Source organism: Phyllobates terribilis, unplaced genomic scaffold, assembly GCF_046119375.1.
Source record: "Phyllobates terribilis strain yellow unplaced genomic scaffold, ASM4611937v1 Scaffold_2__4_contigs__length_985480577, whole genome shotgun sequence".
In the NCBI taxonomy this organism is placed as follows: domain Eukaryota; kingdom Metazoa; phylum Chordata; class Amphibia; order Anura; family Dendrobatidae; genus Phyllobates; species Phyllobates terribilis.
Window position 1 is genome coordinate 399979101 of NW_027362762.1, and position 144179 is coordinate 400123279.

The 144179-nt window shown below is 47.9% G+C and overlaps 1 protein-coding gene across 1 annotated transcript; it reads right to left on the bottom strand.

The window, feature by feature from the left end:
* Positions 1 to 20112: 20112 nt before the first annotated feature.
* On the bottom strand, positions 20113 to 109046 carry LOC141245967 (general transcription factor II-I-like). The gene is made up of 6 exons (XM_073669103.1): positions 108848 to 109046; positions 26437 to 26512; positions 26124 to 26223; positions 23325 to 23463; positions 23077 to 23196; positions 20113 to 20300 (listed from the first exon to the last, which is right to left on the bottom strand). The coding sequence occupies exons 1-6, from the start codon at positions 109044 to 109046 to the stop codon at positions 20113 to 20115; spliced, it is 822 nt and encodes a 273-aa protein (XP_073525204.1).
* Between the last annotated feature and the right edge of the window lie 35133 nt (positions 109047 to 144179).

Here is a 144179-nt window from a genome sequence, read left to right on the forward strand (position 1 = left end):
AGAGGAAGAGACGACTCCACAAGTTGGACGACCAGTGGGAGAAGGACCCGTACACCGTACTGCCCTCAAGCCACGAGAACCCGAAGGTCTGTACCATCAGTAAAGACGGAGGGGAAACCACAGCCATTGTATCCCGGGACCACCTGAAGAAGTGTCCCGAACAACTGAGGAACCCTGAAGAGGAACAAGAAGACCATCGACCCGTGGAAGAAAGGGAAGATATGGTTAGTACCGTGCTCGGGGACTTTCCTCAGTCTTGGACTCAAGTCAATGGTGCAGTTGTGGTACCCGTACTCACCTTCCTCCAACCATCATCCCAAGAACCTACGGAGCAACGGGTAGAGCTGGAAGAACAGCCGGTCCAGGAGGCAGAAGACTCCACACAAGCAGAACAGGAGAATCAACCCTCTGCTTATAGTGAGCCTGCCGTACCCCTAGTGAGACAAAGAGCCGGTAGACAGCTGCCCAGTTTACCCTTGACAGCTCCTACACCCTGTAGTTCAGGGCCAGACAGTCAGCTCCGTAGGTCCACTCGGGCCACTAGAGGCCAGTTACCCGCACGCTGGAGAATTTAAAGTGTATAAATTGTTTTATCTATGTTTTTCTGTGTCTTGTTGCTTGTGTATAATTTTGTGTTTCTAGTTATTTTTAGGAAACCTTGGTGGATTTACCGGGAATCCTTGTATATAGTTGGAGCGTAACCCAGGATGGACTAGAGACTGTTAAGGACTCGGGGTAGGACAGACCCCTACCTGGTTACGTCTCCCTGTGTTGGTGAAATGGACACCTTTGCTTTTCTTCAAAGACTGCATCCGGTTGCGGACACGCCGTAACCATCTTATGTGTTTTTCTTATAGTATTGTTATTGTTATACTTTGTTATGTTTTTCTAAATGTGTTTAGTCCCGGAGTACTAAATTTCACTAGGGGGGAATGTGACACCCCAGGGGTCTGGTTGCCACAGTGATAGAGATATTATGTCTGAGAGCAGGTGGGAGGTCCTTTGGTCAGGGATCCTGTGCATGCCACACCTCCTGCCCAGTCTTGGGAGGGGAAGAACTTCCCCTGTATAAACCCGGGGCTGAGGCAGGGTGAGTCAGACAAGGAGAGTGGAGAAGAGAAGCAGCATAGGAAACAGCAGAGTTACAAGGAGTCAGGGGCTGGCAGCTACAGAGCTCGCCCTGACTAAGAAGATTCTTTACCGGACCCGGAGTCCGAGGCTGTGGGGACTAAATCCTCCCCAGCAGCAGAATCCGTCGGGCAGGGGATTTCAGGTCCTCTGGCCCAGAAGCCTGAAGGCACGGTCACACGCGTGGGACCAGCACCGCCATCGTGGAGCGGAAGCCATTAGAAGGCCCCGAGTCACCGGCCATACGGGTGAGCACCACACGGTACACTCAGGGACGTGGGCTACTTACATCAGCTTCTAGCAAGGTAGCCAGAAGAGTACAGTCAGTTTGGGAGGCCTACAACTACGCCTGGCCAGGGGAGATCCCATCTGCTCAAAGACTGACCAGGCCCCGTTTGCTAGCAAGTACTCCGGGAGGGTCTGTCGTTGTTACCAGTAAAGACCCTGAACTACACCGTACCGTCTCTGAGTGGTTCCTGCTACCCCCATCATCCACGTCGGCTGCCCTGAGGCCATACCCCTCCCGTTGGGGGTTATACTATCACGCTGCACAATCCTACCACCGGCCTCAGCGGTCTGCCCTGCAGCAGCAGCTTCCTGGCTGCACTCAACGGGTGGCGTAGTCATCAACTATTTACTACTAATAGACTGCCGTCTAGTTTGACTCCCTGGGCACGGACCGGGTCACCGCCACGAGATTACAACCCTCCACGGATCCGGCTCCGGGTAAGCTCCCGCGTGCGCACCGCAGCGCGACACAGGCCCAGGGGCGCGTCAAACACATACAGCTATCTCACAGACAGCACCCACCTCACATACACACTGCTTTATACTGCAGGAGCAGCACAGCACACAGGTGGACACAGGAGCACTGATGTGGCAGCTCAGGTTGGTAGATGCCGTCTCTGGCTCCCCCTCCCCCTCAGAGGTCAGTGCAGGAGGACAGGAGCACGCTCCTCTTTCATTCCAGGCCCTCATCAAAGGTCCTGAAGCTCCCCAGACTGCAAAACCTGAGGTCACATCATGGTCACATGATCGTGATGTCACTACAGGTCCTCAACCAGTCTACATCAGAAGCTTCACTGACAATGCTATTATCAGTGAAGCTCCTGCTGTAGACAGTGGGGGCATGATGGGGGGGAGGGCCCAATGCGGGGGAGGGGGGCCCAATGACATCGGGCCCTCCCGGCTCACAGGCCCCATAGCAGTTGTGTCATGGTCTGCAGCCATTGGTGGTACTCCACTGAGTATAGGTTATATATTACTTCAATACACAGGAAGCGGGGGTAGTGAGTGTTAAATGTACATAAGAATATAAATCGTATCATAAAATATTCTGTGTGATCAGGTGATAATAAATACTAAACATATATATTATACGGATATTAGTCGCATTATACAAAGTTTAATGAATTAAACAAAAAATAACCATGATAGTAGATGGAGAAAAGGGGGAATAAATTCTAAGTGATTATTAATACATTTATTGAAATTGTGAAAATTAATAGTGAATGTTTATATAAATATATAAAAATGCAGTGATATGTGAACAATAAATAAAGGTTCAGTGACATGAAAAAATATATAAAATATAATAATTTATATATATATTTTTATATAAAATATAAGAAAATTATAGTGACGTGAACAATGAATAAAGGAAGGGAAGGAAGAAAAGGAGGGGAGGGGCGGTGAGAGGAGGGGGGGAAAAGGTGAACGTGAGGAATAACTAAAAAGATAATATTAATAGATATATACATGATATCATAACATTGTAATTCTTTTATTAATATCCATACGTGTACTCTCTTAGTGTTTACACTATAGTATAAAGAATAATACAGACATCAGCTGTTATACATTATACACACTGTCATATATCTGTATATACATACAATGTGTATAACAGTATATCAAATGTCAGTCATATATTATCCAGTATGTGTGAGGGCGTGTGCACACGTTGCAGATTGTCACAGATTTGTCATAAAACCTGAAGGGTTTACATCACGTCATTTACATCTATATTAAGCTGCCTCTTTATTTAGTCCATCACTCAAGGACTTTTAATATATTTATCTCTTAATTACTGCTACCCTAAATGCTGTAACTATATTAATGCTTTAATGATTGCACATGCACTTTATAATCCATTTGGATTGTGAGATATATATAGAATATATATATATATATATATATATATATATATATATATATATACATATACATATACACACAAAAAAATGGAGGCAGCACTCAATCGTGGAGTCAAAAATAGTTATTTTAATAGCCCATGTGGCTGTGGCAACGTTTCAGTCTCAAGCTGGAGACCTTTCTCAAGCAAATAACAGGTGCTCTGTGCAAAATATTTAAAGCAGCTCAAATACATTCAGTATTTTATCAGCAGGAGATTAATACTACATCTCGTGTGCCGGTCAGGGTAATCTGTGTAACACAGGAAGCTGCCAGTGAGGGGTGTGGGCCGGTTATACACCGAGCAGAAGACTTAGCTCTGTTACATCTACATCAGAATTTTTAATACGATATATAAAATATAAAATGTGCCACTCACAGTAACATGGAACGAGTCACTGGGCCAACCTGATAACTACCAGAAATATTGCTCAGAGACCGTCCCTGTGTATATGAAAATTTTAGTTTATTGATCAACCCTGCAGTATGGAGATCAAAAACCTTTTAGGATAGATTCTATAACAGAAGGACAGTAGATGGACAGGGATCAATGTAACAACCCTGTATCAAACAGACACCCTCTGAAATATAGATTTTTTATAGGTATAAATAACCAAGATAATCACTGAACATGTACTCAAATGTGGCGCCTCTGAGGGTTCGACCGGCACAGGGATGCTGCACTTCTCTAATGGAGTGTGGTGTTCCTCCTCTGAGGTAAGAACAGTGCGATGGTCAGGACCCTTCCTTCACATTCAACACCACACTACTCCCACAAGAGGGGGGCTAGAAGGCACTAGGTGCTGCCCCTGCTGGAAATTGGGAGACTGGGGAACCAAGAGATAGGGGAACCAATTAGTGGGTGAGGGTGGAGGATTCACATTTTAGTGACACTTTAAATTTCATATTTAATACACAGCCATTTTGGCTCTTGGTTCTTTGACTGTTCCTCATCGTGACCTCCCTCCCTGAGCGTGGATCCTGTGTGGACCTGCAGAGGACGGGGACACGGCCCTCGTACCCCGGCCTTGGGTCAAGGGCAGGCTGTAGATAATGTATGTCTCAGCCCGGTCAAGGACCATGACCAAGAAGGCCCGGAGCTTAGGAGTGTAGCTCCACCGCAAATGGATCCCAGGGAGGATGCAGACGGAGCGGTATACGCCACCTGTCCTCGCCAACCTGATATATTCAGAGGGATTCCGGCTGCAAGAGGGGTACCGGCCCCCGACACCCGACCTTGCTACTCCACGTCCTGGTCGGTAAAGTCCGGTAGGCCCTGAGGATCCCACCGGGTAACAGAAGGAGCGGAGCTGCCACCCGTACCCTTTTTCTGAGAGAAGTTCAGAGGGAGACCCGGCCTATCTACACACACACAGACAGGAAAGGACCCGGTCTGAAGTCTAGGAACACTCTGGTGCGGGGTCCTGATTGAACGCTGGACTTACTTGGAGGTTGTCGGACCCCCCCGTCGCTGGTGACCGCAGGTCTCCGCGAGGAGCAGGGAGACGCCTTCCTACTGCCATCTCCATTGTGAGTAAAAACCCTGGAAGTTAACCCCTATAGCCTCCGGACTCTTTATTCTGCATTACACTGCGCTACGCAGCACCAGACCTCCTAGACTACTACCCCCTCCATCCTGTCCTTCTGCCCCGAGGCCCTGCTCCGCCTGTGGGGAGTAGTAACAACGTCGGCTGCTATAACACCATGCCTCGGCGGACTGCAGCAGCGCTGGTGGCCTTCATCAGGTGCCACAGATGGCGTAGTCGAGATCATCCACTCAACCCGGATAAGCCCGTACCATCTCTTTGTTTTAGTGTGACGACCCTGGGCACGGAGCGGGTCTGGGCATGGCTGCACCCCATCTCTACATCGCAGGACCCGACTCCGAGTCCCCCATCTCCCAGGGTAGGGCTTACAGAGGGCGCGCGTGAGTCACACAATTTGGCGTAGTCGGCAGGATCGTGTGCCCGCAGCAATGGAAGGAATTACCCATTGCTACCGGGTACTGTGTGCCTTACACCTTGGACTGTCATTTTCTACTTAAAATGGCGCCCGCCCAAGAAGAACAGGCGCCATAGTGCATCAGAAAGACGGTCTTCTAACACCTCCTATCGTGGGCCAGGCTCCCACTTGGCGCCAAAAGTGCGGACCGCCCCTTCCATCAGAAACTGTCCGCGGGGTAATGCCCGTCAAAATGGATGGGCTGAACGAAGGCGTGCCTGTCAGCATACCGCCCTGGAGCTGCCCCGAAAGAGGAGGAAAAAGAAAAACAACAAGGTGCGGCCATTGCAGTTGGAGTTTGGCGACTTTCAGGAGCGGACATGGACGCTGCTGGAGCGCAACAAACAGAGCCTTCCGAACGCGGTCCAGGTCCTTCCCCCGGCAGGGAGCGAAGCGGCACCAGACTTACAGCGGGAGTTATTGAATTTCTCCACCAGGAAGCCCCGAGTCTTGCACGGAGACTGGATGAGGCCCAGAAGGCGGCGTCTGCTGCGTGGTGGGAAGACATGCTGCTGCGCACCCGGACCCGCCGCCAAGGAGCTGAAGCTCAGGGAGAAGCGGTGACAGAGGTCGCGAGCGGCCCAGAGGCGGGTGAGTGTGCTGCCCCGGCTGCTGAACCTACCATACCCATACTGGACCTCATGGCCGAATATCTCCTGCCCGGCGCGGTCACCTGGGAGCAGGTCTCTGCCCCGGAGCTGCAAGCTTCAGCTATAGGCGGAGACCTGCACTGCTGCCCAACTCCCGAATCGGAAGCGCCTGAGGCTGCTGGGGTGTCCACCGACCACAACCCGGACTGGTCCGCACTTGCAGAGGACCCGCGGCAACCCCCGCTGACACCGCTACCCGCACCGACAGTCACCTGGCCGGAGGCCGAGGAGTGGGCCTGGGACAACCAGGGGGGGGGGGGACCTGATGGGCTTCTCCCGGGAGACCCGGGCTGAAGCGCAGAGGAAGAGCGAGCGGTGTCGTGAGCAGATTCTCCAACTCAGCCGGGAGCAACGCCAGAGGGAGATTTGCTGCGAGCGCCTCGAGGTGCGCGCCAAGGCTTCAAAGTCCCGGGCCCGACAAGAGGAAGCTACCCATCCAAGCCCCCGAGTGGAAGGGCAAGTTGTCCGCTTCCACCATGAGGCGGGGTGGGGGTTCATAAGGAGTCCCCATTATCAGGACGATGTCTTCGTCAGCCGGCGGGACGTCGAGCCGCGTTTGAAAAAAGGACACCATGGCCGAAACCTCTTCCCGGGTGACGTAGTTACATACACCCGCCTCCATGGGGTGCGGGGGTGGTACGCCCTGGATGTCCACAAGGTGTCCGGGAGCGACGCCCCCTCGCGCTCAGCCTCAGGAGACCGGTCAGCCTCCGTCGGGAGGAATGAGCCTTTTCCCAGGAGGGAACCCGAGATTTAAGCAGCCCCGGCTGCTGTAACTTGTTTAGAAGCTGTAAGTTCATGTTTATGTTTAATTTACATTCCCCGTTTTTCTAGAGACATTGGTCCCTGCGGACTTGCAGCAGACAGACTCCTACCCTGTAAATAGTTTGCATCTCTTTAGGTGCTCCTTATTGGTTTTATGTGAAACCGCGGATATTGCTACCTCAGGCCTCGGAAGAAAAACCTGTCTGGGTGGCTCTCCTGGAGGTCCAACTCGGAATCTTCATGCCTTGCAGCCACCCCAGGGCCCACGTTGGGGGTTTGGGACAGGTCCCTCGTGCTTCTGAACTGCCTTTAAGTTCCTGCACTTTAACCTGTCTGTCTTTGCATAAATGTCTCTGGATAATTCTAGCACTTTTATATTTTTATACCTTTGTCCTTTTATATTATCTATGTTGTTTGAAATGTTTAAGAAGAAGTGCCTCCCATAAAGGGAAGATTGTTTATTGTTTATATAAAAAGAAAACTGTACCAGGTATTGCTCTTTTGCAGCCCGCGGACGTGCTGTGTTTCACCAGGGGGGAATGTGGCGCCCCTGAGGGTTCGACCGCCACAGGGATGCTACACTTCTCTAATGGAGTGTGGTGTTCCTCCTCTGAGTTAAGAACAGTGCGATGGTCAGGACCCTTCCTTCACATTCAACACCACACTACTCCCACAAGAGGGGGGCTAGAAGGCACTAGGTGCTGCCCCTGCTGGAAATTGGGAGACTGGGGAACCAAGAGATAGGGGAACCAATTAGTGGGTGAGGGTGGAGGATTCACATTTTAGTGACACTTTAAATTTCATATTTAATACACAGCCATTTTGGCTCTTGGTTCTTTGACTGTTCCTCATCGTGACCTCCCTCCCTGATCATGGATCCTGTGTGGACCTGCAGAGGACGGGGACACGGCCCTCGTACCCCGGCCTTGGGTCGAGGGGCAGGCTGTAGATAATGTATGTCTCAGCCCGGTCAAGGACCATGACCAAGAAGGCCCGGAGCTTAGGAGTGTAGCTCCACCACAAATGGATCCCACGGAGGATGCAGACGGAGCGGTATACGCCACCTGTCCTCGCCAACCTGATATATTCAGAGGTATTCCGGCTGCAAGAGGGGTACCGGCCCCCGACACCCGACCTTGCTACTCCACGTCCTGGTCGGGAAAGTCCGGTAGGCCCTGAGGATCCCACCGGGTAACGGAAGGAGCGGAGCTGCCACCCGTACCCTTTTTCTGAGAGAAGTTCAGAGGGAGACCCGGCCTATCTACACACACACAGACAGGAAAGGACCCGGTCTGAAGTCTAGGAACACTCTGGTGCGGGGTCCTGATTGAACGCTGGACTTACTCGGAGGTTGTCGGACCCCCCCGTCGCTGGTGACCGCAGGACTCCGCGAGGAGCAGGGAGACGCCTTCCTACTGCCATCTCCATTGTGAGTAAAAACCCTGGAAGTTAACCCCTATGGCCTCCGGACTCTTTATTCTGCATTACACCGCGCTACGCAGCACCAGACCTCCTAGACTACTACCCCCTCCATCCTGTCCTTCTGCCCCGAGGCCCTGCTCCGTCTGTGGGGAGTAGTAACAACGTCGGCTGCTATAACACCATGCCTCGGCGGACTGCAGCAGCGCTGGTGGCCTTCACCAGGTGCCACAGGTGGCGTAGTCGAGATCAGCCACTCAACCCGGATAAGCCCGTACCATCTCTTTGTTTTAGTGTGACGACCCTGGGCACGGAGCGGGTCCGGGCCACGGCTGCATCCCATCTCTACATCGCAGGACCCGACTTCGAGTCCCCCATCACCCAGGGTAGGGCTTACAGAGGGCGCGCGTGAGTCACACACAAAGACCACACATTTACCTCGTATCCAAGAGTTCATGAAGATAAAAGTGACATAAGAAGGTGATTGTACATAGTGTAGTCTGAGTGCAGACCAAACCCAATTATCACAATTCAATTATATAAAAGAAGAAAATGGAATTTTCTCACCCATTCTTTCTTTGTTTTCAAGGGAGATTAATGTCCAGAGATACCTTTTGAACACAAGGTGGGGACATGGGCTGACCCTATTTAATCCCTGTCAGCTCACAATATTACTGACCCCACAACTCCTGCCCTTACAAGGACAGTCCACAGCTAGCCCTGTATGGAGACCCTGTGTAGCACCCCGAGGACTCGGCTGCTACAGGGGTATTGCACCTCGAACCAGAGGTGTGGTATTCCACTCCCGGGTAAGGATGGAGTGTGGAACTGGGCTCAGATAGCTGCATGCACCACACTCACCCCATTTCCGGGGGACAGATCAACGGTACTCCCACCAGATAGATGTGCAGGTACGACAGCTTCTGTCCCTGGCTGGAGTGGGGAGGGGGGGAGGAACATCCTAGTGGTGTAGGAGCAGATAGGGGAGGGACTCTGGGCATAGGTAGGAGCCCATTGGGTGCTTGTCACCTGGGCTCGGGTGTCAGAGGGAGTATATAAGGTGGGCACCATCTTAGGACAGGGTCTTTTTGGTCTGCTCTGTGCAGAGAGGAGCTCAGCCAGAGAGGGCTGACAGGGAGCTGTGGCTCAGTCTGGGCCCAGCTCCAGAGCCAGGCCTGGAGAGGAGGCCTGAAGCAGAGAGAGAGAGAAAGGAGAAGAAGGAGGAACAGAAACACCAGGAGGGGCCCAGAGACGCAAGAGAAGAGGGAACCCTGAGATCCCACGAGTTAACGGGTGAAGGGTTGGCAGAACAGGGTACCGGATCCCAAACTGGTGGAGGCCAATGATCCTCAGCCAGGAACCGGAGGTCATGGACAAGTTTTGGCGCGACCCCTCGCCATATCCACCAGGAAGGCATACCACGTATAGGGTCAGGGAAGCCGGGAGAGGTTTCACCACCAGAAGGCCCGAGGGAGCTGGACAAAGGTGGATCCCTGGTGGGGACGGCCAGTAGGAAGGAAGAGAGGGGAGCTCAGGACCACGCTCTGGAACTGCCTGGGAGTTGGCCGAGTCCCGTACCTGGTGGACGCAGCACGGCTCGGGTGGTCACTCTTGGCCGAAGTGATCTGAACACCAACTGTGAGTAAAGCTGTGAAAACTGCAATGCACGTCTCTGAGCTTCCTTGTCACACCACTACCACTATCATCTTTTCCTGCTTCATCAGCTGCCCTGAGGCTATACCCCTCCCGTTGGGGGTTATACCATCCACGCTGCACATCCGTACCACCGGCCTCAGCGGACTGCCCTGCAGCGGCGGCTTCATAGCTGCATTAAACGGGTGGCGTAGTCGGACACTAATACCATCATATCAATAACGCCACTTAGTTTGACACCCTGGGCACGGACCGGGTCACCGCCACAAGGACTACTACCCCTATCGGATCCGGCTCCGGGTATTCCCCGCGTGCGCAACGCTACACAACATGGCCCAGGGGGCGCGTCAACTTTGGCGTAGTCGGCAGGATTACGTGCCCGCAACCACCGGGTACTGCGTGCCTGAAAAAATGTTCACATTTACCGCAAAAAGGAGTCTCCCGCCAATTCCAGAGGGTTCCCACCATCGGACGCCATCTGGGGTCATTTCCCGCCGTTTGCCCGCCATCTGCAGTCTTTGCCCGCCATCTGCGAAGTTTCCTGCCATCGGGAGACGATTCCCGCCATCTGAGACGATTTCCCGCCCTGGCAGAGCGGACGCCATTATGGGCGTGCCAGAGAGTGGCAAGAGACCACCTCCCATCGTGGGCGCGGTCCCAGAAGGGCGCCAAAAGCGGAGACCGCCCCCACCAGCCGAGACTACCACCATGGAAATGTCCATCAAAGTGGGGGGTCTGCCCCTGAGACTGACTGTCACTAAGTTGCCCCGGGACCACTCCCAAGGGGGGCGGATAGAGAACAAAACGGAGAAGATGGGTGCAGCCTGGAGAAGTCTGGACAGATCGCACCCGGGGATGGAGGAAGAGACAAGCGGTACCGACCCCGTGGTCCGGGGCCTGCTGCAGGCCGCCACCCCAGAAGGCCTGGTGGAAATCCTGGCACAGCTCCCCAGAGATCGGGAGCGTGCACAGACCGCGCTGGAGGCCTTGGCCCGGAAGATGGCCAAAGTACAGCAGGAAGCACTGGCCGAATGGGGAAGGGAGATGGCCCAGCAGGCTGGAACCCGCCAGCAGAGGACGCCACCCGCAACGTGGAGCATGTCTGCCCCTGAGGATGGTGCAGGAGGGACGAAGGCCGGAGACGCCGCCGCGGAGGGAGCCGCAGGGATGGAAGCAGGTAATGGGGATGTCACCACCCCGAGCCCAGTAGCCGAAAGCCTGCCCCAGCTCCCCGTCGCAGAGCCCGAAGTCCCACTCACCGCGCCCGTTGCCGCACCGCCACTGCTCCCAACTAGGCCTCAAGCGGCCGGAGCCGCAGTCACGCCCCCTTCCGCGCCACGCCCCCTGACCCTGAGCGCGGCAAAAGAGGAAGTGCCCCCGGCCTGGTCGCAAGGCCGAGTACCCCCGGGCGCCGCGGTCTCAACAGCGCCCTCCTCCCGGAAGGCGCCATACTTGAATCCAGACAGGATGCCTATGGCCTGGACACAAGGCCGAGCACCCCCGGGCGCCGCTGCCCCTACAGCGCCCTCTACCTCCACCGTGCCACCCCTGGGTGAAGATCTGTTGACACAGCATACTAGCCCGGATGGGCTGCCCTTCATTTGGCCACCGGAGTACATCAATCCCCGACTCCGGAGGGAACGGCCCCTGTGTGAGCCTCTAATCCCGGCTCCGGCGCCCGCCAAAATTGTCCCGCTCCCGTTGGAGGAAGCCCAGTTTGCATGGGACCCCACCGGTGAGAACCTAATGGGGTTTACCCAGGAGACCCGGGCGGACGCAGCCCGGCGTGAGGAGTGCTGCCGTCAGCAGCTAGAGGTCTTCGGGAGAGAACGACGAGAGAGGCGGATCCGCGAAGAACAGCTGCAGATCCGGAGCGCGGAGCAGAAACGCCGAGCCCGACGAAACCCCCGTGCGGCCCACGGTCCCCGCGCCACCGGGACCGTAATAAAGTTCCAGCTGGAGCATGGCTGGGGCTTTATCCGGGATCACCGAACCCCCGGCGACGTCTTTGTCACCCGCAGGGATGTCGAGAGCCACCTGCCGGAGGGACATCGCGGACGTGACCTCTACCCGGGTGATGAGGTCACCTTCACCCGGCATCAGTGTGCTAAAGGACCGTACGCCCTTCACGTACACCGGCTGACTGAGGAGGAGATACAGTATGAGGAAACCCAAGAGGACCCGGACGGGTCTGAAGACTACCCTCAGGAGGAGACAAGGAGAGGATACAGCTACTGAAGGAAGTAGCATAAACAAAGTACTGTATATAGTTACCCGTCAGGGAATGAGAACTGTTGCTGAAGTTGTTGCTGAGTGAAGTGTGGTCCCCGTTGGGACTAGTGTGGGACTGTTAAAGAACTGTTTCCTGTGTGCCCCTATCCATTACCAGGCTGAGGACTGTGAGCAGCCATTCCCCTATTCCCCACTGGCCGAGGACTGAGAGCGGCCATACCCTGTAAATAGGTGCGCTTCCTAAGGCGCCCCCTATTGGTTTTATAGAAGAACTGTTTTCCTACTACAGAATTAGTGACTGTTGCACTTTACCTGGTCACAAGTTGCACGGTGACCAGAGATCAAGAACGTGTTGATCAAGAATGTTTTAAATGAAAAAGTTTTTATGATGCTAAAAGAGTTAAATGGCATTTTCTGATAATGTTTTCGTAATGTTTAATACCTGTAAAGTTAAAAGAGAAAAGTACCTCCCATAAAGGGATGAGTTCATAAGTTAATAACTTATATATGAGTGCACTTTAAAAATTTTGTATGTTGTAATTTGCCTTTGCTCTTTTACAGCCCGAGGACGTGCTGTGGTTTACCAGGGGGGAATGTAGCACCCCGAGGACTCGGCTGCTACAGGGGTATTGCACCTCGAACCAGAGGTGTGGTATTCCACTCCCGGGTAAGGATGGAGTGTGGAACTGGGCTCAGATAGCTGCATGCACCACACTCACCCCATTTCCGGGGGACAGATCAACGGTACTCCCACCAGATAGATGTGCAGGTACGACAGCTTCTGTCCCTGGCTGGAGTGGGGAGGGGGGGGGAACATCCTAGTGGTGTAGGAGCAGATAGGGGAGGGACTCTGGGCATAGGTAGGAGCCCATTGGGTGCTTGTCACCTGGGCTCGGGTGTCAGAGGGAGTATATAAGGTGGGCACCATCTTAGGACAGGGTCTTTTTGGTCTGCTCTGTGCAGAGAGGAGCTCAGCCAGAGAGGGCTGACAGGGAGCTGTGGCTCAGTCTGGGCCCAGCTCCAGAGCCAGGCCTGGAGAGGAGGCCTGAAGCAGAGAGAGAGAGAAAGGAGAAGAAGGAGGAACAGAAACACCAGGAGGGGCCCAGAGACGCAAGAGAAGAGGGAACCCTGAGATCCCACGAGTTAACGGGTGAAGGGTTGGCAGAACAGGGTACCGGATCCCAAACTGGTGGAGGCCAATGATTCTCAGCCAGGAACCGGAGGTCGTGGACAAGTTTTGGCGCGACCCCTCGCCATATCCACCAGGAAGGCATACCACGTATAGGGTCAGGGAAGCCGGGAGAGGTTTCACCACCAGAAGGCCCGAGGGAGCTGGACAAAGGTGGATCCCTGGTGGGGACGGCCAGTAGGAAGGAAGAGAGGGGAGCTCAGGACCACGCTCTGGAACTGCCTGGGAGTTGGCCGAGTCCCGCACCTGGTGGACGCAGCACGGCTCGGGTGGTCACTCTTGGCCGAAGTGATCTGAACACCAACTGTGAGTAAAGCTGTGAAAACTGCAATGCACGTCTCTGAGCTTCCTTGTCACACCACTACCACTATCATCTTTTCCTGCTTCATCAGCTGCCCTGAGGCTATACCCCTCCCGTTGGGGGTTATACCATCCACGCTGCACATCCGTACCACCGGCCTCAGCGGACTGCCCTGCAGCGGCGGCTTCATAGCTGCATTCAACGGGTGGCGTAGTCGGACACTAATACCATCATATCAATAACGCCACTTAGTTTGACACCCTGGGCACGGACCGGGTCACCGCCACAAGGACTACTACCCCTATCGGATCCAGCTCCGGGTATTCCCCGCATGCGCAACGCTACACAACATGGCCCAGGGGGCGCGTCACCTGCACTTTCCCTTTTTCATGTCCCTATGCGTTTCATCCAAGTAGAATCCTCAGGGGACTATCTTGTATCCAGGGTATTAAAGTGCTAGGTGCATAGAATCAACATGGGTCCCTCCACTCTCTGTCCTAATCTGCAGAGAGTGGGATGCAGAGCAGGGTCTGTATAAATACCTCTCAGTGTGTGAGATTAATTGGTAGTGTCATATGGCTTACCTATAGACATCCCCCTTGTAGTTGTCACCTCCCTGATCCCTTCTAAGATACCATGCTTCCACATGTAGGTGCTTCAGCGCAGCATCCGGTGTGTGAACCGCATGCGCCACTACTTCCTGAACCTGTGGAGCGCATGAAACTCCTCCCACTTCCGGTTTCGCGAACAGCTGTTCCGCGTCACACAGCCGCCTGAATGCAGACGCTGCGCTCCTCTCACATCAGCTCCGAGGTCAGAGGCGCACATAGCGGTCCCTTGCTGACCTGCGTCCCCACGTCACCTCCGGAGTATGAGCCGCACATTCTGCGCTCCACCACTACGCAAATATAGAAGCACATCCTCAATGTCCATTGCTTCAATTCCAGAGCGTGGAACGCATACTCTGCGCTCAAAAATCATAATCATGCACCCAGTCATACAAACAATTCCAAAATGACAATTCACCATGTCATGGGAATGTTGTGATTAACTAATTTATTTGATGCAGTAAATTATGATTGCATATAATCAGTGACATTTATTTATTTATTACATAGGTTATTGGGTAAACCGGACAATAGGGTGGAGATAGAAGGGAGGGGTGCGAAATATTTACTTTTATTACAAAACGAGGTGCCTTTTTGGTGAGCCATAAAGAAAGACACATTTATCATGACCTTATTTGATATACTATCCATAGATCGAGTGGCAAGCATGCCTGCGCTCCTCAGTGTCTCTGAAGGATGGCACGCTGGATGGCAGCGTGCTGCTACCATCCAGCCTGCCATCTCAATGCCGTCCCAGCGTGGGAGAATTCTCCTGCTCAAGCGGTGATGTCATTTGCCGGCACCGCATGCGCAGGAGAATTCTCCCACGCTGTCAGTGATGTGCAGGATGTGAGCTGAGTTCATTGGACATGAACTCGGCTCATCTGGATGCCGTCACAGCCAGACACTGAGGAGCTTCACTGAGGAGCTTCTCAGTGTCTGCGGCATGGCAAGCTGGATGGCAGCTTTCTGCTGCGATCCAGCCTGTCATGTCAATGTAGCAGAGCTGAATCCGTCCTGGGAACCATGGAAAGGTAAGGATGAGGTGGGTTTATTATTTTACTTTTATTGCAGAAGACATTGGCTTCAGCTGGAATGGGCGTGACGGTAAGTAGAGTTTAATTTAGAACATTAAAGAATTGTGCCTTTATTTAAATTAAAGGACTTTATTCTGGGTGTTTGTGTTTTATTTAAACTTTCACTATGGAGTTAGTAATGGGGGTGTCTTAAGTTAAGTATAACTTAGCTTTTTTATTTTTATATCAAATAAAGGAGTCTGTTTTTTTATTTTAATTAAAGGACTTTATTCTTGCTGTGTTTTTATTACAATTTGATTATGGGGTTAGTAATTCTTATAGACGTCTCTCCATTACTAACCTGGGCTTGATGTCAGCTGGCATTATAAGCTGACATCAACCCCAACCCTATTACCCCACTGCCACCACTACAGGGCAGTGGGAAGAGCGAGGCTAAGTGCCAGAATTGGCGCATCCTATGGAACGGTTGCCCACCTTCTGTCTGCGGCCACCACACTGCTTCTTCCTGCCTGTTGGGGTACTCTGCCTCCCTCCCCCTGTGTGCTGCTGGCCTCGCTCTGCGTGTCCTCCTGCCACATTGGGTCAGTTACTAGATCATCCACCACCTCCTCCTCTTCCACTTGAGCACCACGGTCCTCCTCCTCACTTCATGACAATTGTGTCTCGTCATCGTCCACCTCTTGCGACAAATTGCCAGCGTCGCATTCCTGTGGCTGTAGCTGTTCAAATATTTGGCCATCGCTACATGGGATCTCCTCTTTCACCACTTCAAGCGGAGCAGGCGAGGGGCCCAAATATGGAAATGGACCAGTGAACAGCTCTTCAGAGTGTCCAACTGTGGGATCAGTTGCTGTCTGACGACACTCTGCATGGTGGGAGGAAGGAGCATCAGGGTGAGGAGGAGTATGCGGTCGAGACTCACGGCTACTAAGACTTGACCGTGTGGAAGACAGACCGGAGGTGGTGGTGCCCAGGTGACTGAAAGTATTATCTGCTATCCAATTAATAACCTGTTGACACTGATCAGTTCGCAATAGTGGTGTTGTTGTGCGCTTCCCTAGTAATTCGGTCAAGAACTGGGAGCGAGTAGATGTGGCTGTTGGCTGTGGCACATTTTCACCTTGGCCACGGCCCCGAACCTCTGCACGCACCATCACCAGAACGTCCAGTTCCACGTCCCTTGCCACGCGCCTTGCCCATTGTAAATGAAGTAAAATAGCTTCCACTCACACTATCAATGGCAAAAGGGTAATAAAAAGGAGATTAGAACCGTGGAAGAGGAAAACCACAGTTCTAGTTCTCTGGCCTACACCAGAATCTTTTAAACAGATATATTTGTGTCTGAACAGTCAGCGAGACACTGAAACTGTTTTTTTTATGTAAAAAAGGCAAAGAGGTGGATTACACCCAGATTTGAACCGTGTAAGAGGAAAACCACAGTTCTAGTTCTCTGGCCTACACCAGACTTTTTTACATAGATATATTTGTGTCTGAACAGTCAGTGAGACACTCAAACTGATTTTCTTTATAGAAAAAAGGCAAAAAAGTGACTAATGCAGTGTTTGTTGGTATAACCACTGCGCCTCCTATACAGCCTGCCTGATATCTGGGATGGATATTAGTCCTCAGAAGGACTGTTTGTTTGATTTTGCAGGCTTTAGAGACCGTACACTACCTATTTCGCAGTATAAATCTCTCCCTAGCTCAGCAGCACTCTCCCTACACTGGCTCACATGAGGACCGCCCCAGAAAAGGAAGACCAAGAGTCACCTTGGCTTCTGAGGATAAGTTTATCCGAGTTACCAGCCTCAGAAATCGCAGGTTATCAGCAGCTCAGATTAGAGACCAGGTCAATGCCACACAGAGTTCTAGCAGCAGACACATCTCTTCAACAACTGTTCAGAGGAGACTTTGTGCAGCAGGCCTTCATGGTAAAATAGCTGCTAGGAAACCACTGCTAAGGACAGGAAATAAGCAGAAAAGACTTGTTTGGGCTAAAGAACACAAGGAATGGACATTAGACCAGTGGGAATCTGTGCTTTGGCCTGATGAGTCCAAATTTGAGATCTTTGGTTCCAACCACCGTGTCTTTGTGCGACGCAGAAAAGGTGAACGGATGGACTCTACATGCCTGGTTCCCACCGTGAAGCATGGAGGAGGAGGTGTGATGGTGTGGGGGTGCTTTGCTGGTGACACTGTTGGGGATTTATTCAAAATTGAAGGCTACTGAACCAGCATGGCTACCACAGCATCTTGCAGTGGCATGCTATTCCATCCGTTTGCGTTTAGTTGGATCATCATTTATTTTTCAACAGGACAATGACCCCAAACACACCTCCAGGCTGTGTAAGGGCTATTTGACCAAGAAGGAGAGTGATGAGGTGCTACGCCAGATGACCTGGCCTCCACAGTCACCAGACCTGAACCCAATCGAGATGGTTTGGGGTGAGCTGGACCGCAGAGTGAAGGCAAAAGGGCCAACAAGTGCTAAGCATCTCTGGGAACTCCTTCAAGATTGTTGGAAGACCATTTCTGGTGACTACCTCTTGAAGCTCATCAAGAGAATGCCAAGAGTGTGCAAAGCAGTCATCAAAGCAAAAGGTGGCTACTTTGAAGAACCTAGAATATAAGACATATTTTCAGTTGTTTCACACTTTTTTGTTAAGTATATAATTCCACATGTGTTAATTCATAGTTTTGATGCCTTCAGTGTGAATGTACAACTTTCATAGTCAAGAAAATACCGAAAAATCTTTAAATGAGGTGTGTCCAAACTTTTGGTCTGTACTGTATATATATGTATTCTGGTGCTGAAATTGCCAGCAGGTGCTAGAATGAATGGGCTGAGCACTGGTCCTCCTTCTCCACCTTGTACTTCCAGTCCACAGTATACAGAGGTGTTTCTGCTGTACTGAACAGTTCGGCAGGCGGCACTAGTGCGTACTACAGCATCCAGTATAAAAAACAGATGTGGCACAGTATACATTTTTTACAATGGAGTACCATTGGCAATGGATGCCACTGTACGACATCCATGACAGCCTTTCATTAGATGAATACGTTGGAAGCTTTTCCTCATATGCGTTTAATGGAAGGAAAATGCATTGTGAAAAAAGTCTTAACGAAACGTTAATTAAAAACTGTGGGTGTTTTTAACACCAATAGTGGATCTAAATGGGGAAGAAGCATAGAAGATAAATGTAGCAAAAATCATCAAAATCTCTACTAAAGCCATTCCATGCGCATTAGGATGTCCGCCACAGGTGCCCGATATTGACGGGTTCAGTTGACACTCTAATGTGTATGGGTGCGCCAGCTGATGGTCGGGGTACATGTCGATTGGGCATGTCCGATTTAGGATCGCTTTGTTCTCCCTGAGATAAGCTGTTGGCAGTGGTGTCTGGCGGCAGTTGTTTCATAGAAAACACAGGAGCGCCTCTGTGTATGAGAGAGCTGGCCGAGATGGCTGTCGGTCAAACCATCATTCAGCTGAGAGCCATCTAATTTGTATAGGGGCCTTAACACTGCATTGTGGATGTGGCCTAGTATGCAGCTACACTTCTATTAATTGATTTGTTCTAAAGCATACACGTCAAACTCCAAATCTGGCCCTCAGGGTGGTTTTATTTGTCCCGTGACTCCAGAACCACCACTCCTATGTGGGGCCCATTATACTGTATGGAGGACTATGTGGAGCCATTATACAGTATGGAGGACTATGTGGGGCCCATTATTCTGTATGGAGGACTATGTAGGGTCCATTATTCTGTATGGAGGACTATGTGGGGCCCATTAATCTGTATGGAGGACTATGTGGAGCCCATTAATCTGTATGGAGGACTATGCAGGGCCCATTATTCTGTTTGGAGGACTATGTGGGACCATTATACTGTATGGAGGACTATGTGGGGCCATTATACTGTATCGAGGACTATATGAGGCCATTATTCTGTATGGAGGACTATGTGGGGCCCATTATTCTGTAAGGAGGACTATGTGAGGCCCATTATTCTGTATGGAGGACTATGTGGGGCCCATTATTCTGTATGGAGGACTATGTGGAGCCCATTATTCTGTATGGAGGACTATGTGGGGCCTGTCATTCTGTATGGAGGACTATGTGGGGCCTGTTATTCTGTATGAAGGACTATGTGGGGCCCGTTATTCTGTAGGGAGGACTATGTGGGGCCCGTTATTCTGTAGGGAGGACTATGAGGGGCCCATTATTCTGTATGGATGAATATGTGGGGCCCCATTATACTGTATGGAGGACTATGTGGGGCCATTATTCTGTATGGAGGACTATGTGGGGCCATTATTCTGTTTGGTGGAATATGTGGGGCCCATTATTCTGTTTGGTGGAATATGTGGGGCCCCATTATACTGTATGGAGGACTATGTGGGGCCATTATTCTGTGTGGAGGAATATGTGGGGCCATTATTCTGTATGGAAGACTTTGTGGGGCCCATTATATTGTATATTGGTTGTCCCACCACTTTGTCCAAGTTTTTCATTTTGGCCCTCTGTGTGTTTGAGTTTGACATCCCTGTTCTAAAGTATATTTTGGACTGCTTTAAAGATACCCTTTCAAGTCCCCCAAACAGACCCATTTTCATTTAGTGCTCCAATCCTGCACCCATGTCAAATCCTTGAAGACACAGACAATAGTTAATATATTGCTCTCCTGGACGATGCTAATTAACTTGGACTAGTGCTAGTCCTGGGGGGTTTGATTTACCCAGAAGAGTCTTACCTCAGCCTTCCAGTGGGCATGATTGACGTCCTCCTTACTGGTCCTGTCATCTCTGCAGTGCAGTGAGGAGGACGTTAATCGTGCCCAGGGGTCTTCATTACAGCATCTGAGGCCGGACTGCTCTGGTGAGGTGACACCCCCTGGACATTGGTGCTCTATCATAGCAGCAAGTAATCAAATACTCACCTTTTTATAGTAAAATATATGCTCGACTTGTTTTCCAAGATCATCTTGATAGTGTGAAGGTCATATGTTGATGGATTTTTAATGACTATATCATTTGGGAGGCCACATACCACAACAGCAGTGGGGTCTCCAGCCATCTTTTCATATGGGATGGGTACTGGCGTTGTTCTTCCTAATGCCTTACCTTATTTGGAATAAAAAAAGGAAAAATAATACAGAATAACTAGTATGACTGAAATGCATTCAAAACCACTTGGAGAAGTTTTGCGCATTTTTTGCTTTTGAGCCAAATTTTAAAATATATCAGTTGCAGCTTTTACATAGTTTCTAATTTGGAAACATGGAGTCTCTTTTAACAACACACACACTGTAAAAGACCAGAAATTGCCTGGAAATAGAAAATATGACTGGTTTAGACTTAATAGTAATTTGCCATCAGACAAATTCAATTGTATAAAATCAAGCTTTTATGTTACACATATTTTTTTTAAAAAATGACTATGTATATATATTTTCATATAACTATCTACATAAAAAAAATCTGAAATGTAGCAATTTTCACATTGGCCACTAGGTCTAATATCACACTGTTGCTTCCAGGTTGTTACAGAAACTTTCAGCAGTCTTATTATCATCACAGACCGGATTACAATGAAGTATTAGGCTAAGTTCCCACAATGAGTATTTGGTTCATTTTTGATGTTGCAGATGTTTTGCAGCATTTCTACTCCATTTAGTTAAATTAGGCTACTTACATTTTTGAGGGGTTGTTTTTACATAGGTCATATTTTTTCTCTTTTTGGTACGTCATGTTATAAATAAAGCCGCTTTGTTTTTGATACTTCTTGTTACTTGGATTTCATAGAACTTTATTGATAAAGTCATGTGCGAATTATATGCATTTTTTGTGAATTTCCATTGCGTTAACGCACTAAAAACACATATGGTTTTTTACATTTGGATTTTCCTCAACTCATTCAAATCTATAGGGAAAATCTGCAAATATAAAACATTATTACAACAAGAAAAATTGATACGTTGTGGATTTCAAAAACGCAACGCAAGCCAATTTACGCTGCGCATAAAAAAGCAGAAAGGGAAGTTAGGTTATGTTACACAAGAAGTCTATAAGACGTGTGGGAACCCCATGAGGTTTTCAGAAGACCCTTCAGGACACGCCGAAGACTTTTGTCCTGAAGCATCTTTTTTTTTAGCTTTTTAGGCCACTTTCTTAGTGTTTATTGTGAGGCCTTTGGCCACCAATGTTTTTTTTGTTTACTTGTCCTGTATAAACTATTGAGCGGTTTCCAAGTGAAGAAGAATGGTTAGGTCACATCATAGCTTTGGAAACATAAAACAATTAAAAAAAGCTCAAAAGTATGAACCTAAGAACAGCAAGTCATTTATACACTGCAGTGCATAAGTTCATTCCTTATAGCCGTTATTTAGCGCTTTTTCAGGCAGGTTACAGTTTTTTGTGTACGCAGCCAGAGGTTTTTGTATATGAGTGGCAGTCATCTCTTTAGTGTACGGAATAACAAGAATTATTCTATTAAATAAAATGAATGGTTTAGGCTGTGTTCACATTTGTGTTGTGGCTCCTGTTTAAAAGAGAAGCCATGTCACAGTGCCAGATCTGTCATACAGAACATAGCTGCCGCATCTGACAGCCCCAATGACTTACAATGCTTCTTGCGGTCAGGGTGTTGTTGTGGTGCCAGCTATTTTAGTCTCTTGACAGCAATGTGAACAGAACCTTAGTAAATCATAAGAAGAAATGTTTTATGAGTACAAATGATTACTTGCACAATCCCATATAGCACCAATAATATTTCCAGGCTAGGAACATACCAACACTAAGTTCCCCCAATCAATGCACATAATTGGATAAGGGATGGAGTACGCCTAAAATTATGTATACCAAAGAACGACTATGGAGTAACCACAAACCACTAAAACAAAATAAATTAGTTTTCATTGAAAAATATATTTAAAACACCATAATATACCATTAGAAATAGTCTCAAAAGGAGGAAGAAAGTACAAGAGGAAATCCAACCACCCATAGTACATTAGGAAAAAAACTATTCTCATCAATTTCATAATAGTGGTATGAATATGAATATGGCTGCGCCCTTTTATCTTCTGTAAAATGGCTGGCAATGTGCGCATGCGCGTTGTAACCCTCACCATGTTTGCTTCCGCCTGGAACATCCGTAGAGCGACGCGCACATGGAAATGACGTCACCGAGTTAGTTTTAACCCACATGCGCGCGCCGTAAAGATGACTGATGGCAGAAGCATTATATCTGGTCTGCGGTGCTGATGTGCCAATTAATTGGCAATAATGAAGGAGCCTATATTAACTAGAGCAAGGCATCCTACAGTGCACTATCCCTTGGGAAAGTAACAAGCAAAACGCGCTACGGTGCAGCAAGGAGGCATCTCTGGCATCATCAGTAAGTTATATATTAGACATTGATTTGCGCATGTTCACTAGGATACGTATGTGCACTTATTTACTCTTCATAGACTTATCTGAGGTTGTGTTCATATAACCACTATTATGAAATTGATGTGAATTGCTTTTTTCCCGTTGTACCATGGGTGTTTGTACTTTCTTTCTTCTTTTGAGATCATTTCTAATTGTATATTATGGTGTTTTTAATATATTTTTTCAATAAAAATGAATTTATTTTATTTTGGAGGCTTTTGGTTACAATTCCTCAACTAGAATCTGTGGGTCATTTATGATCTGCTTAGACAAATAGGGCAATAACATGAATATGATGTTTATGGCCATTACAGTCTGGAGAAGATACCAACAGGGGCTCTCAGATATCATATTTTACAAGCAACAGAGGAAACTGGGTGAAAATTAATGGTGACCCCTGCTAAGATTAACTATACATAAACTATATATAATATACATTACAAAGAAGCACAATAATGCATCGTACCATAACAAAGACAGAACAAATCCTCAACACATTTCTGGAGTGACTCAATCTCCGCGTGATTCGATCTCAATCTAAGCGTCTTCGTTACAGTTTCTGACACACAAACTTCATCCAAATTGCCTGCAAGATATCCAAGGATAAGAAGTATAGAATTTCTACCATATGTGCTACTTTTTTTTTTACTGTGCACAAAAGTTTTTGAGAAGAATTATGGAGCATCATTGCATTTAATGTTCCAAAATACTCACAATACTGTATGAAATCGTTCTGCAGATCCTTCCTGGAATCAAAGAAGGCTTTTCCTTTCCTGCTGCCAACAACCAATGCTTCTGAATCACATACAGCAATGCATGCCACTTCTGCCTTCACCCTGGCAAGCTGCTTGCACTGCAGAGAAAAGTGGAAAAATTCAGATTAACTGTAAAAGAATACAGCAATATGTTATATATGTGAAAACATTTATAACAGTTATCATTTGTTATATATCCATTGTGCGGGGAGGGGGGCTCTGCAAGTATCTGCCTGCAGCTAGCTATGCTTTCCTGCACTTTTCTCAGATCTTAATATGAGCCAACAGTGTAAAAAGTTCCTGACTACTCTCTGTACTCCTTTACGGGTGATTTCCACTACTGTATAACCCCTTTTAATGGGCCCAGGAAGGTGATAAAAATATACTCACATCACAGACCAATAACACTGCGCCGTCAGCCATTCTGTTGGGATCAACTTCTGGGGGGGTCATCCATTGATCGCCTGCAGCGTTCAAATTTGGTCAGAGCACAAAGAACACTGTTTCTTCCAATAGGAGGAAATGTGAACTCTGCAGACAGTCAGTAATGCTGATTGGCTGCAGTATTCGTGTCCTTGCCGGATACTGATCCCAGCAGTCTGGCGGAGATGCAGTGCTGATGAAGCAGGAAACATGATCCATTATGTTCTAGAGCTATTCTTTTCTATTCAAATAATCCTGTAATACAGTGAAGCAGCTAGAGAGGGCCTAAAAGGTCCCTAAGACCCAAATAAAAACAACTATTAAATGGGTGGTCCGATACCAATAATGCCCTTCATAAATATCTATTAGTGATGAGTGAGCATGCTTGTTACTTGAGATTTACGAGCATGCGCAGGTGTTTTCTGAGTATCTTCGGTGTGCTCGAATGTTATGTTTGAGTCACTCCCGTGTGCACGATTTGCGACTGTTTGACAGATTTAATACATGTGGGGAATGCCTGTTTGTTAGGAATTCCTCACATGTATTAAAGCTGTCAAACATTTACAAATCATGCACACGGAGTGACTCAAACATGACATTCGAGCACGCCGCAAATACTCAGCAAGCACCGATGCATGCTCGCCGAAAGGGTTAACAGAACACGCTCGCTCATCACTAATATCTATCTTTAACAACTAACCACTTTTGCATTTAGCTTTATTATAAAATTCCCTACCATTCTCCCTATCCTGCTATTCTCTAATGTTTTTACTTCCGTTGAAGTTTTGTTTGAGGGAAGTTTAAATGGGACATCACAGGAGGATGGCCCCACAACGACTTTCCCACAGCTTCTATCCCCCCCTCCCGAAACAGTACGTCATATAAAAGTGGTTAGGGCTTAAAGATACATATTTATAAAGGGCAATAAATGTATCAGACAACCCCTTTAAATATCAGTGATAGTTGGCCCATTTCATTCAATTCTAGAATGGGAATTCTGTGTGGGTGATACTAGAAGGATGTTAGAAACCACCTCAGGGCTTATTAAATGCACACAGCCTGGCGATACAGGTATGGAAAGAGAATAAGCATGTCCTAAAGTTTACTGACCAAATGGGTGAGACTCAGTTGTGGGATAACCTCGAATTTCTGCAGTTTAAAAAACTACAGGACCCTATATTCTGGAAACGATGTCACATAGCAACGCTAGACCATGTTATTGAAAATGAAGTTTTATTGTCATTTAACATGCAAATTACTTCTTCAGAGAGGAAGAGGACTAGATCTCTAGTGCCACGTATTGGAAGTAGTCACTATCGACCCTTTAACAATCCTTGTTATGTGACTTAGGATAAAAGCCAAACCAGAATCTCAATTTGCAGACACGGTGTTTCGGGGTACTGCCCCTCGTCAGTGCAAAGTATGAGATCTGATTTGGCTAGGTGATAGCCTTAAGACTGGGATCTAAGGGGTAACGTTTCTCCTTGTGGAGAATGACAAGCCAGGCCTGGCATGTCAGAGTGAGGAGACTTATACGCCATGGATGGTCCACTGACGAGGGGCAATACACCGAAACACCATGTCTGCAAATTGAGATTATGGTTTGGCTTTTATCCTAAATCATATGGCAAGGTCCGTTAAAAGGTCAATAGTGACTACTTCCAATAGGTGGCACTAGAGTTCTAGTCCTCTTCTTCTTGGAAGAGGCAAGTTGCATATTTAATTTCTCAGAACAGCATGAAAGGCATATAAGTCTCCTCACTCTGACATGCCATGCCATACCATATGAAAATATTGTATATAGAAATAGGGGTGTCCCCAAAAGTTCCATAAAGTCTGTGGAAATGGTGTAACTCACCTCTAACAAACTTTATCTCCTAACACACTGACTTCCTCACTTTCGCGTTATATACCCTAGTGTGCTCCAGGTTCATTCATATATGTGATGAGCTCCCTGATTTTTCATGGATTAAACAGTGTACCCTTGTGTTTGGTTAATGTGTACTTGGATCTCCATTACATCTATAGAAGTTCGATGCATCAGATGAGTGCAATGATTTCTACATTAATTTATTCTACTGTATAGTAGTTATCATTGGTTAATATATGATATAAGACATTGTATGGTAATTAATATCCTTAGATATCTGTAACAAGATCAGAATTTGTACCATGCACTGCATAACTGTAATTTTTATTATGAAGAATTTTTTTCAAAAAAACGAATTAAAAAAAAAGATCAGTGATAGTTGGAGGCCCTTATGGAAAATCTGCATTAGGACTCGTAGACAGGCAAGCACATTTTTCTGTAATGCATCATAGGAATATGGTTTACCATTGACTCCAAGGATGAGATGAAATGTTTAACTGCTTCTTTCCTTTCCAGCGTTTCATTGTACATAGACAGTATGGCTGATGGGAAGTTCGCCATTTCCCTGTTCAAAAAAAAAATGCAACAAAGATTACACTATATACTAAAAGTAGTCACAGTTGTTAAAGGGTTAGTCTTATTATCATATATTGATAAAATGACAAAGTGCTTATAAAAACAAGCAACTCTGCAATGTACTCCTTATTAAAAGTCCTCTTCATACTCAAGAATGAAGGGCTCTTTAATTTTATTGTTTATTGTTCGTTGCCTACGTTACCTGCCACTGCTGCATTGTATGAGCTGGTCAAATCGCTGGATCTGGCCCGTCACAGTGCCCCTGTGCCGCTGCTGCCCTGGAGAGGCAAGGTGGCTCAATGACATCGCTGGTCTGATCTGTCAATGAGGAGTGCTGCAGGAAGTCGGGAGGCAGGAGACCAGTGTGCTCCTGAAGATTCAGGGTGACAAAATCCCTTTAAAGGGAACCTGTCATCACGATTTAGTATGTTAAAATAAAGGTAGGGTCTTCGTGGTGCTTTTATACTGATTTAATAGATACCTGTAAGGAAGAAATATGCATCCTGGTTCTTGTTTAGTTCAAGTTTGAAGTTTTTGTGCAATATCCTCTTCGTGTATCAGGGCGAGACTTTGTGGCGGGACTGTGGGTAGGATTTTCAGATCTGCCGCGACCTCTCTGTTTGTATGAGCCTCCTTTTCTAAAGTTTGCGCTAGCGCCGCCCCTGCTGCTTGGCGGCACCTGCGCATATTTATCTCCCAGTTGTAGTCAGCAAAATGGCGCCAATGGCAGTGCATACGCAGATCGACATCTGAATGTCTTCAGTAAAATTGAGCTGGGTACGGCGCATGCGCAGATTCAGACCTCAGCTCAATGACGAGCCGAGATCTCAATCTGCGCATGCGCCACCACCGCCACTATTTTGCTGAAAAACACTGGGACATGAATGTGCTGAAGCGCCAACAGCATCAAGGGAGGCGCTAGTGCGAACTTTAAAAAAGAAGGCTCGTACAAGTGCAGAGGGGCCGCAGAAGAGCCGAAAACCCTACCCACAGTCCCACCCCAAAGTCCTGCCCTGATGCACGAAGAGGATATTGAAACAAAACTTCTAACATGAATTAAACAAGAATCAGGATCCGGATTTCTTCCCTACAGGTATCTATTAAACTAGTATAAAAGCACCATTATGGTCATACCTTTATATTAACATACTAAATCGTGATGACAGGTTCCCTTTAAAGGGCTTACATTACATTCTTAAATAGGCAAAATTGCAAAGTGCTGGTAAAACAAGCAACTTTATAATTAACTTTCTACTAGAAATAGTCTAGGGTCTCAAAAACGGAGGGATTTTTAATTTTATACAGCTCATTGCCTAGGTTATCAGCCACACTGCAGTCTCAGAGAGGCCGGTTACCTAGTTGGGAAGAGCGCTACGCTTTAGTGCCTCCTTGCACCGCTCTGAAGCTCGCTGGATAGCTGGATCCAACAGCTTCTCCCCTACAGCAGAGGTAAAGCTAACGATGGTAGCAGCCTTGGAGAGCGCACAGTTAGGTCCAGGAGCACGACTATGTCACTGATCCAAATTGTCAATTTTCAGGAGCAAAGCAGAAAATCAGGGGATGGGAGTGGTGCACTTCCGATAAGAGAACGTTAGAACAACCAATTGATGCCTCATGTAATGTCACGTCACGGAAATTTGCAGATAGCTTAATTTAGAAAATAGTTTGAATTGTTACATCCTTTAAAAGAAAGGACCGATTAGTTCAAACTCTTTTACAAGTCAAGATATCTGCACATTTCTTGTGTTATTAGATGACATCTTTCACTGAGGCAGTGTAATTTTAGGGCTACGTTACAGTTGAGGGCCTGGTGCGATTATGCTTGATTGACAGTTCGGACCAGTGGTTTCGATCAGCTGCTGGTCCGAACGTTGCACTTTCCTATGCTGCCACTAGAGGCAGCGCTGTCTCCGCAGCATTGGAGGTGTGCAGAGGTCACTGAAGCTGAGCAATCCGGCCAGCTGCAAAGCAGCGCTTACAAGCTGGACAGAAAAGAGCCTACAAGTGCTGAGCGCCTTGTCTGGAGCCTGATCACCGCTATCAGAAGTTCCCTATGCTACAATCAGTAAATAATAAAATAAAAAAAAACAGTTTGAGAACAGAAAAGATTTTTTATTTAAAAAAAAAATGCAAACAGTTTGCAATTTTAGCCATTTATAATACTTAGAGCAACCCTTTAACATTTCTTATAAATGTAGAAAAAAATACACAGATCTATCAAAGTAAAATAAATATTAGATATAAATCACGGACCTTTAGAAATATTCCTGCAGTAAATGTAAAGTTGTCCAGATTATTAATAATAATAATAATAATAATAATAATAATAATGTGTTTCATGGTGATTATTACATTACAGCTTCATAACCAAAAACCACTGGACAGTGATTGGTTGCTGTAAGATTAAGCCCCGCCCATGCAGATCCTGACATCCAATCAGGAGGTTTGTGGCTCCGGGCCCTAGCTCTGAGCCTGGTGACACTAAGGCTAATGTCAGTGCAGGACTACATGTTACCAGACAGCCCCCAATGTCTTACCTGCACCAGGAGCTTTGCAGCAGCTGTCAGGGATGTGAAGAATCTGCTGTGGTGCCGCTGTCCACGCCCTCCACTACGGGCACATGGCAGCCAGGGCTCACACTGTATTCCTGTCACTGTACATGTGACACCCCAGGGGTCTGGTTGCCACAGTAATAGAGATATTATGTCTGAGAGCAAGTGGGAGGTTTCTCTGGTCAGGAGCCCTAAGCATGCAACACGGCCCACCCAGACCTGGGAGGGGAGGAATCTGCCCTTATAAACTGGGTCTGGGGCAGGATTAGTGAGTGAAGCTGCAGACAGAGACAGAGCCTGCAGAACAAGCAGAGCAGTCAGAGCCTAGAGAGGGAAAGTGAGAGCAGGAGCTCTGTAGGAGCAGCAGCTGAAGGCCAGGGGCTGTGAGCAGAGATATAGCTCACCCTGGCTGAAGTTACTAAAACCGGACACAGGAGTCCGAGGCTGTGGGGACTGATATATACCCAGCAGCAGAAACCAGCCGGCAGGGGATTCCAGGTCCTCTGGCCATAGAAGCCCGGAGGCTCAGTCACAAAGAAGGGACCAGCGCCGCCATCCAGGAGCGGAGGCTAACAGAAGGCCCCAAGTCACCAGCCATACGGGTGAGCACCACACGGTATACTCAGAGACGTGGGCTACTTGTAACCGCTGACAGCAAGGTAGCCAGGAAGAGTGCAGATAAACGGGGAGGCCTACAACTCCACCTGGCCAGGGGAACTCCTGCTTGCTCGCAGACTGACCAGGCCCCTTATACTAGCCAGTACTCCCGGGAGGGTCTGCCTTGTACCATCAGTAAAGACCCTGAACTGCACCTCACGTCTCTGTGATTCCTTGCCGCACCAGCACCATTAGCACTGGGACCCTCACACCATCACTCCCATCATCTCTCACATTAGCTGCCCTGAGGCAATACTTCTCCCGTGGGGAGTTATCCCATACTCGGCTGCGCAAACAACATCAGCCTCAGCGGTCGGCAGCGCAGCAGCGGTCCCCACTGACCGCAATCCATGGGTGGCGTAGTCGGACATTTGCTATACATTAAGACTGCCACTGGTTTGACCACCCTGGGCACGGACCGGGTCACCGCCACACGGAGACTACAACCCCCAGCATTCTACAACAGGCCCGGTTCCGGGTTCCCCTGCACAACACAGGCCCAGGGGGCGCGTCATACACACTCACCTCCTGATTTGTTTCATTCTTTTTTTCCTCTATTCCTAGCTTACTGTCCAGTCGGAAGAAATCACGCATGCTCGTTTCCCGCGCTGCACCCTGGGAGTTGTGGTTCTTAATCACAGTAACTGATGAGTGTAATAATGGTAGAGGGACTACGTATCCCAGCATCCTCGTGTGCTGACGCGACGTGCGGTGCTAGAGAACAAAGCAGCAGGAGCTGCCGCAGCCTCAGCTGTGATATGGCTGTGCACACACTGCACGGGCGCTCTGCTGGGTCGTGTACGGTGGGGGGCGTAGTACCGAAGTACGACTCCCATCTGTGGCCTATACACAGGGCTGCTGGGGATAAGCGGCTACTCGAATATTCAATGTGTTACAACTCTTGGTATGGGGACATACTAAAAGGAATGAAGAAAAGGAATAAATAAGAATGAACCTAATAACTTATAGGTCCAAACATATGGAGAGGTATTACAGATAGCTTGTGCATCTTGGACATGAAATGAACTTGAAATCTATGTAGATAATGGAGAATGAACATATATCCCATATAAACAGGTGTATATTATATTCCCTGTACTTGATAGGAGGGGAATGAACATATAATATATGTAGATAATAGGGGAATGAGCACATATCCCATATAAACAGGAGTATATTATATTCCCTGTGCTTGATAGGAGGGGAATGAACATATAATATATGTAGATAATAGGAGAATGAACAGATATCCCATATAAACAACTATATTATATTCCATGTGCTTGATAGGAGGGGAATGAACATATAATATATGTAGATAATAGGAGAATGAACACATATCCCATATAAACTGGTGTATATTATATTCCATGTGCTTGATAGGAGGGGAATGAACATATAATCTATGTAGATAATAGGGGAATGAGCACATATCCCATATAAACAGGAGTATATTATATTCCCTGTGCTTGATAGGAGTGGAATGAACATATAATATATGTAGATAATAGGAGAATGAACACATATCCCATATAAACTGGTGTATATTATATTCCCTGTGCTTGATAGGAAGGGAATGAACATAATATATGTAGATAATAGGGGAATGAACATATATCCCATATAAACAGGTGTATATTATATTCCCTGTTCATGATAGGTGGGGAATGAACATATAATATATGTAGATAATAGGGGAATGAACACACATCCCATATAAACAGGTGTATATTATAGTCCATGTGCTTGATAGGAGGGTAATGAACACATAATATATGTAGATAATAGGAGAATGAACAGATATCCCATATAAACAGGTATATATTATATTCCCTGTTCATGATAGGTGGGGAATGAACATGGAATATATGTAGATAATAGGGGAATGAACATGTATCCCATATAAACAGGTGTATATTATATTCCCTGTGCTTGGTAGGTGGGGAATGAGCATGAAATATATGTATATAATAGGAAATTAACACATCCCATATAAACAGGTGTATATTATATTCCCTGTGCTTGACAGGTGGAGAATGAACATGAAATATACATAGATAATAGGGGAATGAACACATATCCCATATAAACAGGTGTATATTATATTCCCTATGCTTGATAGATGGGGAATGAACATATAATATATGTAGATAATAGGGGCACGAATACATATCCCATATAAACAGGTGTATATTATATTCCCTGTGCTTGGTAGGTGGGGAATGAACATGAAATCTATGTAGATAATAGGGGAATGAGCACATATCCCATATAATCAGGTATATGTTATATTCCCTGTGCTTGATAGATGGGGAATGAACATATAATATATGTAGATAACAGGGGCACGAATACATATCCCATATAAACAGGTGTATATTATATTCCCTGTGCTTGATAGATAGGGAATGAACATATAATATATGTAGATAATAGAGGCACGAATACATATCCCATATAAACAGGAGTATCTTATATTCCCTGTGCTTAGTAGGTGAGGAATGAACATGGAATATATGTAGATAATAGTGGAATGAACAGATATCCCATATAAATAGGTGTATATTATATTCCATGTGCTTCATAGGTGGGGAATGAATATATGTAGATAATAGGAGAATGAACACATATCCCATATAAACAGGTGTATATTATATTCCATGTGCTTAATAGGTGGGGAATGAACATATAATATTTGTAGATAATAGGGGAATGAGCACATATCCCATATAAACAGGTGTATATTATATTCCATGTGCTTGATAGGTGGGAATGAACATATAATATATGTAGATAATAGGAGAATGAACAGATATCCCATATAAACAGGTGTATATTATATTCCTTGTACTTGGTAGGTGGGGAAGGAACATATAATATATGTAGATAATAGGGGCACGAATACATATCCCATATAAACAGGTGTATATTATATTCCCTGTGCTTGGTAGGTGGGGAATGAACATGAAATCTATGTAGATAATAGGGGAATGAGCACATATCCCATATAATCAGGTATATGTTATATTCCCTGTGCTTGATAGATGGGGAATGAACATATAATATATGTAGATAACAGGGGCACGAATACATATCCCATATAAACAGGTGTATATTATATTCCCTGTGCTTGATAGATAGGGAATGAACATATAATATATGTAGATAATAGAGGCACGAATACATATCCCATATAAACAGGAGTATCTTATATTCCCTGTGCTTAGTAGGTGAGGAATGAACATGGAATATATGTAGATAATAGGGGAATGAACAGATATCCCATATAAATAGGTGTATATTATATTCCATGTGCTTCATAGGTGGGGAATGAATATATGTAGATAATAGGAGAATGAACACATATCCCATATAAACAGGAGTATATTATATTCCATGTGCTTAATAGGTGGGGAATGAACATATAATATTTGTAGATAATAGGGGAATGAGCACACATCCCATATAAACAGGTGTATATTATATTCCATGTGCTTGATAGGTGGGAATGAACATATAATATATGTAGATAATAGGATAATGAACAGATATCCCATATAAACAGGTGTATATTATATTCCTTGTACTTGGTAGGTATGGAATGAACATGGAATATATGTAGGTAATTGGGGAATGAACACATATCTCATATGAAAAAGGTCAACGTTGTCTCCTAAATTGCTCTAAGACATTGAAACTGAATTACTGCAATAGAAACATAAGAAAGCGCTACAAAATGTGCACATGACATTTCAAAAAAATTTACTGTAATATTGATATGAAAAATTACAGTAAAGGAAAACACTTAGCACATACATTGGCCAATATATGTGTGCCCAACTGCTAGCGTCAAGGTCGTCTTTCATTGTTGGGTCCCTGTCCTGTTTTGTCACCTCTCCTGGGCTGAAAGCCTACAATTTATGGGTCAGGAGTGGACCAGCTTAAAATCACCTGAGGCTGAGGCGGGAGGGAATGCACATGCCAAAAAGAGAATTAGACTAAGCGCTCATACTCACATGGGAGAAAAAAAACATTCTGATATCTGGACCGAAAAAGCGGACAAGTGCTATGCGATTTTCATGCGAGTGCCATGATATTTTTCACACCTAGCATCCATATGCAATGCGTTTTTTTTCTCTGCAACTATTATTCTCCAATCATTTACAGGACCATTTACACTGTTCTATGCTACAGAATGGTATTGTATCCGTAAAAATTGGATGGCATAAAGATGGTCCGTATGCCATCCGTTTTTTTTCTCGCACCCATTGACTTGCATTGATGAGTCTCATCCGATATACGCAGCAATTCGCAGCACGCTGAAATTTTTTTCTCAGTCCGATTTCAGCTGAGAAAGAAAATCGCAGATGAGATGTAACTCATAGAATAACATTTGTCCGAGTGCAATCCGATTTTTCTCACAAGTGAGTATGAGCCCAAATAGCGAGAATGGCCAGCACATCCTAACAAATGTGAACAGGAGCCAACTAAAAAAATTCAAACTATAAAAAGAGGTGAAAGTTGTCTCCTAAATTGCTAAGAGTGATTGCTCTAAGACAATGAAACTGCATTACTGCAATAGAAACAAGAAAGCGCTACAAGGAGACAACTTTGACCTATTTTTATAGTTTGAATTTTTTTAGTTGGCTCCTGTTCACATTAGTTAGGATGTGCTGGCCATTTTCGCTATTTGTCTACATATCTCATATAAACAGGTATATAATATATTCCCTGTGCTTAATAGGTAGGGAATGAGCATGGAATATATGTAGATAATAGGGGAATGAACACATATCCCATATAAACATGTGTAGATTATATTCCCTGTGCTTGATAAGTGGGGAATGAACACTGAATACAGTGGTGGCCAAAAGTATTGGCACCCCTGCAATTCTGTCATATAATACTCAGTTTCTTCCTGAAAATGATTGCAATCACAAATTCTTTGGTATTATTATCTTCATTTAATTTGCTTGCAAGGAAAAAACACAAAAGAGAATGAAGCAAAAATCAAATCATTGATCATTTCACACAAAACTCCAAAAATGGGCCAGACAAAAGTATTGGCACTCTCAGCCTAATACTTGGTTGCACAACCTTTAGCCAAAATAACTGCGAACAACTGCTTCCGGTAACCATCAATGAGTTTCTTACAATGCTCTGCTGGAATTGTAGACCATTCTTCTTTGGCAAACTGCTCCAGGTCCCTGATATTTGAAGGGTGCCTTCTCCAAACTGCCATTTTGAGATCTCTCCACAGGTGTTCTATGGGATTCAGGTCTGGACTCATTGCTGGCCACCTTAGAAGTCTACAGTGCTTTCTCTCAAACCATTTTATAGTGCTTTTGGAAGTGTGTTTTGGGTCATTGTCCTGCTGGAAGACCCATGACCTCTGAGGGAGACCCAGCTTTCTCACACTGGGCCCTACATTATGCTGCAAAATTTGTTGGTAGTCTTCAGACTTCATTATGCCATGCACACGGTCAAGCAGTCCAGTGCCAGAGGCAGCAAAGCAACCCCAAAACATCAGGGAACCTCCGCCATGTTTGACTGTAGGGACCGTGTTCTTTTCTTTGCATGCCTCTTTTTTTTCCTGTACACTCTATGTTGATGCTTTTTCCCAAAAAGCTCTACTTTTGTCTCATCTGACCAGAGAACATTCTTCCAAAACGTTTTAAGCTTTCTCAGGTAAGTTTTGGCAAACTCCAGCCTGACTTTTTTATGTCTCGGGGTAAGAAGTGGGGTCTTCCTGGGTATCCTACTATATAGTCCCTTTTCATTCTGACGCCGACGGATAGTACGGGTTGACACTGTTGTACCCTCAGACTGCAGGGCAGCTTGAACTTGTGAATGAACTAGGGAATGAACATGAAGTATATGTAGATTACAGGGAAATTGATACACTAATGCTGGCGCTGCCACATAGCTCACCCTCCTCCTCCATGAAGGGATACTGACATACTCACTGCCCCGGCCACGTGGTGTGGTCCTCGTCGTGGCTCCCGACTTCCTGCTCCCCATTTTCTGCCATATGTCCTGCATTCTGTGCACTCCGCCCTTCTCGGCAGCATGCCTAGTGCGTGCGTGCTCCCCAGTTCTTAAAGGGGCAGCACGCGCACCTGCAAGATGTTCCCAGCCATTGGTTGGGAGGCATCTTGTATAAAAAGTACTCTCCCCAATAGGGAGCAACCCCTGTGGTTTCCCTACATAGTGTGTGTGAGTACAACTGTATGTTGCCCGGTCCCTCGTTTTAGTTTCCGTGTAGTTAAAACCTGAACTCCTTGTCCTTGTGTGGTCAGGCCTTGAACATGAATACCTGGTCCTTGTGTGGCCAGGGACTGAATCTGAAGCCGCGACGTTGGTACCTGAACCCTGAAGCCGCTCTGGCGGTCTCTGAATCAGTTCCCGAGACAAAGGTGTCTGAACGTGTACCTATCCCAGTACTCCGTGTTGTCCGGACTGTACCAGTATCCAAATCCAGCCCTGTCTGTGAATACATTTTAGTGTTTGTTCTGCCCGAGGATCCAGAATCGGTGTAGTCTGAATGGAGCTTGAGTCCATGTCCGTGTCTGCGTACCTGATGCCTTGGAGTAAGCAGCTGCAGTACCGGGGCCTGCCTAAGATTGGTACCTGTTGGCTACCTGCAGCTCAAGCCTGACTCCATCATCATGAGTAGTGTTGAGCCACCCCCGTAGTGTTCGAGTTCGGTTCGGTTCGTCGAACACCCGTGTGTTCGCCGAACTGTTCGTCGAACTGTTCGTCGAACACCTTCGAACACCGTTAAAACCAATGGCAGGCAAACAAAAACACATAGAAACACATAGAAAACACCTTCAAAGGTGTCCAAAAGCTGACAAACTGCTCAGAAGACACAACTAACACATGGAAAAGTGACAAGTACATATAGTCATGCGAAAAGAAAAGAGGTGGAGGAGTAAAAGGAGGGGGAGACACAGATATAGGCATGTCATGCCCTTCTAAAATCCAAAAAGTGAGAAGCCGACACGGCCAGTCCGCTCCTGCCCGTGCCACCTCCGTGTCGCCGGGTTTGTGCCAGAGCCGCGGTGAACCCTGATGGCCAGCCCCCCCTCTCCCAATACTGGTGCCTGTCCGCTGGTGGGTCGAGAGAGCCCCCCTGTGGTGGAGGCAGCTCTAAGCTTTTTAATTTAAATTGTCCCTCTAATTTGAATGAATACACTTTAAATCCATTTACAAGGATCTATTGGAGGGCAAGTCTCATGCCAGCAGCCGCGTAATTCCAGCTCCAGTAGCGTCCACTAAAGCTGCTGCAGTTAAAAAGCTTTTATAAGGATCGAGCTCGGCTGTCCACCGCAAGGCATCCTAGTGCCAGTCCCAGCCCCTATGCCTTGGGGTGCCTCCTGATGCTCTTCACTGAGTATCCCGTGGTCCCGAAGCATTTCCTTTGAAAAAATTAAGTGTCCAAACTACAGGTGGTGTAGCTTGCTTAACAGCCGGGATAATCCGCTGACTAGCAGACACTGCTACTAGGCACAAAGTATTTCCTGGGCTAGATGCAGTTAAAAATTTGTAAGTAGATACTCTCGTTGGATGCTGAGAAAGCATTCCATAGAGTCTCCTGGCACGCCATATATGATTCTCTTAAAAAGCTTGGGGTAGGGGTCTAGGGGACCCTTTTATAGCCAAAATCACGGCCCTGTATCACAATACGTCACCTAGGCTGAAGATAAATGGAACTGTAGCACCGAGGGCTCGGTTGCTACAGACGTATTGCACCTCACCCAGAGGTGTGATATCTCACTCTCAGATAAGGATGGAGTGTGGATCAGGACCCGACACCTGCATGCATTACACCACATTGCCGTGGGGCAGGGCGACCAATATGCCCCTGAGATGGGCACGACAGTCCCTGTCCCTGGCTGGAGTGGGGGGAGGGAACACTGAGGAAGGGGAACCCTGCAGTGCAGGAGCAGGGAGGAAGCAGTTCCTGGGTGCATTGAGAAGGGAGTATAAAAGGTGGGCACCATCTTAGTTCAGTGCAGAGAAGTCTGAGCAGAAGTGGCAGGGAGCAGGGGCTCTGCATGAGCTCTGCTCCGGAGGCGGGCCTAGTAACAGAGGCCCAGGCCTGCAAGAGGGAGAAGGAAGGAAGAGGAGCGGAGAAGGCTCCAGGAACGAGGAATGAAGGGATCCCAGGGGTGCGGACGGGCGAGTCGCCACCGCACGCCCGAATCCACCTGCGTGGAGGGGTCAGGCCAAAGGGGGAGACCGGTCCCCGAACTAGTGGAGGCAGGAAACGACCCTCAGCTAGAAACCGGAGGCTCTGACATTTTATGTGGCGCAGCCCCTTGCTCCACCCGCTAGGAAGGCACCACATAGGGTCAGGGAAACTGGCGCCAAGTTTACCAAGAGGAGGCCCGAGGCAGCCGGACAGAAGTGTTGGTAAGAAAGGCCAGACAAAGGACACACAAAGGGGGTCCTGTGAAGCGCTCCAAAGTTATCTGGGAGTTGTCTGAGCCCCTCACCTGGTGAGCACAGTACGACGTGGGCAGCCGTTACCTGCAGACGTGGTCTGGATAATAAGAACTGTGAGTAAAGGCCCTGAACTGCATCACTGACTCCGTGTCGTTACTGCTGCTGCCCTGCACCATCACCCCCATCCTCCGCATACACTGCCCTGAGGCTATACTCCTCCCGTGGGGAGTTATGCTACGCTCTGCTGCACCCACAACACCAGCCTTAGCGGTCTGCCCTGTAGCGGCGGTTCACTCTGACCGCAATCCACGGGTGGCGTAGTCGGACATTTAAACATCAAAACCACATAAATAGTTCCGCCACTGGTTTGACCGCCCTGAGCCACGGAACCGGATCGCCGCCACGAAGACTACAACCACCAGCATCCACCAAAAAGGGTCCGGCTCCGGGTGTCCCAAGGCCCAGGGGGTGCGTCAGAACATTTTCATCACCTTTCACAATCACCAATGGGACAAGGCAGGGATGTCCTCTGTCCCCTCTCTTATACATCCTAGTGACGGAGCACCTGCTCTCATCAATTCGCCATAACCCCAATATTAGGTGGATTGAGGTGGGAGGCACCGAGTACAAGTGCTCTCTATTTGCTGATGATGTCCTAGTATATATCACTCAATCACATATATCCATCCCTGCTGTTATGGCTGAAATAGATCACTTTGTTACATGGTAAAATTTTAAAATCAATGCAGCGAAGTCTGAGGCCCTCGATGTCTCCCTCCCTAAATCCATATAGGATTCCATCCAGTCCAACTTTCCCTTTGCCTGGCCCTCACAGGGTATCAAATACTTAGGAATTCCTATTCATAGAGACCTCTCCCATCTATGTTATCTTAATTTTGGGCCCTTTATTGAACAATTCCATACAGACCACGGTTGGCAAGTTAGAACTGTAAGATTCACTACGTGAACCACTGGTGTTTTGTGGAAAAGCACATGTACACCGCGTTCCAAATTATTATGCAAAAAGTGTTTAGGAGTGATAAGGGAAGAATTTGTTTGTTTGTCAGTTAAACTCATTGATGGTGATGTGTGTCAGGGCTCTTTATATCACAGTAAGCAATTGCAGACACCTGTGCTAATTAGTTTGGCAGGTGTGTCCAATGAAAGGCAAGACTACTTAAGAAGGCTCTCTCACATTATTAAGCAGCCTACATTTTCTGCCAAAATGGGAAAGAAAAAGGATGTGTCGGCTGCTGAGAAGCAACAAATTGTGGAGTGTTTAGGTCAAGGCATGACTACAATCAACATTGTGCGATGATCAGGATGAAGTGTCTTGGCAATCAAGAAGTATGTAGCTGATTCACAGTACACACGTGTGCGTGCTGATAAGGGCAAATTGAGGACTCTTTCCTACAGGCAATTACGTCAGGTTGAAAGAGCAGCGGCAAAAAAGCCTTGTCATAGCAGCAGACAAGTTTTTGAAGCTGCTTGTGCCTCCAACGTCCCCCGAACAACAAGATGCAGGGTCCTTCAGAGGTTTGCAGCTGTGCATACGCCATCCTGTCGACCTCCTCTATCCACTTCACACAAGCAGAAACGGCTCCAGTGGGCCAAACATTACATGAAGACTGATTTCAAAACTGTTTTGTTCACGGATGAGTGCCGTGCAGCGCTCGATGGTCCAGATGAATGGAGTGGAGGATGGCTGGTTGATGGACACCCCACGCAAACACGGCTACAGCGCCAACAAGGAGGAGGTGGAGTAATGTTTTGGGCTGGAATCATGGGGAGAGAGATTGTCGGCCCCTTTAGGATCCCTGAAGGCGCTAAAGATGAACTCCATAATGTATGTGGATTTTCTCAAACAGCACTTCCTGCCATGGTTCAAGAAGAAGAACCGTGTATTTCACAGCAAGATCATTTTTCTGCATGATAATGCACCATCTCATGCTGCACATAAAACATCTGCATCTCTGGCTGATATGGGCATAAAAGGGGACAAACTTATGGTGTGACCCCCATGCTCCCCTGACCTCTACCCCATTCAGAACCTTTGGAGCATCATTAAAAGGAGTGTCTATGATGGCGGGAGGCAGTTCACATCTAAGCAACAGCTCTGGGAGGGTATTCTGTCCTCATGCAAAACAATTGAAGCAGAAACCATCCAAAACCTGACAAATTCAATGGACGAGAGAGTTCAGAAGCTCCTTTCGAACAAGGGGTCCTATGTGAAAATGTAACATCACCTAGAATAAAGTTTTGAGTTGAAAACTGTTTGATTTCAGTTTCTAACAACCTGCTAATGCTTATAATTTCAAAAATGACCATTTTTTTGGTCTTTATTAAAATGAAAAGGTTGATCGAAAAGTTTGGGGGATCTAAGAGTGTGGCAACCCAGTAGTCATGATTACTTCGAATTCTGACAATATGAGGGTCATGCTGCAGGTAGTGCAGCAAGAAGGCACTTATGTGTCTTGCGCATCTCGGAGCCCCAAAATTATTTTCCGGGCTAGATGCAGCTAAAAATTATTTTTAATTTTAAATCTGGTGAAGCTTATTATAGATGGCCTAATAGGATCAGTGCTGCACACTGCTACAAAGCCCAAATTATTTTCCAGTCAAGATACAGATAAACATGATTAGTAATTTGAAAGCTTAAAACGGTTGGTAGGGTGATTTTAACCAATCATCAAGCTTTTACTCTCCCCAGGATGACACAGGGGTAGAAAAGTCGTTTCGGATCCATGATTTGTTCATCTTTATGAACGTGAGTCTGTCTACATTATCAGTGGAGAGCCGCGTGCGCTTATCTGTCAGCACACCACCAGCAGCGCTGAACACACGTTCAGACAGAACGCTGGCTGCGGGGCATGACAAGATCTCCAAGGCGTAAGTGACTAGCTCCGGCCATTTATCCAGATTGGAAGCCCAAAAAGAGCAAGGGTCCAGTGACACAGTCGTGGCTTCAATGTTTACTTGGAGATACTCCTGTACCATCGTCTCTAGGCGTTGACTATGTGTCAGACTTCTTGTCTCCTGTGGCCTTGCAAAGGATGGGCTAAAAAAGTGGTGAAATGATTCCGCAAAATTGATGTTACCAGCAGATACTGTGGTTCTGTTACGGTTTGAGTGCTGAACACTTGACGGTCCCACGGTTGGCAAGTTGGAACTGTGAGATTCACTACGTGCACCACTGGTATTTTGTGGAAAAGCACATGTAAGATTCTGCAACAGTCTCTGCTGATACTCCTGCATGCGTGCATCCCTTTCTATGGCAGGAATAATTTCTGCAAATTTACTTTTGTACCGGGGATCTAACAGTGTGGCAACCCAGTAGTCAGGATTATTTCTAATTCTCACAATTCGAGGGTCATGTTGCAGGTAGTGCAGCAAGAAGGCACTCATGTGTGTTGCGCATCCAGGAGCACCAAGTCCCTGTTGTGTTGGTGGCGAAGTAACAATCATGCTTCCTTCCTCTGTCCTCTCCCCCCAACCTCGCACAACAGAAATGTGATCAAGGTCTCCCTCATCTGATGAGTCTTCCATCAGTTCGTCCTCCACTTCTTCCTGGGCTCCTGCACCTTCCTCACTAGTTTGGCTGCTACCATGCGCCCTGGTAAAATCATCTCCCCCACCCTCACATGCCTGCCGCCTTGGTGCTGCCGACCGTCTGGACCTTGCAGATGTTAGCCCTTCCGCATACAACTCCTCCTCCTCTACTTCCTCCACCTCCTCTTGTGCCACCACCTGACTCCGAATTCTGTTTAACATGTGCTCCAGCATGTAAATCACCGGAATAGTCATGCTGATAATGGCATCGTCAGCACTAAACATCTTCGTCGCCATTTCAAAACTGTGCAGAAGGGTGCATAGGTCCCTGATCTGAGACCACTCCTCCAGCGTGATTTGCCCCACCTCTGAATCTCGTTGGCCCAGGCTATACGTCAGAACGTATTGCACCAGGGCTTGTCGGTGCTGCCACAGTCGCTGCAACATGTGCAGAGTTGAATTCCACCGGGTAGGCACATCGCATTTTAGCCGGTGAAGTGGCAGGCCCAACGACTTCTGTAGAGATGTAAGTCGCTGAGCTGCGGGATGCGAACGGCGGAAGTGAGCACACAGCGACCGTGCCCTCTGCAGAAGGCCATCTAGTCTGGGATAGTGGGCTAAAAATTGCTGGACAACCAGGTTCAACACGTGAGCCATACAAGGCACGTGTGTGACATTGCCCCGGCGAAGGGCCGCACCCAGGTTTGCAGCATTGTCGCACACGGCCTTCCCTGGTTTCAGGTCCAGTGGAGACGACCATTCATGAAATTGGTTCTCCAGAGCTGACCACAACTCCTCAGCTGTGTGACTCACATTTCCCAGACATTTCAATGTAAAAACCGCCTGATGACGTTGAGCCCTACTGCCAGCATAGTAAGGAGGTGTGCAGGATCCCTTCTGCGCAGTTAGAAAGCTTGTGGCATGACCAGACAGGCTTTGGGTGCAGGTGGAAGACCGAGAGGAGGTTGAGGAGGCAGAAGCAGTGGAGGAACTTTGACATAAAGAGGATTGACGCACAACTCGTGGGGACGGCAAGACTTGGACAGCAGCCCCTTGTCCTGCTGTCACCATAGTTACCCAGTGCCCAGTCAGCGACATGTAACGCCCCTGTCCATGCCTACTCGTCCAAGTGTCTGTGGTGAAATGCACCCTGTCACACACAGAGTTTCTCAAAGAAGCGGTGATGTTGTGTGCGACATGCTGGTGGAGCGCAGGCACACCTTTCTTTGAGAAGTAGTGCCGACTGGGCATCTGGTACTGGGGCACTGCGACGGACATAAGGTCTCGAAAATCCTCTGTGTCCACCAGGCGGAAAGGCAGCATTTCTGTAGCCAAGAGCTTGCAGATGGTGAAATTCAACCTCTTAGCTTTCTCATGGCTAGGAGGAAATGGTCTTTTACTTGTCCACATCTGAGGGACCGAGGGCTGGCTATTTTGCTTAGACGGGGTTGATAAGGGTGTCCCCGGCAAACTGCCGGTCTGTGAGGAAGATGCAGGCGGACATGTTAGGTTGCCTTGATCCAAAGGTGGTGCTATCGATGTCGGACAGCGCTCAAGACCAGCTGGTGTTACCACCTCCAAAGAAAATGATGACCTGCCAATCACGCTGGCTGTTGCGGGTAAAGAGGTGGCAGGTCTGCGGCCCAAAACAGGTGTGACTGCTGTCCCCCCAGTCACAGAGGATGAAGAGGCCGCGGATGCACAAGATATGGCAGACGGTGGTTGGCCCGGCCGGCTAGGCCGCATTGTAGCACACTGAGCTTCCCACTGCAACTTATGCTTCATGTCCATGTGCCGGTTCATGCATGAAGTACTCAAACTATGTATTTTTTGGCCTCTACTTAGCTTTTGCTGACAAATGTTACAGATAACACGAGTTGGGTCATCTTTATCGATCTGAAAAAATGCCCAGGCTATGCAAGGCTTAGCACCCATGCGACCTGAAGAGCCACCACGACTTGTGGTGAGAGGCAGAGTTGTGTTTGAGGATGCAGTTGTTGACGTGCTTCCAGTACTACGTCTCTGTCCAGGAAGGCGCAACCTGACCTCGTCGTCACTAGCATCTTCCTCCACCTCCTCTGCTGACCTCATCTCTTGGCTGACTGTGGGTTGACAGTAAGTGGGATCTCCGACCTCATCATCATCACCCTGTGCGTTATCACACCCGTCGTCCTCAGAGCCAACCTGTTCCTGCCCTGACAAAAAACTAAAGTTGTCGCTCCAATCAGGTATTTGAGTCTTATCATCGTCTTCCTCATTGTCTCCACCAACAGGAGTTACAGTTTGGGAATGAGGGTCTACATTATGGTCAGAACCTTCTGCGTCTGGTCCTGGATCCGACTCATAAAGATTCTGGGCATCAGTGCAGATCATTTCCTCGTCTGGATTCACAGAAGCGCTGGAGTCGACCTCTGATTCCCAGGCTATAGTATGAGTAAACAGCTCTGCAGACTCAACCATCTGTTCTACCTCATACTCAGACGGGCAGCTGGAGATTTGGGAGCTGTGAGGAAGCAAGTGCGATTTGGGTGACACCTTTGAGGACTGGAGTATTTGTGATGTTGAAGTTGATGTGGAGGAGAGCCCACTTAAAGGAGCACTTGATATCCGTTGAAGCACCTGCTGTTTTTGTGCCTCATCTGGAATTTGTAGCGATTGGCGTGGCCGTAAGAAAGGGATCTTATCACATTGTCCGCTAAAAGAAGTAGACATTTTAGTTTGGCTGGAAGATGGTCTTTCTTCTGCACCTACCCCACGGACACAACCTTTTTTCCCCTTCCCAACACGCCTATTCCCCTTTCCACCAGCAGCAGGCCTTTTTCCACTCATTTTGGTGGTTAACTAATTCACAACTCTGGAGTTGTTTGCACAAAAAAACAATGGATGGAAACCGAGCAGAGCTGAGTGGCCAAACTGTGGTATTAGGCCAAAACTATTGGCTGGGTTAGATGCAGAAAAAAATTATTTTTAATTTGCAACCTGATGGAGGTCAGTATAGATGGACTAATAGACCAAGTCCCACACACTGCTAGAAGCCCAAATATTTTTTCAGAGCTAGATGCAGAAAAAAATTATTTTTAATTTGCAACCTGATGGAGGTCAGTATAGATGGACTAATAGACCAAGTCCCACACACCGCTAGAAGCCCAAATATTTTTTCAGAGCTAGATGCAGAAAATTTTTTTATTCAATTTGCAACCTGATGGAGGTCAGTATAGATGGACTAATAGACCAAGTCCCACACACTGCTAGAAGCCCAAATATTTTTTCAGAGCTAGATGCAGAAAAAAATTATTTTTAATTTGCAACCTGATGGAGGTCAGTATAGATGGACTAATAGACCAAGTCCCACACACCGCTAGAAGCCCAAATATTTTTTCAGAGCTAGATGCAGAAAAAAATTATATTCAATTTGCAACCTGCTGGAGGTCAGTATAGAAGGACTAATAGAACAAGTCCCACACACTGCTAGAAGCCCAAATATTTTTTCAGAGATAAATGAAGAAAAAAATTATTTTTAATTTGCAACCTGATGGAGGTCAGTATAGATGGACTAATAGACCAAGTCCCACACACTGCTAGAAGCCCAAATATTTTTTCAGAGCTAGATGCAGAAAAAAATTATTTTTAATTTGCAACCTGATGGAGGTCAGTATAGATGGACTAATAGACCAAGTCCCACACACCGCTAGAAGCCCAAATATTTTTTCAGAGCTAGATGCAGAAAATTTTTTTATTCAATTTGCAACCTGATGGAGGTCAGTATAGATGGACTAATAGACCAAGTCCCACACACTGCTAGAAGCCCAAATATTTTTTCAGAGCTAGATGCAGAAAAAAATTATTTTTAATTTGCAACCTGATGGAGGTCAGTATAGATGGACTAATAGACCAAGTCCCACACACCGCTAGAAGCCCAAATATTTTTTCAGAGCTAGATGCAGAAAAAAATTATATTCAATTTGCAACCTGCTGGAGGTCAGTATAGAAGGACTAATAGAACAAGTCCCACACACTGCTAGAAGCCCAAATATTTTTTCAGAGCTAAATGAAGAAAAAAATTATTTTTAATTTGCAACCTGATGGAGGTCAGTATAGATGGACTAATAGACCAAGTCCCACACACTGCTAGAAGCCCAAATATTTTTTCAGAGCTAGATGCAGAAAAAAATTATATTCAGTTTGCAACCTGATGGAGGTCAGTTTAGATGGACTAATAGAATGATGCTATGCCCAAAAGATTTTACTTCACTAGGTGCAGTAAAAAAATTGGTATTCTATACACAGGTGGTATATCTTGCAACACAGATAGGCTACTCCACTGACTAACACACTCTGCAATAGGCCAAAAAGGATTAGCTTTGCTAGATTCAGCCAAATGCTGTGAAAAAAACTTGCACAGCACTGGCACAGACCTGCCTGGCAAAAACTGATAGGAACTGATGTAACCTAGTCCTGAAAAGGACTCCAATTACAATTAGTCTTTACTCCCACAATCTATCTATTTAAGAGCACAGACCTGCTTGATAAAAGTCGTAGGAAATGCTGTAACCTAGTCCTTAAAAGGACTGCAATCACAACTATTCCCTACTCCCAAGCTATCTGTATATTTGTGCGAAAATTGGCTTGAAATTAACAAGGTATAGCGCACACAGCAACAGCGGTGCCGTCTAACACGCAGCTGCAGCAGTGAGAAAATGGTGGCGACGGGGAAAATGGCTTGGTCTTATAGGGCAAGGACATGTGACATACACTGTCAATCACACATGCCCTTGCTTGTGTGAAAAAAAGCACTTCGCTCCGTGTGTGCGCTGCTGATAGGCTGACAGATTGCACCTCCCCACTGCAAATGCGGGAAAGAGAAAAAAAAATGGAGATCTTCATTGTTCCTGCAGAGATCCATCCCCTGCCCGTCCCCCCGCCCCGCTGTACACTCAAACTGCGTATTAACATTAATTTTCATCATTACTGAGAAAAAATCCAGTTATGATTTTGGTGCACGAACAGTTATCGAACATAACCTCGAACAGCCGAATTTTTCTCAAATTGTTCGTGTTCGCCGACCGGCTCGAACACCGCCCAAAACAGCTCGAATTTGAGATTGGCGAACAGTTCGAGTAGAACAACGCTCATCTCTAATCATGAGCTTCAGTGAAAGCCAGGAATCCTCTTAGCTACGTTTCTTATAGGTAAGCCTGGCCCGTGGCACAGTGGGTCCATGAACCACGTGCACCACCTGCGTGCGTGACAGAAATGAACACATATCCCATATAAACAGGTACATATTGCATTCTCTGTGCTTCTTAGGTGAGGAATGAACTTGTAATATAGGCAAAGTGTTTTACATTACATACTGTACTTACTGATCTCACTTTGTGAAAGTATGTCAGGAGATGGAGACGGCAAAAACTAATGACTAGTTTTCTTCACTAACAAACTTTTTAACAGTGTAGGCAGGGACGGCAGGCCAGTGTGTTATGCATGCAGGTAGTGCACGTGGTTCGTGGACCAACTGTGCCACGGGGCTGGGCTTGCCTAGGAGAGGTGTAGCTAAGCGGCTACCAGGTGTTCACTGGAGCTCCTGATGAAGGAGTCAGTCTTGAGCTGCAGGTAGCCACAAGGTACCACTCCTAGGCAGTTCCTGGTACTGCAGCTAATGACCCCAGGGGTTACGTACGCAGACACGAATATGGACTCAGGTTCCGTTCAGACTACTAAGTTTTGGATCCTCTGGCAGAATGGTTACTGACACGGACACAGACTCAGGCTCCGTTCAGATTAATAGTATGTACAGGATAAACTGCAGAACAATTACTGACACGGAGACTCAGAAAGGACTAATTCGGAGACTGTAAAAGTCCGTATATACGGGGTACTTGGATAGGCACACGTTCAGACACACCGGTCTTGGATATTGATTCAGGGTCTGGACAGGGGAGCGAAGTTCAGGCACTGGGACCAGGGACTTCGGATTCAGGACACTGACGGCATCATTACCAGCGGCCCTCACAACTTCATCTCATGGATGGATACAGAAATAAGATTCAAGGAATTTGTTGAGTGCCTCAACCAAAACCAGTTAGGCCTGTTTTTTACAAGTGAAATTCAAAAACATAGTCTGAATTTCCTTGATATCACCATAATAAATTCCAATCACGGACAATTGATGACAATACTATTCCGGAAACCAACAGCCAAAAATGGACTACTGTCCTGGCAGAGTCACCATCCGATTCCTCTGCGTAGAGGAATACCTAACAGCCAATACATCTTCTTAGTATGGCTTTGCTGTTTGTGTTTAGAGTAGGACTCGTAAGCATGAGGACCCTTGTCGTGGGTTACGAGCTTACGTATTTTGGCCAAAATATCAACTAACCTCATATATATATATGTATTTTTGCACTTTTTTATTCCAGGGTGCAGCCAGGCCCATCAGTGCGGGCATTGTAAACTGGGGTGTCTGTTTCTAGGGGGTGCACTTGGATAGTACCGGGCAGCCCGCCTAGTCTAATAGTATGGGCGTAACTAATAGGCTGTAAGCCGGATTCTGTGCACTACCCTAGTGTGAACAGCACCCTATAGAAACCTTTTTGTGTGCAATTCAAATACTAAGCAGTCACCCTCTCCATGAAATGGTTGGTTGTGAGTGGTTGTCTCATCAGTATTTTTCACCTGTGTAGCCGCCATCTTTATGTGGGTTTACTGCACCCTGGTAGTGCATTTGGTTTTGAAGATCTGGGCCGATAAACACTGCTGCCTTTTTTGCTGTGTTTTTTCTTGAATTTTTGGAGGAATTTTAATTCTTCTAAGTGTGGCTTTGCTGTTTTCTGTGAAGAATATACTCCAAGATCTTTTTGAGATCTGATAAAGATCTACAAGATGTGATCCCTGAAAGACCCAAGATCACATACAGGAGAGGTAGAAATCTTAGAGACCATCTGGTGAGTAGCCATTTTGTGGAGGAAGGAATGACGAGTAGCAAAAAACATGACTGAACAGTGATGCCGTGGGCACATATAAGTGTTGCAGATGCAGAGCTTGCAATTTTATTTCTAAAAGCAAGAATTTCATAAGTGCCAAAACTAAACAACAATTCCAAAATCGTAAATTCGCGAACTGCAAGACACAAGGAGTAATCTATATGGCCACCTGACAATGTCCGATGAACTACATTGGTAAAACCAAAAGGGAGTTTAGGAGACGGATATTGGATCATATTGGATACATTACACACATTACACACAACGAAGATACAACATTATCTAGACACATGCTTGATCAACATACTTCCGATCCATTTGCACTGCATTTCCAAGCTATAGAAGCAGTACATTCCCCCTTGAGAGGAGGAAACTGGGACCAACTACTACTTCAGAAGGAAACAGGCAATGTGAACTGAGGTCTAAGATGGTAGACATGCAAGAAATAGGAGCATGTTCACACTAGCAAAAAAGAAACAAAACCTACAAAAGACAAAAGACAAAAATATATCTCATACCCTACCATCATTATATATAAATGTAAAGCAAAGTTGCATAATAAATATAGGGTACTTAGTGAACTATTTTTGATCAAAAAAAGTATACAAGCCGTCCCACCAGCGGCAAGGTGACCCTAAATTGGGACGGTACCTATACTGCCTATATTAAAAACCTTACTGTATATCAAAGTTGAAGCAATGCATATAAAAGGGTAGACAAATAGGACCGGGTCCCAACTCCAGACCACCCAGGCCCGTGGTAAGCTACATATATACCAGTCAGCTCAACAAAGGGGATGCCACACCCTTAAATTGCACAGAATACAAACAAGACAAAAAAACAGGCAATGTGAACTGAGGTCTAAGATGGTAGACATGCAAGAAATAGGAGCATGTTCACACTAGCAAAAAAGAAACAAAACCTACAAAAGACAAAAGAAAAAAATATATCTCATACCCTACCATCATTATATATAAATGTAAAGCAAAGTTGCATAATAAATATAGGGTACTTAGTGAACTATTTTTGATCAAAAAAAGTATACAAGCCGTCCCACCAGCGGCAAGGTGACCCTAAATTGGGACGGTACCTATACTGCCTATATTAAAAACCTTACTGTATATCAAAGTTGAAGCAATGCATATAAAAGGGTAGACAAATAGGACCGGGTCCCAACTCCAGACCACCCAGGCCCGTGGTAAGCTACATATATACCAGTCAGCTCAACAAAGGGGATGCCACACCCTTAAATTGCACAGAATACAAACAAGACAAAAAAACAGGCAATGTGAACTGAGGTCTAAGATGGTAGACATGCAAGAAATAGGAGCATGTTCACACTAGCAAAAAAGAAACAAAACCTACAAAAGACAAAAGACAAAAATATATCTCATACCCTACCATCATTATATATAAATGTAAAGCAAAGTTGCATAATAAATATAGGGTACTTAGTGAACTATTTTTGATCAAAAAAAGTATACAAGCCGTCCCACCAGCGGCAAGGTGACTCTAAATTGGGACGGTACCTATAGTGCCTATATTAAAAACCTTACTGTATATCAAAGTTGAAGCAATGCATATAAAAGGGTAGACAAATAGGACCGGGTCCCAACTCCAGACCACCCAGGCCCGTGGTAAGCTACATATATACCAGTCAGCTCAACAAAGGGGATGCCACACCCTTAAATTGCACAGAATACAAACAAGACAAAAAAACAGGCAATGTGAACTGAGGTCTAAGATGGTAGACATGCAAGAAATAGGAGCATGTTCACACTAGCAAAAAAGAAACAAAACCTACAAAAGACAAAAGACAAAAATATATCTCATACCCTACCATCATTATATATAAATGTAAAGCAAAGTTGCATAATAAATATAGGGTACTTAGTGAACTATTTTTGATCAAAAAAAGTATACAAGCCGTCCCACCAGCGGCAAGGTGACCCTAAATTGGGACGGTACCTATACTGCCTATATTAAAAACCTTACTGTATATCAAAGTTGAAGCAATGCATATAAAAGGGTAGACAAATAGGACCGGGTCCCAACTCCAGACCACCCAGGCCCGTGGTAAGCTACATATATACCAGTCAGCTCAACAAAGGGGATGCCACACCCTTAAATTGCACAGAATACAAACAAGACAAAAAAACAGGCAATGTGAACTGAGGTCTAAGATGGTAGACATGCAAGAAATAGGAGCATGTTCACACTAGCAAAAAAGAAACAAAACCTACAAAAGACAAAAGACAAAAATATATCTCATACCCTACCATCATTATATATAAATGTAAAGCAAAGTTGCATAATAAATATAGGGTACTTAGTGAACTATTTTTGATCAAAAAAAGTATACAAGCCGTCCCACCAGCGGCAAGGTGACCCTAAATTGGGACGGTACCTATACTGCCTATATTAAAAACCTTACTGTATATCAAAGTTGAAGCAATGCATATAAAAGGGTAGACAAATAGGACCGGGTCCCAACTCCAGACCACCCAGGCCCGTGGTAAGCTACATATATACCAGTCAGCTCAACAAAGGGGATGCCACACCCTTAAATTGCACAGAATACAAACAAGACAAAAAAACAGGCAATGTGAACTGAGGTCTAAGATGGTAGACATGCAAGAAATAGGAGCATGTTCACACTAGCAAAAAAGAAACAAAACCTACAAAAGACAAAAGAAAAAAATATATCTCATACCCTACCATCATTATATATAAATGTAAAGCAAAGTTGCATAATAAATATAGGGTACTTAGTGAACTATTTTTGATCAAAAAAAGTATACAAGCCGTCCCACCAGCGGCAAGGTGACCCTAAATTGGGACGGTACCTATACTGCCTATATTAAAAACCTTACTGTATATCAAAGTTGAAGCAATGCATATAAAAGGGTAGACAAATAGGACCGGGTCCCAACTCCAGACCACCCAGGCCCGTGGTAAGCTACATATATACCAGTCAGCTCAACAAAGGGGATGCCACACCCTTAAATTGCACAGAATACAAACAAGACAAAAAAACAGGCAATGTGAACTGAGGTCTAAGATGGTAGACATGCAAGAAATAGGAGCATGTTCACACTAGCAAAAAAGAAACAAAACCTACAAAAGACAAAAGACAAAAATATATCTCATACCCTACCATCATTATATATAAATGTAAAGCAAAGTTGCATAATAAATATAGGGTACTTAGTGAACTATTTTTGATCAAAAAAAGTATACAAGCCGTCCCACCAGCGGCAAGGTGACCCTAAATTGGGACGGTACCTATACTGCCTATATTAAAAACCTTACTGTATATCAAAGTTGAAGCAATGCATATAAAAGGGTAGACAAATAGGACCGGGTCCCAACTCCAGACCACCCAGGCCCGTGGTAAGCTACATATATTCCAGTCAGCTCAACAAAGGGGAATGCAGATGGATCCACAGAATGAAATCATACAGTTCACATGGTATCAATGAGACAAAATCTTTCTCTTGTTTTATTGATATGACGCGCCCCCTGGGCCGAGTGGGGAACCCGGAACCGGGCCTTTTGTGGGACGCTGGGGGTTGTAGTCACCGTGGCGGCGACCCGGTCCCGTGGCTCAGGGTGGTCAAACCAGTGGCAGTCTATTTGTAAGGTTTTAGGTTAATTGTCCGACTACGCCACCCGTGGATTGCGGTCAGGGTGTACCGCCGCTGCGAGGCAGACCGCTGAGGCTGGTGTTGTATGCGCAGCAGAGAATGCGATGACTCCCCACGGGAGGAGTATAGCCTCAGGGCAATGAGTGTGGATGATGGGAGTGATAGTGCACGAGCGCCACAGGAATGGCTCAGAGTCTTTGCAGTGCAGTTCAGGGTCTTTACTGATGATAATAAGGCAGACCCTCCCGGGAGTACTGGCTAGCATAAGAGGCCTGGTCAGTCTGTGAGCAAGCAGGAGCTCCCGTGGCCAGGTGGAGTTGTAGGCCTCCCCGTCTGTCTGCACTCTTCCTGGCTACCTTGCTGTAAGCGAGTGGAAGTAGCCCTCGTCCCTGAGTGTACCGTGTAGTGCTCACCCGTATGGCTGGTGACTTGGGGCCTTCTGTTAGCCTCCGCTCCTCGATGGCGGTGCTGGTCCCTTGCTCGTGACTGAGCCTCCGGGCTTCTATGGCCAGAGGACCTGGAATCCCCTGCCGGCTGGTTTCTGCTGCTGGACTTAAAGATCCTTGCAGCCTCGGACTCCGGTGTCCGGTTCTTAGATTCTTCTGCCAGGGCGAGCTCTGCTCAGCTCCAGCCCCTGGTCTTCAGCTCCTGCTCCTACAGAGCTCCTAGCTGTTACTTTCCCTGTGTCTTCTTGTTCTCCTCTAACCCCGCCCCAGACCCAGTTTCTAAGGGCAGATTCCTCCCCTCCCAGGACTGGGCAGGAGGTGTTGCATGCTTAAGGGGTCCTGACCAGGAAACCTCCCACTTGCTCTCAGACGTAATATTTCTATTACTGTGGTAACCAGACACCTGGGGTGTCACATTCCCCCCTAATAAATTTTAGTACTCCGGGACTAAACACATTTTTAAAACATAATATAACAGGGAATAAACAACAACAGGAAAAAGTACATTTTGTCTTTAAGGTCACGGCATTTCCGTAACCGGGTGTCCATATCACCCAAGGTGAAGTTTTTTAGAACAGAGTAGGGGACCTGTCTAAAGCAAACCCCAAATGTTGGCCCTGGGCGTGGCTGCAAGGCTGAGGCTAGCTACTTTGGGCCACAAGGAGGCCACGCCAGACAGGTTTTTCTTCCGTGGCCGTTTTCGCAAGAGGCACCAAGTGTAACTATTTACAATAGAGTTCCGGTTATTCAGCATCCACAACCTGTCAGTCCAAATAAACCTGAAGGGTAACTAGAGAAACATAATTAATACACAGGCAACAAACATAAACCATTTTCAACATTTGCAGTTTACAGGTAAATTTACATTACAGCTTAGATTCTCCAGCGAGCGGGCATCTGTCCTTTAGTGCTCCTGGTGGACCTATGTAACCCACTATCTGGTTCTGCACTACAGGGTGTAGGAGGTGTTGTGGGTAGGCCTGGCAGCTTTCTGCGTACTCTTTGGCTTACTAGGGGCACGGTAGGCTCACTACTAGCAGAGGGTTGATTCTCCTGGGCTGCTGGTATGGATTCTTCTGCCTCCTGGGCCGGCTGCTCTTCTGACCCTACCTGTTCTTCTGTAGGCCCTTGAGGGGCTGGCTGGAGAAAGGTGAGGACGGGTACCACGATAGCATTGTTGATTTGTGTCCAGGACTGGGGAAAGTCACAGAGTACGGTACTGATCATTTCTTCCCTTTCCTCTGCGGGTTGAGGGTTCTCTTGATCTTCGTCAGGGCTTTGCAGCTGCTCGGGACACTTTTTCAGGTGGTCTCTGGAGACAATGGCTGTGGTTTCTCCTCAATCCTTACTGATTATGCAGACTTTTGGATTATCATGGCTTGAGGGCAGTACTGTGTACGGGTCCTTCTCCCACTGGTTGTCCAACTTGTGGAGCCGCCTCTTTCTCTTCAAGACCTGCTCTCCAGGTACCAGGGGAACAGCGGGAGCATGCTGGTTATAAGTCTTCTCCTGCCTTTCTCTTGCTTGAGACAGACTTCGCTCAACGCTCTCCTGTACTTTCCGATACTGCTGCTGCCGTTCTGGCGAGGTGTCCTCAGGTGTCAGGACTCCCATATCCAGGTCAATAGGCAGCTTACCAGGTCTTGCTCTCATTAGGTAAGCCGGGGTACAGTTGGTGGAACCTACGGGGATGTGATTATACAAGTCCACCAGATCAGGCAGTTTTTCGGGCCACCGACCGCGTTCTTCCAGGGGCAACGTTTTTAGCAAGTCTATCACCACCTGGTTCATTTTCTCACATAGTCCGTTGGTCTGAGGGTGATAGGGCGTTGTTCTTATCTTCCTGCAGCCATACAGATTGCAGAACTCTTGGAAGACCTCCGCTTCGAAGGCTGGTCCTTGTTCCGTCAGCACTTGCTCCGGATACCCGTGTGGACGGCAGAAGTGCTGCTGGAAGGCTCTAGCTGCTGTTTGAGCCGTTAAGTCCTTGACAGGGACCACCACCAGGAACCGGGAGTAGTGATCTACGATTGTGAGGGCGTAGACGTACCCGGATTGGCTTGGAGCCAGTTTCACATGGTTCAGAGCTACCAGCTCCAGTGGCTGCCTGGTGATGATGGGCTGCAGAGGAGTCTTCTGGCTGGCACGGTCCTTCCTTCTTAGGTTGCACGGGCCACAGTCTCTGCACCACCTCTCGATGGCTCCTCTCATGGCTACCCAGTAGAACCGTCCACGCAACAGGAACTCCAGCTTCTTCCATCCGAAGTGTCCTGCTCCGTCGTGGTATGCCTCCAGAACCATAGCCGCGTCTCGTCTTGGGACCACTACCTGCCAGGTCAGCTCATGTGTTCTAGAGTTGACCATTCTCCGGCACAGCTTCTCCTTGTAAAGAAACAGTTTACTTTTCTCCTTCCACAGTTGTTTGGTCTCCTCCGGAGCGTCTGGGTCAAGACGGGCATCAGCCTGTGTCAGCATTTTCTTCACCAGACGGACTGCGGGATCACTGTCTTGCGTCTCCGCCCAGCTGTAGTGGGGTAAGGGATTGAACATGGCAGAGCGCCTGTCCCTTACACGGTGGGAATACAGTGTAATCCCATGACGGTGGAACGCAGGGAGTTCGACCTCTTCCAGTTCTTCTGGATCTTCCCCTACGTCCGGTAAGTTTGGCATTCTGGAAAGGGCATCCACGTTGGCATTTGAGCGTCCCGCCCGGTATTTGATGGTGAATTCATAGTTGGACAGGCGGGCCATCCATCTCTGCTCCAGGGCACCAAGCCTTGCACTGTCCAGGTGTGTCAACGGGTTGTTATCCGTGTACACGGTGAACTTGGAAGAGGCAAGGTAATGCTTGAAACCTTCGGTCACTGCCCACACCACTGCCAGGAACTCTAGCTTGAATGAGCTATAATTCTCAGGGTTTCTCTCTGTGGGCCGTAGTTTTCGGCTGGCGTAAGCGATTACCCATTCTTTCCCCTGCTGGATCTGGGACAGTACGGCTCCTAGCCCGATGTTGCTCGCGTCCGTGTGGAGGATAAAGGGCTGGCGGTAGTCAGGGTACGCCAGGATTTCATCCCCCATGAGGGCCATCTTCAGCTGGCGGAAGCACTCCTCTTCCAGCTTTTCCCACCTGAAGGGCGGCTTCTGGTTTTTGGCCTTCCTGGATTGACCTATCAGGAGGTCCTGCATAGGAGCTGCCATTTTGGTGAAACCGGGAATGAATCTTCGGTAGTAGCCTACCAACCCGAGGAACTGCCGCACTTCCTTTATGCTGGAGGGTCTTGGCCAGTCTTTAATCACGGTGATTTTATCGGGGTCGGGAGCCACTCCGTCAGCACTCACCACGTGTCCCAGGTACTGCACCTTTGGTTTCAGCAGGTGACACTTGGAGGGTTTCACCTTTAGGCCGTAGCTTGCCAGGGCGTCAAACACTTCTGCCAGGTGTTTCAGATGGTCCTCGTAGGTTTTGGAATAAACTATGACATTGTCCAGGCATAACAGGACCGTCTCGAAATTCCGGTGTCCCAGACAGCATTCCATCAACCGCTGGAAGGTTCCTGGTGTGTTGCAGAGCCCGAACGGCATACAGTTGAATTCGCTGAGACCCATCGGGGTGGTGAACGCAGTCTTCTCCTTGTCCGCCTCTGCTACAGGAACCTGCCAGTACCCGCTAGTAAGATCCAAAGTGGAGAAGAAGTTAGCAGATTTTAATGCAGCTAAAGATTCTTCTATTCTAGGTAACGGGTACTCATCTTTGTGTGTGATTCGGTTGACCTTTCTGTAGTCTACACACATTCTCATTGTGTTGTCCTTCTTTTTCACTAAAACTAGTGGAGCTGCCCAGGGGCTACAGCTGTCCCTGATTACCCCAGCCTCCTTCATGTCTCGCAACATCCCCTTTGCATGCTGATGGTGTGCAGGGGGTACAGGTCGGTATCTTTCCTTTATGGGTGGATGGTCTCCTGTGGGGATGTGATGTTCTACCCCCTTTACTCGCCCGAAGTCTAGCGGGTGTTTACTAAAGACTCTTTCGTACTCCTGAACCACCCGGTAGACTCCCTGTTTTTGGTGTGAGGGAGTGGAGTCAGTACCCAAATGCAGTTGCTGACACCAGTCCTCCATTTGTTTCTTAGAGCCGTTACCTTCCTCTGGTTGAGATGGAGGCAAGGGTTCCACGGCCCTTACAGAATTTTGGTTTATGGTGTACAATTTGGCTAGTGTGGCATACCGGGGAAGGTGTACTTCTCTCTCCCCGATATTTACGATGCGGACAGGTACCCTCCCATGGCGTACATCGACCACCCCCCGTGCTGTCAAAATGGTGGGCCTACTGTCTGAGTAAACGGGTTCCACCATTGCTTGGTAGTCTCTACCTCTTAGACCAATAGCTGCCCGGCACCATATCATCATCTCATTTTCGGGGGCATGGCAATAGGGAACGGGTCACACATTCTCACGCTACCAATCTCACCACCAGATAGTTCCACCTGTTGCCGTTTCATCAGTGCCCGGATCTCCTTTTGTAGGACACGCTGCTGGCGGGAACTGGCGTTCTTGGCAACCTGCTGTAAAATGAGAATTATCTCTGCAAGACAATTTTCAATCACGTTAGTTTCCAAGGTTATTTTAGGGTGACTCTCATGACGATCAATGTCCACAATGATCAGTCCTTGTGCTGCCAGTTCGATTTTACCGATTTTAATGGTCACCTCTTTGAATCCCACCTGCGGTACGGGCTGACCATTGCTGGCGATGATACTCAGGTCGTCATCTGGGTAGCGGGTTATGTCCGAGTCATTCCAATACCGCTTAAAGACCACATAAGGGATGGTAGTTACCTGTGACCCGGTGTCTAATAGGGCACTCATTGGAATGCCATCCAGTACCACAGGCAAGACTGGACGTTCCCCTACGTATTTATCACGCCAGTTCGATGGGCCTGATGATTTTAAGCCTGGGGGTTGGCCCTCTACCCCAGGTTGTGCCCTTTTAAATGACAGCACCTTGCCATATGTCCGGGTTGATTGCAGCGGCGGCAGATGGGCTGTCCGTCCTCGTTGTAGCGGTCGCTGGGTCTTCCTCTGGACAGCGGGATCCTCCTCTGTCGGCGCCATGGGACGTCCTCCGGACTGGTGACTAGCTTGATCCTTCCTGGAGGAGAGACCTGTAAAGACTGCACAGTTCGGGTTAGCGCGGCTACGCTTTTAGTTAGCTCTTGGACCTGATGGTGCAGGTCTGTAGTCGGGTTGTTGTCCAAAGCCTGCGCACCAGCTCCTACAGGCTCTGCAGACAAGGGCGCCGCCTCCTGGTGATAGGTAATAGCAGGGCGCTGTGGGTTACAGCGCTACCCGGTGCCGGTTCTCGGAGCACCCGGATGGCCCTGTCTTTGAACTTTGCAAAGTCTAAACCAGGGTTCTGCAAGGCCATTGCACTTAACTGGGTTCGGTGGGCGTTGGACAGCAGACCCTCAATGAATTGCTCAGTTAACAGTTCATCTGCGTTCCGCACACTGTCAGGGTCTGCCTGTTTAATAGCTCCCAGGGCCTCTTGCAAACTCAAAGCATAGTCTCTTATACTGTCTTGGGCCCGCTGCTTGCACCAATAAAATCTCATTTTGATCTCGGCTGAGGTGCGGGTATCAAAAGTGTTCTTCAGCCGGGCTAAGATCTCCTTTACGGTCTCCTTGTCCCGGACTGACCAGGACTTTACTTCGCGTTGGGCTGCGCCGGTTAGCTGGCCTATCAATATGCTCACTTTCTGGCCCTCCGTCAGGGGGTATACCTTAAATAGGCTGTACAGTCTCTCTTTAAAGTCGCTTAGGGTATGCGACTCCCCTGAGTATTGGGGCAGCCAGGCCGCTCCGGGGATGTAAGGCATTGTAAATGGCATTACTGCGGCAGTGGCCGCGCTGGTGGTAGAGGGTCCCTCCGTTTCCGTCATCTTCCTCCCCCCTAGTTAAGGGTGGCCTACCTTCCGACGATCCTCTTCTGTAGGCCGCGGCTCCGCTGGTGCTGCTCCGGACGAGGACCTTGCGTCGTGTCCTGATGACGTCAGCGTCGCTCTCTCTCCCTTCCAGGACCTTGCGCAGCGTCGGTGCGTAGGGCGGAGCTTCAGGTCTCGCGCGCTTTCGGCGTCCACGCCCCTCTTCTTCCCGTGCGGCGTCCCGAAGATGGCGCCCGGTGGCGGGAAAACGAGTGCGGATGGCGGGAAAACAGCTGCGGATGGCGGGAAAACGGCTGAAGATGGCGGGAACCTTCACCACGGCAGGTATGACAGTCTTTTGAAGGCGCGCAGTACCCGGTGGTTGCGGGCACGAAATCCTGCCGACTACGCCAAAGTTGACGCGACCCCTGGGCCAAGTGGGGAACCCGGAACCGGGCCTTTTGTGGGATGCTGGGGGTTGTAGTCACCGTGGCGGCGACCCGGTCCCATGGCTCAGGGTGGTCAAACCAGTGGCAGTCTATTTGTAAGGTTTTAGGTTAATTGTCCGACTACGCCACCCGTGGATTGCGGTCAGTGTGTACCGCCGCTGCGAGGCAGACCGCTGAGGCTGGTGTTGTATGCGCAGCAGAGAATGGGATGACTCCCCACGGGAGGAGTATAGCCTCAGGGCAATGAGTGTGGATGATGGGAGTGATGGTGCACGAGCGCAACAGGAACGACTCAGAGTCTTTGCAGTGCAGTTCAGGGTCTTTACTGATGATAAAAAGGCAGACCCTCCCGGGAGTACTGGCTAGCATAAGAGGCCTGGTCAGTCTGTGAGCAAGCAGGAGCTCCCGCGGCCAGGTTGAGTTGTTGTCTGCACTCTTCCTGGCTACCTTTCTGTAAGCAAGTGGAAGTAGCCCACGTCCCTGAGTGTACCGTGTAGTGCTCACCCGTATGGCTGGTGACTTGGGGCCTTCTGTTAGCCTCCGCTCCTCGATGGTGGTGCTGGTCCCTTGCTTGTGACTGAGCCTCCGGGCTTCTATGGCTAGAGGACCTGGAATCCCCTGCCAGCTGGTTTCTGCTGCTGGACTTAAAGATCCTTGCAGTCTCGGACTCCGGTGTCCGGTTCTTAGATTCTTCTGCCAGGGCGAGCTCTGCTCAGCTCCAGCCCCTGGTCTTCAGCTCCTGCTCCTACAGAGCTCCTAGCTGTTACTTTCCCTGTGTCTGCTTGTTCTCCTCTAACCCCGCCCGAGACCCAGTTTATAAGGGCAGATTCCTCCCCTCCCAGGACTGGGCAGGAGGTGTTGCATGCTTAATGGCTCCTGACCAGGAAACCTCCCACTTGCTCTCAGATGTAATATTTCTATTACTGTGGTAACCAGACCCCTGGGGTGCCACAGATACATAATGGCGTAGGGCTTTCGCTTGTTCGAGATGCTTTTTGACCCTCTGCATTCCTTATACTCACCTAAATATACACACGTGGTCAAAATTGTTGGTACACCTAATGAAAGAGAAACCCACAATGGTTACAGAAATAACTTGAATCTGACAAAAGTAATAATAACTTAAAAATCTATCAAAATCAACAAATGAAAGTCAGACATTGCTTTTCAACCCTGCTAAAATCAAGTTGTGTCCACTAATTAGCATCACAGGTGTCTACAATTTTGTAATCAGTCAGTGAGTCTGTGTATAGGGCTATAGATACTCACTGTGCTGTTTGGGGACATGGTGTGTACCACACTCAACATGGACCAGAGGAAGCAAAGGAAAGAGTTGTCTCAGGAGATTAAAAAGAAAATTATAGACAAGCATGTTAAAGGTAAAGGTTATAAGACCATCTCCAAGCAGCTTGATGTTCCTGCGACTACTGATGCACATATTATTCAGAAATGTAAGATCCATTGACTGTAGCCAACCTCCCTGGATGTGGCCGCAGAAGGAAAATTGATGACAAATCAAAGAGATGGATAATACGAATGGTAACAAAAGTGGACTTCATGGGAGACGACCAAGGAGAACACCATTGTTGAAAACAAATCATAAAAAAGCCAGATTGGAATTTGACAAACTACATGTTGACAAGCCACAAAGCTTCTGGGAGAATGTCCTATGGACAGATGAGACAAAAAAGAAAGTTTTTGGCAAGGCACATCAGCTCTAGGTTCACAGATGGAAAAATGAGGCATATCAAGAAAAGAACACTGTCCCTACTGTGAAACATGGAGGAGGCTCTGTTATGTTCTAGGGCTGCTTTGCTGCCTCTCGCACAGGGTGTCTGGAAACTGTGCAGGGTACAATGAAATCTCAAGACTATAAAGGGATTCTAAAGAGAAATGTGCTGGCCAGTGTCAGAAAGCCTGGTCTCAGTCTGCAACAGGATAATGACCCAAAACACACAGCTAAAAACACCCAAGAATGGCTAAGAGGAAAACATTGGACTATTCTGAAATGGCCTGCTATGAGCCCTGACCAAAATCCTATTGAGCATCTTTGGAAAGAGCTGAAACACGCCGTCTGGAAAAGGCAACCTTCAAATACAAGACAACTGGAGCAGTTTGCTCATGAGGAGTGGGCCAAAATACCTGTCGAGAGGTGCAGAAGTCTCATTGACAGTTACAGGAATCGTTTGATTGCAGTGATTGCCTCAAAAGGTCGTTCAACAAAATATTAAGTTAAGAGTACCATCATTTCTGTCCAGGCCTATTTTATGAGTTTAATTTTTTTTTAAATTCTGTGGAACCAGGGTTGAAAAGCAATGTCTGACTTTCATTTGTTCATTTCCATAGATTTTTGTCAGATTCAAGTTATTTCTGTGACCATTGTGGGTTTTTCTTTCATTAAACGAGGGGTACCAACAATTTTGACCACGTGTATATAGAATCCAACCTTTGTCCTTCATAAAGGCTATTGATCCAAATAAATATTAAATCAGCACACCATATCGGCAATATTACTGTCCGATTCAAAATCTTGATAATTATTTCCATTCTCATGTGAATTCAATTGAATGATTTTCTATTTGGTAGTCTGTTTTTCTCCTAAAATAATCAAGTAATTCCCACTCTTACTTCCATCTTAACACAACTAGAGATGTTTTGGGCTGTAAGCTTTTTTCCCCTTTTTTCTCACCCCCCCCTTTCTCATCGAAACTGAATAATCTTATAACGTGTCACTGTGGACAGTGACATGACTGAAATATTCTGCAAACTAAAAAATATGAATATTAATTATATTTGAAGATGGATTCCATTGATTTTAAGCATATGAAACAGGGAGAAGTGTCTGCAAACATTAATGACCGCTCGCGGCTATATATACATAATTATTTATAACAACTAGTCTGCATCGAAATAGACCTATTTAGGTCCATTTAGAGGAGGGAACCAAAATAACCTGCTACATTAATGTACAGTACAGACCAAAAGTTTGGACACACCTTCTCATTTAAAGATTTTTCTGTATTTTCATGACTATGAAAATTGTACTTTACAATGATGGCATCAAAACTATGAATTAATACTTGTGGAATTATATACTTAACAAAAAAGTGTGAAAGAACTGAAAATATGTCTTATATTCTAGGTTCTTCAAAGTAGCCACCTTTTGCTTTGATGACTGCTTTGCACATTCTTGTCATTCTCTTGATGAGCTTCAAGAGGTAGTCAACGGAAATGGTCTTCCAACAATCTTGAAGGAGTTCCCAGAGATGCTTAGCACTTGTTGGCCCTTTTGCCTTCACTCTGCGGTCCAGCTCACCCCAAACCATCTCGATTGGGTTCAGGTCTGGTGACTGTGGAGGCCAGGTCATCTGGTGTAGCACCCCATCACTCTCCTTCTTGGTCAAATAGCCCTTACACAGCCTGGAGGCTGTTGTTGTCCTGTTGAAAAATAAATGATGGTCTAACTAAACGCAAACCGGATGGAATAGAATGCCGCTGCAAGATCCTGTGGTAGCCATGCTGGTTCAGTATGCCTTCAATTTTGAAAAAATCCCCAACAGTGTCACCAGCAAAGCACCCCCACACCTCCTCCTCCTTGCTTCACGGTGGGAACCAAGCATGTAGAGTGCATCCGTTCACCTTTTCTGCGTCGCACAAAGACACTGTGGTTAGAACCAAAGAACTCAAATTTGGACTCATCAGACCAAAGCACAGATTTCTACTGGTCTAATGTTCATTCCTTGTGTTCTTTAGCCCAAACAAGTCTCTTCTGCTTGTTGCCTGTCCTTAGCAGTGGTTTCCTAGCAGCTATTTTACCATGAAGGCCTGCTGCACAAAGTCTCCTCTTAACAGTTGTTGTAGAGTTGTGTCTGCTGCTAGAACTCTGTGTGGCATTGACCTGGTCTCTAATCTGAGCTGCTGTTAACCTACGATTTCTGAGGCTGGTGACTCAGATAAACTTATCATCAGAAGCAGAGGTGACTCTTGGTCTTCCTTTCCTGGGGCGGTCCTCATGTGAGCCAGTTTCTTTGTAGCGCTTGATGGTTTTTGCAGCTGCACTTGGGGACACTTTCAAAGTTTTCCCAATTTTTCGCACTGACTGACCTTCATTTCTTAAAGTAATGTTGGCCACTCGTTTTTCTTTACTTAGCTGCTTTTTTCTTGCCATAATACAAATTCTAAGAGTCTATTCAGTAGGACTATCAGCTGTGTTTCCACCTGACTTCTGCACAACACAACTGATGGTCCCAACCCCATTTATAAGGCAAGAAATCCCACTTATTAAACCTGCCAGGGCACACCTGTGAAGTGAAAACCATTTCCGGTAACTACCTCTTGAAGCTCATCAAGAGAATGCCAAGATTGTGCAAAGCAGTCATCAAAGCAAAAGGTGCCTACTTTGAAGAACATAGAATATAAGACATATTTTCAGTAGTTTCACACTTTTTTGTTAAGTATATAATTCCACATGTGTTAATTCATAGTTTTGATGCCTTCAGTGTGAATGTACAATTTTCATAGTCATGAAAATACAGAAAAATTTTTAAATGAGAAGATGTGTCCAAAATTTTGGTCTGTAGTGTATATACAGTACATCAAAGTTACACAGCTATGATGCACTAATAAGGGGGAGGGGGTCTTCTGCTGACATTGGTATAGGGGTAATGTCCCCCAATTCTGACAATCTCCCCAATCCTGGTATATATGCCCCCCCCCTTCCTTTTATACGTGGTCCCCATGCTGGTATGCCTGGCATCCCTCCATCATGGTATGCATGGCACCCCTCATCCTTATCCTGCTATGCATGGCTCCCCTCATCCCTGTCCTGGTATGCATGGCATCCCTCATCCCTATCCTGGTATGCATGGCACCCTTCATCCCTATCCTGGTATGCATTGCACCCCTCATCCCTATCCTGGTATGCATGGCACAGCAATCCCCATCCTGGTATGCATGGCACCCCTCATCCCCATCCTGGTATGCATGGCACCCCTCATCCCCATTCTGGTATGCATGGCACCCCTCCTCCCTGTCCTGGTATGCATGGCACCCCTAATCCCTATCCTGGTATGCATGGCACCCCTGATCCCTATCCTGGTATGCATGGCACCTCTCATCCTTATCCTGGTATATATGGCCCCTCATCCTTATCCTGTTATGTATGGCCCGCTCATCTTTATCCTGTTATGTATGCCCCCCTCAGCGTAATACTGGTATGCATGGCACCCCTCATCCTTACCCTTGTATGTATGGCCACCTCATCCTTATCCTAGTATGCATGGTCCCCCTAATCCTCACCAGGCTGCACATAAAAAAATAAACACTCCTACTCACCTTTCTTCTCTTCTCCAGCGCTGCATCCTGTCTGCCCGCACTGATCTCTCCATGTGGGCCGCGCATGACATCACTGCCATGCGCGGCTCACAAGGAGAGATCAGCTGCCGGAAGTCACTGCTCCCCACACCGGGACTGTGGGCATGGAGAGCAGTGACTTCATGCTCCTTAATAGCCGGCACGCAGCGTAGCCGCAGCACGGCTCCTGCTGCTGCCGGGCTATCGCGTGTGCCCGCTTATTAAAGGGCATGAATATTCACCCCTCTCCACTCCCATGGCCATGGAGAGAGGTTGAATATTCATGCCCTTTAACAGTGCGCACAGGGGATTCCGGCAATAGTAGCTGCGGCTACACTGTGTGCCGCTATTAAGGAGCATGAATATTCACTGCTCCCCACGCACCATTGGCGAGGGGAGCAGTGAATATTCATTTTCTTTAGCAGCGGGGACAGTGTAGGCTGCAGCGGGCGGCTGCTGCCTCCTGTGCCCTGCTCCTCCGCCATTACCGCTCCCCCCACACATTGTATATATATATACCCCCCAACATTCGGACTATAAGATGCACCCCCCATTTTCCTCCAAAATTTTGGAGGAAAAAAGTGCGTCTTATAGTCCGAAAAATATGGTAACTGTATGTGGGAGATTTATTGTAATCAGTGTGCAAGAAATAAGGAGTTGATGCTCATAGCAACAAATCAGATTAAATATCTAATTTTTCAATTTTACAGAGAATCATTTGCAAAAAAAGTAATCGATAGCTTTGGCCAACCATGACATATTTCCTTTGCACTTCTTTTAAATAATCTCCCCCTATCTTTCCAGTTGTTTGACATAGTTGAAACAGAGCTTTAAACAGGTTTTCTTTTATATGAAGATTTAATGTGAGTTTGATAACTGTAATATGCTATCATTTATCATTGTAGGAAAGCACAAATAAAATATATTAAATAATATTAACCCCTAAGTCACTGAGCCAATTTTAACCTTAAAGGGAATCTGTCAACAGATTTTTGCAACCTCATCTTAGAGCAGCATGATGTAGGCAAAGAGAAGCTGAATCAATGTATCACTTAGTTAACTGGGTGCAGCTGTTCTCTTACAAGCAGAGGTTTTAGATTTAGCAATCAGAGCTAAAATGCTAACCCCACCCACACCGGGCTCTGTATATACAATGTCCATAGAGAGTGAGCTGCCTATCACAAGAAGGGGCGTGTTGGAGTAGGAAGCAGTCAACCAGCTAGTCACAGCAATGATAAGCTACTGGTGCTAAAACAATCATTGTAAGTAAGCAAAATCTCAGATGTCAAGCTGAAATCTGTGCTTTAACCCCTATGGCCACAGCCCCACTATCAGTATTTGGTCAGTATTTGTGCAGTGTGTTTTCTCTGGCGTGGGAGACAAAACCAGGAGTGGATGATAAATGCAGAATTAGTGACTTGTTTCTATTATACCTTTTCTCTGATTGTTCCTTACCTGGTTTTGGCTCCCACTCCTGAGAAAAAAATACTGACCAAATACTGATAGTGGGTCCGTGGCTTACCTCATGCTGTCTTCAGATTATATAGCAAAAACTTGCTGACAGATTCCCTCTAATGACCAGGCCAAATTTTTGAAATCTGTCCGGTGTCACTATATATGGTAATAACTCTGGAACGATTCAACGTATCCCAGCTGAGAATGTTTTGTAGTCTATTTTAGTAGTAAATTTAGGTCGATATGTTTTGCATTTATTTGGGAAAAAATCGGAATTTTAGAGAAAATTTTGAAAAACTTTCAATTTTCAAACTTTCAATCATTATATCCCTAAACCAGTTAGTCATGTTGTACAAAATAATTAATAGACAACATTTCCCTTATGTCTACTTTACATCAGCATTATTTTTCAAATGTCATTTTATTTTTTTTAGTATGTTAGAGTGATTAAAAGTTTAATAGCAATTTCTCATTTTTTCAAGAAATTTACAAAACCTGTTTCAGATTTAAATAGACTTTGAAGGGCTTATATATTGGAAACTCCCTAAAAGTGATACTATTTTAAAAAGCGCACCCCTTAAATATTTCAAAACTGCTGTCAGGAATTTTTGTTAACTCTTCTGGATCTATACAGGGATTAATACAAAGTCAAATAAAAAAATTTAATTTGTACTCTAAAATGTTGCTTTAGCCCCATTTTTTCACTTTTACAAGGAATAGCACAATAAAATTGACCCCACTTGTTACCAAGTTTCTTCTGAGCGTGCTTATTTCCCATATATGGTCAGAAACCTCTGTTTTGACAAACGACAGGGCTCGGAAGGTAAGGAGCATCATTTGAATTTTGAAACACAAATTTGGCTGTAATAATTTGCAGGCACCATGTCGCATTTGCACGGCCTCTAAGGCACCCAAACAGCAGAAACCCCTCACAAGCGACCCCATTTTGGAAACTGCACCCCTCAAGGTTTTTATCCATGGGTATAGTGAGCATTTTGAACTTACAGGTACTACATATTTGATAACATTATATTGAAAAATTTCAATTTTTGACAAAAATGTTGCCCCAAATTTTTCACTTTTGCAAGAGGTAACATGAAAAAGTGGACCCCCAGTTTGTTACCAAACACATAGTCAAAAAAATCTGTTTGGACACACGGCAGGGCTCGGAAGGGAAGAAGCGATATTTGGTATTTGGAATGTAAATTTGACTGGAATAGAATGCAGACACCATGTCACATTTGCAGAGCCCCTGAGGTACCAAACACAGCAGAAACCCTCCAAAAGTGACCCCATTTTGGAAACTAGATGCATTAAGGAATTCATCTAGTGGTGTGTTGAGCTTGTTGACCCCCTAAGAGCTTCGCAGAACTTTTTAAAATGTGGATGTGGAAACGAAAATGTAGTTTTAGCCCCAAATTTGTAATTTTCACAATGGATAATAGCAAAAATTAGACCCCATAATTTATTATGCAATTTCTTCCGAACACGAAGACACACCATATGTGGTCAAAAACTTTTGGGCACATGGCAGGGCTTAGAAAGGAAAGAGCGCTATTTGATTTTTGGAGTGTAAATTTGTCTAGAATAGATTGTGAATGCCATGTCACATTTGCAGGGGCCCTAACTGTCACGCACAGTGTGGGAAAGACTAAGTACAACAAGAAGGGATGAGGGGAAGTGAGCCCAGACACTAGGGAAAGGGGGAATGGGGACCCCTAGGCAGATCTAATAACACCCGGCTTACCCTACCATCCCTATATTGGTTCCACACCAATCGCCGAGCAGGAAACCTAAGCCCTGTATATCCCTGGATAGGGGTGGGGTGGGGGGATGGGTGAGCACTGGTCAGTCCCCACTATAAACTAAAGACAGCAAGGGAGACAAACAAAGGGGGTATAACTTAGCTTGAGCAGACACCAGAGAGATAACACCAAACGTCCTCCAAGGGCACCACAGAGGAAGCTAGCCGACTGCTATAGCTCCAAACCTTCACAAGGGAAAATGAGAATATCATTGGCGACTCCCTGTAGCAGACAGAGTTTATAAACACCCAGACCAGGGTATGTCAAACAGAGCAGGAGGGAGGACCGCTGGGTCCAAAAGTCAGAAGGATTAAGGAGGCATCTGCAATGCCAAACGCAGTGACCTTCTGCAGCTAGATGCAGAGCGACTGTCTGTTACATCTGACACACCCGTGACACTAACATGCCAAAACAGTGTAAACCCTATAAGTGACTCCATTTTGGAAAGTAGACTCCTGAAAAAATTCATCTAGGGGTGTATTTATTATTTTTATCTTACAGATAAATAATGAAACTTTATAACATTTAGATGTGGAAAGAAAAAAAAATATTTTTTCCCACTAAAATACTGTTTTGACACCAAATTTATTATTTCCACTAGTGGTAATAGGAGAAAATGGACCCCATAATTTGCTATGCAATTTTTACTGACCGTGGCAGTACCCCATATGTGGTTGTACACTACTGTTTGAGCACACAGCAGGGATTGGATGGGAAGGACCGCTACTCAGCTTTTAGAACGCAGACTCCATTTGAATACAGTGGGTACGGAAAGTATTCAAACTACTTTAAATTTTTCACTCTTTGTTTCATTGCAGCCATTTGGTAAATTCTAAAATGTTCATTTTTTTCTCTTTAAAGTACACTCTGCCCCCCATCTTGACTGGAAAAAAACAGAAATGTAGAAATTTTTGCAAATTTATTAAAAAAGAAAAACTGAAATATCACATGGTCATAATTATTCAGACCCTTTGCTCAGACACTCATATTTAAGTTGTTAGAACCTTGCTGTTAGGTTTTTTTTCCTTTGCTGGTCACATGACCTTGTTGGCCTATTTAATCCTGCTCCGCCCTTCTGGCTTTGCTGGACTTCATTGTATATCTACTTTCTAGCTAGCCTGTGCTCTGTATCTTACTCTGTTAGTTTGCTTGGTCTACGGACCTCTAGGTTCTATCTATTTTGTTTGTTCGTCTGTCTGCTACTATTTCTGTTAGGAGGTGTCCCATATTCCTCCCAGTCCTTAGTACTTGTAGGGATTCCCTCCCCAAATCTATAGGTCTCCGTACAGACTAGATTAGGACTTTAGCAGGTCTGATCGCAGGATCAGGTTCCCTGTTACATCGTAGGGATTCAGCTGAGTCTTATAGTAGGGACAGATCTCCTCTCTTTCCTTAGCTTTGGTAGCAGAACATAACAGTAAGTCCAGCCTGTAAATTCTCTAAGGAAAGATTTTTTTTTTGTTCCATCATGGTGTCGGTTCAGGATTTGGCTAAACACCTGCAGGGACTCTCTCTGGAAGTGGCCGAGCTCCGTCAGCACGTGAGTAACTGTCCTGGAGCATATTTCTTGGAGCCTAAGGTATGTTTGCCGGATTTATTTTTTGGTGAACATCGAGAATTTTTTTCATTTAAAAATGCTTGCTTATTGTATTTTCGTTTGAGACCCAAGTCCTCTGGGGATGAATCCCAGCGCGTAGGGTTCATAATGTCACTTTTGCGCAAAGAGCCTCAGGAGTGGGCCTTTTCTTTGCAACCTAGTGATACATGCTTCAGATCAGTGGATAGTTTTTTTTCTGCTTTAGGACTATTATATGATGATCCTGACCGTGTGGCATCAGCTGAGACTGAGTTGAGACGTTTAAAACAAGGATCAGGTAATATGGAAAAATATTGTACACATTTTCGTCGTTGGTCCACTCAAACAGGGTGGAACGATTCTGCTCTGAAAAGTCTATTTCTTGCTGGGCTCAGTGAAAAGGTTAAAGACCTGCTAATTGCTTATCCTACACCTGAGGATTTGCAACAGGCTATGCAATTAGCTATACGGGTGGACAGAAGACTGCGTGCTAGGGTTAATGAGAGCAAATCCTCTGCTATGTCAGTTTCTGGTTATGATAATGTGTGTACTAACAGTGGTGAACCGATGGAGATTGGATCGGTGGCACCTCGCTCTCAAGAAAAACACCGTCGTTTTTCAGAAGGCTTGTGTTTCTATTGCGGGAAATCTGGTCATTTGATTAAAGGCTGTGAGCTTCGTATGAAGAAAGAAAAAAAAATGGTCAGTCACGCCCGTATTGCCTGTTTAAATTCCAAGGGTATATTTTTAGCTGCTTCCACGATTGCTCAGGAAAAATTAATGGAATTTCGGGTGTTTGTTGATTGCGGGTCTACACTGAATGTTATTGATGGGGGATTCGTGGAAAAACTCAATTTAAAACCTGAACCTTTATCATCCCCCATTGCTGTGGTTTCTGTGGATGGCTCCCCTTTGAAGAATATTACTCTCAAGGTCAGTGAATTTCCTCTCACTATTAATGGTGTTCACCATGAGAAATTGGATTTGGTAGTGTTGAATAACTTGCCTTCTCCAGTAATATTGGGTTTGCCCTGGTTAAAATTTCACAATCCTGTACTGGATTGGTCTACCAGTGAAATTAAATCCTGGAGCCATAAATGTTATGACAAGTGTTGTAACGGGCGTATTGCAGCTTTGGATAGGGGAGAATTGCCTGTTCCTATTCAGGATTTTTGGAGAGTTTTTTCTGAGAAAGAATCGCAGGTTTTGCCTCCCCATAGAGACTATGATTGTTCTATTGAATTTGTCCCTGGAGCGACTCTTCCTAAAAGTCGTTTATTTAACCTTACTATTCCTGAGAGGAAGGCTTTGGAGGAATACATACAGACAAGTTTGGCCGCCGGTCACATTAGGCCCTCTAAGTCTCCTGTGGCGGTTGGATTTTTTTTTGTAAAAAAAAAGGACGGCGGTTTACGTCCTTGTCTGGATTTTCGTGAGATTAACAAAATTACGGTACGCAATCCTTACCCACTGCCATTGATTCCTGATCTGTTTAACCAGTTATTGGGGGCCAAGTGGTTCTCTAAAATTGACCTTAAGGGGGCATACAATCTGTTGCGCATGAAGGAGGGTGATGAATGGAAGACTGCTTTTAACACTCCTGTGGGTCATTTTGAGAATCTGGTTATGCCTTTTGGTCTTACTAATGCTCCTGCATTTTTTCAGAATCTGATTAATGACATCCTTAGACCTTTGATCGGTAAAAATGTGGTTGTGTATTTGGATGACATTTTGATTTATTCGCCAGATCTGGAGTCTCATTGGCGGAGCGTTCGTGAGGTATTACAGTTATTAATGGACAATTCGCTTTTTGCTAAGCTGGAGAAATGTGAGTTCGCTGTACAGAGAATTAGTTTTTTGGGCTACATTATCTCCAGCAAAGGTTTTGAGATGGATCCGGTTAAGGTTCAGGCTGTGCAGGAATGGCCTAGGCCTATTGGTTTGAAATCAATACAGAGGTTTTTGGGTTTCGCCAATTACTATAGAAAATTCATAAAAAATTTTTCTAGTATTGTCAAACCTCTGACTGATCTCACCAGGAAAGGTGCTGATGCGGTTCAGTGGTCTTCTGAGGCCATTGAAGCTTTTGTGTATCTCAAGGAGAGGTTCACCTCTGCTCCCATCCTTATGCAGCCTGATGTTACTAGGCCGTTTTTGGTTGAGGTTGATGCTTCCTCTGTGGGGGTTGGCGCAGTATTGTCGCAGGATAACGGGGATGGATTACATCCCTGTGCATTTTTTTCAAAAAAATTTTCGGAGACTGAATTGAATTACGATATTGGTAATCGGGAATTATTGGCTATTAAACTCGCATTTGAACACTGGCGCCACTTCTTGGAAGGTGCGGAATTTCCCGTTCAGGTTCTTACGGATCATAAAAATCTGATATATCTTGACGCTGCCAAGCGCCTGAATGCCCGTCAGGCTAGGTGGGCACTGTTTTTCTCGCGGTTTAATTTCTCCGTTACTTACATCCCTGGTACTAAGAATGTTAAGGCGGATGCCTTGTCTCGCAGTTTTTCTCCCATAGTCGGTGCTGAGAAAGAGGAAAACATTTTACAAGAAGGTGTTGTGATAGCTGCTTTAGACTCCGTTTTGGAAGATGAGATTCTTAAAGCTCAGGAGAATGCCCCATCTAACACTCCTCATGGGAGGTTGTTTGTGCCTGGGACCTTTAGGAGAGATTTGTTTGTTGAGTGTCACGAATCTCGGTTGGCAGGTCATCCCGGAATCTCTGAGACCAAGAGACTGGTGGGTCGCAGTTTTTGGTGGCCTGGATGGCAGAAGGAAGTCATTAAGTGGGTGCGCCAATGTACTATATGTGCTAGATCTAAGTCCTCACATACTCCTGCTGCGGGGTTGCTTTGTCCTTTGGAGGTCCCCAGTGCTCCTTGGACACATTTGGCTATGGACTTTATAACTGACCTTCCCCCCTCTGAGGGTTTTACTGTCATCTGGGTGGTCGTGGACCGTTTTAGCAAGATGTGTCACTTGGTTCCCTTCGTCAAACTGCCCTGCGCTAAAACTCTCGCTAAGGCCTTTGTCAAGGAAATTGTCAGACTTCATGGCGTTCCTACTGACATTGTTTCTGATAGGGGTCCTCAGTTCGTGGCTCGTTTTTGGCGTGCCTTTTGTGACAGGTTGGGAATTCATTTGTCGTTTTCATCCGGATATCATCCTGAATCTAATGGCCAGACAGAAAGGAAAAACCAGGATGTTGAGCAGTTCTTGCGTTGTTTTGTGGCAGACAATCAAGAGGGGTGGTCTGAGTTTCTGCCACTTGCCGAATTTGCTCTGAACAATCATACATCTTCTTCTGCTGGTTGTTCGCTTTTTTTTTGTTGTTCTGGGAGACATCCGTCGTTTGGGTCATTCTCCAAGTTGGGATCTGCCGTGCCTGAGGAGGAGAATTTTTCCGGTGATTTGGAAAGAGTTTGGACGGATGTGCGTGGTAATCTTCAGGAGGCCAACAGAAAATCTAAAGACTACTTTGATAGGAAACGACAGGAGGTTTTGTTCGCTGTTGGTGACATGGTTTGGTTGTCCTCTAGGAATCTGCGGTTGAGGATTCCTTCTAAGAAATTGGGTCCCAAGTTTGTAGGGCCCTTTAAGGTGCTTCAGGTTGTCAACCAATCTGCTGTTAGGTTGGAGGTTCCTACCTCCTGGAGAATTAATCCGGTCTTTCATGTCTCTCTGTTAAAAAAAGCTGTTGTGTCGGATGGTGACGCCTCTGCCTCTGTTCCTCCGGTGGTGGAGGACGGGGAATATGAAATTTCTCGCATCCTTGACTCTAGACGGTATAGAGGTAGTTTGCAGTATCTTGTGGCCTGGAAAGGTTTCGGACCCGAGGATAACTCTTGGGTGAGGTCAGATGATGTTTCCGCGTCCAGACTTATCAGAGCGTTTCACAGGAGATTTCCTGATAAGCCTGGTCCTAGGGGATCCGGAGGATCCTCTTAGAAGGGGGGGTACTGTTAGAACCTTGCTGTTAGGTTTTTTTTCCTTTGCTGGTCACATGACCTTGTTGGCCTATTTAATCCTGCTCCGCCCTTCTGGCTTTGCTGGACTTCATTGTATATCTACTTTCTAGCTAGCCTGTGCTCTGTATCTTACTCTGTTAGTTTGCTTGGTCTACGGACCTCTAGGTTCTATCTATTTTGTTTGTTCGTCTGTCTGCTACTATTTCTGTTAGGAGGTGTCCCATATTCCTCCCAGTCCTTAGTACTTGTAGGGATTCCCTCCCCAAATCTATAGGTCTCCGTACAGACTAGATTAGGACTTTAGCAGGTCTGATCGCAGGATCAGGTTCCCTGTTACATCATAGGGATTCAGCTGAGTCTTATAGTAGGGACAGATCTCCTCTCTTTCCTTAGCTTTGGTAGCAGAACATAACATAAGTCACATGCTGTCCATTTCCTTGTGATCCTCCTTGAGATGGTTCTACTCCTTCATTGGAGTCCAGCTGTGTTTAATTAAACTGATAGGACTTGATTTGGAAAGGCACACACCTGTCTATATAAGACCTCACAGCTCACAGTGCATGTCAGACCAAATGAGAATTATGAGCTCAAAGGAACTGCCCAAGGAGCTCAGAGTCAGAATTGTGGCAAGGCACAGATCTGGCAAAGGTTCTAAAAGAATTTCTGCATTACTCAAGGTTCCTAAGAGCTCAGTGGCCTCCATAATTCTTAAATGGAAGAAATTTGGGACTACCAGAAGTCTTCCTAGACCTGGCCGTCAAGCCAAACTGAGCAATCGTGGGAGAAGAGTCTTGGTGAGAGAGGTAAAGAAGAACCCCAAGTAGGGAGTTCAGTAGGGAGATGGGAGAAAGTTCCACAAAGTCAACTATCACTGCAGCGCTCCACCAGTCGGGTCTTTATGGCAGAGTGGCACGACGGAAGCCTCTCCTCAGTGCAAGACATATGAAAGCCCGCATAGCGTTTGCTCAAAAACACATGAAGGACTCCCAGACTATGAGAAATAAGATTCTCTGGTCTGGTAAGACAAAGATAGAACTTTTTGGTGACAATTCTAAGCGGTATGTGTGGAGAAAACCAGGCACTGCTCATCACCTGCCCAATACAATCCCAACAGTGAAACATGGTGGTGGCAGCATCTTGCAAATTTGTCACTTAGACAAGGGTTAGTAGGTGCAGCTGGACCCCACAATTTATTGCACAATTTCACCGAATGCGGTGATGCCCCATATGTCAGAAATTCTGTTTGGCCACATATCAGGGCTGAGAAGGAAGGAGCACTATTTGGAGTTTGGAGCCTTAGAATAGTTTGTGGGCGATGTTTGCAGAGGCCTTAAGGTGACAGAATAGAAGAAAAACCCCAAAAGTAACCCTATTATAGAAATTGCACCTCTCAATGAAATTGCACCTCTCAATGAATTAATCTATGGCTCCAGCGACTATTTTGTAGCATCCACGCTGGGCCTTTTGTCTGGATAATTTTTTAATCTGCCAGTTTAGTGCCCATACATTGTGTCCCCCTGCAGTGTAGTGCCCCCATATATTGAAGCGCCTCCATAAATTGTGCCCGGCTTGTCTTACGGGAGACATGCACCATGTAAATGAAGTGCTCTCTCCACACTACAATAATGCCAACATGTGGCCACTTACTGCGGTTTAGGTGTGTCACCCTGGCCTGGATGCCACAAATATAATAAAGCTGTGTCTGAGAGCAAGGGGGAGGTTCTCTAGTCAGGGGAACATTAGCATGCAATACCTCCTGTCTCAGGCCAGTAGGGGGAGCAGGCTGCCCCTATAAAAGCTGGAACTGGGGGCAGGGTTAGGGAGAACTGGACGACCTGTCTCAGCACTGAGAAGTGTCCCAGAGCAGAGAGGGACAGTTGTATTGCACCCTAAGAGGAAGTGTGGCAGTAGGAGAGCCACAAGCCAGAGACAAGAGGCGAAGTGAGCCTGTCTTGGCAGACAAAGAACTCAATTTACCAGACTTTGGTGTCTGAGGCCGTGAGGATTCCACGTCCTGCAGCAGATAACCAGTCCGCAGGGTACTGTATGTTCCTTGGCCTAAGAAGCCCAGAGGCTCTGCCACAACAGAAGGGACCAGCAAAGCCGTACCAGGCCGGGAGTAGAAAGGGACCCACGTTGCAGGCCATACAGGCGAGAATACACGGTGAGCTCGGACCGTGGGCTGTTACCCTATCAGGAGGAGATAGCCAGAAGGAGCGCAGAGAGCACGGTAGGCCTACACCCTCACCCTGACCAGGGCCAATTTCCCAATTGCTCTCAGACATCCAGGTCCCCTCCTAGCCAGGACTGTTTGTGGGTCAGCTCACCTGTTCTAGTTAAGACCCTGGACTGCAACCTGTTGTCTGCGTGCTCCTTGCTCCTCCAGCACTAACGGTACTGGGACGCCCTACACCATCACCCCCATCTTCCATTATACTGCCCTGGGGCCGCACTCTTCCCGTGGGGAGTCACACTATCCCAGCTGCATACATCATCAGCCCCAGCGGTCTGCTTTGCAGCGGCGGTTCCTAGTAACTGCAATCCACGGGTGGCGTAGTCAGACATCACTTAAAACTTATAAAGGGACTACCACTGGTCTGACCACCCTGAGCCACGGACCGGGTCGCCACTACTACCCCCATCGTTCCCCTATTGCCCGGATCCAAGTGCCCCACGGCCCAGGGGGGGCGAGTCAGCTTTGGCGTAGTCGGCAGGATTCAGACCAACCCGCCACAAACGGGTATTGCGTGCCTGAAAAGACTGTACACGTACCTGAAAAGAGGTTTCCCGCCATCCGGTGCCGTTTCCCGCCATTTCCAGCCGTCTCCCGCCATCTTCCGTCGGTTCCCGCCATCATCAGCCGTTTTCCCGCCATCGGACGCCATCTTCAGGACGCCGCGCGAGAAGAAGAGGGGCGTGGACGTCCAAACTGCGCGAGACCCAAAGCTCCGCCCCACGCACCGACGCTGCGCAAGGTCCTGGAAGGGAGAGAGACCGACGCTGACGTCACCAGGACTCGACGCAAGGTCCTCGTCCGGAGCAGCATCAGCGGAGCCGCGGCCTACAGAAGAGGATCGTCGGAAGGTAGGCCGCGCTTAACTAGGGGGGAGGAAGATGTCGGACACAGAGGCGCCCACTACCACCAGCACAGCTGCAGCAGCAGTGATGCCATTTTCCCTGCCCTACATCCCTGGAGCGGCCTGGCTGCCTAAGTACTCAGGGGAGCCCCATGCCCTGACTGATTTTAAGGAAAGGCTGTACAGTTTGTTCCAAGTTTACCCCCTGACAGAGGAACAGAAGGTTAGCATACTGACAGGGCAGTTAACTGGCGCAGCCCAAAGGGAGGTAAACTCATGGCCCGCTGAGGAGAAAAGGACCGTGAAGGACATTCTGGCCCGGCTGCGAGGTACCTTTGACACACGTACCTCCGCTGAAATTAAAATGAGGTTCTATGGATGTCAGCAGCGGGCACAGGACAGCATCAGAGACTATGCCCTAAATTTGCAGGAAGCCTTGAGAGCCATTAAACAAGCTGACCCTGGCAGCGTGCAGGATACGGATAAGCTACTAACAGAACAGTTTATAGAAGGTCTGCTGTCTAGCGCCCACAGGACCCAGCTGCGCCTCATGTTCTTCCAGAACCCTGACCTGACCTTTGCCCAATTCAAGGACAGGGCCATAAGGGTGCTCCGTGAACCCGCAACAAGTGGCGCTATAAACCCCCGGCGCCCTGCTCTCACCTACCACCAGGAGGCGGCGCCCTCCTCTATGGACTCCGTGGGGGCTGACGCACAGGCCCTGAACCAAGTCCCGTCGAAAGATCTGCATCACCAATTCCAGGAGCTGACCAGGAGCGTCGCGGCGTTGACCAGGACCGTCCAGGCGTTACAAGTGGACCCGTCAAGACCCATCGAGCTGGCTTCAAGTCCGGAGGATGTCCCGTGGCGTCGACAGAGGAGGATCCCATCGTTCCGAGGGAGGCCCACAGACCGCTACTCAGAGGATGGACAGCCCATTTGCCGTCGATGCAACCAGCCCGGTCACATTTCCAGGTACTGTAATTTAAACGGGTCCAACCTGGGGCAGAGGGCCAACCCCCAGGCATAAGATCACCAGGCCCTTACAATTGGCGTAGTAAGTACGTTGGGGGGCGCCCGGTTTTACCCGTGGTGCTGGACGGTATCCCCATGAGCGCCTTGCTGGATACTGGGTCACAAGTAACCACTATCCCTTATGTACTTTTTAAGCAGTATTGGACTGATGCTGATATCACACGGTATCCAGACACTAACTTGAGCATCATCGCCAGTAATGGCTTACCCGTGCCGCAGATGGGGTTCAAGGAGATGACCATTAAAATTGGTAAAGTTGAACTACCGGCACAGGGAGTAATTTTTGTGGACATTGACCGTCGTGAGAGTCACCCTAAAATAACTGTGGGTACTAACGTGATTGAAAATTGTCTTTCAGAGGTAATTGCAATTCTACAACAGGTGGCGGTGAATGCTAGTTCCAGCCAACAGAGAGTCCTCAACAAGGAGATAAAAGCCCTGATGAGACGGCAGCAGGTAGAACTGTCTGGTGGTGAGATCAGTAGCGTAAGACTGAGTGACCCATTCCCCATTTCCATGCCTCCCAAAAGTGAAATGATGATCTGGTGTCGGACTGCAATCGGGTTGAGAGGTAGAGACTACCAAGCCATGGTAGAACCCGTGTACTCGGACAGCAGGCCCACCATTTTGACAGCCTGGGGGGTGGTTGATGTCCATCATGGGAGGGTGCCCGTCCGCATCCTCAACATTGGGGAGAGGGAGGTACATTTACCCAGGTACGCTACACTTGCCAAACTGTTTGCGGTTGAGCACAAAGCTATCAGGGCCGTGGAACCCTTGCCTCCATCTCCACAGGCGGAGGGTAATGGCTCCCAGAAACAAAAGGAGGACTGGTGCCAGAAACTCCATGTGGGTGCTGACTCCACTCCCCTGCACCAAAAACAAGGAGTCTACCGGGTGGTACAGGAGTACGAGAGAGTCTTTAGTAAGCACCCGCTAAACTTCGGCAGAGTAAAAGGGGTAGAACACCACATCCCCACAGGGAGCCACCCACCAATAAAAGAGAGACACAGGCCTGTACCCCCTGCACATTATCAGAACGCCAAGGGTATGCTGAGGGAAATGAAAGAAGCTGGGGTCATTAGAGACAGCTGTAGCCCCTGGGCAGCCCCCTTGGTTCTGGTGAAAAAGAAAGACGGCACCATGAGAATGTGCGTAGACTATAGACAAATCAACCGTATCACCCACAAAGACGCATATCCGCTGCCTAGAATAGAAGAGTCTTTAGCCGCACTAAAATCAGCTAACTTCTTTTCTACTTTGGACCTTACTAGCGGGTACTGGCAGGTTCCTGTGGCAGAGGCTGACAAGGAGAAGACCGCCTTTACCACCCCGATGGGACTGAGTGAGTTCAACTGTATGCCCTTTGGGCTCTGCAACACACCAGGGACCTTCCAGAGGCTGATGGAATGCTGTCTAGGGCACCGAAACTTCGAGACGGTCCTCCTTTACCTGGACGACGTGATCGTCTATTCGAAGACTTACGAGGACCATCTAAGGCACCTGGCTGAGGTGTTCGAAGCCCTGGCAGGCTATGGCCTGAAGGTGAAACCATCGAAGTGTCACCTGCTGAAACCATCGAAGTGTCACCTGCTGAAACCAAAGGTCCAATACCTAGGGCACGTGGTAAGTGCGGAAGGAGTGGCCCCCGACCCTGACAAGGTCACGGCAATCAAGAGCTGGCCAAGCCCCTCGAACGTCAAAGAGGTGAGACAGTTCCTCGGGTTGGTAGGCTACTACCGAAGGTTCATCCCCGGGTTCACTAAGATGGCAGCTCCCATGCAGGACCTCCTGATCGGACAGTCTAAGTCCAGAAGTCAAAAGCCACCCTTCAAGTGGGATAAACCGGAAGAGGAGTCCTTCCACCAGCTAAAGATGGCCTTCACAGGGGATGAGATCCTGGCCTACCCTGACTATGGCCAGCCTTTTATTCTCCACACAGAGGCCAGTAATGTGGGACTGGGAGCCGTACTGTCCCAAAACCAACAGGGCAGAGAAAGGGTGATCGCGTACGCCAGCCGGAAGCTGAGACCCACCGAGAGGAACCCGGAGAATTACAACTCCTTCAAGCTAGAATTCTTGGCGGTGGTGTGGGCCGTGACGGAACGCTTCAAGCATTACCTGGCCTCCGCAAAGTTCACGGTGTACATGGACAACAACCCGTTAACACACCTAGACAATGCAAGACTTGGTGCCCTGGAACAGCGGTGGATGGCCCGTCTCACCAATTATGACTTCGTGATCAAGTACCGGGCAGGCAAAACCAATGCCAATGCTGACGCCCTATCGAGAATGCTTCACTTACCTGAAGGTGACGAAGACCCAGAAGAGCTGGAGGAGGTAGAACTCCCCGCGTTTCACCGGTATGGAGCCGCTCAATACTCCCACCGCGTGAAGGAGGAGGAGCTAACAACCGTGATGATCAATCCCCTACCTCACCACAGCTGGGCCGAGACCCAAGATAGTGACCCTGCCATCCGCCTGGTGAAAGATCTGCTGACCCAGGAAGATGCCCGCATAGATCCGGATGCTCCAGAGGAAGCCAAGCAGCTATGGAAAGAGAAGAGCAAGCTGTTCCTCTACGAAGGCAAGCTGTGCAGAAGGATTGTCAACCACCGGACACACGAGCTGACCTGGCAAGTCGTGGTCCCAAGGCGGGATGCAGCTATGGTCCTGGGGGCTTACCATGACAGAGCGGGGCACTTCGGTTGGAAGAAACTGGAGTTCCTGCTAAGAGGACGGTTCTTTTGGGTCTGCATGAGAGGGGCTGTAGAGAAGTGTTGCAGGGACTGTGGCCCTTGTCACCTAAGGAGGAAGGACCGTGCCAGCCAGAAGACACCCTTGAGGCCCATCGTCACCACGCAGCCTCTTGAGCTGGTAGCTCTGGACCACGTCAAATTGGCTCCAAGCCGGTCAGGATACATCTATGCCCTGACAATCGTGGACCACTATTACCGTTTTCTAGTGGTGGTCCCGGTGAAAGACTTGACAGCCCAAACGGCGGCCAGAGCCTTCCAGCAATACTTCTGCCGTCCACACGGGTATCCGGAACAGGTCCTGACGGACCAGGGTCCAGCGTTCGAAGCTGAAATCTTCCAAGAATTCTGCAACCTCTATGGCTGTAAGAAGATTCGGACAACGCCTTACCACCCACAAACCAACGGGATGTGTGAGAAAATGAACAACATAGTCATTGATCTCCTGAAGACGTTGCCCCTGGAGGAACGCAGCCTGTGGCCAGAAAAACTGCCGGATCTGATAGACTTATGCAATCATATCCCGGTGAATGCTACCAACTGCACCCCGGCTTACCTGATGTGAGCCAGACCAGGTAAGCTGCCCGTAGACCTGGAGATGGGAGTCCTAACACCTGAGGACACCTCCCCGGATGCGGACTGGGATACAGAAAGGCAACTGCAGTACAAGAAGGTACAGGAGAGTGTGGAGAAGAGCCTGGCCCAGGTGAGAGAGAGGCAAGAAAAACTCTTCAACCAACACGCCCCTGCTGGTCCCCTAGAACCTGGTGAGCAGGTCCTGAAGCGAAAGAGAAGGCTTCACAAGTTGGACGACCAGTGGGAAAGGGAACCCTACACCGTACTGCAGTCTGATCATGACAACCCGAAGGTGTGCGTGATCACCAAGGACGGAAGAGAAACCACTAGTACCGTCTCCAGAGACCACTTAAAAAGGTGCCCCGAGCAACTCCGTAGTTCAGAAGAGGATCAAAGTGACCTTGAACCCGCATAGGACAAGGAAGAAATGATCAGCACCGTTCTCGAGGAGTTCCCTCAGTCCTGGACTCGAATAAACGATGCAATAGTGGTACCCGTCCTGCATTTCTTGCAACCGACTGAGCAACAACCTGCACCAGAGCCGGAAGACAAAGAGGAGCAAGCAGTTCCAGAAGCAGAAGAGCCTGTACCAGCAGCCCAGGAGAGTCAATCCTCTGCTGACAGTGAGCCTGCCATGCCTGCGGTAAGCCAAAGGACCTGCAGACAGCTGCCTGCCCTACCTGTACACCCAGCTGGTAGCTGTACCCCTAACGCTAGTGGGGAAAGCCAGGTCGGTCCACCACCAGACAGTGGGTTAAGGAGGTCAACCAGGAGCACAAAGGGGCAGATACCCGCTCGCTGGAGAATATAGGGTGCACTAAAATTGTAAATAACCCTGTTGACAAATGTTGAAATGTTTGCAAAGTTACATGCATGTCTGGTAATTCTGTGTTTCAGTTTCTTGCAGTTACCGTAAGGACTCAAAGGTTATGGACTTTTTATAACCGGGACCTTGTATGGACTGCGTTCGGAGCCTAACCAAGGAATGAACTAAGACTGTGAAGGACTTGGGGTAGGACAGACCCCCACCTGGTTAAGGCTTCCCGTTGTATTGGTGATATGGACACCCGGTCACAGACCACACTGTGACCTTAAGAACTCAATCTGTGCGTCACTTTCCTGATAAGGTTTTATAGTCATGTATATTGTCTTTGTTTACTGTTTAGTCCCGGAGTACTAAATTTTACTAGGGGGGAATGTGTCACCCTGGCCTGGATGCCACAAATATAATAAAGCTGTGTCTGAGAGCAAGGGGGAGGTTCTCTAGTCAGGGGAACATTAGCATGCAATACCTCCTGTCTCAGGCCAGTAGGGGGAGCAGGCTGCCCCTATAAAAGTTGGAACTGGGGGCAGGGTTAGGGAGAACTGGACGACCTGTCTCAGCACCTCAGCACTGAGAAGTGTCCCAGAGCAGAGAGGGACAGTTGTATTGCACCCTAAGAGGAAGTGTGGCAGTAGGAGAGCTACAAGCCAGAGACAAGAGGCGAAGTGAGCCTGTCTTGGCAGACAAAGAACTCAATTTACCAGACTTTGGTGTCTGAGGCTGTGAGGATTCCACGTCCTGCAGCAGATAACCAGTCCGCAGGGGACTGTATGTTCCTTGGCCTAAGAAGCCCGGAGCCTCTGCCACAACAGAAGGGACCAGCAAAGCCATACCAGGCCGGGAGTAGAAAGGGACCCACGTTGCAGGCCATACAGGCGAGAATACACGGTGAGCTCGGACCGTGGGCTGTTCCCCTATCAGGAGGAGATAGCCAGAGGGAGCGCAGAGAGCACGGTAGGCCTACACCCTCACCCTGACCAGGGCCAATTTCCCAATTGCTCTCAGACATCCAGGTCCCCTCCTAGCCGGGACTGTTTGTGGGTCAGTTCACCTGTTCTAGTAAAGACCCTGAACTGCAACCTGTTGTCTGCATGCTCCTTGCTCCTCCAGCACTAACGGTACTGGGACGCCCTACACCATCACCCCCATCTTCCATTATACTGCCCTGGGGCCGCACTCTTCCCGTGGGGAGTCACACTATCCCAGCTGCATACATCATCAGCCCCAGCGGTCTGCCTTGCAGCGGCGGTTCCTAATAACCGCAATCCACGGGTGGCGTAGTCGGACATCACTTAAAACTTATAAAGGGACTACCACTGGTCTGACCACCCTGAGCCACGGACCGGGTCGCCACTACTACCCCCATCATTCCCCAATTGCCCGGATCCGAGTGCCCCACGGCCCAGGGGGGGCGAGTCATAGGCACATTGGGGCTCAGAAGGAGGGAGGCATGCGGATTTGGGAGAGCAGACTTCACTGGATTTTATTTGGGGGTGGGAGCTGTGTCGCTTTTCCAGAGTATTCTACCAGTAACATGGGAACCCCCTATATTTCCAATGACAGATGACAGACCTGAGTGGGGGCTGGTTTTGTGCGGAATAAGTTGGGGATTTTATTGGTAACATTTTGGGGTACTTAACATTTTTTGATCGCTTTGATAGTCTCACCCTTCCTCTGATTCACCGGGATTTGAGCCGTTGCAACTTTGGGAATTCCAAGGCCAACTACCCTCACCAGTGGCACCCTCCTTTTGGCGGGCACCCACAGAGAGGAGGTAACGACAAGCTTAGAAAGCTAACCGAGATCAGTGATGTATGTGGCCAGGTGACCTGATTGTCCCAACCTAGATTCTTCAAGACGTCTTTAAGGGTTTAACTATGGTCAATGGAGCAGATCTGTATTCTTCCAGCTAGGGCTGTGGTCCTTAAGGCTGGCATCCTGTAGAATGTCAAATCGGTGTCCCTCTTGATGGAGCCATGGTGTCCTGGCAGCTGTCCTATACAGTGTTCCTCTATGGAGTCATGATGTCCTGGCTGTGTTCTGTCAAGTCACTCTCTTGTAACAGAAGGATAGAAAATCCGCTTTTTATACCCACATTTGTGGTTCAGGTCATCATCCACAGTTCAAGGGGAAGGTGGGATGAGATTAACTAGCAAATGGCAATGTTTGAGTATTTAATCAATCTGCTTAGTTTGTTCTCCTCTGATTTGCAGGTCAACAAGTTACATAAACTTATATAATGGATAATCAACATATTAGCAAACATCGATTGTTCCATGATCCTGTGTTCCTGTCCTCCAAAGATAACAGATAAGTTACAACATTCAGACTCACATGACAATAGTCCAAGTTTCTTGACCAACCGAAGAAAGAAACACATAAATTCAATAGTCAATATTCAGACAATAGCCTTTATCTCTGGGCCTACTGAATTTAAGTTTGGCATAATTAAGATTAAATGCTGTGTCGTCACAATATATTTTTTTGCTTTTTATTCAGTTTTTTTGTGTGTCAGTATGGTGAAAATGCAACATTTTTGGAGTGTTTTAAATTTTTATTTTTTATGGTGTTCGCCTTTCCGAATAAATAACATGCCAGTTTTATAGATCAGGTCATTCCGGACGCGGCGTTACCAATTATGTGTCCATTTTTTTGGTTTATTTCCGTTTTAACAAAAATGCTACATTTTTAGTGGCAAAACAACTTTTTGTGATATGTGTGCGCTTTTTTGTGTTTTTTTTTTACTTTTTACACATTTTATGACATTCTTTTTTTACTTTTTCACTTAGTACCATTGTGGGACATGAATATTTTTTACTTTGATCACTAGCTTCATGCACTGCAGTACTCGTGTACTGCACTGCTGGAGAATTGTCAATGAGTCACTGACTGCCTGTGAGACCCAGCTTATAGCAGGATCTCACGGGCCATGGTACCCTGGTGTCATCAGATGACCTCAGGGCACCATGCAATAATTGGCTCCTGTGATTATGATCGAGGGTGGACTATACTGTCATAGGGGGTCTTTTAACCTACTTTTAACCACTTAAATACTGCTGTGGTGATTGACAGCAGTATTTAAGGAGTTAATCTGCCCCAATCGGTTCCAAAACCTCCCGGGGGCCAATACCGTAGGGTGTCAGGTGTCATACAGCTGGTATTCAGGGGAATTGCACCCACAGGGGGCGCTATTCACTTATGAGGGATAAGGCCCCTTGACTAGTGATGAGCGAGAGTACTCAGCACTGCCTGACACTCGATCGAGCATCTGGGTGCTTAGGTATGCTCGTCACTCGATCGAGTATTGCGGGTACTTGATCACTATGTTACAGTCTCTGTTCCTCATGTTTTGCTGCTGTTAGAAAGCCAATAAACATGCAGGGATTGCCTGCCATACATGTTAATGGCGTAGCAATGTTGGCTACTGGCATTACTGTGATTGGCCAGCCGCATCGCGTCATCGGGTCATGTATAAGACCTGGTGATGTGATGCTCAACACACTCTCCTCTGGAAGCAGTTCATGGACAGTTGATCTAGGAAGGAGAGTTTAGACTAGAGCAGGTGTTTAATTGCTATAGAAGTACTTGTATACTGCTGCTGCACCATTAAAACAAAAGTCCTTTTGAAGGCTGCATCCTGTCCTTTCTCTAATAAAACTGCTGTTACCTGCATTCAGTGTAGGGATAGCTGGTGGAGGAGGGATAGTTTTGGATTAGATGCATATAGACAGGGTTTATTGCCTTACTGTCCTTATTTAGGTATGCTGCTGCTGCAACCTAAAAACAAAAGACCTTTTCAGAGCTACATATTTTCTTTTCCCTATTAATACCGGAAAGTTTGCTGGCATATATTATATACCTAATTTAAAATGCGCAAGGCATGCGGCAAGGGACGTAAAAGTGGACGTGCTGCTTATGGTGCATGCAGAGGCTGAGGTCGTGGGCCAGATGAAACTGTGACTGCTATGGAAATGTGGCACCCCAGGGGTCTGGTTTCCACGGTAACAGCAATGTTATGTCTGAGAGCAGGTGGGAGGTCTCTTGGTCAGGGATCCTATGCATGCCACACCTCCTGCCCAGTCCTGGGAGGGGAAGAACTTCCCCTATATAAACCTAGGGCTGAGGCAGGGTTAGAGAGTAGAGAAGAAGTAGAGACAGAGAAGAGAAGCAGATATAGGAAAAGAACATCAGGAGCTCTGTGGGAGCAGTGCTATAAGGAGTCAGGGGCTGGCAGCTGCAGAGCTCGCCCTGACTGAGAAGCTATCACCGGACCCGGAGTCCGAGGCTGTGGGGACTAATCTTTACCCAGCAGCAGAAACCGCCCGGCAGGGGATTTCAGGTCCTCTGGCCAAGAAACCCGAAGGCACGGTCACACGCGTGGGACCAGCACCGCCGTCGTGGAGCGGACGCCACAAGAAGGCCCCGAGTCACCGGCCATACGGGTGAGCACCACACGGTACACTCAGGGACGTGGGCTACTTTTACCCGCCTCTAGCAAGGTAGCCAGAAGAGTACAATTAGTTGGGGAAGCCTACAACTCCGCCTGGCCAGGGGAAATCCCATCTGCTCAAAGACTGACCAGGCCCCGATCGCTAGCCAGTACTCCGGGAGGGTCTATCACCAGTAAAGACCCTGAACTACACCGCATCGTCTCTGAGTGATTCCTGCTTCCCCCATCAGCCACGTCGGCTGCCCTGAGGCCATATCCCTCCCGTTGGGGGTGATACTATCACGCTGCACAATCCTACCACCGGCCTCAGCGGTCTGCCCTGCAGCGGCAGCTCCTTCGCTGCATTCAACGGGTGGCGTAGTCGTCCAACATCTACCGCTAATACATCGCCGCTCAGTTTGACTCCCTGGGCACGGACCGGGTCACCGCCACGAGACTACAACCCTCAACAGATCCGGCTCCGGGTAAGCTCCCGTGCGCGTGATGCCGCGCGAAGCAGCAGGCCCAGGGGCGCGTCAATTTTTGGCGTAGTCGGCAGGATTTCGTGCCCGCAACCACCGGGTACTGCGTGCCTGAAAAAGACTGTTCAAACTTACCAGTGGTGAAGATTCCCGCCATCCGGCGCCATCTTCTACCTTCTTCCCGCCATCCGCGAAGTTTTCCCGCCATCCGGCGCCATCTTCTGCCTTCTTCCCGCCATCCGTGGAGTTTTCCCGCCGTTGGACGCCATCTTGAAGACGCCGCGCGGGAAGAAGAGGGGCGTGGACTCCGAAAGCGCGCAAGAACCGAAGCCCCGCCTCACGTCCGGACGTTGCGTAAGGTCCTGGAAGGAGTCCAGCAGACGCCGACGTCACAGGAGCGCGACGGAAGGTCCTCAACCCTGACGATCCACTGCGGAGCCGCAGCCTACGGAAGAGGATCATCGCAAGGTAGGCCACGGTCCACTAGGGGGGAGGAAGATGTCGGATACGGAGGAGAGCTTCACTGTCTCAACCCCCGCCAGCGCCACCGCTGCTGCAGTCATGCCTTTCACCATGCCCTATATCCCGGGAGCGGCCTGGCTACCCCAGTACTCAGGGGAGTCACATACCCTGCATGACTTTAGAGAAAAGCTGGATAGCCTCTTCCAGGTGTATCCCCTCACAGAAGAGCAAAAAGTGAGCATCCTGGTGGCCCAATTAACCGGGGCAGCCCAAAGGGAGGTAAAGTCCTGGCCACCTGGGGGGAGGACTGTCGCAGGGATACTAACCCGGCTGAGGGACACCTTTGATACCCGCACCTCAGCTGAGATCAAGCTTAGATTCTACGGGTGCAAGCAGCAAGCACAAGAGAGTATAAGGGACTATGCTCTGAACCTACAAGAGGCCCTGAGAGCCATTAAGCAGACCGACCCTGACGGCGTGGGAGACGAGGACAGGCTGTTGACTGAACAATTTATAGAGGGTTTATATTGCAATGCCCACCGAACCCAGTTGCGGGCAATGGCCTTACAGGACCCTCATCTGGGATTTGCACAGTTCAAGGACAGAGCCATCCGGGTGCTCCGAGAACCGGCACCAGGTGGCGTTGTGACCCACAGACGCCCCACTACCACTTACCACCAGGAGGCGGCGCCCTTGTCGGCAGGGCCTGTGGGAGCTGATGCGCAGGCTTTGAACAATGACCCGGCTCCAGACCTGCACCATCAGGTCCAAGAGCTAGCTAAAAGCGTTGCCGCGCTAACCCGAACTGTGCAGTCTTTACAGGTTTCCACTCCAGGGAAGATCCAGCTGGCATCCGGACCGGAGGACATCCCGTGGCGTCGACCAAGGAGGACCCCGCCGGCCAGAGGAAGACCCAGCGACCGATACAACGAGGACGGACAACCCATCTGCCGCCGCTGCAATCAACCCGGACATATGGCAAGGTACTGTCCTTTAAACTGGCACAACCTGGGGTAGAGGGCCAACCCCCAGGAAAAAGATCATCAGGCCCATCGAACTGGCGCGACAAATATGTGGGAGGACGTCCAGTCTTGCCTGTGGTACTGGATGGCATCCCTATGAGTGCCCTACTGGACACCGGGTCACAGGTTACCACTATCCCGTACGTGCTCTTCAAGCAGTACTGGAATGACTCGGATATCACCCGCTACCCTGACGACGATTTGAGTATCATCGCCAGCAATGGTCAGCCCGTGCCACAAATTGGATTTAAAGAGGTGACCATTAAAATCGGTAGAGTTGAACTGGCGGCACAGGGACTGATCATTGTAGACATTGACAAGCACGAGAGTCACCCAAAGATAACTCTAGGAACTAATGTAATTGAAAATTGTCTTGCAGAAGTGATTTTCCTTTTACAGCAGGTTGCCAAGAACGCCAGTTCCGGCCAGCAGCGAGTGCTCCAGAAAGAGATCCGGGCACTGATGCGACGGCAACAGATAGAACTCTCCGGTGGTGAGATTGGTAGCGTAAGAATGTGTGACCCTTTCCCTATTGCCATGCCCTCAAAAAGTGAAATGATGATTTGGTGCCGGGCAGCTATTGGTCTGAGAGGTAGAGATTACCAGGCAATGGTAGAACCAGTTTACTCAGACAGTAGGCCCACCATTTTGACAGCACGGGGGGTGGTCAATGTACGCCATGGGAGGGTGCCCGTTCGCATAATAAATATCGGGAAGAGGGAAGTGTACCTGCCCCGGTATGCTACGCTAGCCAAATTGTATACCATCAATCAAAACTCCATACAGTCCGTAGAACCCTTGCCTCCATCTTCCCCGGAGGAAAGTAACGGCTCTAAGGAAACAATGGAGGACTGGTGTCAGCAACTACATTTGGGTACTGACTCCACTCCCTCACACCAGAGACAGGGAGTCTATCGGGTGGTTCAAGAGTACGAGAGAGTGTTTAGTAAACACCCGTTAGACTTCGGGCGAGTCAAGGGGGTAGAACACCGCATCCCCACGGGAGACCATCTTCCCATAAAAGAGAGGTATCGACCCGTACCCCCTGCACACTACCAACACGCCAAGGGGATGCTTAGGGACATGAAGGAGGCTGGGGTGATCAGGGATAGCTGTAGCCCCTGGGCAGCTCCACTAGTCTTAGTCAAAAAGAAAGACAACACCATGAGGATGTGTGTAGATTACCGGAAAATCAACCGTATCACACACAAGGATGCGTACCCCTTACCAAGGATAGAGGAGTCTTTGGCTGCTTTAAGATCTGCTAACTTCTTCTCTACCTTGGATCTCACTAGTGGGTACTGGCAGGTTCCTGTAGCAGAGGCGGACCGGGAGAAGACCGCATTCACCACCCCGATGGGACTTAGCGAGTTTACCTGCATGCCGTTCGGACTCTGTAACGCACCAGGAACCTTTCAACGATTAATGGAGTGCTGTCTGGGCCACAAAAACTTCGAGACGGTCCTGTTGTACCTGGACGATGTCATCGTATATTCCAAGACTTATGAGGACCACCTGAAACACCTGGCGGAAGTGTTCGAAGCTCTGGCAAACTACGGCCTAAAGGTAAAACCCTCCAAGTGTCACCTCCTAAAACCAAAGGTGCAGTACCTGGGACACGTGGTGAGCGCTGACGGAGTGGCTCCCGACCCTGATAAGATCACCGCAATTAAGGAATGGCCAAGTCCCTCCAGTGTAAAGGAAGTGCGGCAGTTCCTCGGGTTGGTAGGCTATTACCACAGATTCATCCCCGGTTTCACCAAAAAGGCAGCTCCTATGCAGGACCTCCTGATAGGCCAGTCCCGGAAGGCCAAGAACCAGAAGCCGCCCTTCAAATGGGAGAAGTTAGAAGAAGAGTCCTTCCGCCAGCTGAAGATGGCCCTCACGGGGGATGAAATCCTGGCGTACCCTGATTACAGCCAGCCCTTTATCCTCTACACCGACGCAAGTAACATCGGGCTAGGAGCCGTACTGTCCCAGATCCAGCAGGGGAAAGAACGAGTAATCGCTTACGCCAGTCGAAAACTGCGACCCACCGAAAGAAACCCTGAAAATTACAGCTCATTTAAGCTAGAGTTCCTGGCAGTGGTGTGGGCAGTCACCGAACGCTTTAAGCACTACCTCGCTTCTTCCCGGTTCACCGTGTACACGGATAACAACCCGTTGACACACCTGGACACGGCAAGACTCGGTGCCTTAGAGCAGAGATGGATGGCCCGTCTGTCCAACTACGAGTTCACAACCAAATACCGGGCAGGACGCTCCAATACCAACGCGGACGCCCTGTCCAGGATGCCAAACCTACCGGACGTAGGGGAAGATCCAGAGGGACTGGAAGAAGTCGAACTCCCCGCGTTCCACCGTCATGGGACTATCCAGTATTCCCATCGGGTAAGGAGTAAGCAAGCCGCTACGTTTAACCCCTTGCCTCACTACAACTGGGAGGAAACGCAAGACAGTGACCCTGCCGTCCGACTGGTGAAGGAGATGATGACTCGGCCAGAGGCTCGCCTTGACCCAGACGCTCCGGAGGAAGCCAAACAACTGTGGGCTGAGAAGAGTCGACTGTTCCTTTACAAGGGGAAGTTGTGCCGCAGAATGGTTAACTCCCGGACGCATGAACTAATCTGGCAAGTAGTGGTGCCACGAAGAGACGCAGCCATGGTGATGGAGGCATACCATGACGGGGCTGGACACTTCGGATGGAAGAAGCTGGAGTTCCTGCTGCGCGGGCGGTTCCACTGGGTAGGCATGAGGGGAACCATCGAGAGGTGGTGCAGAGACTGTGGCCCGTGCAACCTAAGAAGGAAGGACCGTGCCAGCCAGAAGACCCCCCTTCAGTCCATTGTCACCAAGCAGCCGTTGGAACTGGTAGCCTTGGATCATGTAAAACTGACCCCAAGCAGAAGTGGCTACGTCTACGCGTTAACCATTGTGGATCATTACTCCCGGTTCTTGGTTGTCGTCCCCGTTAAGGACTTAACAGCTCAAACGGCAGCTAGAGCCTTCCAGCAGCACTTCTGCCGTCCACACGGGTACCCGGACCAAGTGCTGACGGATCAGGGACCTGCCTTTGAAGCGGAGGTCTTCCAGGAATTCTGCAATCTGTATGGCTGCCGGAAGATAAGGACGACACCCTATCATCCGCAAACTAATGGACTTTGTGAGAAAATGAACCAGGTGGTAATGGATCTTCTGAAAACGTTGCCCCTGGAAGAACGCAGTCTGTGGCCTGAGAAGCTGCCCGACCTGGTGGACCTATACAACTACATCCCTGTAGGTTCCACCAACTGTACCCCGACTTACCTAATGAGGGCAAGGCCTGGTAAGCTATCTGTTGACCTGGAGATGGGAGTCCTGACACCCGAGGACACTTCACCGGAAGCAGACTGGGACACAGAGAGGCAGCAGCAGTACCGGAAAGTACAGGAGAGCGTGGAGCGAAGTCTCTGTCTCGCTAGGGAAAGACAAGAGAAAACTTACAACCAGTATGCTCCCGCTGTTCCCCTGGTACCCGGAGAGCAGGTCTTGAAGAGAAAGAGACGGCTCCACAAGTTGGACGACCAGTGGGAGAAGGACCCGTACACCGTACTGCCCTCAAGCCACGACAACCCGAAGGTTTGTACCATCAGTAAAGACGGAGGGGAAACCACAGCCATTGTATCCCGGGATCACCTGAAGAAGTGTCCCGAACAGCTACGGAACCCAGAAGGAGAGCAAGAAGACCCTCGACCCGTAGAGGAAAGGGAAGATATGGTTAGTACTGTGCTCGGAGACTTCCCTCGGTCCTGGACTCAAGTCAATGGTGCAGTTGTGGTACCCGTCCTCACGTTCCTCCAACCAGCATCCCAAGTGCCTACGGAGCAACAGGTAGAGCTGGAAGAGCAGCCGGTCCAGGAGGCAGCAGACTCCACACCAGCAGAACAGGAGGATCAACCCTCTGCTCATAGTGAGCCTGCCGTACCCCTAGTGAGCCAAAGAGCCCGAAGACAGCTGCCCAGTTTACCCTTGACAGCTCCTACACCCTGTAGTTCAGGGCCAGACATTCAGCTCCGTAGGTCCACTAGGGCCACTAGAGGCCAGTTACCCGCACGTTGGAGGATTTGAAGTGTTTAAATTGTTTTATTTGTGGTCACCTGTCTGTTACTTGTAAATAATTATGTGTTTCTAGTTATTTTTAGGAGTCCTTGGTGGATTTACCGGGAATCCTTGTACAATTGGTTGGAGCGTAACCTAGGAATGGACTAAAGACTGTTAAGGACTCGGGGCAGGACAGACCCCTACCTGGTTACGTCTCCCTGTTTTGGTGAAATGGACACCTTGCTTTTCTTCAAAATTGCACCCGGTTGCGGACACACCGTAACCATCTTTATGTGTTTTTCTTATTGTATTATAATTGGTTATACCTTGTTATGTTTTTCTAAAAAAAAAAAAAATATGTTTAGTCCCGGAGTACTAAATTTCACTAGGGGGGAATGTGGCACCCCAGGGGTCTGGTTTCCACGGTAACAGCAATGTTATGTCTGAGAGCAGGTGGGAGGTCTCTTGGTCAGGGATCCTATGCATGCCACACCTCCTGCCCAGTCCTGGGAGGGGAAGAACTTCCCCTATATAAACCTAGGGCTGAGGCAGGGTTAGAGAGTAGAGAAGAAGTAGAGACAGAGAAGAGAAGCAGATATAGGAAAAGAACATCAGGAGCTCTGTGGGAGCAGTGCTATAAGGAGTCAGGGGCTGGCAGCTGCAGAGCTCGCACTGACTGAGAAGCTATCACCGGACCCGGAGTCCGAGGCTGTGGGGACTAATCTTTACCCAGCAGCAGAAACCGCCCAGCAGGGGATTTCAGGTCCTCTGGCCAAGAAACCCGAAGGCACGGTCACACGCGTGGGACCAGCACCGCCGTCGTGGAGCGGACGCCACAAGAAGGCCCCGAGTCACCGGCCATACGGGTGAGCACCACACGGTACACTCAGGGACGTGGGCTACTTTTACCCGCCTCTAGCAAGGTAGCAAGAAGAGTACAATTAGTTGGGGAGGCCTACAACTCCGCCTGGCCAGGGGAAATCCCATCTGCTCAAAGACTGACCAGGCCCCGATCGCTAGCCAGTACTCCGGGAGGGTCTATCTTTATCACCAGTAAAGACCCTGAACTACACCGCATCGTCTCTGAGTGATTCCTGCTTCCCCCATCAGCCACGTCGGCTGCCCTGAGGCCATACCCCTCCCGTTGGGGGTGATACTATCACGCTGCACAATCCTACCACCGGCCTCAGCGGTCTGCCCTGCAGCGGCAGCTCCTTCGCTGCATTCAACGGGTGGCGTAGTCATCCAACATCTACCGCTAATACATCGCCGCTCAGTTTGACTCCCTGGGCACGGACCGGGTCACCGCCACGAGACTACAACCCTCAACAGATCCGGCTCTGGGTAAGCTCCCGTGCGCGCGATGCCGCGCGAAGCAGCAGGCCCAGGGGCGCGTCAGAAACATGACAAACATGCTCATCCACGAGACCTAGCTTCCTGTCCCAGTTTGCTGGGTGGAGCGGGACATCACTCTTGAAGTCAGAACAGTGCAAACAGGTGGTCGGTTGGATGGCATATAATGCTTCCAGCATGTTTCCCAGCACCACCCTGTATTCCACACTGTCCAGTCTCACTAGGCAAGAGTCTGGAACACATAATCCTCACCATAATCCTCCTTCCTCCCACCATGGCGAGCCCCAGGAGACGAGTGATCCCACACCCGGACAGTCTTTACATTTCCATTGATTGATTTTGGCCTCTCGCACTGCAAATTCAAGAGGGAAATGAGGAGATTTTGTGTAGTGATGCTCAAATATTTAAACAGCCATCGTAAGAAGAATATGACGGTGGGGAACGGCAATTAGTGCCTCCAGAGGTAGATCATGATGAGACACAGTTGCCAACAAGCGATGTTGTTAAGACAACCAGTTAGGAGGACTAGAGTGCGGAAGTCGAAAACAGACGATGAAGTCACTGACCCACCAACCTTGGAAGGTGCCATGCAGAGGGAAGACAGGAGCACAGAGGGGGAGTAATCCCCAGCACTGCAACAAGCAGGAAGAGGCAGTGGTGTGGCCAGAGGAAGAAGGCGGGAAACCAGGCCAGTAGTTCCCCAGTCTGGTGTTTTTTTAAAGAAAGTGCAGACAATAAAAAATCAGTAATTTCCAACCCGTACTGTACCAAGATCAGCAGGAGCTTGACCACTACCAGCCTGACCACCACCAGCATGCTCAGGCACGGAAGAGGGTGAGGAAGCCCAAACACTAGGGAAAAGGGGAGTGGAGACGCCTTGGCAGATCTGACAACACCCTGTTTCCAAAGGAGTTGTCATGCAAGGTGTGGGAAAGGCTTAGTGCAACACAAAGGGAAGAGGGAAAGGGAGCCCAGACTCTAGGGAAATGGGGAAGTGGAGACCTCCTAGGCTGATCTAATATCACCCTGTCTCTATATTGGTTCTTCACCAATCGCCGCACGCAAACCTCGCCCTGTCTTTCCCTGGCGTTTGGCCCTGGCTAGCGAAGGGAGGGGGATGAGCACTAGTCGATCCACACTGACAACTAAAGACAACAAGGGGGAAGAAACAAGGGAAGATATCTTAGGTTTTAGTCGACTTCAGAGAGATGTACACCCGTCCTCATAGCTACAGAGAGGAAGAAGTAATGCACTTGCTCCGAGCCTTCACAAGGGGTAATGTGAGTATCGCCGGCACCTCCCCCTAGCAGACAGCAGGTATTTATACAACCAGCCTAGGATGTTAATTAGCAAGGGGAATGTAGCTGCTGGGTCCTAGAGAGACAGCCTCTAAGAAGGTGTCTGTAATGCCAAATGAAGAGATCTCCTGCAACCAACTGCAGGGCAACTGTCTGTCACTTCTGACACACCCGTGACAGGAGTAAGGTCAAAGTTTGAAATACAATTTACAAGCTTCCTTGAATACAAAAACTTGTCTCTACCTCCTGAAAACCTGTCCAGGAAGGCAATTTTGGGTTCAAGCTGGAAAGTACTTTTGGCTAGGGACGCTACATTTCAATGATAATCACACTGGGTGAACCTTCTGGAGGCCGGGACCGAGTCGGACTCTGGAATGCACACGTGCTACCAATGCCAATGATTGTGGGCCATCAGGGTTTCCTCCACCTCCTACTTCAGTTTCTGCACCCCTTCCTCATCCTCTATCTCCGAATGTCATATCGGAGCATGTCATCCATATCAATCGCAAGTTGGAAGTACTGCAGCACTGCCTAGATGAAGCGGCAACAGGCTCTGCTGAATTTAATTTGCTTAGGTGACAAACAGCACACTGCCACAGAGTTGTGGAAAGGTATAACAGACCAGACAGATCTGTGCTCACACCTCTGAATCTACAACCAAAGCATGGTCGTGTGTGATAATGGCCATAACCCTACGGCGGCTCTGAAGCTTGGCAAGCTCACGCATGAACCATGCCTGGCCCACGTGCTCAACTTAGTGGTTCAGCTGTTTCTCAAAACTTACCCAGATTTGCCTGAGCTATTTGTGAAGCTACGCTGCTTGTGCGCCCATTTTCTCAAGTCAGCTACAGCTACCGCCGGTCTGTCAGTGCTGCAGCAGCACTTTCTAAGTGCTAGCTCATCGACTGGTGTGCAACATGACCACGTGCTGGAACTCTACATTACACATGTTGACAAGGCTTTGTGAGCAGCAGAGGGTAGTAGTTGAATACCAGCTACAACATGGCCGTCATCTGTATTCTGGTCAGCCTCAGCACATAACAACCGATGAGTGGGAATGCTTGTCTGACATCTGTGAAGTTCTACAAAGCTTTGAGGAATCAAGCAAGATGGTGAGCAGCAATGATGCCATAAGCAGCATAACCATCCCGCTTCTGTGTACTCAAACGCTCGCTGCTCACAATTAAAGTGGAAGCTTTGCATGTGGACCAGGTGGAGATTGAGGAAGAAAAAACACAGGGTGATACTACCCAGCCCAGCTTCATCTTATCTTCTCAGCTTGGATTGGGTGATAATGGGAGACAGGGAAGTAATAATGGTGGGCACAGGGAAGTCTTACTTGTTGGGAGTCTGGCACACATGGCTGACTTTATGTCCCACTGCCTTTCCCATAACCCTCATGTTATACGAATTTTGGACAACAACTGGTTACTGGTTGTTCACTCTTCTTGACCCACGCTACAAGGAAAACTTTCCATCTCTCCTTCCTGTGGCAGAGAGGGCTAGCAAAATGGTGCAACATTAAAAGGCCGTAGTCAAACAATTAGTACAAAAATTCCCATCTGACAATGCTGGTGGCAGAGGTCATAGTTCCTTGGGCAACCAAGGAGGAGAGACAAGGGAGACACACACCAGGTCCAACAGAGGCAACGGAACACTTTCAAAAGTCTAGAACAGTTTCATTAGACCATCCCATCGCCCAGGCCCTGATGCGCGGCGTAGTCTGATAAGGAGGGAAAAGTTTTGGATTGTGAAGGAGTACTTAGCCATCCGTACAAGCATCCTCTGTGATTCCTCTGGCGTACACCTATTGGGTATCCAAGCTCGACACGTGGCATGAACTGTTCCTCTATGCCTTGGAGGTACTGGCCTGCCCTGCCGCTAGCATTTTGTCAGAGCGGGTTTTTAGTGCTATACATAATAACTGATGGGCGCATCCGCCTGTCAACTGAAAATGCTGACAGGCTGACTCTTATCAAAATGAACAATGCCAGGATTGGCCCAGACTTCTCAATCCCACCGGATGACAACAATGGAACATATAGCCAATTCAAATGTTCCTTTTTTTCTGGTGTATTCCCGTGCACCCTTCCCATTACAAAAAGGTTATATCAACAGGGTCATCATGCGACCCTCGCTTCAAATTTTTAGAGGGTCATCATGCGGCCCTCTCTTATAATTTTTAGAAGGTCATCAGGCGGCCCTCACTCATAATTTTTAGAGAGTCATTATGCAGCCCTTGCTCATAATTTTTAGATTGTAGACAAGCGACTCTTGCTTATAATTTCTAGAGGGTCATCATCCGACTATCGCTTTTAATTTTTCCAGGGTGTGTATGATGTCCTCCTTCATAATTTTTACAGGATGTGTATGAGGCCTACCTCTACAATTCTCTTACATATACATTGCTCAAAAAATTAAAGGGAATACTTAAACAACAGAATAAAACTCCAAGTAAATCAAACTTCTGTGAAATCAAACTGTCCACTTAGGAAGCAACACTGATTGACAATCAATTTCACATGCTGTTGTGCAAATGGAATAGACAATAGATGGAAATTATTGGCAATTATCAAGATACACTCAATAAAGGAGTAGTTCTGCAGGTGGGGACCACAGACCATATCTCAGTACCAATGCTTTCCGGCTGTATTTTTGGTCATTTTTGAATGTTGGTTGTGCTTTCACACTCGTGGTAGCATGAGACGGACTCTACAACCCACAGAAGTTGCTCAGGTAGTGCAACTCATCCAGCATGGCACATCAATGCGAGCTGAGACAAGAAGGTTTTCTGTGTCTGTCAGCGTAGTGTCCAGAGGCTGGAAGCGCTACCAGGAGACAGGCCAGTACACCAGGAGACGTGGAGGGGGCCATAGGAGGGCAACAACCCAGCAGCAGGACCGCTGCCTCCGCCTTTGTGCAAGGAGGAACAGGAGGAGCACTGCCAGAGCCCTGCTAAATGACCTCCAGCAGGCCACAAATGTGCCTGTGTCTGCACAAACGGTTAGAAACTGACTCCATGAGGGTGGTATGGGGGCCCGACGTCCACAGATAGAGGTTGTGCTCACAGCCCAACACCGTGCAGGACGCTTGGCATTTGCCACAGAACACCAGGATTGGCACTGGTGCCCTGTGCTCTTCACAGATGAAAGCAGGTTCACACTGAGCACATGTGACAGACGTGACAGAGTCAGGAGACACTGTGGAGAGCGATCTGCTGCCTGCTACATCCTTCAGCATGACCGGTTTGGCAGTGGGTCAGTAATGGTGTGGGGTGTCATTTCTTTGGAGGGCCGCGCAGCCCTCCATGTGCTCGCTAGAGGTAGCCTGACTGCCATTAGGTACCGAGATGAGATCCTCAGACCCCTTGTGAGACCATATGCTGGTGCGGTTGGCCCTGGGTTCCTCGTAATGCAGGACAATGCCAGACCTCATGTGGCTGGAGTGTGTCAGCAGTTCCTGCAAGATGAAGGCATTGAAGCTATGGACTGGCCCACCCGTTCCCCAGACCTGAATCCGATAGAGCACATCTGGGACATCATGTCTCGCTCCATTCACCAACGTCACGTTGCACCACAGACCAGGTGTTGGTGAATGCTTTAGTCCAAGTCTGGGAGGAGATCCCACAGGAAACCATCCACAACCTCATCAGGAGCATGCCCAGGCACTATAGGGAGGTCATACAAGCACATGGAGGCCACACACAATACTGAGCCTCATTTTGACTTGTTTTAAGGACATTGCATCAAAGTTGGACCAGCCTGTAGTGTGTTTTTCCACTTTAATTTTGGGGGTGACTCCAAATTCAGGCGTCCATTGGTTAATAAATTTGATTTCCATTGATGATTTTTGTGTGATTTTGTTGTCAGCACATTCAACTTTGTACAGAACAATGAGGATATTTCATTCATTCAGATCTAGGATGTGTTATTTGAGTGTTCCCTTTATTTTTTTGAGCAGTGTATATATGTATACCCCCCAGGGGTAAATGTTTTTCACACCTTTCACATAGCCTTTATCAGTCTAGAAGTTCCACTCCTTTAAAATGGGAAAAAAATGTTTTCTGAGGCCCTACGCCACATGTCTTCCAGGGTGCATTGCAGAACTTCCTTCTAATTTTTGGCATCCCTTGCACTTAGTACATAGACTTTACCAGTCTAGGAGTCTTACTTCTTAAAAATTAGAAAAAGTGTTTTCTGAAGCCCTCCACTACGTGTCTTCCAGGGTGTATTGCAATCCCTCCTTCTAATTTTTTGGCAGCCCTTGCACTTAGTGCATTGGCTTTATGAGTCTAGGAGTTCCACTAACAGTTTTATACAACAGGTATACTGAAACAAGGGATTAGCAACAAGGGTAATGAACAGTGGTTTGAAATATCAGAAAAATACGAAATTTCTCAAAGTAAGGCGCAGTCTCTCAAAGTAAGGCGCAGTCTCTCAAAGTAAGGTGATGCCCTCCATCATGGGAAACACCACGCAAGTTCTTTAACTGTGCATTTGGCCCTAGCGGGAGTCACCGGTTATTCCCGCTAGGCCGTGAGTCTCTTCCGGATAAATTCAATTAAATCACGTTGTGCTACTTTAGCCCCAACCGTTCCCCTCCCAACAGGAGTACCTAAACCCTATTGTCCCCGGTTCCGTGGGTGAACAGTGGAAGTGATGGCCCTGCTCTCGTATGCAGCTCCTCTCTGCTTGGCCGTTGGAGGCAGTCTCTCGAGCCTTGGATAGGGGGGTCCAGGCCTCGTCTGTCGGCGGGCGATGTTGGGTTCCGCGAACTCACTCAGCACCGTGATCAGGTTCCTAGTCTCCTCAGCAGGCACAGCACTCGGGTCACAACTGTGAGGGATCCGGAGCTCTTTTACTGGTGCCCGGCTGGAGCACCTTTCAGGCCTCTGGATTTGGCCTGTCACACGGGGTTTCTCAGGACGCAGGGAGCACGTCTGCTCCTTTCTGCTGCTTGGCGCCAAAAACCCCTCAGGTTTGGCGCGCTGGCCTCCTATCTCCCGGAACTCCTTCCTGGAAGTCACCTGATCGGGTCCAGCGTCTGAACCTGCTCTCCCTGCAACTTCCCTTGCATATTTTGGTTCCGCTTGACTGTATCTGGCCAGTAGATGGCAGTCTCGCTCCTTCCTTGAAACGTCATGTTGAAGTTCTTTTACAAGCTTTCTTGCCTGTTCTACATTCCTCCCTCCTTTTTGCTCGCCAGTCCTCGGGCGAGTGGACTTCTCGCAGAATTGATGTCTCCTTCCAGGCAGTGCAAGCTCAGACAGGAGTTGGGCACACTCCTGCATTTTCTGTTGGATTCGAGACCAGATAAACTCTTCCTGAGCATACCGGTTAGGAGGAATTCCAGCATTAGCCCGCTCAATTCTGTGGGGCTCTTCTTGCGGAGGAGACTCCGGGAGATCCGAGGAATCAACTACTGGGGATTGCAAATCATTTCCCGACTCATTCTGAGTTCCACTTGGGAGTGGCACCAACGGTTCTGACGGGCCAAACTGCATTGTGGCCCATCCTTCTTCATCTTCCAAGGTTCCTGTATGTGGCACTTCAGCCAACACGTCTGAGGGCCCAGCCCTGTTACAGACTTCTGCTTCAGAGGAGCAAGGTCGCAACATATTACGGTGCAACACCCTGGGTGTCGCGGCGTCATCCCCTTCGGGCCTAACCTCGTAGACGGGGTTGTCTGGGTGAACCTTCTTCACCACCCGATATGGTATTGCCTCCCAACGATGGTCCAGCTTACTCCCAAATCGTTTAACCCTCACCAGCACTCGGTCTCCTGGCTGAAGCGATCCACCTGTGGTCGGGGGCCGAACTGCATGCTCTACTTCCGGAAACTTCTGAGCAACCAGTCTTCTCACGGTATGGAGTCGACGCTGGTGTTCTCGAATCCAGGTACTTGGGCTACTGCCCGGGCCGGGGTCTTCTGAGTCTAGCTCCAGTTCGGTGATTTCTCGGCCACTTCTTCCAAACAGCAACATGTAGGGGGTGTAGCCGGTGGTTGCATGAACTCGATTATTATACACCCACACCAGCTCGGACACAAATTCGGGCCACTTCATCTTTTTGTCCGCTTCCAGTGTTTGCAACATTTGCAACAGGGTTCGGTTAAAGCCCTTGCATGCACCGTTCCCTTGCGGGTGGTAGGGCGTTGTCCGGGAACAGTCGATCCCATACATGCGGTATAGCTCATCCATCACTCGTCCTTGGAAGCAGGCTCCCTGGTCAGAATGTATTCACTTCGGGCACCCATAAATCCGGATGAAATCTTGACAGATGGCCTTGGCTGCAGCTTCTGCCGTCTGATCTTTAGTGGGCGTCACTACTGCGAACTTGGTGAAGTAATCAGTCATGACTAAACAGTGTCCATAACCGTTGTATGAAGTTCCTACCATCAGGTAGTCAATCATCAAGACTTCCAAGGGGGCAGAAGTTCGGATGGTCTGAATGGGAGCTCTTTTCTCCGGGGGATTGTTCAACTCACACTGGCGACATGTTCGGCAGACCCCCTCGACTTCTTGCCGCAGTTGGGGCCAATACACCAGCCGTTGCAACCACCGGAAGGTCTTTTCTACTCCGAAGTGAGCACCTCTTCTATGAGCTTCTTGGGCTAGCTGTGTTACTAGCGCTCCTGGAACTACCACTTGCCAGGTAACATCAAACTCTTGAGGCAGCTGGATTCTTCGGCATAGCAAGCCGTCCTTCAGGAGGAGCCTCTCCCACTGGCCTAGGATTTGTAGGGGAGTTGGAAGTGAAGCGGCTCTAGTTTCCTGGTCGGGTCTCTGATTAAGGGCGACCCATTCTCTCAACTTTGCTAGCTCCGGGTCGGATTGCTGCAGATGTATCCATTCGTCTCTTGAACGGCCCAGAATCTGAGTGGGCCTCGGCTCCTCTCTGGTCTCTTGGGCGTCGACCACAGCAGCGGCGAATTGGCTGAAATCTGGGATCTCGTCACCTTCGAGCTCCTCATCTCAGTCCTTCTTCGACTCCGCCTGAGTGACCCGGGACAGGGCATCTGCATGTGTGTTCAGGGCCTTGGACCGATAGGCGATTTTATACTGGAATTTGGACATTCTTGCGACCCACCGTGTTCTAACGTGCCCAGTTTGGCGTTCTCCAAGTGGGCCAAAGGGTTGTTATCTGTCCGCACTTGCACTTCTGACCCTGACAAGTACTCAGCAAATTTCTCGGTCATGGCCCACACCAGTGCCAGTAGCTCCAGCTTAAACGAACTGTAGTTGTCCGGATTCTTCTCCGTATCTCGGAGTGACCTGCTGGCATACGCGATCACTCGCTCTTTCCCTCCTTGTACTTGAGCCAGCACTGCTCCCAGCCCATGCAAGCTTCCATCAGTGTACAACATGAAAGGCTGCGAAAAGTCAGCGTAGGCCAGAATTGGGGCATCTGTTAGCACCATTTTCAATGCTCGGAATGCCTCTTCTTGTCGTGGGCCCCACTGAATGGGCTGCCGCTTGGCTCCCCTGGCCGTTCCTCTCAGCAATTCATTGAGCGGGATCGCAATCTTAGCGAAGTCTTTAATGAATCTGCGGTAGTATCCAGCAAGCCCCAGGAACGCCCTTAGTTCCCTTAGATTGGCGGGCGTGGGCCACTTCTGCACAGCGGCTACTTTATCCGCAGTGGGGTGCACCCCTGCACTGGACACAGTGTGCCCCAGATATTCAATTTCTCGTTTGAAGAGACGACACTTACAAGGCTTAATTTTCAGGCCGTGCCTTTGTAGCCGTTCTAACACTTGCTCCAATCGGCGGAGATGATCCTCAAACGTAGTGGAATAGATAATTATATCGTCCAGATATATTAAAGTGGCTTCAAAGTTGAGGTCCCCCAAGCATCTCTCCATCAGCCGTTGGAAGGTTCCTGGCGCATTTGTTAGTCCGAACGGCATTCGATTGAACTCAAACAGGCCCATAGGGAGAACAAAAGCTGTCTTCGGACGATCCTTCTCAGCTACTGGGACCTGCCAATAGCCACTGGCCAGGTCGAGGGAGGAGAAGAATTTGGCGCTCCCTAGTACAGATAGAGACTCTTCGATTCAGGGGAGTGGATAGGAGTCCCGTACTGTACAGGCATTCAGCTTTCGATAGTCTACGCAGAATCTCAGGGTACCATCCTTCTTTCGGACCAGCACGATCGGAGCCGCCCAGGGGCTCTGGCTTTCACGGATCACACCGTTCCGCAACATGTGGGCCAACAGCTCTTTCATCTCCTGGTACATTTGAGGCGGGATCTGCCGATATCTCTCTCGGATGGAAGCAGTATTTCCGGTGGGTATTTCGTGCTGAATGTCCCGAGTGCACCCGAAATCATCTTCATGCTGTGCTAACACTCCCTGATATCGCTGTAGAAGTTGTTCGATATGCCTTACTTGTCCAGCAGAAAACTCAGTCAGGTTAGCCTCCATTTCTTCCAGGAGGTGGCGTCCAGCCAACGGTTCTCTTCCATGTTCCTGGCTATTGAGGGACACCTCTAGGGTCCATGGCTTTCCTTCCACAGGTGCCAGCCCTATAGCGTCAGCTCTAGTAAGGGCCTCTGGCATTATGCACACTCGCGCCACCTCTTGTCGGGGAAACAACTGTAAACTGGTGCCACTTAAATTGATGCAGCGCATGGGTACTCGACCGTGCCGCACGGTGGCCAGAGTTCGAGCAATCAGGAGTCCAGAGGGCGCTTCTTCTCCCTCCATTGGTTCAATTTGAATGTCCACGCCCTCTAAGGACACATGTGCCAGCACCGGCAAAGTGAGTACAGTCTGTCCCACCGGCAGTGTCATTGTGGCTTCGGGCGGTATCGATACTTTACCAAGGTACTGAGAGGTAGTGGGCAACTTTTGAATCTGACTGACCCGCACGAGGTGCTAGAACACTCTCTTGTTAGCTGGGTCTCGAGTGGCGCGGGTCCAGTTGTTTTTGCTACAGCCCTCAGCCAGGAACTGTCCGACTTCTTTCAGCACATTCATGCCCAGGGTTACAATGGGCCCATCGCCTCCGGGCCCTGTGGTCAGTACGATCCCTTTTCGACCGAGGTCCTTTCCACATGCCCGCACGGACATCCATACTACTCCCGCTACTGGGATAGGTAGTTGATTAGCCGCCACCAGTTTGACAGTGGGTTCCCGGCAGGAACGAGCGACTTCAGGAAAGTGACTTTGGAAGTACGTCTCAGGCATAGTGGTCACTTGAGGCCCGGTGTCCATCAAACAGCGGATCCGCTGCCCATTGAATTCAGCCCAGATAATGGGCCTCTCGGAGACAATGTCTTCAGAGCTCCCTCTTCTACTCTCCGAAGCTCGAGACCCCATGGTATGCTCCACAACCGTGGGGCATTTTAGTTTAACGGCTGTCCCCTCCTCCCCCTTTCTCGGTTGGGACAGTCTTTGGAGATATGCCCCCTACCTCCGCAGGTCCAGCACTCCGGTCCTCGTTCTGCCGATAGGTCAGGTACATGTCGTGCTGGGGCCGGATAGGAATGTCTTTCTCGTTCTGGTCTCCGATCGCGTTGAGCAGAACGGTCCGTCGACAAGGGGGCAGTAGGAGTCTTCCTAATAGCATTCAGCTCACCCCGAATGTCTCGAATTTCCTGACGTATTTCCCGTACCCAATCAGGCTCTTGGTTGGTGAATCCAGGAACAATTGCCTCATGACTTCTAACTGTGGCTTTGAGAACAGGAACTTCTTTCTCCAGGACTCTAGCTTCAGCCCCTACCTCCAGGAAGCTCATATCAGGGCTCAATCGCAGCCGCTCCTTCAGGATCTGCCTCAGGGAAGGGTCTTTCAAGCTAGCAATCAGTTGGTCACGCAACACCTCATCCAATGGTCCCAGTCCTCAGTTCCCATCTCGAGTTTTCTTAGTGATATGGGCTGTCACTTCCTGTAATGCATTAACATACTGATTTACTGTCTCATTTTCCCCCTGGACCCGCTGAAACAACAGTAAGCGCAAGTGTCCCAAATCTGTAGTGTCACCGTGCATGTCCTCTAGAATTTTTATTACTTTATCCACGGTATCACGGTCCCCAGGTGGGCGGTACATTACAGTCTGTCGGGCCTCTCCATCAAGGGTTAGGAGGGCCAGCTCCGCCTGGGCTAGAGGGTCAAGGGGATACATACGTAGCATACTTCTCAGTCTTTCTGCCCAGTCCCAAAGTGACATGCCATCAACTGTAAATTTGGGAAGATGGCTGAGCATAGCCCCCAGGGGTATATGGCTCCGGCCGGACCCAGCCACAGACTGATCCGCCATCTCTGCGTCTGAATGTTGCATCCTGCCGACTACGCCAAATGTAATGCAGGTGCCGGAATGCAACGCACAGAGACACAAGGCGAGAACAGTCAGAGATGATTATAAACAGTTTTATACAACAGGTATGCTGAAACAAGGGATTAGCAACAAGGGTAATGAACAGTGGTTTGAAATATCAGAAAAATACGAAATTTCTCAAAGTAAGGCGCAGTCTCTCAAAGTAAGGCGCAGTCTCTCAAAGTAAGGTGATGCCCTCAATCATGTGAGACACCACGCAAGTTCTTTAACTGTGCATTTAGCCCTAGCGGGAGTCACTGGTTATTCCAGCTAGGCCGTGAGTCTCTTCCGGATAAATTCAATTAAATCACGTTGTGCTACTTTAGCCCCAACCGTTCCCCTCCCAACCTGAGTACCTAAACCCTATTGTCCCCGGTACCGTGGGTGAACAGTGGTAGTGTCGGCCCTGCTCACGTATGCAGCTCCTCTCTGCTTGGCCGTTGGAGGCATTCTCTCGAGCCTTGGATAGGGGGGTCCAGGCCTCGTCTGTCGGCAGGCGAATTCGGGTTCCGCAAACTCACTCAGCACCGGGATCAGGTTCCTAGTCTCCTCAGCAGGCACAGCACTCGAGTCACAACTGTGAGGGATCCGGAGCTCTTTTACCGGTGCCCGGCTGGAGCACCTCTCAGGCCTCTGGATTTGGCCTGTCACACGGGGTTTCTCAGGACGCAGGGAGCACGTCTGCTCCTTTCTGCTGCTTGGCGCCAAAAACCCCTCAGGTATGGCGCGCTGGCCTATCTCCCGGAACTCATTCATGGAAGTCACCTGATCGGGTCCAGCGTCTGAGCCTGCACTCCCTGCAACTTCCCTTGCATATTTTGGTTCCGCTTGACTGTATCTGGCCAGTAGATGGCAGTCTCGCTCCATCCTTGAAACGTCATGTTGAAGTTCTTTTACAAGCTTTCTTGCCTGTTCTACACTCCATTCACCAACGTCACGTTGCACCACAGACTGTCCAGGAGTTGGTGGATGCTTTAGTCTAAGTCTGGGAGGAAATCCCACAGGAGACCATCCACAACCTCATCAGGAGCATGCCCAGGCATTATAGGGAGGTCATACAAGCACATGGAGGCCACACACAATACTGAGCCTCATTTTGACTTGTTTTAAGGACATTGCATCAAAGTTGGACCAGCCTGTAGTGTGTTTTTCCACTTTAATTTTGGGGGTGACTCCAAATTCAGGCGTCCATTGGTTAATAAATTTCATTTCCATTGATGATTTTTGAAGTTCCACTCCTTTAAAATGGGAAAAAAATGTTTTCTGAGGCCCTACGCTACATGTCTTCCAGGGTGCATTGCAGAACTTCCTTCTAATTTTTGGCAGCCCTTGCACTTAGTACATAGACTTTACCAGTCTAGGAGTCTTACTTCTTAAAAATTAGAAAAAGTGTTTTCTGAAGCCCTCCACTACGTGTCTTCCAGGGTGTATTGCAATCCCTCCTTCTAATTTTTTGGCAGCCCTTGCACTTAGTGCATTGGCTTTATGAGTCTAGGAGTTCCACTACCTAACAATTTTAACAGAATGTGTATGAGGCCCTCTTTTATGTCTAATACAGGGTGTATCGGAGTCCCTCTTCTTTCTAATTTTTGGCAGTCCTTGCATTGTCCGTTTGGACTTTGGGGGTTTCAGAGTCCCTTCTTCATAAATTAAACAGGATGGGTCTGGCCATGTCACACACACCACATGCCGACATAAGGTGGTAAAATGTTAAAATTACATTTAAAGGTGACTACTGGTGGGTGTAGTTTTATTTCCCCCTCTACTATGTCATCTACTGTAGTCATAGGCGATGGGGAAATACAGTGAGAGATGGCCCGGCTATTAAGAGGTGGAGGAGGAATTTTTCTTTTTTCTCTTTTTTAATTTTGCCTTATACAGTCATTATACAGAAAAGCATATTTACTAACCTTTTTTCCTGTAAAATACATTTTATCTTCGGTTTTTTATGTTTTATTGCCAGTCTGTAAAAGTGGAGTAATACTCTGAAAACATTGTTCCCAGCAGCAAAGTGGGAGTCAGAGATGCATCTGACGCGCCCCCTGGGCCGTGGGGTACCCGGAGCCGGGCCGGTCGACGCTGGGGGTTGTAGTCACTGTGGCGGTGACCCAGTCCGTGACCCAGGGCGGTCAATCCAAGGCGTATTTATATATATAGGGGTGTAAATGTCCGACTACGCCACCTGTCGAGTGCGGCTAATGAGGCCGCCGCTGCGGAACAGTCCTCTGAAGCTGATGGTTTGGCAGCAAGGGTGGTATAACTCCCCACATGGAAGAGTGTAGCTTCAGGGCAGTGTGAGTGGATGATGGTGGTTGTGCAGGGCGTTCCAGTGCAGTGAGTGCTGGTGCAGCAAGGAACACAGAGACAAGATAGTGCAGTCCCAGGGTCTTTACTCACAGTTGTTGCAGTCCAGATTACAGGGATCCATGTAACTGCCCACGTCGTGCTGTGCTTACTCAGCGAGGGGCTCAGTCCACCCCCAGATAGCTCCGGAGTACTTATCGGGACCCCCTTCTGTGTGTCCTTTCTCTGGCCTTCTCCCTGCACCTTACACCTAGAGACACTTCTATCCGGTACCCTCGGGCCTTGGCGGGCGACGTATGTTCCATCCCCTGGGTCCTATGTGGCTACCTTCTTAGTGAGGCTGGCGTGGACTTTCGGCTTACGGTACATAAAGTGCTGCAGCCTCCGGTTTCCAGTTGAGCCTTCCAGTTTCTCCACTAGTTGAGGGACCGGTTCCCCTTATCTGGCCTGACCCCTCTACCTCCTGGTAGCAGCGGGCGTACGGGTGGCTTGCTGCACAGCCCGTACCCCTAGGGTCCCTTCACTCCTCATTCCTGGAGCCATCCTGCTCCCTCTCCTCTCAGACTTGGGCCTCAGTGCTAGGCCCACCTCCGGAGCAGAGCTCGTGCAGAGCCTCTGCTCCTGTCACCTTCCTCCTCTGACTGAACTGAACGAACTGAGCTAAGATGGTTCCTTTCTTTTATACCTCCTACTACAAGTGCTCCCAGGATCTACGTCCTCCACCCCATCCACTACATGGTTCCCCCCACTCCAACCAGGGATCAGGGACTGTGCTCTCCCGTAGGAGCAAACTCGCCCTGTCCCCCGGAAATGTGGTGTAGTGAATGCAGGTGTTAGGGTCCTGAGCCATACTCCTTCCTTACCTGAGAGTGAGATACCACACCTCTGGGTGAGATGCAGTACCTCTGTGGCGACTGAACCCTAAGGGGCACCACACACACCCCTGGTAAAACACAGCACGTCCGCGGGCTGGAACAGAGCAAAAGACATAGTATTTTAAAGACATGCAGAATTTTAGATGCATCACATAGAAGATTATGAATATAACATTTCTTCCCTTTATGGGAGGCTCCCTTTCCCCAACGTTACTGGTTATGTTTCTTGACCAAAACATTATAAAACTTTTTCACATATATAAAACACCATAAAACTCTCTTCACTTGTATAAACATATCTTTTGCATATAAAATATTTTTCTCTTATAAAACTGTTGTCAACCGGTCACAGTAAGATCTGCAACCAGATGTCCATTTTTCTGTAAGGTGCAAACTTGCAAGCTCGAACATGAGGGACCCATCCGAAAACCCTCAACGTAGGCCCTGGGCGTGGCTAAAGGGCATAGATGATCCAGGTGTTGGACCACGTCTTCGGCCACGCCAAACGGGTTTTTGTTCTGAGGTCATTTGTCGTGATTTTTTATAAAACCAATAAGGGGCACCTTAAGAGGTGCAACTATTTACAAGGAGGTGGCTGCTCCCAGGCCTCAGCCGGTCAGTTTTTGGACCCGTTACGGGTAACTAGGTAAGCGGGTAACAACACACAAACTTTGAACTTGCAGTGTCCATTCTGCACGGGTACGGGTGACTACTTGCAGTCTTTAAGAGAAGTGCTCCCTCCGGGGAGGCTCTTGTCCACAATAAGCTGACACAGCCGGGTCTTCAGCCTCAGGCTGCAGGGGGACCAGGGATGGAGCAGCGCCCGCTGCGTCCGGGACGGGGACTTCACTCCTACCTGCTCCCGTGACTGCTTCAGCTCGGCCTGACACCTCCCGGTCTTTACGCAGCTTGGCCGGGGCTGGGGCGCCGCAGATCACATACAGCACCGACTGCTGCTGGGTCAGCATTTTCTCCACGAGCTCCACTCTCCAGGCAGCGATTGCAGCTTGCTGGGCCTCCTCTATCCGCCGACCTAGTTCTTGCATCTCGGCATGGAGGAACTCCGCATCCTCCAGGGATAACTTGGAGACTACCTCCTCCATGTTGGGCATCTTCCTCCCCCCTAGTGAACCGCGGGCTACCTTCCTGCTTGTAGAGCCGGCTGCGGTCCCTTGGACGGGAAGAGGAGAACTCGTCTAGCAGTTCCCGGTACAGGGCTTGGCGTCCCTTACGTCTGACGTCAGGGCGTGCGCTTCCTGGCACGGCGGTCTCCTTCCAGGACCTGACGCTGCTTCAGTGCGTGAGGCGGGGCTTGGGCTTCGCGCGCTTCCAGCGGTTAAGCCCCTCTTCTTCCCGCGCGGCAACTCGGAAATGGCGGACAATGGCGGGAAACAGCGGTAATTGGCGCAAAACTTCACCAGGGTATGCGACACAGTTCTTTAAGGCGCACAGTACCCGGTGGCAACGGGCACGAAATCCTGCCGACTACGCCAAAGTTGACGCGCCTCCTGGGCCGTGGGGTACCCGGAGCCGGGGTTGTAGTCACTGTGGCGGTGACTCGGTCCGTGACGCAGGGCGGTCAATCCAAGGCATATTTATATATATAGGGGTGTAAATGTCCAACTACGCCACCTGTGGAGTGCGGCTAATGAGGCCGCCGCTGCGGAACAGTCCTCTGAAGCTGATGGTTTGGCAGCAAGGGTGGTATAACTCCCCACATGGAAGAGTGTAGCTTCAGGGCAGTGTGAGTGGATGATGGTGGTTGTGCAGGGCGTTCCAGTGCAGTGAGTGCTGGCGCAGCAAGGAACACAGAGACAAGATAGTGCAGTCCCAGGGTCTTTACTCACAGTTGTTGCAGTCCAGATTACAGGGATCCATGTAACTGCCCATGTCGTGCTGTGCTTACTCAGCGAGGGGTTCAGTCCACCCCCAGATAGCTCCGGAGTACTTATCGGGACCCCCTTCTGTGTGTCCTTTCTCTGGCCTTCTCCCTGCACCTTACACCTAGCGACACTTCTATCCGGTACCCTCGGGCCTTGGCGGGCGACGTATGTTCCATCCCCTGGATCCTATGTGGCTACCTTCTTAGTGAGGCTGGCGTGGACTTTCGGCTTATGGTACATAAAGTGCTGCAGCCTCCGGTTTCCAGTTGAGCCTTGCAGTTTCTCCACTAGTTGAGGGACCGGTTCCCCTTATCTGGCCTGACCCCTCTACCTCCTGGTAGCAGCGGGCGTACGGGTGGCTTGCTGCACAGCCCGTACCCCTAGGGTCCCTTCACTCCTCATTCCTGGAGCCATCCTGCTCCCTCTCCTCTCAGACTTGGGCCTCAGTGCTAGGCCCACCTCCGGAGCAGAGCTCGTGCAGAGCCTCTGCTCCTGTCACCTTCCTCCTCTGACTGAACTGAACGAACTGAACTAAGATGGTTCCTTCCTTTTATACCTCCTACTACAAGTGCTCCCAGGATCTACGTCCTCCACCCCATCCACTACATGGTTCCCCCTCTCTAGGTGGTTCCCCCCACTCAAGCCAGGGATCAGGGACTGTGCTCTCCCGTAAGAGCAATCTCGCCCTGTCCCCCGGAAATGTGGTGTAGTGAATGCAGGTGTTAGGGTCCTGAGCCATACTCCTTCCTTACCTGAGGGTGAGATACCACACCTCTGGGTGAGATGCAATACCTCTGTGGCGACTGAACCCTCAGGGGCGCCACACATGCGGGCGTCCTCCCCATGCTGTTCCCATTCCATTTGAGCACTGTTTCTATCCATTTCAGAAATAGGTCTGTCACCCCCAGCCCTACTGTTAGGGCCTTCCGGAAAAATGCTTGAGTTTCCCTGTGACTTCCATTATACTCGTTACTCGTGTCAAGCCCGTCCGAGCATCTGACCTGCCCAATTCAAGTACTGAGCACTCAAGCATTTTAGTGCTTGCTCATCGGCTGCCATTTTAATGCATATTGGCGGTAGTTAAGGGGTTAAATCCATGAGTACTTGAGGCTATTTTTCATTGTTTATGTAATATGAGGAGTATAGAGCTTTGGGCTTAAAATAGGACAATAGGGAAAAGATAGTGTTAATGGGCATTTATTTTTTTTAAATTTATACTTGAGATTAGAGCAGGAGTTCACACAAGTCCCATTTACAAAGGCAACATGCTTGCATGTTATACTATTTGTAAGACTAAGGACGCGATTCATTAAGACTGGTATTTCATACATCAATTTTAATGAGGTGCGTGCAAGAATAAGATTCGCCAAATTCATTTATAGGCGTGTGTGAAGGAACATTTCTGGTGAACCGCATGGAGTCCCATGCCATTGATAAGATATGCCTCCATGTGCTTCAACAGAAATGATACGCTAGTCTGGGACTGGAGTAACATTTCTTGGATAAGAAACGCCGCCACTTTTGAAGAACCCTCCTTATTATTTTGTTTGATACATGAAATGATCCACAAGTAAAAATAATCAGAAAAAATGCAAACCACCATTAAATTTGAGATGTCATGTACTCTAACAATATAAACATTAAATGTCAAGATTCATGTTTGTAAGGTTCTTTACAGCTCGCTGTCCTGTGTTTCTCACTCAGTTCCTTTTTCTTTGCACAAATAACGTTTAGTTTACAAATATTATTTTGCAGCAAGTGTGACATCTAACCTCATACATAAAAATTGTTTCTGAGGACTTGTTATTTTGTTACCTATAGCAACAAATCTATATTCACATTTGAGTTTTTCCGGTGCTACCTGGAAAATTAAAGCAAAGTGTGAATGGACAACGATGACTCTGTTTCTTTGAAATGGTGATGATACATGCGAAAAGAAAGTTTAGTACAGCTATTCATATATTATAGGGAATCTGTCAGCAGGTTTTTGCTACATCATCCGAGAGCAGTATAATGTAGGCAAAGAGACCCTGAATCCAACGATGTATCCATAGGTGGATTATAGTGAGGGCAATCTGGGCTACCGCCTGGGGCTCCGGGGAAGCCCAACACCAGGTTGTCCTCATTATAATCTTATGTGCGCCGCCATCTGCAGCTCACTCACATATCTCCGCAGGGTAGCCACTACAGTGGAATTGATTTTTTGAGGCAATGATGTTACTGAAAGGGGGCTCCTCCAGTCCAGTGAAGAGTAAGCAGCATTGTGCGGAGGTTACTGGAGTGGAGAGGACTGAGGAGCTGCACAATGGAGCCGTGTGCAGAGGGGAATGAGAACACAGGACTCAGTGTGAGTGCTCTGAGGATGTATTTTGGGGGCAAAGTATGAATGATGGTACTATATCGGGGTTGCACAGGGAAATGGCTGCTGCTACTTGTATGGGGCTGATTATTGGGGGCTTTCACAGGAAAAGGGTTTATGTTACTTGAGTGGAGCTGCATGGGGAAGGTGATCATGTAATGATGAGGGGCATTGTGGAGATAGGGAAGAGAATGATGTGGGGCTGTGGGGAGGAGGGGGGGATGGATAATGATGATGAAGAGCTGTGTGGCGAAAGGGGGATGATGATGATGAAGGGCTCTGTGGAGAAGGGGGAATGATGATGAGCAGCAGTGTAGAGAAGGGGGATGATGATGATGAGAAGCTGTGTAGAGAAGCGGGGATGATGAGAGGCAGTGTGGAGAAGAGGGGATGATGAGGGGTGTGTGGAGAAGGGGGATGATGATGAGAGGCTGTGTGGAGGAGAGGGGATGATGAGGGACTGTGTGGAAGGGGGGATGATGGGAGGCAGTGTGGAGAAGAGGGGATGAGAAGGGGATGTGTGGAGAAGGGGAGATGATGATGAGGGTCTGTGTGGAGAAGGGAGATGATAATGAGGGGCTATGTGGAGAAGGGATGATGAGTGGCTATGTGGAGAAGGGGAATGATGATGAGGGGCTGTGTGGAAAAGGGGAGATGATGAGAGGCAGTGTGGAGCAGAGAGGATGATGAGGGGCTGTGTGGAAAAGGGGGATAATGATGAGGGTCTGCGTGAAGAAGGGGGATGATGATCATGATAAGGGGCTGTGTGTAGAAGGGGGGATTATGATGAGTGGCTGTGTAGAGAAGGTGGATGATGATGAGGGGCTGTGTGGAGAAGGGGGATGATGAGGGGCTGTGTGGAGAAGGGGGATGATGAGGGGCTGTGTGGAGAAGGGGGGATGAGGAGAGGCTGTGTGGAAGGGGGGGGATGATGAGAGGCAGTGTGGAGGAGAGAAGAGTGGCTGTGTGAAGAAGGGGGATGATGATGATGAGGAGGAGCTGTGTGGAGAAGGGGATGATGATAAGGGGCTGTGTGGAGAAGGAGGATGATGATGATGATGAGGGGCTGTGTGGAGAAGGGGGATGATGATTATCAGGGGCTTTGTGGAGAAAAGGGGATGATGAGTGGCTGTGTGGAAGGGGGGATTATGAGAAGCAATGTGGAGAAGAGGAGATGATGAGGGGCTGTGTGGAGAAGGGGCGATGATGATTAGGGGCTGTGCGGTGAAGGGGAGATGATGAGAGGCTGTGTGGAGAAGAGGGGATGATGAGGGGCTGTGTGGTAGGGGGGATGAAGAGTGGCAGTGTAATGCACACGCCCGGACTGACTGGCGTGTGCGTGTTTAGTGGTTCCACTGTGCCATGAACCGGAGAGTGCCTGGAGGGGCGTAACTAAGTATCTGCCCGAACTGACCAAGGTCGCACGACGGCATACGACGCCAGTGCACCAGGGAGGAACCGAGCAGAGGGACCAGGGTCTAATCCAGGTCAGACTCCGAACACGGCTGTTGACCCACACCGGGGAATACAGGAACAGGCAGACTAGAGCGCAGGCTGGGTAGGGTCCAGTACAGACTGGGAGACAAATTCGGAGCCGCAGATGCGGTAAACAAACAGAGTAAAGCGAAACCGCAGGTGCGGTAGTCAAGGCCGAGCAGAGCAGAACCGCAGACGCGGTAGACAAGGCAGAGCAGAACCGCAGACGCGGCAGACAAGGCTGAGCAGAGCAAAACCGCAGACGCGGTAGACAAGGCTGAGCAGAGCAAAACCGCATACGCGGTAGACAAGGCTGAGCAGAGCAAAACCGCATACGCGGTAGACAGGGCTGAGCAAAGCGAAACCGCAGACACGGTAGACAAAGCTGAGCAAAGCGAAACAGCAGACGCGGTGGACAGGGCTGAGCAAAGCGAAACCGCAGACGCGGTGGACAGGGCTGAGCAAAGAGAAACCGCAGACGCGGTGGACAGAGCTGAGCAAAGCGAAACCGCAGACGCGGTGGACAGGGCTGAGCAAAGCGAAACTGCAGACGCGGTGGACAGGGCTGAGCAAAGCGAAACCGCAGAAGCGGTGGACAGGGCTGAGCAAAGCGAAACCGCAGACGCTGTGGACAGGGCTGAGCAGGCAAGAACCGCCGAAGCGGCAAGCAAGGCAGAGCGGAGGGGACAGGGCTCTGTTCACACGGAACAGACTGGAAGGGAAAGGCAGAACCAGGTACACACAGGATACTTGCAATGAAGTAGCGAGTGGACTCTAAACTCACAAACGGGAGTACAGAGATAACGAGTAGGAGATAGGTACGGGATCAGATTCTGCAAGAAAAGGGAAGGTACGGACATGGAGAAAAACAGGTAACAGGCTAGGAGAGTATACAGACAAGAACAGGCAAGATACAGGAACAGGTCTAGGTATGCGGCCCCTAGAAGGCGGAAAGAACAGGCTAGGAGCGTGTTCACACGGGCCTGGAAATACAGCCTCCAGGATAGGCAGAAGACAACAGGCTAGAGAGCGTGTACAGACTGCAGGTTAGAGTACACAGGTAGAACACAGTACAGACACGGGAATAGATACTGCAAGACAGGTAACATACACAGGACCTGGCATGTCAGAGACAAGAAGCCAACTGACAGGGCAAGATGCTCAGGCATGGGTTAATTGGAGCAGCTGGTTTAAATACCAGGTGACAGACAGCAATAGGCTGAGGACGCACAAGGGGTGTGCCTGCAGCAGGTACAAAAAGCAGGAAGTGATCGGGCGCCGCCCTTAAGCAGCAGAAACAGAAGCAAACAGACAGCATGGAGGGAAGCCAGAGCGACATTCTGGATTGGAGATCAAGTGCGCGCTCTTGCACAGTAGGAGATGGACCACTATGCAAGGACGCCGCCAGGTATGTTACAGTACCCCCCCCCTTACGCCCCCTCTTCTTCAGGCCTGCCAGAATCTTCCGCAGGGAATTCGAGGGCCAATCCTTCACTTCAAGGAGATCACTTCCACTGTCCACAGGAAAAACTGGTCTCATCTGGTTAGCTAGGATGCTACCTCCTATCCAGCCATCCTCAGCAACAGACGAAACGGGTGGAGTACCAGGAACAGCACACAAGGAAGTCTCTCTCCACATACTTTCAGATGGCACCCCAGAGGGTACAGAAGACAACTGGAAGTCCTCCGCCGGGTTGGAGGGGGGCAGAGACTCGGGGGTAACCTCCGCTTCGGAGTACACTTGTTCAGACTCACTGGATGAAGCAGGCGAGATATCAGGTACCGAGTATAGGAGAGTCTCTGTCCATTCGCTATCAAGTAGCACCCCGAAGGTTTCAGGAGACACCTGGAGGTCCTCTGCCGGGTCAGAGGAGTGCAGAGACTCGGGGGTAACCTCTGCTTCAGAAAACACTAGGTCGGACTCACTGGACGAAGCAGGCGAGGTATCGGGTGCCGAGTATAGGAAAGTCTCTGTCCATTCACCACCAGGTGGCACCCCGAAGGGTTCTGGAGACAACTGGAAGTCCTCCGCCTGGTCGGAGGGGTGTCGAGACTCGGGAATAACCTCTGCTTCGGAGTACACTAGGTTAGACTCACTAGGCGAAGCGAGCGAGGTATTAGATCCAGGATATAGGAAAGTCTCTGTCCATTCACCACCAGGTGGCACCCCGAAGGGTTCTGGAGACAACTGGAGGTCCTCCGCCTGGTCGTAGGGGTGTAGAGACTCGGGAGTAACCTCTGCTTCGGAGTACACTAGATTGGACTCACTGGACGAAGCGAGCGAGGTATCAGGTACAGAGTATAGGAGAGTCTCTGTCCTTTCGCTACCAGGTAGCACCCCGAAGGGCTCAGGAGACAACTGGAGGTCGTCCGCCAGGTCGGAGGGGTGAAGAGACTCATGGGTAACCTCTGCTTCGGAGTACACTAGGTCGGACTCACTGGATGAAGCAGCCGAGGTATCACGTACCGAGTATAGGAAAGTCTCTGTCCATTCGCTACCAGGTAGCACCCCGAAGGGTTCAGGAGACAACTGGAGATCCTCCGCCTGATCGGAGGGGTGTAGAGACTCGGGGGTAACCTCTGCTTCGGAGAACACTAGGTCGGACTCACTGGACGAAGCGGGCGAGGTATCAGGTGCAGAGTATAGGGAAGTCTCTCTCCAATTGTCATCAAGTGGTATCCCGGGGGATTCAGGAGGCAACAGGGGGTCCTCCGGTGTGGATTCTGGGTGGGCAGCAGTCTCTTCGGGCAGGAGAACTGTTGCGCTACCCACGCACATTACCCGTCGGGGCTGCTCCGGGATACTGGGAAGTAAAGCTTCGGCAGGGACTTCAGGGTTAGGGTCCTCGAAGACCATACAAAAGGCCACCAGGAAGGCCTGCAGGTTAAGGACGACAGGATCCCATGCTTCCCATAGGGGGGTGACCCATTTCAAGGCATCACCCGCTAGGTAATCAATCATAAAGGCCACTTTAGCCCAATCGGAAAGAAAATAGAGAGGGTAGGCCTTAAAGTGTAGCATGCATTGCTCCACAAATGCACGACTTTGTTTTGGATCCCCAAAGTACCGTGACAGATCCGCAGGAACGAGTGCAGAAAGCTCCATCTGGACGGGTGTGAAATTTGCCTGGAACTCAGCTAGTAGCAAAAAATAAATAAATAAATAAATTTCTTCTAGATGCACGTATTCGCTGGAAAACGTCTCAGAGAGTGAAGGCCCTGGGGCTCCACGGGAACCATGACCTGAGCATGCTGTAATGCACACGCCCGGACTGACTGGCGTGTGCGTGTTTAGTGGTTCCACTGTGCCATGAACCGGAGAGTGCCTGGAGGGGCGTAACTAAGTATCTGCCCGATCTGACCAAGGTCGCACGACGGCATACGACGCCAGTGCACCAGGGAGGAACCGAGCAGAGGGACCAGGGTCTACTCCAGGTCAGACTCCGGACACGGCTGTTGACCCACACCGGGGAATACAGGAACAGGCAGACTAGAGCGCAGGCTGGGTAGGGTCCAGTACAGACTGGGAGACAAATTCGGAGCCGCAGATGCGGTAAACAAACAGAGTAAAGCGAAACCGCAGGTGCGGTAGTCAAGGCCGAGCAGAGCAGAACCGCAGACGCGGTAGACAAGGCAGAGCAGAGCAGAACCGCAGACGCGATAGACAAGGCTGAGCAGAGCAAAACCGCATACGCGGTAGACAAGGCTGAGCAGAGCGAAACCGCATACGCGGTAGACAAAGCTGAGCAATGCGAAACCGCAGACGCGGTGGACAGGGCTGAGCAAAGCGAAACCGCAGACGCGGTGGACAGGGCTGAGCAAAGCGAAACCGCAGACGCGGTGGACAGGGCTGAGCAAAGCGAAACCGCAGACGCGGTGGACAGGGCTGAGCAGGCAAGAACCGCCAAAGCGGCAAGCAAGGCAGAGCGGAGGGGACAGGGCTCTGTTCACACAGAACAGACTGGAAGGGAAAGGCAGAACCAGGTACACACAGGATACTTGTAATGAAGTAGCGAGTGGACTCTAAACTCACAAGCGGGAGTACAAAGACAACGAGTAGGAGATTCTGCAAGAAAAGGGAAGGTATGGACATGGAGAAAAACAGGTAACAGGCTAGGAGAGTATACAGACATGAACATGCAAGATACAGGAACAGGTCTAGGTATGCGGCCCCTAGAAGGCGGAAAGAACAGGCTAGGAGCGTGTTCACACGGGCCTGGAAATACAGCCTCCAGGATAGGCATAAGACAACAGGCTAGAGAGCGTGTACAGACTGCAGGTTAGAGTACACAGGTAGAACACAGTACAGACACGGGAACAGATACTGCAAGACAGGTAACATACACAGGACCTGGCATGTCAGAGACAAGAAGCCAACTGACAGGGCAAGATGCTCAGGCATGGGTTAATTGGAGCAGCTGGTTTAAATACCAGGTGACAGACATCAATAGGCTGAGGACGCACAAGGGGTGTGCCTGCAGCAGGTACAAAAAGCAGGAAGTGATCGGGCGCCGCCTTTAAGCAGCAGAAACAGAAGCAAACAGACAGCATGGAAGAAAGCCAGAGAGACATTCTGGATTGGAGATCAAGTGCGCGCTCTTGCACAGTGGGAGATGGACCACTATGCAAGGACGCCGCCAGGTATGTTACAGGCAGTGTGGAGAAGAGGGGATGATGAGTGGCTGTGTGGCGAAGGGAGAATGAGGATGATGAAGGGCTGTGTGGAGAAGCGAGGGATGATAATGAGGGGCTGTGTGGAGAAGGGGGGATGATGATGATGTTGAGGGGCTGCATGGAGAAGGAGGGATGATGATTAGTGGCTGTGTGGAGAAGGGGGATGATGAGAGGCTGCGTGGAGAAGGGGGATGATGGTGAAGGGCTGTGTGGAGAAGAGGGATGATGGTGAGGGGCAGTGTGGAGAAGGGGGGGATGATGAAGAGTGGCTGTGTGGAGAAGGGGGGATTATGAGGAGGGGCTGTGCGGAGAATTCTGTGTTTTAACCCCTACCTCATGCTATCCTCAGATTACATATCAAAAACCTGCTGACATATTACCTTTAAATGTGGAAAAATTTCCTATGGTTCCTATGGGATTATTTCAGTTTCGATTTGTAGTGAAACGTCTTTGAGACAACCATCCGAATTGCATGAAAAATGGTCTTGTATAGGAAAATTCCTTTTAAAGCGAACCTGTCAGCAGGATTTATCCCTATAAACTAAAGGCATGGCCATAATGGCGATGTGATGCTGATTAATATGATATCTGATGTGAAGGGATCTGCTCAGTGGCTGCTAAATTCCCACCTCATGAAGCTTTAAGAAAATTACATCTTCTTTGCTCCAGTGTGCTTCGGGGCAGGATGTGGGGGCAGGTTCTTCTTCTCGTGCTCTGCCCCCATCAGCCTCCTCTGTTTCTTGTGCAGGTCACTGATTATTCAGTGACCTGCCTCCTTATAAAATTCCACGCCGGTGCCGCCATCATTGTGCGCTTGCGCAGTGGGAGCTGGCGTCCTGTGTGCACGACTTCAATAAAATGGCACCGGAGGTGGTGCATGCGCAGATCAAGATTTTGGCTCTGTGCTCTCCCCTATCACCCTCATTGTCCTCTCCCCCACATCCCTCATTGTCCTCTCCCATACATCCCTTATGGTTCTCCCACCTCATTGTCCTTTTACCACATCCCTCATTGTCCTCTGTCCTCTCCCCCACCCCCTGATCACCCTCATTGTCCTCTCACCCACATCTCTCATTGTCCTTGTCAAGAATATCATAGCCCGGGAAGGTCACACAGAACCACACGCTGTGATCTTTGAGCTGTACAGTTCTCTGCTGCATCTCATCATCCGGACAATTACACGATTGGTCGATGATTATCGGAGGAGGCCATAGGCTGTTTGCTCTAATAGGCCAGTTACTGGAAAACCAACAGTGAGCGTATGGTATATACACCTCCGATTCCAACTCATGAAATATATGTACATACCCCCATATGGTCACTGCCAACTCCACGATAACCCAAGAAAGTTTATTAGCTGCCACCACCAGTCGTATTTTAACAAGGCTGACTGGAGGCCAGGTGGGTAGCGTATGGCTTCGAGGTGCGGTTTACAGAACAAAAGGAACAGTACTATTACATTTTATATCTATTCCAAAAGGAGGCAGTGCTTATAAAAGATATACAAAAGATATTACAAATCTACATACAGATAACGAGATCCAAAGGTGCAATTAATACAGGTAATGAGTAGGAGGGCTTCTTAAAGAAATCTGTGTGAGCCAGAATTCTTGTTGGTTGGTAGGTGATTAAATACATAATTAACTTGAATTTTATTGCATGAAATATGTAAAAATGATACAATGTGATTTTGTGTTTCTTATTTTTAGATTCTGTCTCTCACAGTTGAAGTGTAACTATGATAAAAATTACAGACCTCTCCATTTTTTGTAGGTGGGAAAACTTGAAAAATCGTCAGTGTATCAAATACTTATTTTACCCACTGTAGTTAGCTACATAGTTTCCTCTTTTATTATGTATAACACCATCCCTCATTACGTATCATCATCTCTAGTTATGTTTGTGACGATATGTAGCCGGTGACGAGCATCCTTGTGGGGAAGGGGATTCTCACTTTTCGGGATCTGGAGCTGTGTGACGGCTTATTTTTTGGCGTAGATGCAACGTTTTGTTCGCCTTTTATTGCGATGTTGCTGCAACCGGAAAAAAAATAATTCTGGGGATTTTTTTTCTCTCGTTACGCTGTTTACCGATCAGATTCATTTAATTTACATTTTGATCCGGCATTTCTGAATGTGGTGATGCCAAATATGTGTGTGGGTTTTTTTAAAGGGGCAAAAAGAGGGGGTGTGATTTGAACTTTTGGGGTTGCTTTTGCTTGTTTTTTTATTTACTTTTTACAGTGTTTACTAGTCCCCTTAGGGGACTTGAAGCTGTGATCTTCCAATTGCCTGTACCATACAGAGCAGTGCATCAGCATTGCCCTGGATGAGCAAAAATCACGATCCCCTATGAACTCTCATTTTTAGCATGCATTTTTGCCCTGCCATGAAGCATATCACTGCTGACATGTTTCTCTGCTGTTTTTACTCCACAGGGACCGACGGACATCTCTGACATGCTTGGTGTGTCACACGGTGAGCAGGTAACAGGCTACCCACTTAAATAGGATGTGCATGAGGTCCAGGAGCAGTTTCGAGATAAAGGAAGCCGTGGCATCGGCAAGACGTCACCTTGAGTGCATCGTCTGTAATGGGACCACCATCCAATACAGCGATATCCAACCACTCAAATCCCAGGAGCAGATCGCCACCTTTTTGGGAAGGACACGGCTTCTTTATCAGGAACAAGCTGACAGGTGAGTGTCAAAACAGTGTATCAACCTCTGAACGTCATGGACAGTTAATGACCGCCCAGTTGGAATGCTGTCCAAACTTTACATCCCTAAAGGAGCTGGATTCACAAGTGGTTGTGGAGCCTGACCCTCTTTAACCTGCTACAAACTTGAATGGAGAACCATTTCTGGAGGCTGAGCCCACCGAAGGTATGTTTGATCACACTGCGTACGAGGAGGACAATGATGGCAGCACATTCAGGATTAAACAAACCCGATGGAGGAACAAACTCCATAAGTCTACAAGGGATGCAAGTTTGTACAAGCACCATTCATTGAATCATCCCCTGCTGAAGGAGTTTGCTTTATATCTAAAAGACACCCTGGGGGAAACTAACTTTAAGCGGGAGTATACAAACATGGCTAGGTTCCTTTATTATGTGAACCCCAGACATGTTGGTCTCAAATACCTTAAAAGTCCCAGCAAGATCAGGGAGTTTTTAAGCAAGCAGGCCAGCCTACCACTGTCCAACTGGACCACCCTCAGCATACTGAAGCATGTCCACAGATTCACCCAGTACCAGATAAAAGCCACACCAATAAACATCCAGAGACCTGAGCTGATAAGTCAAAAAAAAAGTCGAGAAGTCGAGAAATAATATCAAGAAAAAAAGTGGAGGAAAAAAGTCGAGAAAGGTGTAGAAAAAATAGTAGAGAAAAAAGTTGAAAAAAAAGTAGAGAAATTAAGTTAAGAAGTCGAAAAAAAAGTTGAGAATTGAGGTTGAGAAGTCAAGAAAAAAAGTTGAGAAAAAAAGTCGAAAGAAAGTAAGGAAAACAAGTCAAGAAAAAAATTGAGAATTGAAGTTAAGAAGTTGAGAAAAATTGTTGAGAAGTTGAGAAAGGTCGAGAAAAAAGTCAAGAAAAAGGTTGAGATGACAAAAGAAAAGTCGGAAAATAAGTCAAGAAAAAAATGTGAGAAAAAAAGTTGAGATGCTGAAAAATAATATAGAAAAAAGTCTAGAAAGCTGGAAATAAGGTAAACAAAAAAAGTTGAGAAAAGAAAGTAGAGAAAAAAGTAAGTGAAAAAAGTAAGGTAAAAAAGTTGGGAAAAAAGTCAAGAAAAGTAAGGAAAACAAGTTGAGAAAAAAGTTGAGAAATAAAGTAAAAAAAGTGTGAAAAAAATCGAGAGAAAAGTTGTAAAAAAGTGTAGAAAAAAAATTGAGAAAAAAAGTCAAAAAAGTAGTCGAACAAAGATTAATAAAAAAAAATAGAGAAAAAGTTGAGAACAAAGTCGAGAAGTTGAAAGAAAAGTCTAAAAAAGTCGAGAAATAAAATTGAGAAAAATGTTGAGAAGTTGAGAAATAAAAGTCTAATAAAAAAGTTGAGAAAAAAAAACTAAACGAAAAAAGAAAGGAAAAAGTTGCGAAAAAAACTTGAGAAAAGTAAGGAAAACAAGTCGAGAAAAAAGTCAGAAAACAGAGTCAAGAAAAGTTGAGAAAAAAAAAGTCAAGATAAGAAGTTGATAAAAAAGTGAAGGAAAAAGCCAAGAACAAGTCAAGAAATGAAGTTAAGAAGAAGAAGAAAAAAGTAGAGGAAAAAAGTTGAGAAATGAAGTTAAGAAAACAAAAAACAGTTGAGAAGTCGACAAAAAAGCCGAGAGAAAGAAAGTAGAGAAAAAAAGTTGAGAAAAGTAAGGAAAACAAATTGAGAAATCAAGTTAAGAAGTTGAGAAAAAAGTTGAGAAATGATGTTGAGAAGTCGAGAAAACAGTTGAGAAAAAAATTAAGTAAAAAAGTTGAAAATAAAAAGCGACAAAAAAAAAGTCGAGAAAAAGAGTCGAAAAGTTGAGAAAAAGTTCGAGAAGTCGAGAGAATAGTCAAGAGAAAAGTAAAAAAAAAGTTGAGAAAAAGAAAGTCGAGAAAAAAAGTCAAAAAGTTGAGAAAAAGTTCGAGAATAGTCGAGAAAAAAAAGTCAAGAAAAAAGAAGAGAAATGAAGTTAAGAGGTCAACAAAAAAGTCGAGAAGTTGAGAAAAAAGACAACAAAAGAAAAGTCGCAAAAAAAAACAAGAAAGTCGAAGTCAAGAAGTCGACAAAAAAATTCTACCGCATTTGTTGATTCTGGTTCTGCCTTAGATCTCATTGACTGTGATTTCGCTGTTGAATGTGGTTACAGTATTTCTACATGTGGCTATCCCATTCAAATATCAGCAATTAACAACTCTAAGGAGAGTTCAGGGTGCTCTCCTTCCAGAGCCGATTTATCCGCCGTAATAGGTCCAATTGTCATCAATCTGTCAGGGTTCAGGAAGACTTGGTTCCAGGATCCCTTGGGCCACAAATAGGTGCTGCTCATCTATGTGTAGGTCTAAATGTGCTCTATGCACCCTGAAAGTTAGTGACAATCGGACCTTTTACAGAAGAAACCAGCACCGAAGGGGCACCCCGAACCATCTATAGACTTAACATGGGGCTGAGTTGCCTGATTTTTTGGGGGTGCTGCTCCTCATACAAAGAGCAATCCTCCACAAATTTTTAGGATTTGTAGAGGACATCTAGGGCTACGAGAGGCATATTTTGGATTTTCGATCTAACCCCCAAAACTAGGAGCAATCAATACCGGCAGTTTGCGAACACCTGGTTCCTAGATCCATGGGGCCACAAATAGGTGCTACCCCTCGTGGGGGAGGTATACTGTAGATATGTGCTATGCACACTGAAAGTTTGTTGACGATTGGACCTTCTTCGCCAGAGAAGCCAGCACTGGAAATAGGGCACCCGGAACCATTCCTAGACTTAACATAAGGCCAAGTTGCCTCATTTCTCAGGAGGTGGTGCTTGTCAAAGAAAACAAATAATCCCCAAAATTTCAGGGTTTGTAGAGGACATCTAGAACTACAAGAATGATGTCTCTAGAACTATGAGAGGCTCCCAAAACTGGGATCAATCGGTACAGTCAGTTCTGGAAGACCGGCTTACCTGATTCATAGGGCTACAAATAAGTACAGCCCCTTTTTATGTAGGTCTAACTGTGCTCTATGCACCTTGAAAGTATGGTGACGTTCCAACTTTTTACGGCGAAGAAACCGACTCCCCGAACCGTGCTTAGACTTAACATAGGCCCAAGTTCTTTGGGGTGTTGCCCCTCGAGAAAAAGAGCAATCCTCCCCAAATTTTCAGAGTTTGTAGAGGACATCAAGGGCTACAAGAGGCATATTTTGGATGTTCTATCGGAACCCTGCAACCTGGAGCAATCAGTACCGTCATTTTGGGAAGAGCTAATTTCTGGACCCATGGGGCCAAAACTAAGTGCCACTGCTTTCTGTGTAGGTCTAGATATGCTCAATGCACCCTGAAAGTTTTGTGATTATAGAACCTTCTTCGACAGAGAAACCAGCACCGTAAATGGGGCGACTCGAACTGTCCATAGACTTAACATGGGACCAAGTTGCCTCAATTCTCGGGGGTGCTGTTCCTCAAGGAAAAGAGCAATCCTCCCCAAGTTTTCAGTGTTTGTAGAGAACATCTAGGGCTGCAAGAGGCATATTTTGGATTTTAAATTGGACTCCCGAAACTGGGAGCAATTCATACCGGCAATTCGGGGAGACCTAGTTCCCAGACCCCTGGGGTCTCAAATAAATAAGTGCTGCCCCTCTATGTGTAGGTATACATGTGCTCTATGTATGCAGAAAGTTTGGTTATGATTGAACATTCAACGGCAGAGAAACCAGCACTGTAAATGTGGCACACTGAACCGTCCATAGACAACATGTGGCCGAGTTGCCTCATTTCTCTGGTTATGCTGCTCTTCGAGGAAAAGATAAATGCTCCCCGAATTTACTTGGTTGGTAGAGGGCTACAAGAGGCATAATTTGGATTTTTGATCGGAACCCCGAAACCGGGAGCAATCAGTACCGGCATTTCAGGAAGACCTGGTTTTCGGACCCCTGAGGCCAAAATTAAGTGCCACCGCTTTATGTTTAGGTCTAGATGTGCTCTATGCCCCCTGAAAGTTTGGTGACGATCGAACTTTCTACAACAGATAAAACAGCACCAGAAATGGGGCACCCCCAACCGTCCATAGACTTAACATGCGTCCGAGTTGCTTCATTTCTCAGCATATGCTGCTCTGCGAAGAAAAGAGAAATACTCCCCAAATTTATGTGGTTTGTAGACAACTAGGCCTATAAGACCCATGGAACCTGAAGCAATCAGTACTGGCAGTTCAGGAAGACCTGGTTCCCGAACCCCTGGGGCCACAATTAAGTGTTGCCTCTTTATGTGTATTTCTAGATGTGCGCTATGCACATTAAAATTTAGGTGATGATTGGACCTTCTACGGTGAATAAAATGGTGCCAAAATGGGGGCACCCCGAACCGTCTATAGACTTAACATGAGGCCGAGTTGCCTCATTTCTCTAGGGTACTGCTCCTCGAATAAAACAGCAATCCTCTTAGTTTTCATCTGGCAAAATTTACTCTTGTACCGTGGATCTAACAGAGAGGCAACCCAGTAGTCAGCACAATTTCTAATCCTAACAATACGGTCATCATGTTGCAGATAGGGCAGCAAGAAGGCGCTCATGTGTCGGACGCTTCCATGAGGTCCAAGTCCATGGTGCTTTGGTGGTGAGATAACACTAAAGCTTGCTTCCTCCGTCCCCTCTTGAAAACCACGGACAACAGAGAGGGTATCATTATCCTCTTTATTTCCTGACTGTTGCGCACCTATCACCTCTTCCTCCTCGTCCTTCTCCAGTTGTTCCTCGGCTCCTGCACCTTCACTAACAGTTTGTCTGGGACCATGAGCCCACCTCGATCACTGTAATCCACCCTCCCATGGCACCCGCCTGTGCAACGACAGTTCAGAACTTAGAGATATTATCATCCCTTCCTCATCCTCTGGGACCAGACCTCCCGCAGACTATGCAAAGTGTGCTCCAGCATGTAGATGACCGGAATAGTAATGCTGATGACATTGTCAGTGCTAACTATCTTAGTAGCCATTTCGAAACTGTGCAGAAGGGTGCAGAGGTCCTTCATCTGTGCCCACTCCAAAAGCGTGATTTGCACCACATGCATACTACATTGGCCCAGGCTATCCAAAATGACATACTGCACCAGGGCTCATCACTGCTGCCACAGTTGCTGCAAAATGTGCAGAGTGGAATTGCACCGTGTCGGCAAATGCATATTAACTGGTTAACCGATAGGTCGAAACACCTCTGTAGCGATGCAAGTCGATGACCCACGGGGTGCGAACGGCAGAAGTGAGCACACAGCGACCGTGCTTTCTGCAGCAGCGCATCCAGGCCGAGATATTGGTGGACAAATTGCTGTACCACCAGGTTGAGGACGTGAGCCATGCAAGGCACGTGTGTGAAGTTGCCCCGGCATAAGAACGCCACCAGGTTCGCACCGTTATCGTATTCGACCTTCCCTCGCTCAAGGTTCAGTGGAGACAGCCATTGCTCAAACTTGGCCTGGATAGCTGTTCACAACTCTTGTGATGTATGACTGTGATCTCCAAGGCATATTAATTTAAACAGTGCCTGATTGCGGTGAGCCCTGGCTGCACAGTACATAGATGGGGGGATTCTCTCTGCACTGCTGGAACGCGTGTCTCATTAAGTGAGAGGATGAGGCTGCAGGTGGAGGCCCTAGAGGAGGTGGAGGAGGCAGAAGCAGTGGAGGAAGTGTTAGATACAGAGGTTTATCCCGCAATCCTTGGGGATTCCAATACTTGTGGAGGAGCCCCTTCTACACCTGCCCCCACAGCCACCAGAGTCACCCAGTGCCCAGTCAGCAAGATGTAGCGCCCCTAGCCATGCTTGCTCATCCAGGTGTCTGTGATGAACTGCACCCTGGCAGACATAGATTTTTTCAAGGAACGGGTGATGTCTTGTTAGTGTAGCGCATGCATAGCTTTCTTAGAGAAGTAATGGTGACGGGGCAACTGGTACTGGGGGACTTCGATGGCCATCAGCTTTCGAAAAACCGTCTGAATCCACCAGGCGGAAAAGTATAATTTCCGTGGCCAACAGATTGGAGATGGTGAAGTTCAAGCTCTTAGCTTTGGCATGTGTAGGATGAAACAATCTTTTATGTGGCCACAACTGCGGGACCGAGGGCTGGCTGCTGTGCTGAGAAAGGGTGGAGTAGGGTGAACACGACAAACTGCTGGACTGTGAGTGAGGTGCAGGTGGAGATGTTATAGTGCACTGAGAAAGATGTGGTGTGCTCGGTGAAACAAAAACAGCAGGCATGTCCACTTCCGTAACAGGCTCTCACTAACCAGGCTGTAGCGGGTAAACAAGTTGCGGTTCTGTGGCCGGAGACCTGTGTGAGCACATTTGCTATGGTGACGGAGGAGGAAGAAGCAGCAGATGCGGTTGATGGGGCAGCTGGTGGTTGGCGAGGCCCGCTAGTCCGCATTTTAGAGCAGTGAGATTCCCAGACTAACACATGTTGATCACGCATGTGCCGGTTCATGCATGTACTGGTCCAATTATTGCAATTTTTGCCTCTACTGAGTCGTTTTTTACAAAGTTGGCACATTTTGGTCTCAAAAAGACCCAGGCTAAGTAACCCTTTATGCCCCTGCGAACTGCAGACCTCCGACCGCTGCTGGCCACAGCCAGAGTTGTGGCTGAAGATGCAGTGCTTGTCGTGATTGCATCACTCTGTGTGTGCGGGAGGCTGGAACATAATCTCCTCATCTTCCTCCTCCTCCACCTCCTCTGCTGAGCTACTCAGCTGCGTGCCTCTGGGTTCACACCAAGTGGGACCTACTACCTCATCGTTATGCTCTCTGTGCTCCCACGCCTCGCCTGAGAGCCACCCTCCTCCTCTTCCTGCCCTGACAGCACAGTACAGGTATCTGAGTCTCACCAAGATCACCTCCACCCCCGGGGGTTAATGTCTGGTGACGAGGTTCTGGATTCTGCTCGGACCCTACTTTGTCCAGCCCCGGATCCAACTGAAAAAATTTTGGGTATCGGTGCAGATTCTGTCCTTTTCTTGAGTCTGTGAATCTTTGGAGCAGACATCTGATGCCCATGGAATAGAATGTGTGAACAGCTCTGCAAACTCACTCATGTGGCTCCCCACAGTCAGTTGGGCGGTTGGAGAGTTGTGATGCAGGGGGAAACAAGGGTAATTGGGGTGCTACCTCTGAGGATTGTACTTTGTCTGATGTTAAGGTGGAGGAAGAGGAGGAGAGGTCACTTGATAAAGCACTTGCCATCCACTGGATCACATGCTCTTTCTGGCCCTCATCTACAAGGCGTACCGCTGTGCAGCTGCCAAAGAAAGGGAGTCGAGTAGCCAGTCCAGTAACAGAAGGTGTCAGTTGTCTTTGGATAGGAAGAGATGGTGTTTGTTCAGTAGAGCTTTCAGTAGCATTACCACCTACCGCACGTACACCTTGAACACCAAGCCTATCCCCCCTTACACCACAACTTCGCTTTTTCCCACTCATGTTGGCTGTACCCTTCCCCTCTTTTAACCAGCTGTTTCACAACCCTAGGACCAGACCTGTCAGTCACCTGTCACTAAATTAACAATCAGTATTTATTTGCTGAGATAGTGTGGCTGTACCACACAAATAGCACAAAAGATTTATAAGCTGAAATGTGGACTGGTGTCTGGACCACACTATTAGCACAAAATAATTTAGATTCTAAAAATGTCGACTGGTGTCTGGACCACACTATTAGCACAAATGATTTAGATTCTGAAATGTAGATTGGTGTCTGGACCACACAATTAGCACAAAGGATTTATGTACTTAAATGTGGACTAGTGTCTGGACCACACTATTAGCACAAAGGATTTAGATTCTAAAATGTCGACTGATTTCTGGACCACACTATTAGCACAAAAGATTTTGATTTTGAAATGTGGACTGGTGTCTGGACCACACAATTAGCACAAAAGATTTATATGCAGAAATATGGACTGGTGTCTAGACCACACTATTAGCACAAAGGATTGATATGCAGGAAGGTCAATTTCACACAGGATCCTATCCATCTGAACTAGCTGACACTAAACCGCCTAGCTAACTATCTGACTACTTGCAGCAGTAGCAGGAGTAGCCTCACTATTCTGTTACACTGAAAAAATGGCTCCGAAGCCACGTCTGCTTTATATAGTGGGTGGGACATGTGACTTCAGCAGCCAATCACACAAGCCAATGACCCTCTTTTAACCAGCTGTTTCACAACCCTAGGTCCAGACCTGTCAGTCACCTGTTACTAAATTAACAATCAGTATTTATTTGCAGAGATAGTGTGGATGGACCACACAAATAGCACAAAGGATTTAGTCAGGCCCATATACATTTGTATCTCATGAGCCTACAACTGGTAAGGAGGAGTTGTTGTTATCAGTATTTGTCATACTGTAGACCATGCATGAACTACAGTACTAATGACACGTAGTCAATATCGACAAGTAAACATTTACATCCAGGTACCTTATAGGTGACATATTCTCTAATTGAGTCTTTTCTTTCTGTTCATCTCCTCATGGGGCTCCTGCCATAGCTTTTCATTTCATTCAAATGTCAACGGATAGTTCGCGCTGACACTGATGCACTCTGAGCTTGCAGGACAGCTTGAATTTCTTTGGAACATGATTGGGGCTACTTATCCACCATCTGGACTTTACTGTGTTGCAACCTTTCATCAATTTTTCTTTGCCATCAATGTCCAGGAAAATTAGCTACAGTGCCATGGCTTGTAAACTTCTTGATTATATGTTGGCACAGTGGACAAAGGAACATCAAGATCTCTGGAGATGGACTTGTAACTAGTGATGAGTGAGCATGCTCGCTACTGCTCGGTGCTCGCCCGAGCATCTCACTGCTCGAGATGCTCGGCGCTCGCCGAGTATTTCCGGGTTGCTGGGGCGGGAACTTGGGTCCCCTCCCTGCATGTTTGGCGCTCTTTAGAGAGCCAATGAACATGCTGGGATTGCCTGCCATGCACTGTAATGCCGTAGCCATGTTGGTTGTGGGCATTACAGTGATTGGCTGGCCGCACAGCGTCATCAGGTCTATATCGTCACAGTCACTCCGGATCAGACAGTGTAGGGAGAGCTGCTGCTGTGTCAGGGAGAGATTTGATCATGTATTAGGTAGATGTAGGCAGAAAAACCATACATTACACATATCCATCTTAACAAACAGTCCTTCTGAGGACTAATCCATCTGCAGAGATATCAGGCAGGCAGGGTGTATAGGCAGGCGGTGTATATAGCAGACTGCAGTGCATATAGCACAAGAGGCTCCATTCCAATTCTGCCTTCTGCTGCTGTTAGATATTTCTATACAAAGGCCCAGGTCTCAGGGGCCAGGAATACTTTTCTTTGGATCTTAATCCTCATTATTTGCTTAAAAAGCAATCCAGAGAACACCGTTTTTCTGCGCCATTTGCTTGTTTTGGGAGAGGTGCTTCTGCGTCAGGGACAGATTTGCTTGTGTATTAGGTAGTGTAAGGAGAAAAACCTTTACATTACACATATCCATCTTAACAAACAGTCCTTCTGAGGACTAATCTATCTGCAGAGATATCAGGCAGGCAGGGTGTATAGGCAAGCAGTGTATATAGCAGACTGCAGTGCATATAGCACAAGAGGCTCCATTCCAATTCTGCCTTCTGCTGCTGTTAGATAATTCTATACAGAGGCCCAGGTCTTAGGGGCCAGGAATACTTTTCTTTGGATCTTAATCCTCATTATTTGCTTAAAAAGCAATCCAGAGAACACTATTTTTTCTGCGCCATTTGCTTGTTGGCACTGCAGAATACAGCCAGGTCCTTTCCATATTAGAGTGCTAGAAATCCAGCTATTTAAAACTTTGTTTTCTTCGTCAAACTGATCATATATACGTTGTCAGAAAATACTGCCATTTCTGGCATCCATTAAAAATTTCCTTTAGTGTGTCAGTGAAGCAATTCACCGCAGTTTGCTTTTCAAACTACTTACCTACAGGCCAGGTATTTAAAACTCTGTTTTCTCCATCAAACGGATCACCTATACATTGTCAGAAAATACTGCCATTTCTGGCTTCCATTAAAAATTTCCTTTAGTGTGTCATTGAAGCAATTCACCGCAGTTTGCTGTTCAAACTACTTACCTACAGGCCAGGTATTAAAAACTCTGTTTTCTCTATCACACGGATCACATATAAGTTCGCTTCAAACTCAGTCATTTGTAGTGAGCGTGGAAGATACTGTCCTCCATTTAAAATGGGCAAGGCACGTGGCAAGGGACGGGGAACTGGACATGATGGTAATGGTGCATGCAGAGGCCGAGGACAAGGCCGTGGGCAAGCCGAAATTGTGCCACAACAAACACCCACATCTTCTCGTCCGACCTTCCTGTCCCAATTTCTAGGGGACCGCAGCACACCACTATTGAATCCAGAGCAGTGTCAAAAGGTTGTTGGTTGGATAGCGGATAATGCTTTCAGTCACTTAGCCACCAGCACCACCACCCTGTCTGCCACACGGTCAAGTCTCAGTAGACGTGAGTCTGGACCGCATATTCCTCACCCTGATCCTCCCTCCTCACACCATGCAGAGTACCCAGAGACAACTGATCCGACACTTGGACACTCTGAAGAGCTGTTCACTTTTCCATTTATAGATTCGGGCCTCTTGCCCGGTCCACTTGAAGCGGGGCAAGAGGAGATCGTGTGTAGCGATGCCCAAATATTTGAGCAGCCACGGTCACACGAAGGCGAAGGTGGGAAAGTGTCACAAGAGGTGGACGATGATGAGACATAATTGCCAGAAAGTCAGGAGGAGGACCAGGGTGCGGAAGTGGAAGATGAGGTGGTGGATGATATAGTAAGTGACCCAACCTGGCAGGAGGACATGCAGAGCGAGGACAGCAGCACACAGGGGGAGGGAGGCAGAGCACCCCAACAGGCAGGAAGAAGCAGTGTGGTGGCCGCAGACTGAAGGCAGGCAACCATTTCCCGTATCACCAACACGAAGGAAGTTGCCAGTACAACTGTTAGGTCTTCCCGAGTCTGGTTGTTTTTTAAAGACTCTGCCGATAACCCCAAAAAGGCCATTTGCACCACCTGCCAGGCCAGCATCAGCAGGGGTGGCAAAACGACCAGCCTGACCACCACTAGCATGATCAGGCACATGGCAGCAAAGCACCCAATTTTGTGGGCCAAACCCCAGTGTCCAGATACAGTGTCTGCGGGTGGCACCATTGCTTCTTCCACTGTTGTGCATGCAAGCCAATCCCCTGTCCATGGTGCATGCGAAGATGCCTCGTGCGCTGCACCTGTCGTTGCACACTCTCAAGTAGCAGCATCAGGAAGCACGTTCATGTCCTTGTCCCAGCGCAGCATTCAGTTGTCCATACCCCAGTCCTTGGAATGCAAGCGCAAATATGCAGCCAAGGCCCCACAAGCCACACTACTAAATTCTCACATTTCACGACTGCTTGCGCTCTAAATGTTGCCTTTTAGGCTCGTGGAGACGGAAGCATTCCGCAAACTGATGGCGGCGGCCGTCCCTCGGTACTCGGTCCCCAGCCGCCACTATTTCTCCTGGTGTGCCGTCCCCGCATTACACAAGCACTTGTCCCAAAACATTAGCCGTGCTCTCAACAACGCAGTTACCGGTAAAGTCCACCTAACCACGGACACGTGGACAAGTGCTTGTGGGCAGGGACGGTACATCTCGCTTACGGCACACTGGGTTAACATAGTGGAAGCCGGGACCCAGTCGGACCTTGGGACAGAACACGTCCTCCCGATGCCAAGGATTTCGGGCCCTAGGTCAATCAGGGCTGCCCCCATGGTCTACAGCTCCTGCACCTCATCCTCCTCAGCCTCCTCCTCCTCTTCAGCCTCCATCTCCGAAATGACCACATCAGTCACAAACTGGAAGCACTGCAGCACTGCCTTGGCCAAGTGGCAACAGGCTGTGCTGAAGTTAATATGCTTAGGTGAAAAACCGCACAATGCTGAAGAGTTGTGGACAGTTCTGAAAGAGCTCACACCGCTGAACCTACAGCCAGGTATGGTCGTGTGTGACAATGGCCGGAAACTGGTGGTGGCTCTGAGGCGAGGCGAGCTCACACACGTACCATGCCTGACCCATGTGCTTAACCTCGTGGTTCAGCGGTTTCTCAAATCCTACCCGGAGCTGCCAGAGCTGCCGGATCTGCTTGTTAAAGTACGCCGCCTGTGTGCCCATTTTAGAAAGTCAGCTACCGCTTCCGCCGCCCTTGTAGTTTCAGCAGCTTTTGCAGCTTCCGGCTCACAGACTGGTGTGTGATGTCCCCACGCATTGGAACTCTACACTGCAGATGTTGGGAAGGATTTGTGAGCAGAAGAGGGCAGTTGTTGAGTACCAGCATCAACAAGGCCGTTGGTATTCATTCAGACTCCACACATAAGACCTCAGGAGTGGACATGGATGTCAGACATATGTACCATCCTCCAAAACTTTGAGGACTCCACCAAGATGGTGAGTGGCGATGACGCCATAATTAGAGTCACCATCCTTCTCTGTCTTCTGAAACGCTCTCTGCTCACAATCAAAGAGGATGCATTGCAGGTGGAGCACGATGAGATGGAGCAAGGAACCATACAGGGTGATTACACACAGCCAAGCCTCATCTCATCCCAACGTGGATTGGGTGACAATGAGGAAGAGGAGGAGGAGGAGGAAGGACAGGAGCTAGTTTCATGCACTATAGACGGTACTACCTGCACAGCTGTCATACCGTCTGTTCAGCGTGGATGGCCAGAGGACAGAGAGGAGGAGGAGGAGAGCATGGTCAGTCATCCTCTTGGTGAGGACACGGAAGTCTTGCCTGTTAGTAGTCTGGCACGCATGGCTGAGTTTATGTTACGCTGCCTTTCCCATGATCCTCTCGTTCTCAAAATTTTGGGTGACAGTCATTACTGGTAGGTGACACTTCTAGACCCACGCTACAAGGAGAACTTTATATCTCTTATTCCTGAGGCGGACAGGTCTACAAAAATGGGGCAGTACCAGAAGGCCCTTGTTGCAGAACTATTAAAAAAATTCCCATCTGAAAACGCTGGCGGCAGAGGGCACACTTCATTGGACAACCAAGGAGTACAGGCGAGAGAGACACAACTTCAATACAGCAGAGGCAGGGGAACACTGTCAAAGTTCTGGGAGAGTTTTCTCAGACCCTCCCATCGCACAGGCCCTGAGGCATGGGGTACTCTCACAAGGAGTGCAAAGTTTGGGAAGATGCTGAGGGAGTACATTGCCGACCATACTAACATCCTCTGTGATTCCTCTGTGCCTTATAATTATTGGGTATCCAAGCTGGATACATGGAATGAACTGGCTCTCTATGCCTTGGAGGTCCTGGCCTGCTCTGCCACCAGTGTTTTATCAGAGCGGGTTTTTAGTGCCGCTGGTGGAATTATAACTGATAAGCGCATCCGCCTGTCAACTGAAAATGCTGACAGGCTGACTCTTATAAAAATGAACAAGGGCTGGATTGGGCCAGACTTCTCAACACCACCGAATGATAGCAGCATAACAAACTCAAATCCAGTGTCTTTTCTTGGGAGGTGTATTCCCATGCACCTTTTCACACCCACACATGGGTATACGCTTCCTGATTTTGTCTATTTGCTCTTGTCCTCCTCCTTCTCCTCATCCTCCACCACCATATCACCAGGGTGACCGTGGTCCGTGATGCAACACCCACATAATTTTTTTAAAGGGTGTTTATGATGCCCGTGAAAAAATTTTTTTATACAGTATGTTCATGTATACCCCCCAGGGATAAATGTTTGTCAGCCCATACACTTAGTGCATGGGCATTACAAGTATAGGAGGCCCGCTCCTTTCTAATGGGAACATTTTTTTATGAGGCCCTCCTCCACGTCTCTTCCAAGGGGCATTGAAGTGCCTCCAAATTTTTGGCAGCCCTTGCATTCACTGCATAGGCCATCACTATGGGATACTCTCTCCTTTCTAATGGGAATTTGTCGTTATTTTGGCCCTGCTCTGTGTGTCTTTAAATATTTAGTGAGGTTTTTCCTAAAATTGGTCAGCCGTTGGACTCACTGCATACCCTATAACTGTATAGCAGACCCTCTCCTTTCTAATGGGAACATGTTGAACCTTGTTACTGTGGCCCTGCTCTATGTGTCTTTAAATTCTTAGTGGGGTTTTTCCCAAATTTTGGCAGCCCTTGCAGTCACAGCATGGGCATTACCACTATAGGAGACCCGCTCCTTTATAATGGGAACATTTATTTTACTGAGACCCTCTTCTATGTCTCTTCAAAGGGGTATTGGGTTGCGTCTAAATTTTTGGCAGCCATTGCAGTCACTGGATATGCAATAACAGTATAGGAGACCCTCTTGTTAATAATGGGAACAACAAAGCATAGCCGGCTGATGGCTCTCTAACAATAGCTACGGCCGGCTGCTGGCCTTTTAAGAATAGTAAGGGCCGTCTGATGTCCCTGTAAAAATAGGCTTGACGACTTTCAGAGTCCCTCCATCATAAATAAAACAGGATGTGTCTGATGATGTGTCACACACCACATTGCCAGATAAGGTTGTAAAATGTTAAAATGACATTTCCCGGTAAATACATTTGTCTTAAAAAATAACGTAAAAAAAAACAAAACAATAGGATCTTTCTTTAGTATAAAAACCAGCGTCACCAATTTAACCTCAATGTAATCACATTGTTCAGCTCATGCACCTCCACCTCCATCTCCGAAATGATCACATCAGTCACAAGCTGACAGCACTGCAGCACTGCCTTGGCAAAGCGCCAACAGGCTGTGCTGAAGATAACATGCTTAATGCTTAATTGACAAACCGCCCAGCGCTGCAGAGTTGTTGAAAGCTGTAACACAGCAGCCTGATCTGTGGCTCTCACCGCTGAGCATACAGCCAGGCATGGTTGCGTGTGACAATGGGCGGAACCTGGTGACGGAGAAATGACAGCCGGGGTAGATACGGTTTCCCTCTATGCCAGCCCTTTCACCGAGCTAAAGAATATGGCTGTGGTGAAATACAACTCCCACTGAGAAGCTGTTTCAGATTGAAAAACATTGTGCCCACCAGAGGATTTGATTCTGAGGGCTAACCTTTCTCACCCGCTCAAGAGCCCCATAGCAGCTGCAAAGTTAGCACTATCATGAACTCTCCTGAGGTAGAAGCCAAGGCACACCAAAGGATTCTCTGGTGGGACCGTCTAACCCTGCCAAGAAGCAGTCCTGGCTAAGAAAAGTGTGTGGGAAGGTTACCGGACACTCTATGGCTGCTTTTTTACTGAGGAGGAAACACACGCAAACACGGGGAGAACATACAAAGTCCTTGCAGATGTTGTCCTTGCTGGGATTTGAACCCAGGATCCCAGCACTGCAAGGCTTCAGTGCTAACCACTGATCCAATGTGCTGCCATTCACCTTCTAATATCTAACTGGCTGGAGAAACTTGCACCTACTGCCACTCTATCCTCAGCTCCTTTGTGAGAAAATGTATTTGAGCAGCCAGTCTACCAAATAAAATTCCTGAGAAGGAAATTGGGGATGGCTTCGCTACTGGTACCGGGGGCAGTGCTAATACCATGGGGTCATACCATAGTTTGCTGGAAATATTCCAGGCTGGTAGGAGGCAAGCAAATTCCCACAGAAAAGTACCAGCAGTAATGTTCAGGCCACATTTCAAGTGCAAGCAGCTTTAGAGGACTTCCTGGGAGAAATGACACGCAGGGTAGATACGGTTTCCCTCTATGCCAGTCCTTTCACCGAGCTAAATACAACTCTCAGTCAAAAAAGTTGTGGACTGGCTCCGTACCGTCCCTGGCCACATTCACCTGTCCACGTATTTGTGGTTAGGCGGTCCTTCCCAGTAAGTGCACTGGGGAGGGCACTGGTAATGTTGTGGGACCCGTGCTTGTGGAAGGCGGAGGCAATACCGGGAAATATAGTAGCAGCTGGGGACCAAGTATGGACACCCGGCCGCCGCCGGCATGAGGATGTGAAAAGCTTCCGCCTCCACGAGCTTAAAAGACCATATTTCAAGTGCAAAGAGCTGCCCAGAAATCTGGCAGTTTAGTGTTGCGGCCTGTGGGTGGGTGGCTGGCTGCATACTTGCACTTGCATTCCAAGTAACAGAAAACTAAGCAGATGGTGGTATAAGGGGGAAGACCGGGGTGTAAGTACTTTCAGAAGAAGGGGCCATACCTCTGGTTGCAGGGGTAAGACAGACTGCGAGCACAGGAGTCAGTTGACTGGAAAGCTGGGGGCATGTCCAGAGTGAGAGCTGGGAGGTCAGGTGACCGGGAAACTGGTGGCGTGGCTAGAGAGAGGGAGAGACGAGGACTTTTGCATGGGAAATCTGAAAGAGAGTTTTGCTCAGGAGAGCAGTGTGAGAGGGTCCAGGCTCCTGGCTCCAGTACTTGGAGCAATATCCGAGTGCAGTGGACCGGAGGAGTCAAGCCGACTAGAGGGAGAAGAGACGCAGGGTCCGTGAAGCCGAGCACGTGAGGTGTACTGTTAGGGACTAGGGGCTCAGCGAGTAAAACCGGGAGATCACCCGCTGCCGCCAGAAGATGGAGCATTGTTTGGGCGGGGAAGCCTGAAGAAAGCGTCACCAGCATCAGCTGGCAACTGCCTTGTGGAGGATAAAAGTCAGCTAAGTGTAAAAACTGTCGTTTACAACCGCTTTGACTCTGCTACATCTAGTTAAACTGTGAACTGTCAGTTATAGACTTCTACCTGCTATTTCCCCTTGTTTTTCCCCATATTTCCCCTGTTACTCCCTGTGTGGAGATTTACCCTGTTATCATAAACCTCCCCTGTTTATTAACCCTGTATTGGCTGCTCTGTGTTTCTGTGTCACTGCATCTAAAGTACCCGTGTTACATTTGGAGTAGTCGGCAGGATGCAGTCTTTAGACACAGACACTGCAGAGCAGTCCATCATGGGAGCCCCTAAATCTAGCTTGCTGCTGGGGGTCATGCGCAGCAATCTCCCAAAGTTCACCGGGGACAATATGATGCTGTGGGACTGGATTGAGAGAGTTAGGAGTATGTTACGTATGCATCCAATGACCTCAGCTATGCAAGCCGAAATAGCCTTACTGGCCCTGGACTGTGAGGCCCGACAATCCGTGATGTACCGCCCTCCCCATGACCGGGATACTGTAGAAGAAGTGGTGCGGATACTGGAGGAGATGCATGGGGATCCCACCAATGTAGGAGAGCTGAGGATACGGCTGTTTCACCAAGTGCAGGAGGGGGAGACTGTGACGCAGTATGTCAATGCCTTATAGAGGGTGCATGACTATATCCCTACAAAAGACAACATGGGGAATTTGGGAATGGGCCCACCTGACGTGATCTTAAGGGACCAGTTTGTGGCAGGCTTCAGGGATGTGCAGCTGAAGCAGGCCTTGCGGGAGCGCCTGCGCGCCAACCCACGTATGACTTTTCTAGAAGTGGGGGTGGAGGTATGACACACCCCCTGGGCCGTGGGGTACTTGGTAGCCAGGCCAGTCGTTGCTAGGGGAGATGTCACAGTGGCGGTGACCTGGACCGTGAGCCAGGGCGGTCAATCAAAAGGGGAATATTTACAGGGGATTTATAGTTTTTATATACAGTTCGTGACGCCACCTGTGGTAAGCGGCTAAAGGGAGCCGCCGCTGCGGAGCAGGTCCTCTGGAGCTGTTGTTAATGCAGCAGAGTTGGTTTAGCTCTCCACAGGTAGAGCTTATCTCCAGGGCTGTGCTGAAATGTTATGGATGTTGCTGAAGCAGTTGTAGTGCAGGGGGTGATGGCGCGGCCGGAATAATTCACAGAGACAGTGGGGTGCAGTCTTCAGGGTTTACTCACAGTTGTTAAGTTGCTCATGTCACACTTTCTGGACTACGACCTCCCACGTCACGCTGCATTCATCAGGCAGGGGTTCAGCAAACGCCCAGGTGTTTCAAGAGTGCCTGACAGGACACCGTTCTATATGCCCTTCCATGCCTTGGCAACCCTTGCATTCACTGCACAGGCAAACATAATGGGAGTCCCACTTTCAAATAATGGGAACATTGTTTTCAGGACGCCCTCTGACCTCCACATCTCTTCCAAGGGGCATTGGAGTGCCTCCCAATTTTTGGCAGCCCTTGCATTCAGTGCATAGGCAAACACAATGGGAGACCCACTTCCTAATAATGGGAACATTGTTTTTTCAGGAGGCCCTCCTCTACATCTCTTCCAAGGGGCATTGGAGTGCCTCCAAATTTTTGGCAACTCTTGCATTCACTGCATAGACAAACACAATGGGAGAACCACTTCCTAATAATGGGAACATTGTTTTCAGGAGGCCCTCTGACCTCCACGTCTCTTCCAAGCAGCATTGGAGTGCCTCCAAATTTTTGGCAACCCTTGCATTCACTGCACAGGCAAACATAATGGGAGTCCCACTTCCTAATAATGGGAACATTGTTTTCAGGAGGCCCTCTGACCTCCATGTCTCTTCCAAGGGGCATTGGAGTGCCTCCAAATTTTTGGCAACCCTTGCATTCACTGCATAGCCAAACACAATGGGAGACCCACTTCCTAATAATGGGAACATTGTTTTCAGGAGGCCCTCCTCTAAGTCTCTTCAAAGGGGTATTGGGATGCGTCCAAATTTTCGAAGTGCTATTGGGGTGCGTCCAAATTTTGGGCAGCCCTGCAACTCACTGCATACGCAACAACAGTATAGGAGATTCACTCTTTAGTAATGGGAACAATAAAACATAGCCTGGCTGATGGCTCTCTAAGAATAGTAAAGGCCGCCTGATGGCCCTATAAAAATAGGCTTTGTGACTTTCAGAGTCCCTCCTTCATAAATGAAACACGATGTGTCTGATGATATCTCACACACCACATGGCCAGATAAGGTTGTAAAATGTTAAAATGACGTTTCCTGGTGAATGCATTTGTCAAGGTTGAAAGCAATGCAAAAGTGAAAAAACGCATCAAAAACGCTATGTGTGATCATAGCCCAAGGTGTGGAGGAGCATTTTTGTTTTTGGTTATTTATTTTGCTTTATATACAAGTCATTGCCCTGGAAAGGATGTTTCTTAACATATTTCCCAGGAAAATCCATTTTGGTTTCGTGTTTGTATGTTTTATTGTGAGTCCGTAAAAGTGGCGTAATACCTCTGACAACGTTGTTGACAGAAGTGACCTGGGAGTCAGAAATGCTTCTAGGGGTCTTCCCCATGCTGTCCCCATGTCATTTGAGCACTGTTTCCATCGATTTGGGCAATTTTTAGGCCCTCTGCAGACCGCCGGGGGGAGCCGTCTGAAAAATATTTGAGTTTCCCATAGACTTACATTGGGCTCATTGCTCGGGTCGAGCACCCGAGTATTCCAATGTGCTCGACCCGAGCATCGAGCTCCCGAGCATTTTAGTGCTCGCCCATCACTAGTCAATATCTAATATTGGTGAAATGAATATTTGTTTGAGATGAAGTTTCTTGAAGCAGAATCTCCCTTCACTGTCGTGTCTACAATAAAAGACCAAGAAAGCTAAAGACCAACCCTTTATTTCAAGTTGAACATGTAGGGGATAGGATGAAAATAGAAGCCTAAATTGTCTGTCAGTTCTATAAAAACAAACATTTACATTGTGCTTTTCTCACAATGGACTCAAAGCACAAATATAACGCTGACTTATTTCTTATTTATTAAGGGTTTACTGCCCCTTTAGTTGTCATTGTAGCTACTAGCCTGATGAAGAAACCTGAGTAGTCTGGAAAGCTTTCTACCTGTTACCATCTTTTCAGTTAGCCATTAAAAGGTATCAACCACTGAGGACTCTCAATTTTTAATATTTTTTAAGATAAAAAATTGGCACCAATTTATGGTGTCAATGCTGCAGTGACCTGATATTTTGCAATAAGCTGAGATGAATGGCAGTGAAACTGGAGAGACAGATGATTTAATAGGTAAATGGATGCTTATTTGTTATTTAAAGGGAACATGTGAGGCCTAATAACGTCATTAACCTGCAGATATATGGTTAATTTGCAGGTTAATAATGTTATGGAGGGGCCCAGCTGCAATACTGAAAGTGTGACACTTTGGAGAAGATTAACTTTTTTTCTCCCCGGAGCCTCCGGCTTTCAGTCATGCAGGTGAGCCCGGAGCGATTACAGTCACGGCTCACTGCACTAAAAGTGGCGGCTGTAAGCAGGCTCTGACCTTGACTGACAGTCAGCTGTGCAGTGCATAAGGGCAGACAAGGCTGTCAGTCACACTGCCGGGGTGTGGTTATAGCTCATTATGCTGTGAGAAGTGACTGTAGCCGTGAAGGCACGCCCAGATGACTGAAAACTTGTGGCTTCCAGGAAAAATAAACTTAATTTTTTTCTGGGCGCCACAATTTCAGTACTGTGGTCGAGTGCCGTCATAGAATTATTAACCTGCAGATTAACCCTATATCTGAAAGTTAATAGAGTTATCCTACCTAACAGGTTCCCTTTAAGGCTAAGTTTCCATGATGAGCATTTGGTGAGTTTTTTTCTGCTGCTTACTATGCAAAAAATGCAGCCTATTACAGTTCCAGCAAAGTGAATGGGTTTTATAGAAATCTAATTCCCACGGTGTTATTTTTTACGATGTAGAAACCGAATTGCGGTGCGTTTTTGAAATCTGCAACATATCACTTTCTCTGTAAATATGCGTTTTATTTGTGGATTTTCCCCATAGACTTACAAGAGGTGAGGAAAAGCCACAGGTAAAAAACATATTTTTAGTGTTTAGTCAGTATTCTGGACATCACTTTATCAATAAAGATTTATCAAAGCTAAGTAACAGGAGGTGTCTAAGACAAAACAGCTTTATTTAAAACCATGACAAACCAAAAGGAAGCAAACACCGAAGCAGAAAAAAAGCAATAGAAACATATGTGAAGCAAAAAAAACGCAATCAAATAACCTGTTTTACATGGCTTATATTCAGCAGCTGCTGGGGCAGATACCAGCTAATCAATGGCGGGTGCCAGGTCAAATTGGATCCCCATCGATCTCATACTGGTGCCCTGAACAACCCCTTTATTGGCAACAAAAACTGCAAAAAATCCCTTAAAAATAAGGCACGTGAAAAATGTTAGTAAGTACTGAAATCACGTTTAATGTCATACAATTTGTATAACCCACTTTTGTATCTTAATGAAAGTGATCAATACCTGTGATGGGTCCAACAGAATCATAAGACGCAGAAGAAAATCTGTCATTTCCATTATGCACGTGTAAATCTACATTATATTTACGTACATTATATTCAGAATCTGTGAAAACAAAAATCTATACTTAGATAACTGTTAAGGGGAATATGTCAGCAGGATTTTGCTATTTAATCCGTGAGCAGCATAATGTAGGGGCAGAGCCCCAACTCACTTGCTGAAAAATAAAATGTTACCAGTCATGGAAAATGGCGACACAAACCAATTTTTTTTATTTTTTTTTACAAACTTCAAATTTATTTTTGTACCCCTTAAATAACAAAAAAAAATCAATGCAAGTTTGGTTTATCCAAAAATCATACTGACTTGGAGAAGCATAATGCTAGATAATTTTTACCATACAATGAATGTCATAAAATAAAACGTATAAAATGTAATCACAAAAACAAAAATGGCTGCATCATTAAAGGGGTAAACTTAATTGCTCATGTGATATTCAGTACAATTTGTCTAATAAAAATTGTTAGAATTTAGATTCTGTGGGCTATAGGTTGGAGATGTCACCAAGTTGTTGGTAGATTGGGCTATGACTTAATTTATGTATGAAACATTTCTGAATTTTTTTAAAGTTTAGTTAATCCAGTGTCCAAGCCCCATGCACCATTGATAAATTCTGTGCTTGCTCGGTAGGGCCTACCACTAGGCCCAAAAACAGTAGAATATCTAAGAATCCCGAAGACCAGAGGATAATCCTTAAAAAGTTAGAACTTTATTTCATAGTATTAAAAAAAATCACAAAAGGAAGACAAGTCAACATTCCAGCCAAATCTGGCTTTTCTCAAGCCTCAAAACATATGTCATAGCTATATTTGGAGGCTTGAGAAAGGCCAGAATACATAGTTGTATTTTGAGGTTTGAGAAAGGGTGGCCTTTTTCAAGCCTCAAAATACAGCTATGTCTTTCTATTATTGTAATTTTTTAATACTATGGAATAAAGATCTAACTTTTTAAAAATGATCCTTTGGTGCCTCTAGATTCTTGGTTTTTCAGGTTCAGTGTAAACAACATTGTATAAGGCCTCATTCAGAGGTGATTTTTCTTGTGCACAAAAAAAAACAAAAACAGTTTGATTTTCACTAATGTTTTGCATCCAATTTCCTCAGTGTCTGGTTTGTGTTTCAGTTTTCTTCCATCAGTGTTTCATCAGTAATTTTTTCATATAAAAAAATTAAATTACTCAGCTTCTCCTACCCATTGCAATGTTAAAAATGGACAGCACATGGATTGCACACCGATGGCAATGTGTGCTGTCAGTGATTTTTCAAGGACTCAAAGCTATGTATGAGTAATTTTGATTTGTGACTCACATACAAAAATAGACATATATCCTCAAAAAAACACTGACATGTGAAAAGATTATAATGGGTACCTGTTTCATCTGTTAAAAACATGAATAAAACATGTACATGAAAAACTGATGTCTGAATGAGGCCTAGAATAGCAGCATCGCCCTTTGCTTTTTTTCTCTCAATACACCATCTTTTGACACCTTGGTAGTCAGAAGCCATAAGGTTTGACATGAGCAGCCTATCAGTAACTGATACATTTATCTTTACTAAATATACAGTGGTGTGAAAAAATGTTTGCCCCCTCCTGTATTGATTCTTATTGTTTTGCATGCTTTTCACACTTAAATGTTTCAGATCACAAAACAAATTGAAATATTAGACAAAGATAACACAAGTAAACACAAAATTCTGTTTTAAATGAAGGTCTTTATTATTAAAGGAAACAGAAATCCAAACCTACAGGGCCCTGTGTGAAAAAGTGATTGACCCCTAGACCTAATAACTGGTTGGACCACCCTTAAGAGCAACACTGCAATCAAGCGTTTTCGATAACTGGCAATGAGTCTTTTACAATGCTCTGGAGGAATTTTGGCCACTCATCCTTGTAAAA

Coding starts and splice junctions, on each gene's coding strand:
- LOC141245967 (XM_073669103.1), bottom strand. CDS start 109,046: ATGGAGGAGGTAGTCTCCAAGTTATCCCTGGAGGATGCGGAGTTCCTC. Junction 23,464..26,123: donor TCTCATCCTTGGAGTCAATG/GTAAACCATATT, acceptor TTTTCTCTGCAG/TGCAAGCAGCTTGCCAGGGT. Junction 20,301..23,076: donor TTTGTTCTGTCTTTGTTATG/GTACGATGCATT, acceptor ATTCCAAATAAG/GTAAGGCATTAGGAAGAACA.